Consider the following 144,179-nt stretch of genomic DNA (forward strand, 5'->3'; position numbering starts at 1 on the left):
GTGTGTTTGACTTGAAAACCTTGGTTCCTCTTCTTTCAGTTCCTGGAGGAACCAGAGCCAGGAGTGTCACTTTGGTCAAGGCATTTACAAACCCGGGACTTCTTTGGTATATCACTCTCTGAGCTGGGTTCTGGGCTTCTCAGCTGGATAAGACACCCCACCGCCCCAGACAATGGGCACAGATGCAGCGGAGGAAACACAGTGAGCTGAGTGTCACTAGAGCTGAGTGTCACTAGGGCACATTAGCACACCCAGAAGCGCCCCAACTGCTCTTCACAGTTATTAGGAACCTTATGTAAATTATCAATGCCACTTATTTTTTTCCCTTTAATTTTTATTGTTGGTTGTTCAAAACATTACATAGTTCTTGACATATCATATTTCACACTTTGATTCAAGTGGGTTATGAACTCCCACTTTTACCCCGTATACAGATTGCAGCATCACATCAGTTACACATCCACTGTTTTACATATTGCTATACTAGTGTCTGTTGTATTCTGCTGCCTTTCCTATCCTCTACTATCCCCTCCCCTCCCCTCCCATCTTCTCTCTCTACCCCATCTACTGTAATTCATTTCTCCCCCTTGTTTTTTTTCCTCTTTCCCCTCACTTCCTCTTGTATGTAATTTTGTATAACCCTGAGGGTCTCCTTCCATTTCCATGCAATTTCCCTTCTCTCTCCCTTTCCCTCCCACCTCTCATCCCTGTTTAATGTTAGTCTTCTTCTCATGCTCTTCGTCCCTACTCTGTTCTTAGGTACTCTCCTTATATCAAAGAAGACATTTGGCATTGTTTTTAAGGATTGGCTAGCTTCACTTAGCATAATCTGCTCTAATGCCATCCATTTCCCTGCAAATGCCACTTATTGAGCAGCAGAGGCTCATGTCCCTTCCGAGTCTCACTTCCTGGAGCTCTCCCTCTGGCATCCACGTTGCTCAGACGGGGCGCCTGGGCCAACAGGACTTGTACAAGCAACTGGTTTCAGAACTTGCGACACATGGGACTTTTTTTTTAACCCTCCAGGAGCCTACAGCCTGGAAAATCCCAAAGGTGACTCAGAGCTATTTTCAGGGAAAGTGACCAAAGCCGAGGCCCCGGAGGGCCCTGGATTCTACATTCTGCAGCCTCCTGGACCCCAGAGCAAGAGAGGGGACCAGGGCTGAGTCCCACAGACAGCTGCGGGGCTGCCCACCCCAGTGAGAGGAGCCCCGAGGGGTCTAGTGCCCCAGTCCCACTTGCTCTGTGGCTCTGGGTAAGTCCCTCCATGTTTCCGAGTCCTCCTCCATAAAACCCGGATAGAATTTCTACACTCTCCCTCCCGAGGCTGCTGTTGGTGGCATGGGAAAGTACAGTATTGTACAATGGAGCCCTGTACAATAGAAGCCATTCATTCTCTATTTATTAAGTACATGCTTTGTGTCAAAAACTGACAAAGTGACCATTACCATCCTGCAGGGCAGTGGGGGGTTGAGGGGGTTGATGCTTGTGATGGGAACTGTGGCCTTCGCTAGAGGGAAGCAGTCTCTCTCGGTGACCTGGCAAGAAGGCTGGGACGTGGGCTGGGACACAGGCTCCAGTCACATTCCCCGACCTTCCCCCCGTCTGGCTGGGTCTCGCTGGACCTGGGTCAGGGTCTTGGGGCGCACAGCAGGGTGAGAAGGGAAAATGGCAGACTCTTAGGGCAGTCCTGAGGGTGGTGGGGAGCCACTGGAGTGACACAGCCACCTCCCCATTTTAGAAGGACGCTTCTGACCACAAGGTGGAGGAGAATGAATGAATGGGAGACGGAGGCAGAGGCCAAGCAAGGGGCTGATGTCGGCATCTGGGTAGGAGGATGTGGTCCCAAGCCATGGTAGTGGCACTTAGGATAAAGAGACCAGGGTCACTCGCAAGGTCTTCCCAGCACTCAAGAAGTCACAGGGTCTTGGGGTGGAGCTCAGGGGGACAGCATTTCCCTAGCATGCATGAGGCCCTGAGTTCCATCATCAGCACTGGGGAAAAAGAAAAAAAAAAAACCAAGGGTTTCCTCTTCATACCATGCACCTCCACTGTAGTACAACCATAAACACATATGCACACACACACACACACACACCTTCAAAAAAGCAACATTCCCACCCTTGGGTTGGCCCTGGGGCTGTCTCAGGCCATATTCTACTTTCCTCCAATTCAGATTCAGCTCACACCTGTTGAGCATCCCCATGGTGGCTCACACTGTGTGGGTGCCCTCACTGCATTATTTCATGCAGACTATCCACAGACCTGTGGTCTGGGCACTATGTTCTCATCTTGCCCATGAGCCATGCAAAGGTCAGATGTATTCAGAGATTTATCCAGTGGTCCTACAGCAAGGAAGCCACATAGCCTTAAATTACTTCATTTTCCATTGCTATGACAAAATACCTGAGGGCTAGGTAATTTTCCAAGGAAAGAGGGTAATTTAGCTCAAAGTTTTGAAAGTTGAAATTTCAAATAGCATGGCACTGGCTTTGGCAAAGATACCCTGACCACGTTGCATCTTAGTAGATGGCTTCATAATGAGAAAATATGCAAGAGGAAGATATTGCATGAAGAAATAGGAATCCAGAAGCTGCGAAAAGGCCAGGCTTGCTCTTTTTATAGCAACCACATCTCGAGAACTAAGCAAGGTCCTACAAGAACTACCTTAATCTTTTCTGAGGGTGACGCCCCAAATGACCTAATTACCTTGCATTAGGCTCCAGTGTCACCACCCGGAAGACCTAGCTTCTAACACATGAACCCTTAGAGGCCACACACCAGCCATATTCAAACTGTAGCACCCAGGCCTTCATGTCTGCCTGGCCCTGACATGACTCTGTGTACAGATAGCTCACAGACTCTTTCCCTCCTTTTTTTTTCTTCTTTTGGTTTTTTTTGTTTGTTTGTTTTTGTTTTTGTTTTTTTTTTTTTTTTGGTACCAGGGATTGAACTCAGGGGCCCTTGACCACTGAGCCACATCCCTAGCCTTATTTTGTATTTTATTTAGAGACAGGGTTTCACTGAGTTGCTGAGCACCTCACTTTGGCTGAGGCTGGCCTTGAACTCGTGATCCTCCTGTCTCATCCTCCTGAGCCACTGGGATTACAAGTGTGCACCACCACGCCCGGATCCCTCCTTTCTTTTACACTACCCCCAGTCCCTGCTACCAGACTCTGATATCTAAAACTTTGGCCCTAAAGAGGTTCCTCTGCCAGAGGCATCTCCTGTGGGGTCCTCAGCAGAGTTGGACATGACGCCCTCTTCCTGTTACCATAGGAACTCCCAGGCACTGCTGAAGCTAGCAGGCCTAGGATCCTAAGGTCTGCCCTCCCACCCTCCAGCACAGAGAACATTGTTTGCTCTAAAGAGGCTGAGTTTCTCTCTAACTGCTGTGGAATGCTCAAGCCTTCGCAGTGTGCTGTCACAACACAACCACCATGGCGGGTGAAGCTTGTAGGGCATGTACTGCATCCAGGCACTATTGCAAGTGCATTGTTTTTTATTTGTCTCAAAACCCCATGCAGTGAGAACCACTAGCATCCCCATTTCACAGAGGAGAGAATAAAATAAATCATCAAAGGAAACAAAGACCGTGAGCAGCAGGGCTGGCTCAGAACCCAGGCAGAGTGGCTCCAGCATCTGCAGCGTTCCCCTTCCGAAGCTCTCTGTCTGTCTGAGCAGGAAAGTCCCCACGCACGACCAGTACTGCCTCATTCTGAAAATGAGGGAAAAGTGGCCCAGGAGGAGGGAGTGATTGTCCAGGTCAGTGACAGAGCCTGGGCTGGACCCCTGGACCCTCAGGCCAGGGCTGGTCCCCCATCCTGATGCCACAACTCTGCATGTTCCCCCCTCAAACTCTGCCACTGGCTGTAAAGAGGCTGAGTTGCTCTCTGACTGTGCCCTCGTGCTGGGGTGAGACTCCCCTCCAGAAAGCCAGTCTTCAGGACATTCAAGTCTCTTGCTAATGACCTGTATTCCTCACATCCCAACTGGATCTTGGCCATGGACTTCAAGCAACTCCTTGTAGGAGTCCCAAAGCTTTTGGCTGGGGAATAACCAAAGCCAACATTAATTCCAGAGGCAGGAAAGCCCCTAGGGTCCCGTTCCTCAGCTCCTGCTCAGCCCACAGAGGCTGTTCTGAAGCCAATGGAGGAAATTTTTTCTTTTCCTGAGACCCTCAGGGATGACACCTGCTTAGTGTGGGGTTACCATCACTTCCTAATTATTCTCACCTTGTATTAATTCTATAGGTAAAAAAAAAAAAAAAAAAAAAAAACAACTTCAGAGTAGGAAATGTCTCTATCCAAAATCCTCATTGAGTCAATAGAGAAACCAAGTCTGAAAGGAGGCTGAGCCATACTCCACTGGAGAAATCGAGGCCGAAGAGAAGACTGGACCTTGCTCCAAGTCATACAGTAGGTCCAGCAATGGCCAGATGCAGACTGGAAGCCAGACCTCAAATTCTAGTTCTTTCTACTACACTTTACAGGGGCCCCCACCGTGTTTTTTTATCCTGAATAAATACTTTTTCAAAGTGTTTTATATTCTTAAAATCCTGAAAATGGCCAGGTGCAGTGGCGCACACCTGTAATCCCAGCAGCTCAGGAGGCTGAGGCAGGAGGCTCACGAGCTTAAAACCAGCTCTAGCAACTTAGTAAAACCCTGTCTCAAAATAAAAAATAAAAAGGCCTGTGGATGTCATGATAAAGCACCCCTGAGTTGAATCCCAAGTATCAAAAACAACAACAACAAAAAATACTGAATAATTGTAGCTGTCTTTAAATGATGTATTTGTGTAACTTATCACTTCTTACTTAATCTGCTTGCCTCAGAATGACTGGGCCAACTACCAAGTCTGTCCTCTTCCTCTCCCCTGGGCCTTGAAGGCGGTACATTAGGACATATCAATGAGTTCCATGAACTGCTGTCTGTGAATGCTTCAGTTGACATTGTTTTTGTATCACATTGACAATAGCCCTGTGAGGTAAACACATGGGTTTTGCAAGAGAGACCCTGTGACTGGCTGTGTTGCCACTAGACTAGAAGATAGTGCTTTTTTCCTTTCCATGAGGTAAACTGGGGGCTAGATCCCTGCTGCACCCTCTCCACAGACACAAGTTGTAGAAACTCAACAGGTATTTCTCTCCTCTAAGCCTCTGTTTTCCTCATGTCTAAAATGGGTCCCATACCTACCTCGCACCCATGTTGCTAAGACTGACTGAGGTAAGGTACCTACCTGGCACCTCAGAGCACTTGGTAAATGTTAAAGGACATTATCTGTGTGCCACCTGCCCCCAGGGAAAATATTACAGAAAAGGTAGTCAACTCCTGGGGTTTGTTATCTAATCCAGGAAGAAACAAATGAGTGTCAGAAAGGTTTGATAGACTCCAGATGTCAAAACCACGGCAGAAGTTAAATGTGTTCAGGATTGTCATGACACTGTGTTTCCTCTAATCAAAGCAAATCCAGATCTTGGGTTGGAGCTACCAGAAAGATGTGCTGTTGTATTGTGCTGCCCTTTACAATACAAGACACTAGTATAGCCCTATGTATAAACGTGGCTGTATAACCAATGTGATCCTGCAATCTGTACACGTGGAAAAATAAGATTAAGATTACATACCCTATTTGAATCAAATGTATGATATGTCAAGATCATTGTAATGTTTTGAGCAACTAATAAAAAAATTTTTTAAAAAAGAAAGATGTACTGTTTTTCCTGTTTAATGTGAATTCAAGTGTTTTAGTCTGCTTTTTCACTGCTATGACTAAAAAGACACAACAAGAACAATTTTAGAGGAGGAAAAGATTATTTCAGGGGCTCACGGTTTCAGAGGTCTCAGTCCATGGACAGCTGGCTCCATTCCTTCAGGCTCAAGTGTGGGCAGAACATCATGGCGGAAGAGTATGGTCAAGGAAAGCAGCTCACATGATGATCAGCAAGCAGAGACAGACTCCACCTGCCAGATAAAAAATATATACCCCAAAGGCACACCCCCAGTGACCCACCTTCTCCAGCCACTACCTGCCCTCAGGCCCCTCTCAGTTAATCCCATCACGGGACTGATCCACTGATTGGATAAATGCTCTCTCATGACCCGACCATTTCTCCTCTAAGCTTTCCTGCATTGTCATCTCATCTCATACATGAGATTTTGGGGGATACTTCACATCTAAACCATCACACCGGGGGATACAGGCTGTTGGCCACCATCTTGCCACTCTGTAGAAACTGAGAACAAATCCAGGGTGGGGGAAAGGGACCTGAAGGAGGGAGATAGACTCCTGATGACATATTTGAGTCCTCCCATCGCCTACCAGTTTATTCCAGGACAAATGCATTCTTTAGTGAGGGAAGGTCTGGAGTTGTCGATCACTTGCCAGTGAAAGAATCTCGATTGCCATAAGGATTGTTGAAAGAGCAACAGAAACACCAGCCTGCTGGATGAGGAGGGTTGGGTGACTCAATTGGAATGAGACACACAGGGCATTTCAGTGGGATGTCCTCTCTTACACTGGATAATGACTACTAAGATATTTCTTATGTGATTCCTTCTGCCTCAAAATAACTCATAATGTATTTTTAATTCTACCTAAAGAATGCAACAGGTACTTATATGAATGAAGAACAAAATCTAGAACTATGGTACATGTAAAAAATGGTTATGTCTCAGAAATTCATATCACAGTGAATTAATAAAATCATTTTCAATTAACTTATAATTTTTGAGAATCAGAAAAAAAAAGTAGAGCTATCTTAGTTTGGAAGAAAAAAGAGAGATCAGTGTTAAAGTGTAAACTTCGGAGAGTATTATGGAATTAGCAATGATATTCTACGACAGGGCTCAAATAGACAAACAGAATCACACAGTTGTCAAACCTTCCCCCTGTCTTCAGAGTGTGATCAGCACTGATTCAGTAAAAGACCAATCGCAGGCGATAGGAGAACCTCTTTCCTGATCTGAAGACATTAGAGTGAACAGACAATATTTTCATCACAGTTCACAGAAAACTTGCTTCGTAAACAAAAGTTTTTGTAAGCATTTCATTTCCCCATGAAGTTTCACTCAACGAGCATGTCCTCGTGTCAACCTGGGCCTTTCAGTTTACTGGGTCCTTGCGATCTTTTCTCATTTAGTTCTTAATAAGAACTCTGTCAGGCAGGAATGATTGCCCCATTTTATAGAGAAGGGAATCAAGGCTCACAGTGCTGAAATAAGTCACTTGATGCGATTCCGCTCAACCCTAGATCTATCTGACTTCAAAGCTCATCCTTTCTCAGTCCTGCTGGGGATGCCTTCAAGTGCATCGGCCCCCACTTCTCCACTGGAAGCCGGTGGATGGATGCTATATAAATGACACATAATCCTCACCCAAGTTTCCATGTCTCATACCTCAGGAGCCTCGGAGTCTGAGGCTTTCTAAAATTAAGTCCATCACTTCCTTCCTTACCTTGAGCCAGTTTTAAATATAGGCTCTCCTATCCATTTTCCTTGTTCTCTGATGTTTCCTCTGCACTGCGTGGACCATCAGACCCCAGCAGTACTTTTCCTATTGCCCTCTTCACTTCCTCTGGGAGTCTGATCGGTGACTCCTTTTGGACCCAGTGTCTTTTGAACTTATTCATGGTCCTCCTTCCCTGGCAGCTCTGACGCAAATCGGTATAAGCACCCCCAGGGATTTAGTCATCCCTGTGGACAGGGCTCTGGCATGTCATGTGGCCCCTACATGGTGACATTGAGTGGGTTTCCTGGAGGCAACAGGATGATAGAGAGAGGTTAAACTTTGCACCCAACAAGCTGTGCAATATTTTTGCATCTTGATTTCCTTATTTCTGAAATGCAAATACATCTTTTCCAGGCCAAACATGAAGGTTAATTAAGTAAACTCAGTGTTTAAGCATTTTATCACATAGCACCTGGGAATTTTTTTTTTCCTACCTTTCAATTTTTTTCTTGGTTGAAAAAGCTCCCAATTTTTATTACTGTACAGCTGAAGAAAATCAATGATAATTATAATTATGCCTCCAATTACATAGTATGAATTGAAACTATAAGATTATTGCCTAAGTCTGAATCTACTACTTAGGAGGTATGTAACTTGGGCATTTGCCAAAACCTTCTAAACCTGTTTCCTCAACTGCAAAGTGAGTTTTCAGATCATACTGACTTCATGAATTAAATCACTTAAAATAATGCCTCACTAAGCACGCCACCTCTGTGAGCTGTTATTGTTATTGTTATGCTGCATTGAGCTCTCAAATGCCAGGTTCTGCATTAAACCCTCACACATTCTCTCTCAGGTTCACAAGGACGTGGGTCACATTATCCCACCATTGAACTGGGGAAACTGAGATTCACAGTGGTAGGATGACCTGCCTACCACTGCTAATCCCACAGCTAGTAAGTGACATAGGCTGGGCTCATGTCAGGCAATCAACACCAGAGCCCCTTTCACTCCACCATGAGCTTATCTTTCCTGACCTCCCGCTCATTCTCCAAGGAGCCTCTCTGGCTCCTTCACAATTTCCTAGGCTGATATCTCAAGACGTTTCCACATTAATCTTGGTTCCTTTGCTATTTATGTCCTGTTACCTTGCCCATGCTCTATCACAAGAGTTGATTAGTCAGAAATTATGTCTCAATGGTTATGTGACCCGAAAGGAAGTGTTCCAGAACATTCCGGAACCTCCACCAACCCATCCCTGATTTCAGTTATGAATGATAGACTCCTTATCAGAGGGTAGAAAGCAGCCTATTGTTGAAGTACACAGGAAAAAAAATATGACCAGGTTAGAAGGCGTCCTACAAGACGTGGGCTTCAAGGATCTGCTGAGTAAGCCAGTGGCCATGTGGCCTCGGTAAACAGGATGGTGCCTCTCCAAACTGCAGAGTGGTCAGCCCTGCTGGCTGTGAACCAAATCTACCAAGAGAAAAGGTGCATTGCCACAGAGCCAGTAATGTACGCACCTGACAACCGTAAAAACTAAAACCACAGCAGCAGACGAGGTGGCTCGGGGTGATGACTCTGTAGTGCCCAGCCTCATCCCCAGACCAGCCCCCATTTCACTTGCTGTAGGAAGGCCAGAGATGCTGCTCTGCCCAACAGCAACAGAAAACACCTACCCTTTCACACGGAATGACAAACAGAAAGAGAACCAGCACCTATACAAGCTCTAAAATCCGGTTTTCCCCTTGAATTGCACTTTCTTTTTCAAAGCTCCTTTCCCTTTAAAACCATAAGCTTTCTGGAAGGTTGAGTTGGAGGAGGACAGAGTGATGATAGATGTAACCCACTCCAGCGCCCCCTCCATCAGCCCTTTAATGAGAAGCACGTGGAGGGGGAGGGAATGAGGCAGAGGCCCTTCCAGAAGTCCCCTCCCCCTTCCTGGTGTGGATGGGGATTTGTTGAGTGTCTCAGACATCCCAGCCTTCTTCACAGGAGGTGCCAGAGAGCAGAAGTCCCGCCACCGTCAGAAGGTCAGCGAAGGTAACATAGTCCAGTGTTTGCTGTGACTCCCAGCCCACCGTCCACGTGGCTAAATAGTCCACTTTTCTGTCCTAGGACCTTGGATCCACTTCCAGGGTGTGGATTTAATCCAGATAGGTAAAGGTTGGATCCAGGAGCAACAGCCCCATCCTCTGTGAGGGAAACTAACAAACAAATAATCAAACAAAAACCCTTTTATCGTTTTAGGTTTACAAAGCATTTTGGAACAGGTTATGTCAAAACTGGTCTGAAATTGAAGGCCCGTGCTCATCCTCCTGAGCCTGCTTTGCTTTCTGTTCTCAACAAATAGCACTGCTATCCTGCTTCGCACTCAACTGGAAAACACTTGGGAGCTTCATCCATGTCTGTTATGCCCATATGCAAATGTGAGCAAAGGCAGCTGAAGACCTGAGAAATGTCTCCAGGTATCACTGTCTCTGTGTCTGGAGCACCTGGCTGGGGCAGGTCACCTCACCTTTCGGTCTTCTTACTGTAGCCACCCTCCACCTGCACACCGAGTCTGCCCATCGGCATGCCTTCCGCACTCCTAACCTGGCCTTCAGTCCACGGCTCTGCCTGCTGCACACCCTCTCCTTGGGATAAGTCCCAACTCTTCCCCCACCATCTCCTCGGCCAGACTCCTAGGCAGTGTTGTGGGTTCAGTCCTGGCAGCACCCTCCCCCCAACAAGGAAGCTTTGGATAAAACAGGGCCCTGGCTCTTGAGGAGCTCATAGGCAAATGACAGAAGGCCTCATGAACAGGTGACTGTCACTCTGGATGCCCAGTACAGGGATAGAGGGCTGTGGGAGCATCGAGAAGGCACTGGTGCCAGTGGGCTGGGCTGGGGTGGGTTGAGGGAGGGAGGAGGGAAAGAAAGAACGGAATGAACATAGAATGAATGAATGGATGGATGGATGAATAATTGTTGGACAAGATGTGACTTAGAAGGAAAAAAGTGAGGAGTCTAGGATGACTCCAGTTTTTGAGGATACAGTAAGTGGCTGGCTACGGATGTTTTTCCTGAGCATAGGAAACAGCATCAGCAAAGGCTTTGGGAGCAGATGGCTGCCTATCAGATAGTGGCATTCATGAAGCACCGGGTCCACGTGACTATCTGGTCCTAGGTCCGGTCAGAGCTCATCTGGATGAGATATCATTTGAGAAATCATCACAGTGGAAAAATTCCTCAGAGAGGGGGTCTAGCATGGGAAAAGTGGAGGGGAACTGAAGAATACTGTCATGGAAGGGTGGACAGAGGACAATCCCATGAAAAGGACACTCCACTCTTGGAGTGTCCAGAGGTGGGAGCTCTTCACAAAGTGTCACCCAGACCACAGGGAGGTACACCCTAAGGAGAGTGACTCATGCTTCCCAAGGCAGCAGGCATGGCCACCACCCTTCCTCAACGACAAGCCAGGCCCTTCCTCAGGCAGCCCCTGCCACCTGCGTGCCATAGGTATGGACCTGCCTGTCTGCATGGCTCAGAGTCCCTGAATAGGCCATGCCATGTCAGGCTCTATACCTTTACTCAGCCATTCCCTCTGCCTATAAGACCCACACTCACACACCCCCAAATCATCACCATCCCTCAAACGCCTTCTGGAACTTTCCTCCTGCAAAGCCTTCCTAGCCTGCCCTGCCCAGTTGACCGATCCCTCCTTAGGCCTCTACCCTTCAATGAACATGACTCTCACATACCACCTATAACATATTTCTGTTTCCATAACTATCTTCTCCCAAATTGGAGTTCTTGGGGACACAGGTTGCCTTATTTATCCTGGTAATATCAAGCCCAGACACAGGGTCTGACATAAAGCCAGAAGTCTAAATATTTTACCCAGTGACCAAGAATGAACATGCCCATCAACATCACTCAGAGAGCAAATGAACACAAGCGCCAAACTCAAAACGTGGTTAGTTGAAAGTCCACCTGTGTTGGGTTTTGGTTAAGTGAAGTTCCCTTGGAAATGACTGGGGTTCATATTATTTGGGACACATAGAAGGATTTTTGCCCCGGCCTAGGTGAGCTCCCAAAAGTAACTAAGAATGAATGAATAATCTCTGAGGGAGACAGTACCTTGCGGGGCGGGGGTAATGTAGAAATATCCGTTTGTGTTGAGGCTGCCAAATCGCCTTTCCCTCGCCCCCACTGCATGAAGGGTGTCTCATAAATGCTGAATGATCATAATGACCATGCTCAAGGGGGTGTCAGTGGTCATAAAAGCTAGTTTTTATGGATGCTTCCTGCGTCTCCTGGTGGGTGGTTAGAAATCGAGCAGGCCTGGTGGCCAGAGGTCTCCATACAGGCTGCATCTGAAAGACCTATAAGCTTGGGTGGCAAGAAGCAGCTCCAATCACAAGCTGGGTCGCCCAACCATTGATTGATAGAGGAAGGCCACCCACACTGTGCCTTCTGGAATCCATTGGTGAGTCATGGGCCAAAGGATTATGTCTTCAATATGGGCCATCGAGCCTGATAGTGAAGCATTTCCTTCCTGCAGCTTCGGGGAGCTGTCCTTAATGAGGGTTATGACCTATAAAGCCAAGAACAAACCAGAGGAGAGAAAAATCCTCCTCTCATTCACACCTCTTGGGATAGGGCTTTCTAGGCCTTTTCTGTTTGAATCTATATTCTCTAGGACCTGAATTTGCATCTATCCCAATACTTTCTATTGGATTCATTCATGTCCTGGCCATTAGCTAAGCACCTGTGCTAGATATTAGAAGTATTGAGACCAATAAGACATGGCTCCCACTTTTATCAAGTCGACTATGGAGAGATAAGAAACATTCCTTTGTGATGTTCTAAGTATATATAACCATGGAGGCATGAACAAAGGGAAGAACAGGCTATCAACAAAATGACATTCGTTTTGAATTTGGAAGTCAACAGAATCGCACCAGGCAGATAAAAGGGAGGAAGAAGCATGCCAGGAATGGGTGTCAGGACCAGCACCTCCACCTCCCATGAGTGTCCACAGAGTCTCAGTGCTAAACCTTGATTTGGAGTTAAAACTTGTCATATTAGGACTGAATCAGACATTGTCCTTGGAAATGAGATCTTCTCCAAATTTTTAATTTCTACACCTTTTTTATACAAGTTGATTAAATATCATTGCACAGAAAAAGACCATTTAACCCAAGTGGTATGTCTTTGAGAAATTGGGACCAAGGCCCAGAGAGAGTAAATGATTCACCCAAAGATACACAGCAAGAGTCAGCTCAGGGCCAAGACTTGGGTCAGGTCAGAAGTGCTCTTCGCTGCAAGCCAAATCAATACCAAGTTTGACCACGACTCTCTTCAACACACTTCAACCTCCCAGGCCCAAGTTTTAGGTTTACAAAAGAGTAGGAGGAGGAGGAGGAGGGAGGAGGAGGAGGGAGGAGAAGGAGGAAGAGAAGGAGGAGAAGGAAGCAACACTAGCCTCCTCCTAAGAAGCATGATGTTGCTAATGAGACCAGAGTTTAGATCTTCCCCCAGGCCTCTGTCTTCCAACAGCAGAGCACTCAATTTACTGGGACTGCAGATCTAGGGCCTTAAGATGCCTTCTTCTGATATTTCTTTGAAATATAAGAACTCCAAGTACTTTTCCTTGTGAATCTTTGACTATTTTTCCTCTTGCATTACTCCACTGGGGCTGCCTGAACAAGTTACCCTAGTCTGAGTTATTTAGAAATGTATCTTTCTCACAGTTCTGGAGACTGAAAGTCCATGATATTGGGTCAGCAGATTCGGCTTCTGGTGAGGGCTCTCTTCCAGGCCTGTAGATGGCTGCCTTCTTCCTGTGTCCTCATCTGGTCTTTCTTCTCCAGAACTGCATCTCTAGTGCCTCTTCCTTTCCTTTAAGGACACCAACCCTATTGGATTATGGCTCATCCTTAAAACCAAATTTGACTTTCATTAGTCCCCCAAAAACCTTACTTCCAAATATACACATGTTGAGAGTTAGGATTTCAGCTTGTAATTTGGGCCAAAGGTAAGAGACATAATTAAGCCATAAACCCTCCATTGTAACTCCTAAGTCTGTACGTTACTGTCTCTTCCACTGGCTTCAAAAGAAATGGAATGACTCTGAAGCTTTGGAGCCCAGTGAGAACCAATCCAGGTTTTATGAGATTCCAGGTTTACAAAAAAATACAGTGGATCTTCATTAGGAAAAGATTAAAATTTAGGCGTGAAGTGAATTTAGAAGTGAGCAGTTCATGCAAGTGAAACTCCCAGAGTTTAAGCTTCAGACCTTCACTGTTCACCTGCCCCTGGGCTTGAAGCCGATGATTGGGTTAACTAGCTCCTGGCATGAGCAAGCCTGTTTTTCACTGTTTCTGTTTTGCCTCACTCCCCAAATAATTAACCAGAAAAGTCAGCCTTGCCTGAAAAGAAGAATAAGGAAAACATCAAAGAACAGTACCAGTCACACAACCTCCTTCCTAATCAGTGATCTTTCTTCAGGTTTACAGGAACCAGAAACTCCTGAGACTCCCGGTGACCTATAGACAATACCGAAACCACGTCAAAAGACTCAATTACTGCAAGAATTGGTGCCCACCTGGCTGTGACTAAAATTAGATCTCCCAGAAACACCCGATTATACTTTTGCACCTGAAAACCCTTGGCAAGATGGAATTTGGTGACAGCCCTACATCTTCCACCTACTAACCTATTGCCAAACTCTTTCTTCTCCTGTCACCCTGCTTTGGAGTTATTGGCTTCATTGGGTGGCATCAGAACTGGACCTTTTATGACCACAGGCTCAGTAAAGATGTAATGCAAAAAAAAAAAAAAAAAAAAAAACCTGCCTCAAGGTCTGCAAGCTGAGTTGAAATCATATTTCTCATCTCACTTTGTGCAGATCACTTCATCTGTGCCTCTGTATTTCTGCATGTTTGTAAAAATGGGCTTATAATACCTCTTGGGTTAAGGTTGTTTTGAAGATGCAATAAGATCACCTGGAAATATATTAATGATTTGCTTCCTGGCTTGCTGTCTGCGCTCCACACCGGTGTTATTCCCACGAAAACAGACACTGCTATTCACTACCGAACCCCTGCAGTCCAGGGTAGTGCCTGGAAGTTCCCAGATGCTCAATAATTCGAAAGTGTCTGGTATCCACAGGTAGCTTAAGTTCTCCCAATTGTAACCTTTGCTACTACTACTGAATCTTAGTTAAATGAATAAGGACAAGAAAGAAAAGACAGACATCAGAAATGATCAAAACAACTGTTAGCTAGGCTCTGAAGAGAAAGAGGGTTAAAAATTTCAGTGTCACATGCCTGTAATCCCAGCAACTCAGAAGGCTGAAGTAGGAGGATGGCAAGTTCAAAGCCAGCCTCAGCAACTTAGTGTAGGTCTTGAGCAACTTAGTGAGATACAGTCTCAAAAATAAATAAACAAATAAATAGATAAATAAATAAAAATTTTAAAAACATAAGTAGGACTGGGAATGTGGCTCAGTGGTTCAGTACCCCTGGGTTCAATTCCTGGTACCAAAAAAAAATTTTTTTTTCTTATTGCTTACATGTTTTTAAATATGGAATAATAAAACATATTTAGAAAAAGAGAGAAAGACACACACACACACACACACACACACACACACACACACCCCACTGTGAAAACCCTCCTGGCAGTAGGCAGAGTAAAACATAGGAAAACCCCAGAAATTTGACATGGTTTCTTGGTGACCAAGACAGCATATTTACTCTTGCCCAGCAGCTCCCTCCTCCCCCAGGGAGCTGAGAGTGACTGGGCTCTGCTGCCTAAGACCTGAGCTGTCATCTCACAACCTCAAATCACGTCAGGGCTCCTGTCTCTTCCAACTTAGAGCTGAAAAGCCAATCCTCCAACTTAGCGCTGAACTTTTCACCCCCATCAATTAAGTGAAATCCCATCAAAACCCCCAAATAAGTTTTCTTGGCCTGACCTTGACGATTCTAGTTAAAGAGACATCGCTCCTCCTGGAAGCATCTATCATTTTTAAATGGCTCGCAGGACGGCCCAGGAATTCAGGGAGAGTCAGGCTGTGTCCCAGCACTGGAAAAGCTTGGAGAGACCTCAACACTCAAAGTCCATCCTTCATTACTGATGAGGAAACTGAGGCTCAGAGACATGGGGGGACTTTCTTGAGGCCATATAACTTTGTGATGACTGTGGCTAAAAAGAATCCCATAGATTGCTCTAGTTTTCTACACATTTTCACACTTGACCATTCAGTGACTGACTCATGGTTGAAAATGAAGAGCTTGGCCTTGCCTTCAGGGACCTTGCTTCAGTTTCTAGTTCCTCTTCCTATGCACTGTGTGCACCTGGACGTAATGACTTCACCTTTCTGAGCCTCGTTTTCGTCTCTCACAGGACGGGAGGATATCACGGACCTCCCTCGGGTGTTACCAAGATAAAGTGAGAGAGCAATGACTTAAAGCTGGTGCTTAATAAATATTAGTCTCTCCTTCCTTCCTCCTGGGCCCCAGTCCTTTCTTCCTGTATTCTTAGGCACTGTGACAAAGGCAAAGAAGCCCAGCAAAAGATCAGAGCTCCAAGGAAGTAGACCTCCAATTGCGCTTCAGTCTTCTCATCTATAAAGTGTCAAGGCGGGACTAGATGGTCTCTCCATTGCATCCTCCCCTGACCTGCTTCTCTGTGGTAACAGATGCTTGCCTGTATTCAGCAGAGATTACGGAGCACTTCCTCTTGGCCAGATCCTGGGCTCAGCTGCCTGCTATGCAGATGTACATGCCCTGTCTTCAAGGAACCCATAGAATCCTGTGGCAGAAGACAAGGGGAAAAACACCCATGGCAAGCATGAAATTGATATAAATATTTTAAAGAGTTCTGAGGTCATGCAGAGGAAGGGGGAATCGCCGGGTCAGGGGCCAGCAATGAGATAGTCAGAGGGGGAAACCCAGTAAGTATTGTAGTTCTTGTATGATTTAAATCAAGCAAAAATGTTAAAAGGAAGCAGAAGTTCACCAATCCGGGCATGCTATTTCTGGGCACCCAATTTTTAAAAGAGAATCTAGAGTAACCACTAAATTTATCCAGTTTTCTAGGTCCTGTGATTATTAAGCTTGGTGGGAAAATATGCAGTATCATATGAGATTGAAAAGAAAAGAAGGGAGGGGAAGGAAGAAAGAGGAAGAAGGGAGGAAACTACCTTTGGCTTATTCTTCTGTGTTCTAGGTCCCATCTCAGGTCTTTCATTGATGTCATCCCATGAATGAAAAGAGGAGAGAAGACTGGAGAGCAGGCCCGGAAATGGAAGGGGAAAGATGGAGAGGAGGGGAAAGCAGAGATGGAGGGAAAAGGAGATAGCTGTGAGGTGGAAATACGCAGGGGAAGAAAGGCCTTGTACGCGCCCATACCAAAATAAGAAGCAGAAGCAGGATTCCACAGCTCTTGCTCCTTTCAGGATACCCTGATCACCAGAGAAGAGCTGCTTTACTCTCCAAAACAACAGTGTAGGGCAAGGTACAGTCTCAAGAGCAGTAACCAGCACATCGTGGGAGTACAGAAATACGAAGCAGAGGTAAGAGCCCTTCCGGGCACCCAGTGAATCCCAACTTTCCATGACCACTGACGTAGGATTAGTTTCTCCCATTGTTAACCCTGGGAAATTCACCTAAACTCTCTGGGACCCCTTTTGCTTTAGCTGCAAAATCATGGGTCTATCATCTCTTCATCCTGTGATACAGACTGGAATAACTAAACTCCCATGCTCCCATCCAGCCTTGGATTCTACTCAGATCCCAGAATTTCATATCTGGAAAGCACTATAGGAAAAAGTGTCTCTCAAGTTTGAGAAATGAGTACACCTTTGCTCTAGAGATATCTACTGGCCTCCTGTTTCTGTTCCATTCGAATTTTTAGTAGATCACAAGATTTTCCTGCTAGAGATTTTTGACCCCCCCCCTTGAAGTCAAGTGTGGCTATATGACCAAATTATGAGATATGAAAAAAAAAATGCTGTATACAACTTCTGTCCCCAAAAGGAAATATGGGCTCTTCCATTTTTCTTTCCTGAAGGATGCTATGCAAACTGCCATCTTAGATCACAAGATCCAAGGCAAGTATTGAGGACTTCAGAGTGGACACCATGAAAGGAACCAAGGCCTTGACAACTGGGAGCCATCATTTGGCCGTGGGCCACTTACCTGGACTTCATAGTTGAGATTCCTATTTCATTTATGCTATTGTCTTCTAACAATACATCCTTTGAAGGAAAAAACACAATATCTGATTTTCTAAATTGGGAAACACACCATATGGAAATGTCAAGGGTAAAACAGTCTAGACACTCTCATGGTGCTGCCACAATCAGAAATACAGATTCAAACGGGGCCACGGAAACCTCATACCTATACATAGAAGTCTGGAGGGAGGGGTCATCTAGATAATTCAGATTGTTCACACTGAATGGAAGAAGGGATGGATGATCCCGTCAATGTAAACACAAAATGAAAAATACCACAGAACTCTTAAATCGCCCTTGCCTCTGCCCTGAGCTGGGAGCTGGAAGAGCTGGCTTATAAGAAAAAAGAAAGGAAAAAAAAAATGAACCCGATCAGTTCCAATTAAATTCCTCTGCCCCTCTAGAGCAATATACAGTAGTGTCAGAAGTTCTGAGAGGACAAGATAGAAGCAGAATAAACAGAACCCCAGGACCCCTCGGTTGCCTCAAAATAGCATCCCCTGTTTGTGGACTCGTTTCATAGAGAAGTTCAAAGGCTTCTGCTGTTCAAGGGTGAATAGGCCCAACCTCCTGGCTAACAGAGGAAGGAACTCATGGCCACAAAAGGGAAGTGGCTTGCCCGAAGTCACACAGTGACAAGGAGCAAGTTCCCCCAAGCCTAGGGCCCAGCCTCTGTCAGCTTCTAACCTAGGCACCACCTGAGATGGCCTCCCTGAGCCCAGGAGTGTTCACCCCATAGGCAGAGTTTCCTCTTTGTTCATGACTTTTAGAGTCTTTTTCTTGTATCCATTCCCGTTTCACTCAGAAAAGAAAGAGCTTTTGACTGCAGCAGGTACCCCAGCCTGAGCATGAGGTGGCGAATTCTTGATCAGGCCCCAGGAAGTCACAGGCCACCCAGCCTTCTCAGCTGACCCCAACAGTTCCTAAAGTATCATTAATAAACTCTCTTTCCCCAAAAAGATGGGTGCTTGGTTAGAGAAACAGGCCCCCAAATCATGGGCACTACTCAAAGGGCTTTTGTGCACATCTCATCTAGGAGCTCATTCAATGTTGGAAGGTGGGACAGAAATCAATGTGCCCTCTGATAGATTGACACGACACTGGAAGCCTATCAGGCTCCAGGGACATCCTCAAAGGCAAGGGATTTTGTCAGTTTCATTTGCTTCTATTTCACTCTACCTTCTAGTCACTTTAAACCAGGGGCAGGTGCCCGAGTGTGGGGAGCTCCTTCCCTTGCCTCTGGGTTTTGTCCATATTCTTTCTTCTGCCTAAAATGGATCCCTCCACCTTGTCCTTCTTTTGACCCTTTCTGTCTCAATCTTGACATTTGGGGATGTAGACTATTCATCAGGCAAGAGCAATCGGCCTCAGGGAAAAAAAATCTAGGGTGGGTGGAAATCTGTGCTCAGCTTGCCAGGCTGGGCCTTCTGTCATGAAGCTGCTGTTGTCCAGAAAAAGAGGTGCCTTTCTAAAATTTCACAAGGCTCCCTAAGTGCTAACTGTAGTCCTATTGACATAATTCCTCCAGGGTTCTTTGTTCATACCCCTGAGTAGTACTCAAAATCTCTGTGCTTGACTCTTGCCCCCTCAAAGCTGTGAGCTCTTCAACAGCAGGGGTTACCTAGTTAAAAGTGCCTCATCCATCAGTACCATGCCAGGCCCACAGAAAGAGTTCAGGAAATGTTTACTGAATAGCAGAGAGAATGAATGTCAGATAACTGAGGCCTACAGAGGTGGCAGAGCTGGTTTGAGCACCCTCCTGGAATCGAGTTTAGAGTTTCCTTCCACAGTGGAAGCCCTCCTTCCAAATGTTCCTTCTGGAAGCCACACTCTCGAAAACACCTTAGTTAGCCATGGAGACAAACCAGATGACCTTCATTAATTTTGAGCTCTCCCATGCATCTTATTCACCAGGTCAGGGTGGGTTACTGGCATATAGAAATATTTGGGGACACTTGTTTTTCCACCCCCAATTTCATAATTCTGTCTGCTTGTCACACTCTTCACCCAGATTTAAGAGGTGAGAACCAAGTGCAGGCAGGCCCCTCACCTCTAATGCTGGCTGTACTGACCTGGCTTTGCCCCTTCGATTCTTACCCTTGCAAACCTACAGTGGCTTTACCAAGTAGCTTCTCTAAAAGGCCCCAGAGCCAAAAGTAACTCATATTTTAGTCTTTTGGGATCATGTGATCCTGATCCCCTAATGACCAATGTCACACAGGAGAAAGCGAGGGGAAGGGTAGAAAGTCACCCGTGGGCAGCAGGGAGACGCAGGTTCTGATGCCTGTCCTGCGCTCACACTGCAGGGCACGTGTATAGGAAATTCTTCCTTGAGAAAGGAGCTCTGACGGAGACTAGAGCAACTCTGCCTGCAGGGGCCAACAGTCTCAAGGCAGAGCTGTCTTTGAAATATTTGAAAGACTATCAAGAAAAAAGTTGTAACCACATGTGGTGGTACATGCCTATAATCCCAGAGACTTAGTGGGTTGAATAGGAGGAACACAAGTTTGAGGACAGCCTGGACAATTTAGTGAGACCCTGTCACCAAATAAAAAGCAAAACATGCTGGAAATGTAGCTCAGTGGTAGAGCATTTGCCTACCATGTTCAAGCCACTAGGTTCAATCTCCAGTACAAAATGGGGGCTGGGGGATAGAGAGGAAAGAGTTTTGATTACTTATCCATCCAACACAAGGGCTAGACAGAATAGACAGAATGGAGAGAACCAGGCAGGGTCTCCAATGCCAGCCCCACCACTTTTGCAGTTGGTAGCCTTGGGCAAGTCACTATATATCTCTGAGCCTTGGTTTCCTCATCTTGATAATTTATAAATTTCTACATTAAATGGGTTTTTGTTTTGCTTTGCTTTTATGCCACTCCCTTGCTTTGTGACCTTAAATCCTTAACTGTCCTCTCTGGGCCTCCTGTCTCTCAGCACTATAGCCCGAGCAGGAAAGAGTCAACACAGTGTGACCTTGGAAAAGTGACTTCTCTGTGTCTCCATTTTCTCATCTGTAAATAGCATCATCACATGGGATTGTTACAAGGACTAAAAGAGGCAAAAGTATATGAGGTACTTGGCCCATGATTAAGTGCTAAACAAGTGTGAACTCTCTTAAATTTTAAAGATGACTACTAAGCTACTAAGGACAGGCCACAGATTAAAGGGCAGGGGCACTTGGGTTCCAATTCATTTTGTCACTCTCTTGTTCTGTGATCTTAAATAATTAGCTACCTTCCCTGGGTCCCCTCTTATTTCTTCAGTAAAATGAAGGGGGAGGGAACTCCCTAAGGGCCTTCTAGCACTTACATTCTGTGGGTACCAGAACCCCTGCCCTTTAGAAATTGCTGCTCCCTGTGTCAGAAATGCTGGCCTCTGTCTCATTCTGTAGACCAAGGTTCAATCTAACTTCCCTTATTTTGATCTATCATTAGTTTCCCTTCCTGTCTTCCTACCCACCATGCTATGCACCCCAGGGAGGGTATGACCTGGGTGGGTTAATATAGAGTGATGGGCTTGGGAGACTTATCTGTGTCCAAATGGAACTTGGCTACCTACTATCTGGGTGATCCTAAGTAAAGTCTCGATTGCCTCATCTAAAAATAGGGATGGTAGTTTTGATTTACATTTCTCTAATCGCTAGAGATTTTGAACATTTTGTATATCATCTTCTGAGAGGTATCTGTTCAGTTCCTTGGAAATGCCAAAGCTCCATCCACTAGGCCTATTAGAAAAAAAGTAAATCACCATCATATCAGATTAGGCTCCAACTTCCTTAAAAAGACTCGGATAGCACAAGAATTAAAATCAAGAAATCAATAAATGGGATAGATTCAAACTAAAAAGCTTCTTCTCTGCAAAGAAACAACAAGTGAGATGAATAGAGAGTCTACATCTTGGGAGCAAATTTTTACCACATACACATCAGATAAAGTACTAATCTCTAGGGAATATAAAGAACTCAAAGCTAAACACCAAAAAAAAAAAAAATAGCCCAGTCAATAAATGGGCCAAGGAATTGAACAGACACCTCTCAGAAGATGATATACAATAAACGAACAAATATATGAAAAAATGTTCAACATTTCTAGCAATTAGAGAAATGCAAATCAAAACTAAGATTTCATCTCACTCCAGTCAGAATGGCAGCTATTAAGAACACAAACAACAATAAGTGTTGGTGAGGATGTGGGGAAAAAGACACACTCATACATTACTGGTGGGACTGCAAATTGGTGCAACCAATATGGAAAGCAGTATGGAGAATCCTTGGAAAGCTGGGAATGGAACCACCATTAGACTCAGCTATCCTACTCCTCTGTCAAAACCCAAAGGACTTAGAAACAGCATACTACAGGGACACAGCCACATCAATGTTTATAGCAGCACAATTCACAATAGCTAAACTGTGGAACCAACCTAGATGCCCTTCAGTAGAAGAATGGATAAAGAAAATGTGGTATTTTTATACAATGGAATATTACTCAGCAATAAAAGAGAATAAAATCATGGCATTTGCAGGTAAATGGATGCAGTTGGAGAATATAATGCTAAGTGAAGTTACCAACCCCCAAAAACCAAGGGTCGAGTGTTTTCTCTGATATAAGAAGGTTGATTCATAGTGGGGTTGGGAGGGGGAGCATGGGAGGGTTAGATGAACTCTAGATAGGGCAAAAGAGTGGGAGGAAGAGAGAGGGGTATGAGGGTAAAAAAAAGATGGTGGAATAAGATGGACATCATCACCCTAAGTTCATGTCTGAAGACACGAATGGTGTGACTATATGAAGAGCTGTACTCTATATGTGTAATATGAATTGGAATGCATCTGCTGTCATGCATAACAAATTAGAAAAACAAATAAAATAGAGACGGTAATATTTTTATCATAAGGATGTGAAGATGACATGCCCGACCATCCAAGCACTCAGGCAGGAGACTTGGATCTGATGACAAGAAAACCCTGGAAGGTTGCCTTTCTCTCCAGAAACATCTCTGGGTTGTGGCACAAAGGAGACACGAAATAAAGTGTCGGAGGACTGCGTGCTTTGAGGTGATCGGCTGGGCCTCCCCCACGGATAAATCACGGATAAATCACGGATAAATCACGGCCACAAAGAGTTCGTGTTCCTTGCCTGTCCCGCCCTACGCTGCTGCTCCGGGTGTCTCTGGCTCTCCAAAAAGAAAGAAGGAAAACAAAAAAAAGCCAAACAAAACCCTTTTGCTGTGATCTCACCCCAAACAAACGCACCGCTGCCAGACAAATGCACTGCTACAAAAGCAAATGGCATTTGCATTCTAAAACGATCTGACTCGGAATGAAAACCCAGAAAATGATGTCAAAGCGACCGGGAACAATGAGGCCCTCTGCGCCAACGCCACCTCAGCCTCGCAGCCAGGCTGGGGCGCAGGCCGGGGACCCTGGGCGTGGGAGGAGCCCTGCGGCGGAGGCAGGCAGGCGCGGCCCGGCGAGGTCCCCTTCTCTCCAGGATCCTGGGGGACAGGCCCTGAGTGTGCGCTAGCCTCCAATCAATTTTGCGCTCCGTTTCCTCCAATGAGGACTGGCCGGAAAGCCAAGACCAAAACAAATAGGGAAAGCAGGGCGCAGGAACTGGCCCAGCCGGCAGCACCGGCCGGGGAGGTAACCCCGGGAAACCACCATCGCGGGTTTCCTTCGAAAAGAAGAGATTCCACCCACGAAAACGATGCCGGGACTATTGAAGGAAGAGTCGGGAAGAGCTCTTGGGGATAGGGCGGGGAGGGGACAGGGGATAGGCATTTACTGAAATTTACAAAAGAAAAATCACAACTGCACAGGGACTCAATCATCCATGGATCCTAACGCCTTCCCCCTGGGGCCCAGCCCCAGGCCCACCTTTCTCTGCTTCTGCCGCTTGAGGTCCTCGCTCCTCGGTTTTATTACTCTCAGCTGCCTTGACCCTCCTGCACACTTGCCAAAACCCATTCTGGATAAATCAAGTCTTCCCTCCACCCTCACCTGTGCCTTCCTTGGAAAATGTCATCAGAAAACACACAGACTTGCTAAGTGGACCCCAAAAGTTCTTGACACCAACCCCAAGTGGGTCTTTAATTCTGCCTAATGTCCAACGACACTTTGCTGGTACATTCTTTTTACAATTTTCTCTTCTCAGTCCCCATCACCTCCTTCCCCTTCTTTACTCACAGCTGCTGATTTTGCTCCTATTTTATTGAGGAAATCGTCGCCAGCAGACGGGAACTTCCTGGAGCCTTCTCCACCCATCCATTCTATATCCTTGCCCGCCCCGATGCGGGGTGGTGTCTGTCCTCCCACCCATGAATGTGCGCAGTCCGTCGCCCCTGGTCCTCCATGGGCCCAGCCTCTGCTGTCTCTGCTTGCCCACCCGGTTCTCGCCTCCAGCATCCTTCCGGTTTCCATCAGTGCCACCACATCTTCCATCTAGGGGTCATTGTCCTCAGCACATCTTTAAAAATAAAAATGAAACAAAAGGGCACCCAAACCAAACCAAAAGCAACTCTCTTTTTTCTTCGAGTCATCCTTCAGCTGCCTTGCCATTTCTCAGCTCTCGCATTCAGGACAAACTCATGGAAAGAATTGTCCATACCAGAGATGGTCACCTGCAGAGGAAGAGAATTTTGAAAAAAGTGACATACTCTAACAAACATATTTGAAAGTTGCATCTACAGCTGTTCATTATAAATTTAAATAGTTGCAAAAAATGTAATTTATGGCAGTTTTGTCCATATTGAAATCTTAAAATAAAAGTACTTTTTTAAATGTATCTAGTTGAATCTAAATCTTTCAGATACCTACTGTTCCCTTAAGAAATACATGGAGGACTCTTCTTTGGCAACTAGAAAGTTTACATAATTCTTTTTTTATTCCCTGAACTTAAATTTCCGTTCCATTCGCCCCACCTCAGAATTTTAGATCAATGTAGATTATATGATCGAAATTCTCCTATTGGTCCTCACATCATCCAGCTGTAACAGCGTCTGAAGGCAGGAGGAATTCTTTCACTGGAAATGCAGACTTTTTTGAGTGCTTTAACCTCTCAGGAGAACAAAATTAACACAGATCCAGGTGCAGCTGAATCACCAGCCACACACTTGGAATTTTATTATCATTATTGTTATCGTTATTGTTATTCATTGTGATGAAATACACACAGCATACATTTGCCATCATATCCACATTTGAGTATACAGTTGAGCAGGTATTAAATACATTCATATTGTTGTGCAACTTATCTCCAGAACTTTTTCGTCTTGCAAAACTGAAACTGTATTCCCATAAAACAACATTCTCTCCTCCCTCAGCCCTTGACAACCACCATTCTTTTTGTTTCTATGAGTTAAACTATTCTAGATTCCTCAAATAAGTGAAATCCCATAATAGTTGTCTTTTGTAGCTGACTGTATTACTTTGTATATCTTGAAGATTCATCCATGTTGTAGCATGGTCAGAATTCCTTCTTTTTAAAGATGGAATAATATTCCATTGTATACATATACCAACTTTGAACTTTATTTCACACTAAAATGGGACTGTATTTTTCTACAAATATGTACTGAGAACCTACAGTGTTTGTAAAACTGTATTTACAAACATATGAAAACATAAAGACATAACTTTCATAGCCTCTCATAGATTTAAAAGTGTCCTATTTTCCTGACCTAACTTTCATTTGTTAATCAAGTCTCTGGGTCAGAAAATAACAAATTGACATTTCAGTGTCAGGAGTGCAATCTGGAGCCTGAGACTCACTAATTGCATCCTCTGTGACTATAACGTGCTTTCACGTCCTTCCTTGAACCAACTCAAACCTCTGCTTCACCTTTATTAGCTGCAATGTCTGCATATCTCCTGAGATTGTAAGCCTCTTTCAAAAAAAGAAAAAAAAATCCAACATTTAGTTCTGTATCCCCAGCACTTTAACAAGATGCTTAGCTCATAGAAATGCTCAGTCATTTTTTTTTAAATATTTACCCCTGACGCTAGAAAATCTTTCCTTCATTTGTTCAGAATTATTTAAATAATTTAAAATAATCAGTGCTTTCCTGCTCTGTGCCTGGTTCTGTCGTGGGAGATGGGGCCATAACAAAGAACAAGACAAACTGGGTTCATATTCTGATGATACATACCTATTGGCAGGTAGGGGAAACAACAAAGAAACAAACAATACCAGACAGGTCAGACAATGATTAGCATGGGGACCTGGGTTTGTACTGTGTTGAAAAAAAAACAAACCATGCTTTCCTCTGCTCTCACACACTATCAACACACACACGACATCTGTGACCTCAAAAAGTGTGGATTCTTGCTCCTCACCAGCAAGCAAGCAAGCAATTCTTCAGTGGACACCAGATGTCTGTCCTCTAATTCAATTCTCTTGTGACCCCACAGGTTGGAGGTTCAGTTCCCACGATTGCCTCCCTTCAGAACCAGTCACAAGTCTGGGCCTCCAAACCTTCAGATGGATCAGTTATAAATTGAGGTACCTGCACCCTCTCCCCTGGTTTGATTAATTTGTTCAAGCAGCTCATAGAACCCAGGGAAATACTTCCTGTCCTCTCTGGGCATGCCACCCTTCAGGAACCTCCAGTGGCAGACTCTCTGGAAGCTCTCTGGCCTGTCCTTTTGGATTTGCATGGAGAATACATTGCATAGCATGAATGAAGCTGGGACAATCATGTCAAAATGTGATTGGACAAAAAAAAGGACATACTCTAATACTAAGAGACCTGTTGGGGAAGCCCAGCAAGGCCTGTCTGCCTCAGCATTCTTCTAGGCCTCTCTGTAGAACACTCCTTCCTCATGGGCATAAAGCAGGGCCCATCCAGGGATCATGACCTCCTATCAGATCAGGGTAGGTCATAGAATTTCTTTATGACAGCTCCAAGGCAGAGAGGTGAGGGAAGATATGAGTGTCTATCTACTCCCTTGGGTAAAAAGCAACTCAAGTTTCTGAGGCCAGCCTTGGGTAAAAGATTGTGAGTCAGGAACCATGGATGGAAACCAAAAATATACATATCCTAATATCCCAACACTACTTTATACTAGAGGACCAAAGGAAGACCTCTGCAAAAGTGCTGGTTAAAAAGAGATCTGAATGACATGAAGGAGCAAGGAGGGAAAGGTCACAGGAATAACATTCTAGGCAGAAGGTACATCGGCTCTCAAGCAGGTGAAGACCATATTATTCCTATTTTTGTGGTAACCATGTCTAGGAGATACAGTAGTTTGCCCATCTCTCACAGAAGAGGTAGTTAGGTTTGGATCTGAATACCATCAAAAAGTAACTATCACATTCAACGGGTTTGCAGACATTTATCAAAGCAATTGAATTCTCTGAACTTTAGGAAAGAAATAACCTGACTAAACCAAAATAAAGCCACTCTTCCTATCCTACACTCCCTAAGTTATCTGGCTCACCCACTGCTTGTGGTTTCTCTACCCTCCATCTCCAGGTTGTTGAGATGTGTTGTAAACACATCTCCAGCCCAGATGTCTATGCTAAGGTGGAGGTTGTAGCCCCCCACCTAGTATGCAAGCTCCTCTCTGTTTTGTACATTGCTGTGTCTGAAGTCCAGACCTTTTCTGCCACAGAGTTGATGCTAAGTATGTATTTGTTGAATGGACTTTGGGCTTATTTATCTATTCACTAGACTTGGCTACCTCCTCCACAAACACATCAAGTTCAATATACCCAAAACAGAACTCTAGCACTTTCTTCTCCAAAGTGCCCTCTCTCTGTGTTTCTGGTCTCTGAGAACAGTATACTGCTCTGGATTTTCCAGATCAGAAATGCAAGCATCATGCTTGATTTCTTCTATGTTTTAACCCACGTTAAAGGAGGTGGGGAAAAAAATCTTCTTAATTCTGGTTCTTCTGAAATCCATACTGACTTCACCCTGCCCTCTCCACCATGCCCTAGCTGAAATCGTATCACTTCTTCCTTGAATGGTTACAATCATCATTTAACTATCTCAATCTTTTCTATATAGGAACCTCTTCAATATATTCCATACAGTACCTTCCAGAGAGATCATTTAAAAATATTTTTAATTATAAAAATTATTTGTTCTCCATGCCTGTAGTCCCAGGGGCTTGGGAATCTGAGGCAAGAGGATCAAAAGTTCAAAGCTAGCCTCAGCAACTTAGTAAGGCACTAAGCAACTCAGTCTCTAACTAAACAAGCCTCTAAGTAAAATACAAAAAAGGGCTGGGGATATGGCTCAGTGGTCAAGTACTCCAGAATTCAATCCCTGGTACCAAAAAAAAAAAAAAAGCAAAAAACTTATTTACTCCTTCTGAAACTATGGGGGAAATAAACCTTAAAAAGAAAACAGAAATCACTAATAATCCCAATTATACATTTGGGTTTTTGGAGGTATAATTCTTCCCAATAGTTCAGGTATACACATACACATTTCTTTTTATTTCTCTTTTAAACCCAAATTGCATAATTGTATTTAAGCTTTTAATTTCTTAGTTGAAATTGTATTATGAATGTTTTTTTTACAACTTTAAATATTTTTTAATACTTTCACTTAAAAAAATTACATCAATTGAATATAGCTAATTTGCCTAATAATTTTTCAATTACTTAACATTAATTTGTTTCCCACTCCATTATTATAAAACAGTCTTCAAAGTACATTTTGTACATAACTTTTATCTTCATTTCTGATTATCCCCTTATAAATTGCTAGAAGTAAAATTATTAACCCAAGCTACATGAAGTTCTGGATACTTTTGCCAAGTTGCCCAAAAGTAACTTTTTAAAATTCAAATCAAATCATGTTATTTTGTTTTAAATTTCTAAAGATGGATTTCAGAAAATACTTCAGAGCTCCTAGCTAGGTATGCTGCAGGATTTGGCCTCTATTTACAGCTCTTACATCAGCTCCCACTGCCTCGGCACCTGAGCCCTTCCCTCAACCACATCAAATGATGGAAAGCTCAAGGAATGTGTCAGAGTGTAGGATGTGATTGAGTTCTTTGCCTAGACCCTCACACTTTTCTTCAGCTAGCCAATTCCTACTTATTGCTTTAAAATTTAGCATCAAGCATCAGTTGTATAAAACACATAATTAAATCTCTTCCATGTCAGTGCTTGCCATGAGTCAGACTCCACAAAAAAGTCACTTCATTTAATCAAGAATGTCTGCATGGATATGTTGTGCCCGATATCCAGCAGAAGAAACAAATGCTCCATCAGTCAGTGATTTACATAGTTCCAGTGACAGAGTAGAGACTTCAGATCCACATAAATGTCGTTATCTCATAACAGACAAAGGTGCCATAAATGTACCTTGAAAAAAAAAAAAAAGGTAGCCTCTTCAACAGATGGTGGTGGAACACTGGAAATCCATATGTAGTAGATTGAAATTGAACCCCTATATCTCACCCTGCACAAGACTCAACTCAAAGTGGATCAAGAACCTTGGCATTAGACCAGAGACCCTGAGGCTACTGAAAGAAAAAGTAGGCCCGATTCTCCAACACATCAGCTCAGGAAGACTTCTGAGGAAGATTCCTAAAGCACAACAAGTAATAACAAAAAAATCCATAAATGGGATGGTATCAAACTGAAAAGCTTCTTCCCAGCAAAGAAAATCAAGAACATGAACAGAGAGCCTACAGAATGGGAGAAAATCTTTACCACCTGCATCTCCGATAGAGCGTTAATCTCCAGGATATACAAAGAACTCAAAAAATATCCAAAAGAACAAACAAATAATCAATAAATGGAACTGGAATAGAATTTCACTCAGCCACAAAGAAGAATGAAATTATGGGATTTGCCGATAAATGGGTGGAATTGGAGAGTTTCATCTTCAGTGAAATAAGCCAGTCCCGAAAAACCAAAGGCCAAATGTGGATGCTAACCCATAACAAGGGAGTGGGGGGAGGGGAAGTATAGAAGTTCTTTGAATTCGACAAAGGGGAATGAAGGGGTGTGATGGGAATAAGAAAGAGTGGAATGAATCGGACATAACTTTCCTATGTTCATATGCAAATACACGACCAGTGTAACTCCTCATCGTGTTCAACCACAAGAATGGGATCAAAGTTGTAATGGGTGGCGGCATACCATGTATGTATAATATGTGAAAATACACCCTACTGTCAGGTATATCTAAAAAAAAAGGTCAAATTCCTCTAAATCTAAGCCCCCATTCTCTCTCAGGGCAATTCACTTCCCCACGGATCTTCCTATCATTTAGACTCCTCGTCTCTGAATTTTCTAGAACATCCTGGGCGTACCTTTGTTTTTCTGTTTGCACATGTGTTAGTTTCCCTCATTCAACCATAATTTCTGGAGGGCAGAAACCGTGTCTCACCCACACAGTTAGGCTCGGCCTATGTTCGTTGAATGAATGATGATTGAATGAATAAACATCACTTATAACTCCGATCTGAGTTTTCCTTCATTTCCTTTGCTGTCACCGATGACGACTTCATGAGCTTGTCTCCTTGGGGGATCACCGCTCATTTCCTCTGATGTCTCGATTCATGCTGGGGTCTTCCAACAGAGTACAGGTGACATCATGGCCATGGAATTCCTCTGCCAATAAAGGTGGACCCCAGACAGCATCCCATAAAACCAGCAGAAAGAGAAAGAGACTGAGTGAGTGGGCTGTAGAAAGTCTCTGATTACCCATACATGCCAGAGAGCGAGAGGAAAGGGAACACAGATACAGACAGGACGGGGCCTCTGTGTGTGGCAAGAGTTGGCCTCCCAGGGTGAAAACGGAAAAGTGAGAACTTGGCACTCAGGTTTCCGTTGAACTTGAAGTGATCAGAGCAACAAGAACCATTGTCCACCTAGGCTGTCCCATTAATGCCAAACCTCACTCCACTCTCTTTGCCCAACGATTTGAACCCCAAAGCAGTGTGGTGGTAGATACATGGATTTCTCCCTTTATAACAGGCACCTTCCATAGCAAGAGTTTCTGACTGAGTGTTGCTTGGACCACATATTCCACAGTTTGGTCACCAAAGTGGCAATTATCCTTTATTCCTCCTCTCCAATTTCACCGCAAACATTGCAGCATCTCCACAAATGCCACCTAATGGTTTGTGTCACCCACTCAGGAGAAGAGTGAAGAGCACGTGCTTGCATGTACTTGGACACACACACATGCACACAAACTTGTGTGCATATCCAATTATATATACAAGCATGTATTCAAAAATACATATACATGTTTGCACATATAATTAAACACACACACATTTTCACATATCAACTAAAGGAAGGACTCTTTGATCTTCTACTGGTGTTTATCAGGGACCCACTCTGTGCTGGCTATGATGCTCCATCCTAAGGGAAAAAATAAAGGATAAGACATTTGTCATTACCCTCAAGCAGCAGATGAGTGAGACAGACATACGCAGAGTGAGTCACAGAATAGGAAGGCCCTGGAAGGACTGCAGAGCCATTCTACCTGGTCTCAGGGTTCAGTTCTCCAGGGAAGGCGGAAGCAGATCTGATCCTTGAAGGTAACCAAGAAGAAGAAACTACAATGCAACATGAAAGCAGTATGAGTTTGGGGAAGTTGTGAATTGTTCCCCATGGCTTGATTTTATGAGACAAGGGAAAAGGATAGGTGTCTGGAAAGAAATAGAGGCAGAGAAATAGGCAAGTCCAATATCACGAAAGCAACCTACTCTGAAACCCCAAAGCTAACAACATGACAAAATTAGCTATTGCAGAACTAATCTTCTCCAGAAAAAAACAAAACACACACAGTTAGAAATACTGATAAATATAACAGCTCTCCCCACTGAATAAAATATAACTACTTTCTCCCCCATTAACATATGGACCATCAGAAATGCAAGAGGAATATAAAACCAAGGTAATAGATTCAGACTGAAGTTGAAGTTGGAGACGTGGGCAGAGGACAATCATGCAGTCTGGTATATTAACCTAAGAAATTTGAACTTTTTTCTGAAATCTTAAAAAGAGAATGCCATGATTAGATTTGCTTAGCCCAGGGGTCTAATGAAACCCTGGGGTCTTCCTCTTGTCAGGAGCAAGCATAAAACTGCTTTCTAGAGATCAGGACACATGGAATCCCCACCAAAAACACCAGCCCTGCTGTAAACAAGCTTACAGTAAAAAATTAAAACCACACAAGTTCAAACTATTCGGTATCAAAATGAAAATTAAAACCCAAAGGGATTTAACTTGTTCATACTTATCAGAGTGTGGAAAGTTAAAAGACAGACAATACCAATTGTTGAGTTTGGAAATCAATCAGCAAACTCCTATGGTATTAGTGGGAATATCAATTTGATATAGCTATTTTGACTACTTAATTCCACTAAAGTTGAGACAGATGAACTCCACTCTCCAAGGATTTCATTTCTCTGTGTAGCAACACTAATTCTTACTTACTGTTCAAGAAGGAAAAAAACACAGCAATCGTTGCATCACTGTTAATTGTAGTGAAAAACTAGAAACAATAAGCGGTCATCAATATGAAAATGTGGTTTTCCCGTATACTATGATGCCACAGAGTTAAAATAAACATTCTAGATCTGTGTACGATAAATTACAAAAGCACAGCATTTGAAGCGTAAAGATAAAAATACACATTACTTTTATAATATTTGTATAAACATATACTTAAAACTCCTCTATGTATTGCTCATGGATGCATACATAAAATGACATACGTCAAAAATCAGGGTAACTGTGACCAGGGAACAGACTGTGTAGAATGGAGTGACTAGGTTTAATTGATATCTTAGCTTATTTCTTAATGATAACCACTTTTGATCTGGAAAAAAATGAGACAAATTGCTAATCTGTTATGTCAACTATAGGTATATGGGTCTTATTCTCTAAATTATATTTTCAGAATGAATTAAAATTTAAAAATAAGAATAAATACTGTGCTAAGGACTTTATTCCATAAGCAGGGGAGTAGCACAGCTAGCTTTGTTCTTTAGGAAGATCCCTCTGGCCTCTGTGTGGAGGATGTCTTTGAAGCAACTGGATGGAGGTGAGGAGACCTGGTGAAGAGGCGATGGCAATAGACTGAGAAAGAGTTAATGAGGCTGGCGTAAGTGGGAGGCCAGGGGGAAATGGGAAAGGATGAGCTGGAAAGCTATTGGGGGAGGTAAAGTTGCCAATCGACTGTCAATCTCCTTTTTCTTGTGGTACATAAACAATTTTTTTACAAGCTTCCTTTTTTTTCCTCCTTTTCAAACGAAGTTTGACAAATAGACAAGAGCATTCATCATGAATACAGCCTAACAAATTTTGACATAATGACCACCACCTAGATCATCTTCTCCCAGTCTATCTGTACCCCCAAAGGTTATCACAAATCTGAGTTCTATCACTAGATTAATGGTTAGTTCTATCACTAGATTAGTGAATTCTATCTAGGTTAATTATGCCTGTATTGAACTTTATAAAAATGAATTTATAATATATGAATAATCTGTTTTATCTGATTTTAGCCACTCAATTTTTTTATATCATTCTTTTGTTCATTCTCATTCCTGTGTGAGTATTTAATTCTAGTATTTAATTGATGGGGATTTGAGTCATTTCCAGTTTTAGATGGAGCTACCATGAGCATTCTTATGCACATCTTCAGCTGAGCCCACATGCAGCCTTCCGTTGGGTATAAATTTTAGTGGTAGCATTACTGAACAATGGAGTATGATATTATTGCTTTAGTAGATATTGGCAAAGCTTTCCAAAGGGCTTGTACCGATTTACATGGCCAGCAGCTCTAAATGAGAGTTCCAATCGTTTCACAACTATAATCACTCTTGGTATTGTTTTGTTGTTTATACGATGATAACTCAGTATGATTTCCATTTGCAATTTTCCATGATTCAAAAGTTGACCATGCTTTTCTATGTTTACCTTTCATTTATATACCTCTGTCATAAAGTCTTAAAAATAGCTCACCGTTCCTTTTCTTGTCATTTACACCATTTTGAAATAAAAAAGAAAATGACTGAGGTGTCCCTGATTCCTGCCACTCATCTCCTATTCTGGGGTCTTTTGCTCACTGCTTTCTTTTAGAAGGAGGCCCAACAACTCACACGTGACTGCATGGATCTAAGTATTTTGAAAACTCTACATACTCATCATTAGACAGGCTTGTGTAAGGAACTAGCTTCCCCCCCCCCCCCCCCCCCGAGTTGGGTGTTCTAGAGGACAGGCTTACACGGGTTAGGAAGAAAGTCCACCATAGGGGCTGGGGATGTGGCTCAAGCGGTAGCGCGCTCACCTGGCATGCGTGCGGCCCGGGTTCGATCCCCAGCACCACATACCAACAAAGATGTTGTGTCCGCCGAGAACTAAAAAAGATAAATATTAAAAATTCTCTCTCTCTCCTCTCTCACTCACTCTCTCTTTAAAAAAAAAAAAAAAAAAAAAAAAAAAGTCCACCATAGAGAACAGTCTTTCTGACTCATTCTGTTCCTGCGGCCTCAGCATCCACCAAGGACTCCCTCCCTACCCCACTGCCCTAGTTATTTATTTACTCCTTTGTTTCTTCCCTGCACCTGCATTTCACTCATTTTGCTGGGACAGAGGAGTGAAGTAAACAGGCTTTGGCCCTGTGTGGCTTTCTGTAGGATGAGTCCTCTGTAGGATGAGTTCCTGTAGCTTCTAGCATTCTTTCTTTATAATACTTATTTGAATCCCTACATTTGTCACTCAATCTCTTGCATTCCCCTCTAGACACAGCTCCTTGAAGCTGGGATGTCACCTGTTTTATTTACTGCTCTACCTGGTGTGTTTACCAGGGCCTGGGACATAGGAAGTAATTAGAGTCAATTTTACTCAATGAATAACCGAAATTGTTTGGATCTGAATTCCAATTTCTATCCCAAATTAGATGTGTGAACTAAGATTCTTAATTGAGTCTTGGTTTCCCTTTCAGCAACAGGGAGGGAGCTAATTATATCTACTTTAATAGTTGTTTGTGGAGATTTAAATGAAACAAACCATGTAAAATAGCTGTCAGTCATTTATCCATAAATACTCCTTTGGAAATATTTTGGAATAAGCTAATGGATATGTGAATCCATTCTAAATAGGAGAAGTCACGCAGACTTGGGACTGGTGAAGCTTTTTAGCTCTATCTCAGAAAAAAATACATGTTCTTACTAACTCCTAAAGAAAGAGGAAAAGGTTTGCACTTCTCCATATCCCTGCAGTCTGTTTAATTGGTTGGTTACCAAGAGTCATGTGACTTTTGGACCTGGGGCTGGTTAATTGGCTCAATAAATACCAGGAACTATACCAAACAGGGATGCAAGACTTGGCAGAGAAGGTAAGATAAACTTTTGTCTCTGAGAACCTTATAGACCTTTGTGGGTCCCCCCCCCCCCCGCCACATTACAGGCCATTGAACCCAGTGTCACTCTTCCACTGAGCTATTCCCCTAACTCTTTTTAATTTTGAGTCAGGGTGTTTCTAGTTACTCAGGCTGACCTTTAATTTGTGATCCTCCTTACTCAACCTCCCAAGAGCTAGGATTACAGGGGTGCATCACTGTGCCAGGCTAGAATGTTATAAGCTTGATAGTCATAGGATTTGGGTCCTTAAAGCTAAGAGGTCACTGATGTTTTCCCAGCATGCACTGAGCCAAGCCTAGCAGGAATGTGGCTTGGGGCAGTGAACACCAGATCAGAGGCTGAAGGTTTATGAAGTATAGAGTGGGAGTACTTCTCAAACCTTCCTGTGCACATGAACAACCTGGGATCTTGTTCGTAGGAAGGTTCAGGTGGTATAGTTTTAGGTGGGGCAGGGGCTTCCACTTCTGTACTTGTACCACACTCTCTGGGGGTGCAGATATTGTTGGTTTGTGGACCACGTTTTGAGAATCAAGGGTCTAGACTCAGAGAATGCCATGATGACAGAGGTATAAGAACAGGTATTAGAAAACCCATCCTTATAAAGTAACAATCCAAGACTCAGGTTCAGGCACATCTCAGAGCCGGTAATGGGGAGAGCCAAGACTGTGATGTGGACCTGAGTCCTGAAATCCACATATCCTTCTGCACTGCTGGGTGGCTCATCATGGTGGCAATGGCTATTCTGAGCTGCAGTTCCATCTTTCTGTAAGTCTACATGAATTGGGGCTATGTCTCTTGTGGGTACGCTGTCAACTACTTGTAGAGAGGCACAATGGACTGACTAGGGGACTCATGTCGGGAGGATTTGGTGCTGGAATCACCCAGTTCTCCCTCTCAGTTTCTCTCCCCTCTTCTGCCCCCATCAGCAGGAGTTATTTTCTCTCACTGGATCTTTGTTCCTCAGAATTGAAGTAAAAATTTGAAGTGTGGCCTTAGGTTCTCCCTAGCTGCACCTGGGGCCCAAAGGTACATCACGACTCACAAAAAAGTTGCTGAGCTGATATCAGGGCATGAATGGGCCTACTTTGTCTAATAACCAAGAGCAAGCAGGCTGGTCTTGTTGGCAAAAAAGCAAGCCGTAAGCCACAGGAGTTCATTTCCAGGCCTTGGAACCAAATGGAGTTTGTCAGTCTGGATCTGGAAATTGCTTAGGGTTGATGGTTCCTTTTTCCTTTCCACTTCTTTCCTTTTTGAATATGAAAGACTCTGTTTTCCTATGCCTGTCCAATCACTGAATTTTAGAAGCAGCTAATTGTTTCTTTAGTTTTACAGGTTTGCAGATGGAGAACAATTAGACCTCAGGGTGGTATGAACACAGAGGCTTATCCTTACCTGATTTAGATAATGAGATCTGGGATTGTTAAGTTAGTTTTAGATGAGATTTAACAAATGTGTTTATTTATGTATTTTATTTATTTATTTTGCAGTGCTGGATTGAACCCAGGGATTTTTGCATGCTATAAAAGTGCTCTATCACCGAACTACATTTAGGAATGGGAATGTAGCTTAGTGGTAGAGCACTTCACTTACCTCACAAGAAGGAGAGAGAGAGAGAGAGAGAGAGAGAGAGAGAGAGAGAGAGAGAGAGAGAGAACTTGGAGATAAAGTAAATCTATTTTGCTTTGGGAGCCAGAGGGTGAACTGTAAAGATGTCCACGGGCAAATCTCTGGAAATTGTGACTGTTTTTACATGGCTAAGGGGAATTAAGGTTTAGCCACTGGGAATTATATGTGCCAATCATTTGAATTTAACATAGGTGCATTATCCTAAAATTTATCTGAGTGGTCCCACATAATCACTAACGTCCTCGAATGTGGAAGCTGTGGAAGAGGGGGAGAACCCAAGACAGCACAATGAGAAGGAAGAGGGCAAGGGATTGTAGATGGGGAATGAACTTCTCCCCCAGACCCTGCAAAACTGGGAAATTGAAACTGTGTTGCTTTGAGCCACTGTTTGCAGTAATTTGTTACAATGACCATAGGAAACTAATATAAGACCTGTCCTGCAATTTTTACTCTGAAGGATCTTAGACAAGTGGTTTCACCTTCGCATTCCTGGGCTTTCCTTACTTCTCAAAATAATAACTGTTCTGGGTAAAAAGGAACAAAGAGGCAGAACTACCTGGCGCATAGGCACACAGTACATGTGAATTTCAAACTTCCCCTTTTCTTCCTGGTTGGAAAGCACAAGAAGAGGGTCACAGGCAAGCAGACAAACAGCGTTTTTCAGCAGTGTGTCTTCTTCCTTTGCTGTGGACCCTGTGAAGGACTCGCCCAGTCAGCTCCCCAAGCCCACGTTATCTGAGCACTGGCTCCTTATCTGCCTTGGGGGGGGGGGGGCCTCACAGCTCCCACTTCCCTAAAACCCCTCTTAGAATACAAAAGCTCTTTAGAAGCCCCTGAGATGAGACAGAGCCAGAGCCTCACTCTGCAAACAGGCTTTCAGAGATGAAAGAGCAGCTTAGCCACTGGTATCTCTCCTCTGGTTGCCATGTTGCCCATTGACAGAATCAGAAGGCGGTGCCCTGAGGGAGGCCAATCAGAGGCTGGCCTGCCTCCCCCTCCTCCTACCCACGCACCCAACACAAACATCCCTCCAACATTCCAGCATTAGTTGTGTTATGAGCTTTTATTTAAAAAGCACATTTAATACAAGTATAGTTTCGCAGATACAAGTTTTCACTTTGTATGCTACAAAAGTCTTTGAATATTATTCTCTTTACAAAATGGAACCTTACAAAAATACTGACAATTTAATGTTTTTATACATTTTTCTCTAGTTGCAGTTATTTCTCTCATTGTAAAACAATGGCTACCACAGAACTATTGATATTTTAGTTGAGATTAAAAAAAAATTAACTCATTGCTTTTTTAAGCAGCTAAAGTAAATAACACAGGTCGAGACACAGTTTATAATCATAGTGGATATAGCTAAAATTGCTTCAGAAATAATATTTTACATAGTTAACTTTTAATGTTTTATACATTATTTATATAATATTTATATATAAAAATCATAGCTTGCTATACGTTGAAATGAAAGGACGGATTCTGTAACAAGGATGTGCATGTGGTTGATCCATATGGTTACATGTAGCCCTTTGAAAGGTTTGCATCCAAGATCAAGAAGCATTTCTTTCTTCCTCCTTTCCTCAAAGGTCCAGTAGAAGGGGTCCCCATCTACCACCCAGAGTACGACCTTGCTTGGAAGGACACTTATGGATAGAGAATGAGGAAAACTCTACGGAGATTTAACCCATGTGTTCTGCCCAGCAGAACCTACCGAGAACTGCCCTAGGGGTCAACCCCAAGACAACAGTGCTTTACACAGCTTAGCAAGAGCAACTCCCACGGAAACCCTCTCTGCTCCGTTATCTTGAAGGGTAGCCTTTCAGGCAGGAGACCGGCTGCTACTCTGGCTCCCTCCGAATTGGAGTAGCTGAAAGGTTGTTTCATCTTTCATTCTGCCCTTTTCCTCCCCTGTCTCCTGTCCAGAAGGCTGTTTTGCATCAGCCCAGAGGCCGACCATGCCCTTGCTCATCTCTGGACACTCAGGAGGAAACCCCGGATTTCAAGGGAGATGGCAGTAACCGAAGTCTAACCGTTTCTAAGAGTGTGCAAGTGCCCGGTGATTGACGTGTACAACATCAGCATCCTGTGATCGACATCACAACATCACAGGACGATGAGTCAAAAGAAGACAAATGGAGGCCTGGACCCTCCATTTCTTCTGAAATTGTGCTATTTGTGAAGTTCACTCATCCCACAAAGAGTCTTCTAATCTCTAAAGTGAGGGACCATGGTTGTGGGCCTGTGGACTGTGCAGGGGTCAGGAGCTGTGATAGAAAATCCTAAGGATTAGGGATTTGGATTTGGGATCTTGACCACTTGACTGAGCCAATATGCTCATTCCTTAGATTTAAGAAAACAAAAATTTTCTGAACCAAAGTCACAGTAGAGAATAGAGTGGATGAGAAGGGGGGAATGCAAGAGGGGAGTTCCCCAAGGCTAGGTTGTGGATTCAGTGCTAATTCTGGTGTGGTGTGCTACAACGTTGAGTTTGCACTTTTCTCACAGGCCTGGGATTCTCAGGTCACCAAAGGTGACCAGAAGACTCAAAATCATTTTAGTGTTTGTGGTGGGACAGGCCCGTGCTCACTAGAACATGAACACTTAAACCAACTGCACATCCAGGACTCCGGCACTTGGTGTTAGTTTGCTGTTGATTCCACATAGGTGAACGCTACCTATTTTGGAAGGCCACAAGGTAAGACTTTTTTTTTTTTTTTTTTCCTTTTCAAAAATCAGTTGGGCAAAAAAGTTTTTCCCTACATTCTACTGTCTGATGAGATTGGAGAGCAGCAAGAACTTGCTGTCAGCAGTCATTGTACAAAAAAAAAAAAAAAAAAAAAAAAAAAAACCAGCTCAGGAGGCGGGCAGCACCTACACCATGTTGTGGTGATTGTTCCTGTCAATAATGTCCACAGGTGAAAGTATCTCCTTCCTGATGGCAGGCGAAGGCAGGGAGAGTGTCGTCTTAGTCTTGAAGAGGTCTGACACGAAGAATACCTAGGAGCACAAATCAGAGATCCGAATTAGTAACTGCCACTTGGGATCTGGGGACAGGCAGAGGCAAATGGAAGGAAGGTGGGAGGTACACAGACTTTAGGAAAAGAGAGCCCTAAACCAGAGCTCTCTAAATCCGGAAGGACCCTAGAGATCATATAGTCCAACTCTTATTGTTTGAATGGGGAAACTAAGGTCTGGAGGACAGTGACATGGCCCAGGTTGTGCAAGAGTAGAATCCAGTTTTATGGACTCAGTCCAGTGCTCTGTACCTGCAACCCCAGACTTCCTGATTTCTCAGGGCATGTGAGCAATGAAAGAGAAGTTCTTAAGTAAGGGAAGCAAGTCATAATTAGTCAGTAATCCACGCTACTTTCCCTTTCCTTACAAAGGAATTCAGGGTGTAACCGAGTCAGATTGGCCAATATGAATTCCTGTCAACAGGAGCTGAAGTAAGGAAGCAGCAGTGACCACTTTTTCCTAAAAACCCCATGACAGCAATCATTTCATATGGGACAAGAAGCCAGGTCTTTTTGCAGAGGGAGTCAGCAACTAACTTGGAGGAAAAAGGTCAATAAAAAAAATCTCCTATCCTCATACCCAGCATTCTTCCTCCTCTGGGCATGTGACCTAGGAGTCTGTCCTAGAATCATTGAGTGCTGAAAACCCTTTGGCAAGCATATAAGGATGGCTCAGATGTAGCTGCTGTGTCAAGGAGCTATGATGCAAGAGTCAAGAACTTGATGAGCTACTGGAATAACAAAAACCTGTGCTTTGTATTAGATAAGCAAAGTAAATACACAGATTTCCACTTGAGCCATTTAGCAGCAGGGGTTTGTATTAAGTAATTATAAGTGGCAACTGTCAATTGTGTAATTTAATAGAAAATACATAGTTGAATGGAAGTGGGGAATAAAATACTTTCAAAGTTCCTGGCAAAGATGTAGTTCAATGGGACAGTGCTTACCTAGCATGCACAAGGCCCTGAGTTCAATCCTTAGCACTGCCTCCTCAAATTCTACATCCCACACTTTCAGAACTGAAATGTTTTGCAATACCTGCAGATGGTCATGTGCTAACAATTAAGGTACTGCCTTTTCATTCTGGCCACCTTACTAGCCAAAAAAAAAAAAATATGAAGACTTCACCAAAACTAAGACTCAGCCAGGGCCTGGTCACGGTAAGGCCTTGGATTATTTGTTGAACTGATTTCCAAAATGTCACTTCTCTAGTAACACAGCCATCAACAAAGTGTCATAAAGAAACTAGTAATGCTGGCTACCCCAGGAGAGGGGAATGGAGAGGCCAGAAGATAAATAAATTTGGAGACCCACAAAACTCTTTCGTATCTTCTAATTTTGAGCCTGTGACATATTATAAACATTTCATTTTGTTGGCTACTACAAGAAAAGGGGATCTTAGCCAAGAAATGTCATCCTTTAACACATTTTTAGCTTGAGAGCCACTGAGAGTACCCTTTTGCAAAGGGGAAAAAAAAAAAAATCTAAGCCTTTTCTCCCTGTCTTTTCTAAGACAATTTGAACAGAGAAAAGGTTGGGACAGAAAGGTCTGTCTCCCGGCCAAGGTCAAACTTGAGAGGAAGGAAGGAAACGCCCTGTGTGCCAGCTGCTAGGGGGCTCCGGGCTTCCCAGCAAGGGAATCCATTAGGAGCAGCTGGGGAGGTGGTCTTCAAGAGCCCCCAGTATAAGAAAAACTGAAGAGATGCGATCAAAGTTCAATGTGTTCAATGATGAAACTTTCAACTCCTCCCTATCCCAGCCCCTTCTCTCCCCCATTCCCTCCCTCCCTACTGTACTAAAATGATGCTATCATCAGACAGGTGCAGATTCTGTATCCATTTCTTTACCTGAAATCATCCTCCCTTTTTGCTTTATCCCTAAGGTAAAGGTCTCAATCCATCTCTCCATCACTGGCTCTTAGCTCCACTATCTCAGCAGGCTCTCCCAGTCCTAGTTTCTTAGAGATCTTTTTCCTAGATTCCATCTGTGAGGGCAAATCAGGCAGAGAACAACTCCCTCATCCCCAACAAACACTTGAACCACTGACCCCTTAATCTACTGATTTATCTCCCAATCTAATATTTTGGGGTTCATATCCATATTGCATGTTAGAGTTTGTGTTGCCTAACTGCAAGATGGAAATAATATGAAGGTTAAAGGTCACAGTGAACTCAAGAAGACCTAAAACTGTGCCAATAACAAGACATTTCTTTCTCTAATGCTGTGGATGCCACAGTAATTACTGAGCCTAGATAAGTGATGCTCCCTCATATCTCCAAAGCTTTGCTAGCTGGCTGTTCTTCCTGGGTGGGAGACTCTAGAGGAGACCCAATCCTTATCACCCTGGATTACCCACAGCACCTAAGCTGGGTTTTACACCTACCAGGTGGTCAATAGATGTTTGTTGTTGAATTTCTAAAGTTCCCCCTAGTTCATGAAAAGCAAGTGCTCCGGCCTTGGGTTCTACCAGTATATACAAGACCAACAGACTTTAGGGGAAGCACATTCTCGGATGCCACATGCATATGGCCAGGCAGCAAGATGAAGGGTTGAGTGAGGTCAGGCAGAATCCCACCTCCTTGCTTTCAGTATGGCTTGAGGTTACACAAACACTTTTTGAGGGGGGAATCATGAAACGTGATCCTATCAAGACTCAAACAGGGCTTCATCTTCCTAATGCTTAAACAACAGAACACAAAAAGCTCTCGTAAATGTGGTAAACTTCTTGGCTTGGAACAGTTCCACTTCCTGGGTGATCTCTACCTGGAGGCCGAGGCTGGGAAGGCTCTACACAGATGAGTGGACCTATCGTAGGTCCACAGAACAAACCCACTCCCAGTCCACAGCCCAGCTCCACAGGTCATCTCACTGTACAAAAGAATAGACCACAATGAGCACTGTCTCAATAAACAAGAAAATTGGACGCTGGATACCAAGAGGAGGTCTAAGCGACGGTGCTAGGACATTTGCTTTTAATTTCATTTTTAATTTCATTTCTCTGATTTTTTGAATTTTATAAATTACTTTTTCTGAAAAAAGAATCAGGGCAATTATTCAACATTTATTAAACCCCTGCTGTGTTTTGAGTCCCAAGAATACAAAATAGAATATTCCCAAAACACAGTTCTTGGTCCTCAAGGTAAGTCCATGCCAATGAGGGAGCGTCACGTAGGAAGATGGCCTCCACAATATTGTGTTTTGAGGACTGTGTTAGAAAGAGGCCAGAGTGGAAAAGAAGCCCAGAGAATGTGGCTTTTAACTCAGACTGAAGAGGTGGGGAGTGGCCCTTAGAAAGTTCCCCCAGGGGGCAGCTATTAGGGCTTAACTCTGGAGGATAAGGAGGGGTTCCCCAGGTAGGGAATGTCCTGGAGATTGTTACAGGCAGAGGGAGCAGCGGCGCACTGGGGTGCAGGAGGCGGGGAGAACAGAAAGTTCAGGACTTCCTGATGCTCAGTGTGGCCGGGACAGAGCCATCAGTGAAGCTGGAGAGCAGAGGGCCTGAACTTGAGAGGCCTCCTTGGACACGTCCAGCACTTCAGACCCCCTCCTTTCTAGACATCATTGTCAAGGATCAAGCACTGGAAAGTCTTGCAACAGTTTGTGCTAATAACTCAAAGGAGTCAGAGAAGGTACAGGGAGCTCCAAGATGGGGACTACAGAGTCTAGGAGAAGATAAGTCCTGGGATGGCACTATGAAGACAAAGAGGAAGAGAGTGATTTTGAAATACCGAAGATAGGCCTGTAGCTGACAGATGTGATGTGTCTGTGTAGGTGGGTGTGACTTTAGCCATGACTTTCTTGCTAGTTCTGTTTTTCTACTACTGAATTTTTTTTCCCCTGCATTGGTTCCCACTGAAAACTCTTAAAATTGGGGTAATTAGGGTGAGGGGGAAAATGATAGCTCTCTTCCGCCTTCTAATATTTTGGCTCCTTTTGATATGGTCTTGGGGAAGTGATTCTGACCTCCTGCTGAGTCAGAATGTCAAGCTATTCTGTGATCAGATCTCTGGGCGGAAGGCATTTGATTTACCCAAACACTCTGGACAATGTGGCTCTTCCTTCAAGAGCAAGACTACACACAAACAAAGCAGCTCTAGGCTGTAGGAGCCCCATCCACACCACAAGATGAGGAGATAAGAAATGTGCAGGGAGCAGCTCCTTATGAATGGCTGTTAAGGCTCTAGCACCACAGCCCTCTCCCACTCCCATCCAGCCACAGAGCGCTGGCTGCTGAGAAGCTTTGTTCTTTAAGGTGGGATGGATTTGTTTGCAAATCCAAGGTTTGCCATTTTCAGCCAAATACCCACGTGAGGGATACAATGCCTATCTCTTGGGGGTTACCATCAGGATTATGGGATGTAAATGTGGATCACAGGTATGGCATGGTGACACACAGAAGTCACTAACCCTGGCTTGTGGGTTCAGTGCCTGTCTACGCAAACTCACTTCTTTGTATCTTGCTTTTATGTGGAAAAAGCAGGAAGAAGAGAAAGAACTAGAAAAACTAGAAAGGAAAGGGGAAAAGAGGAGCCATTGAGAATGTGAATGAACTTGGGAAAGTGGATGCTGACTCAAGACAGCTACAGGGACTGTGTGCTGACTTGGAGTTTTCCACAGGGCAGATAGGATCTGCTTTTAAAGACTTACAATTTCTGGGGCTATTTTTGGAAATGAGTCACACTGGAAAAGATGCTCTGGAGTCTTCTTGCCAGCGTTCACCTGCTGCAGCGATGCCAGCCCCGGCCTGGAGCACACACGGCCTGGTCCTGCTGGGGCCCGCCTACCTGGAGCTCACCAAGAACCAAGTCCACCAGAAGCAGGAAGTCTGGGTGGTGGCCAGGTCTCCACCTCCAGGGCCATGGACGGTTGGATCAGCACATTTTGAGGGCCATTTTGTGAAGGGCAGAGTATGACAACTGAATTGTCTTTTTAAAAGTTCCTGGAGCCCAAGAGTGTTTCAACTCCTGACTGTGGGTAAGTGAACCTGAAGATAGGAATCATGCTCTTGGCCACGGAGACTCTTTATAAGCTCCCACTAGTTTAGATACCAGCACAGGGCAGATAACTATAAAAGCCAAAGGATTTTAGAATCGTAGAAGCAGAAGAAAAGACAAGAGTTGTCTATTCTGGTATTTCGGAGTTTGAGTGTACCACTCCAATTATCTGTTTCAGAATCACCTGGGTTCTTCTTGAAAAAAGCAGATTTCCAGGCACACGACAGACCAATTTGGAGAGTGGTCTGGAATCTGCATTTCAACAACACCACAGGTATTTGTTGTGCAGACCACAGACAAGAGAACTTCAGTGGGCGGTCTACGGAGATGAATGGATGGGCTCAAATGATAGATGTACCATTGCGTGGCTGTGTGTCACTGGGCTTTATTTAATATTCTGAGAGAGACTCTTTTATCTGCACCCTGGTCACCAGGATGCTTCCCTGAGATGCCTTCTCTTCCCTCTTTGGTTCCCCTACTGAACTTTTAATGACCTTCCGTTTCAGCTTTAGGCCACAGGCCGTGATGCATGATCCTTCAATGCTATGTCATGTTTCCCCTTCTAGACTGTCAGCTACTCAAGGGCATGGGTTGTGTTGAGTCATCTCTGTGCTCACAGTTCAGGAACAGCAGTCCTCAATGAAGGCTGATCCCACTGCCATGTGCAACAGAGACCCTGTTTGCTGCTGATGATTTTGCATGCACTTCAGTGTGTCTTGGCCCTGAAATTTCCTTTGGGCTTTCTGGTCCACCATACTCAACACTCTCCAGATTAAGGAAAGGAGAAATTTCTTGGGAGGAGAAAGCCTTGGGAATGAACTCACCCTCCAGCCCTACTATATAGTAAGTGCTGTCTAGACAAAAGTTATCTTTGGCAGCCTTGTCTTTTGGAGATGGCATTACTCAATTACAATCATTATTTTTTTGTCCTCAATAAAGGGGCTTTCAGCAGCTGTTGACACGATACATTTGCCAGTGTCTGTGGTGAGTGATTTCCTGATGCATCTGAGAAGAAACACGATGGGGCAGAAAGAGTGTCACCCTAAGAGCCCAGCAGCAGGATCCAGTCCCCAAACGGCTATTGTTGTGGAACTGGGACCAAGTCACACTCTCGTGTCATCTTGAACTGATACAAAATGAAAAGGTTTGATGATTTCAGGTGATCTTCCTGCCCTGGATTTGTGTGCAAATATTACTAAAAAGAAAACTAACTTCCTATATTTACTGTAAAGCTTAAATGAATAAATAATACATGTGAAAACACTTCCAATCTGTGAAGGACTATTCACATCTCATCTCAGTTATCATCATTAAGAATCATCACTGCTACCGAGGAACACAAAAGAAGTTAACCTTCTCTAAAAGAAGAAAGAGGGTTTGGAGAAGGAGAGGAGAGTGTCGCGGGCCATTCTGAAGAAGTGCCCTGTTGAGGAGCCTGCAGGAAAGTTCTCCTCGGCTAGCTCAAAGGAGGGCACCCAGTAAGGAGGACCCTGAGGGCTGGTGGCCCTGCAATGGGGTGCTAGTTTCAGCAAGAGCTGGTGCTCAGGAATGTGGCACCCAGAGATGACAGAGAATGGACAAAGACAAGGGCCACCATCCCCAGAAATCCTCCAATTTAGAAGCTAAAAGGGAGAAGGGGGCTATTATTCACTGAGCTGGCCTCTCCTTTTTATCCTGCAAGCTCCAATGGTTTGCACCTCTGAGCCGAGAAACGAGGCATTCTTTCTATCCATTCCTATGTCTTATGCTATTTCTACATACAGTTCCCTGGCTGATCTTCTGTATGTCATAATAAATGTCGACTCATCTTTCAAGAATCACCTTCCTTAGGAGTTCTAGACCTCCGAAACCCTCAAGGAGAATTGATGATCCCCACTCTTTTGTCTTCTGCTGTCCTCAGTAACGGACCCCATGCCAACAGCTGTGCCCTTCCAATGCACTTGCTTTTCCACGTGTTTGTTCCAATCAGATTGGTCTCAAGCCCTCAGTGAGTTACTGGGTGGTCACCATCTGCATTTTTAAGAGTTAAATGGAAAAAAACTAAGAAGGGATGTCTGTGTGTCTAGGAACATTAAGTGGTAAGCCTTATTTTGTGTTTGGATGCCTCTGTGGGGTTATGATGTACAATGTATTTCTTATTATGGATGAGGATCAAGTCTTGGAAACATATATTGCACTGTGAGTTCTTGAAGGACCAACTCCTTTTAGCTCTGAATGCCTAAGACAAAGCACAGCATGTACCACATAATGCCCATCCACTCAGCATGTTGTGTGTGCCCGATGTAATGCATCTCATTGGCATTGAATCCTCAATCTAAAAATCATGTAAATACAATAAACCCCCTCGTGGAGTAGGAAAAGGCAGCTGAGAAGTGAAATGACCTGGCCAAGAGGGCCAACTGGCAAGTGGCAGGAAAGCGGCTCCCCCTTCTGAGTCAGTTCAGGGTCACACACCCCACTCACCTCAGCAGGGCAAAGGGAAAGGAGACTTGAGAAGTACTTTGCAAACAGGAGGGGACTGGAACCACACTATTATCATTGCCTGGGGCCAAAGTTAATGCCTGACTTTGCTCCCTTCTCTCCACCACATCCCACATCATCCATGTTTTCACCTGCCTGACCAGGGGCTCTGTGGTGGCAAGATCAGCCTCAGGAACCACTGGCAAAGAGCTAGGCTTTGGCAAGGCCATAAGAGATTTGGGAGGCCATTTCAACCATTCCCCTGCACCCGGACATGGAATACACCCAAAGGGAGCAGATGGGAATCTCCTGAGAGAGGAGGAAGTCACCTTACAAACTCCAGCACAGACCAAGTTTGCTAGGAATGGCTGTTGTAGCTGGCTGGGATGGGCTTGAGCTACCCGAATCTGGTTCCAACCCCGCCTGTGTGCTGGGCCAGGTGTGGCCCTCTCCTCACGTGTTTCCTCTCCAAGGTCGCCATCGCTGAACTCTTCTTCCACCAGCACTCTAGCTGGTCTCTCTTCCTAAGGTCAGTGCACTAGGGCGGAGACAAAGAATGCCCTCTCCCTTCCCTACATCCTGGAGGAAGATAGCAGCACACAAAAGAGCAATTGCTGGCTGGGCCACACCCTGGGAAGAGGAAAGCCAGGAAAGGCTGCCTTGTGTTTATGAAACTCAGGAGCAGCTGCTTCCTCTGCTGAACCCACAGCAATGGCGGCCTGGCCCTCCCCTGACCCCTCCCAGGGCCCTGCATTTGCCATCTGTTAGAGGGTCAGCGAGGAGGTGAGCAGACATGCACATTATCACTGGACAGGAAATGAACTGATGTCGGTCCCTTCATCTGAGTCCCTGGGTGAGCCCAGCTGTGGAGTCTGCATCTTTGCTAGGGGTGACTTTGAGGGTGTGTAGGTGGGAGGAGGGCTGTGAGGGTCAGCATGTGCCTGTGGTTCAGAGTTCTGGCTAGAGAGAATGGATGTCTGTGTGTCTGGGAACATCTGGGTGTGTCTGGGCTGTGACCTTCTGCCCTAGTCCTGTGCACCTCTGTCCACATCTGTGGAGCTGTGCAGGCCTGCCTGGCCCTAAGGGCCTGTGCCTGGGGTTGAACCACCACACTGAAGATTTTTGATCTGTATCAAGTTCTACTGTGTTCCCTTTCTGGGAAGCATTCAACTAGTGAGCAGTTCTGTAGGGGATATCCCCATTTGGCATGTGATTTTTTTTGTCTAGACAAGTCTGCTTACTGTGACAAAACTATCCCTAACACATTGGATTAAAGTGCTTGGCTGACCCAATATTCCAGGTTAATGCACTGCATCACTGGGGCCTTAAGGGCAGGTCATAATCCCCCAGTACAGGGTTTGCAGGAAGACAATTTCACCTGAGAAACCAAGTCCAGCTCAGTTACACAAAAAGCCTCGTCATAAGACCTCAGTGCCAAAAGGTCACGGAGCAGCAGGGCTTCCAACTTCAATTCACAGATGAGGAAATCAAACTGAAGGGAAGTGTCTTGCCTGAGGCCACATGCCAATTCATCATTCACAATTTACTCAAGAACTTATTGCATGCCAGGCACCATGGTAGGCACTGAGAACCCATAACCAGGTTAAGCATAGATTCTGCTATTAAGACACCCACAGTCTTGTTGGGGGAATCAGGATATGAGCAGGAAATTGACAGAACAGGTCAAAAACCATGGTGAGAAGAAATTACTGTGGGCTGTGGGAGCAACAGAAGAAAGGTAGACAGTTCTGTCTCCAGGGACTGGGGAAGGTATGGTGAGCTGAACAAGAGCCCCTCAAAGATGTCCATATCCTGCTCTCAAGAACATGTACTGGGGGCTGGGGATGTGGCTCAAGCGGTAGCGCGCTTGCCTGGCATGCGTGCGGCCCAGGTTCGATCCTCAGCACCACATACCAACAAAGATGTTGTGTCCGCTGAAAACTATAAAATAAATATTTTAAAAAATTCTCTCTGTCTCTCTCTCTCCTCTCTCACTCTCTCTTTAAAAAAAAAAAAAAAAAGAACATGTACTGGGCTAGGGCTATAGCTCAGTTGGTAGAGTGCTTCCCTTGCATGCACAAGCCCCTCGGTTTAATCCCCAGCAGAAAGAGAGAGAGAGAGAGAGAGAGAGAGAGAGAAAGAAAGAAAGAAAGAAAGAAAGAAAGAAAGAAAGAAAGAACATGTACTGATGGCACCTTATATGACAAAACAGACTTTGCAGATGAGATTAAGTCAAGGGTATTAAAATGGTAATGATCCTGGTTATTAATGTAAATCACACAGTCTTTAGGAGAGGGGGGGCAGAAGGTTCAGAGTCACAGAAGGTACAACACTTAAGGCCAGAAAGTGTGGCTTTGGCAATGAAGAAAGGGGCCAAGAGCCAAGGAATGCAGGCAGCGCCAGAGAGCTTTGAAAGAAAGGCAGGAGGAATGGACTCTACCTGAGGGATCCAGGTGGGACGCCTCCCTCCCAACACAGCTTCAGCCCAGCACAACCCATCTCCCTCTTGACACTTCCAGAATGGTTAGAAAACAAATCTGTGTTGTTTTCAGCCACCAAATTTGTAGTGATTTGTTATAGGACAGCAGCCATAAAAAACAAAAGTAGAAGGTTTCACCAGAAATGAAGTGGAACTGGAGCTGTGCTCCATCAAAGGTAGCCAGCTCTCCGAGCTAAGAGCTCAGCGTGTTGGGAAGGGTGAAGTCTGGCCCACCTGGAGGGGCAGGTGGGGGATGTGGAGGTGAGGCCCTGGAAGCTGGGGTTGGGCAGCCCTGGCCCTGTCTCACTCTGTCGCGAGTCCACTGTGGCTTCTCTGCCTCCTCTCTGTTGGACTAATCCCTTTGGACTCCTGTGTCTCATCTCGAGTGAAGACAAGGACGATCTTCGATATAGGATTTTGGGGGACTAAAGATCCGGGTGAAGCACTTACCCTAGTGGCGGCACAAGGTAAGCTCTCAATAAATGTCAACGTATGTCACATCTCTGTTAAGGGAACCGGAGGCCCACAGAGGCCTGCCTCAGGAGGTTTATCTGGGTAGAGGGGGGAATGGATTCTGAGCGTGTCAATCCCCTGCACCACGGCATTTCTACCACTCTGTACTGCCTCTTTGTGAAACTTCCTAACCTCAGGGGTTCTTTCTGTGTTTCAAGAACTACTCAGTAGCCTGTAATCCCAGCAGCTTAGGAGGCTGAGGCAGGAGGATCATTAGTTCAAAGCCAGCCTCAGCAAAAGTGGGGTGCTAAGCAATTCAATAAAATATAAAGTAGGGCTGGGGATGTGGCTCAGTGGTTGAGTGGCCCTGAGTTCCATCCCTGGTACCCCAGCCCCCATACAAAAAAAAAAAAAAAAAGAACCACTCAACAGAGCCATGCTCACGGGTAAGAAGCATACTGGGCTTCTTGTGGAACTCACTGGAATGCCAGCTCTGGTTCTTGGGTGGAGTTCTGCTACACCGCACGAGAGCAGAGGCCAGAGACTCCTGCCGAGAATGTGAGAGCCACGTTGCACAACTAGGGAGGAGGCTGGTAAAGCAGCAACACCTGTGAGGCAGACACCTTCCTCCTCCTCCTCACTGTTCTCCCCCCAGGACGCCCGGTGTCCTCATGGTCCCCATACCTCCTCCTGGACCACCCACCATTCCTGGCTCAGTCCAGGGCCGGCCCTTGATCCTGTCTTTTTTTGTGACCACAACCAGGAAAACGGAGCCCTGGTAGCTTTCAGAGGCTAAGGACACACTGCCTCTCTCTCCCAGCAGAGCTTCCCACACTCCTATGCTCAGGAGCCACAACTGTGAGGCCCTTCCTCGCCCTGGCCTCTTGGATGACTTAAATGAAACGGACCACTCCGTGCTGTGATTCCAAGCCAACAGTAACCAAGTATCCTACTGTGCATCTGGTTGTATAAGGAATTTGGAGAAAAATAATAAGTAAGATTGAGTCCCCTGCCCTTGTGCATTCATCGCTAAATGGGCAGAAGATGGAAAAATATTTATCACCCCTTTCCAAATTATCTGTCTATGGCAAAACAGGCTCTCAAACTGAAAGTGGTGGCTGGATTAGCCCCGGGGGTGGGAAGGACCCTTTGACACACTTTAACAGCACTCTTTAAGCAGCTGTCAATGCAGCTTCTGCCTCGGGTTACCTCCGCTGGTCTCCAGCTTGGGTGGCCTGCCCTCCTTGCCAAGTGCCAAGTGCAGAAGGCCTGGCTGTGAGCCCGTTCCAATCCCGGGAGCAGCTGTCTACCAGCTCTTTGACCTTGGATGACTGAAGTCATGACTCTTGAGCTTGAGTTACCTCATCTGTGAAATGGTCCCACTTGGCTAAAAGGAGACACGATGGTAGAATGTCTACAAAGGTGCCCGCAAACAGAAGGTGCTTTCCCAATGCGGGGACCACATTCCTATGCCATCCCACAGACAGCAAGAGTCAAACAGGATGAGAGTCAGACCTTCATTTCCTTATTGAAAATAAGCCTGGGTCCTCCAAACACTGTCTAATTGCTCCCGGCCAGTGCTCTAGAGTATAAAGGACAGCGAAGGCCCCGAACAATCCCCACACCTTTTAATTTTTTTAATTGGGGGTGCAGGAGGCTCCAATTAGGGCAGTGGCGCCACCAAGAAGGAAACACAGCAGCAGGCCCCCGGGGGGGGGGGGGGAGCAAAGCTCAGAGGGCACAGGCAGCACAGGGTTACCCTCCAGTGCAAACACCCATCCCCCACTGTCATTTCACATTAAAGGGCCAGGCACCAGAGGACAAGCTGGACGGTGACAGCTTCTCTCATTAACAGTTTGTTTCCCAATCTTTCTCCCTTCTGCTCTTCACTTAAAAAAAGAGAAAAGAAAGGAAACAGAAAGCAGTGAAGACCGCCATCTTGACAGCCAGCCTCTTAGGCAGGAGGCCACATCAAGGCTGTCTAGTGGTTCCGATCCTACTTTTGTGGTGGTGTCCACTTTGAGCACCTGACCGTCCTCCCTCCTCTTGCCCACACTGCCTCAGACTGTCGCCCACCTGCCGGAGCATCCTGCCCATGTGTCCACCATAGTCCCACGTGGTACTGTAGCTCTCGTGCTTGACTTGGCTGTGCAGGTGGCCAGAATGGGATTTCGTTAAGGGCAAGGGCTCAGCCTTTATTCATCCCTCTGCCTTCAGGAGACTATTCCCTACAGTGATCTCAAGAAGGGCCAAGTCAGCTCATTGATTCGAGCTTTTTGCTTATTAAGTACTACACATTGACTTCTGGAGCTAGGAGCCCTGAGAGGCCTCGGGAAGACAGAGAGACCAACATTTATGTTACATACCGTCCCTGCCTGTCTGAAGGGAGACACATTAACATCGCAACAGAGTGACAAACGCTATTACAGAGAAGGAGAGGGTGACTGCAGAGAGGCGCAGGCCTGCAGCCAGGCTTAGAAGCCAGGAACAGGGAAAGAAGCTCTGGATCTCTCTATTGTTCATAATCCTGTCTGTGAATGAGCAAGGACAATACTAACAACAACTCAGCCTATGTCATGGGTGCTGCTTAAACATCTTTAAGCCTTTATAGTGCTCAGGGTCTCCTGCTGGACTGGGGGCAGCTCCTCTGAAGAGGACCCAGGAAATCACAATGTCAGAGCAGGTGCTCAGCCATGTTTCTTGAATAAGCCCCTTGAACCTTGCAGTGGGCAGGAAAAAAAAGAGACACCCCATGGAGCTCAGAGGGGTGGAGTGCCTTTATCCCAGCCTCTCTGCAAGTCAGGATGAAATGTATGCAAGGGGTAGCCCAACCATTTGGGGCAAATCAGCATGTGGCCCTTCCCAAGTATAGTCTCTAGGGAATGTGCAGAGCCCTTTGGCCCAGGAAGGACTTAGCTTCAGCAAACCTCCTTTGCTGCAGCCAGAGTGAGGGCCTCAAGGGTCACAGTGGAAACAGCAGGCATTTTCCAAAAAGCAGAGTTCAACTGAAGAGTAACCATCCACCAAAGCAGCACATGAGTACTCTGTGAGTCAGGAGACTTCCACTCTGTTAACTCATGTGACATGTGACCATGGCAAGTTTCTGGTCTAAAAGTCCTCATACATAAAGCGAGTAAATGGGACAATACCTAAGGTCTTTTCCAGTTGCAACATTCTATGAACTCACACCTTGTGTGTTTATGGAGAAGAGGATTTACAGATCCTGTCGGATCAAAACTCAACAGGCTGGAAGGAAGCATGAATTATTTGCCTTAGCAATGGGGTTCTGGGGAGGAGGTGGTTCTTCAGATACCAAGAGAACAGGAATAAGGGCTCTCTGGCTTTGGTCACTGAGCTGGAAACATTTAACAAGCAAAGGCCTTCGCTTGCGTGCTGAGGCCAAGAGGCTACTTACTATGCAGCAGGCCACCAGGGCTCCTTGAGCAAATCCTGCCAGGACATCAGAAGGATGGTGCTTATGGTCGGATACTCTGGACAGTCCCGTGTAGAAGGCCATCATGATCAAGGTGAACTGCAGGAGGGGTCGAAGCAGGCGGGCACCTCTCCAGGTGAAGCGAGCCTGCAAGTATAGCTGGAGAGAGGAGACAAAACGAGCAGACACTGAGTGACTCCTGTTAGCAGGCCCTGTGACACCAACTCCAATCACACTGTGTTCCTGCTAATTGGAACTCCCCAGACTTGGGGCGGTAGGTGGTGGATGGAGCATTCAATGTAGACACGACCTGGAGCCAGTTATTTAAATGCCAAGCCTTCGTTCTACAAGAACAACAAAAAAATAAAGAAAAATAGAGATAAACTAGGGAAAGCTGAGAAAGATAATACACACAAATGAATTTCACATTATGCTTGGCACGCGTGTTTGTCTGTTTCCTCTTAACGTCTTCTTGACTGAGACTAAGACAAGTAAAGGGTCAGTAAAGACTTTATTTTACAACTGATAACAACCCACTTAATCCATTTGTGCATTTCCTTGGAGATAGCGGATGGACAATCCCTACACTCCCTGCCTCTCCCCACTCCTAAGGTCGTGGAAATACAATAGTGATAGGGGAAGTGGTCATGATAGAGGGATGCTACTGCTTCAAAACAAAGCACTCCATCCAAGGACAAGTTTCTAAGTCACCACTAGGAGCTATGGATTTGGAATTAGCATAGAAGGAAACACATAAACCAGCCAGACAATGCCAGAGAACTTTCAAGAAGAGACTGAGGGACACTGGATGGGGGGTGGGGGAGAGTAGAAGAGTAACCTGAAGAAAAATGGAAAAGAAAAAAAAAAAAACTAAAAACACCTCTGGCTGAAGGAAAGAAGTTGAAATGACGTCAACTGGGTATTGTCCCCTCAGAGTTATCTGGCTGCAGTTTCCGTTCTAACCTCTGGGCACAACCTACTTCCCAGGTTCCTGTGGGAACTTGGAAAATGAGGGGGGGAAGCGGCAAAGGGACAAGGGGAACTTCCGACTACAAATCAAAGCCCTGGGAGAGGCCAGGGGAGAGGGGAAGCGCAGAGGGAGGGGCCGCTGGCCTCCAGCAGACCCGTGGCAGTGGCAAAGGGGGGCTCTGCCCTTCCTCTTGGGGTCAGGAAGAAGCAAGAAGCAGCCAGTTCTGAGGAGCCAGAAGAGTGGAAGGGCTCAGTCACTCTTGGCTGCAGGAGTAGTGTCTAGGACTCAACCCTCCAAGACTTGGAAAACTATTTCCAAAAAAGACAGGCACGGAAAACAGCAGGCAGCTTCATAACCATTTTGAAATTATGCAAGTGGAATATTGGGAAAATCTAAGAGTAATGAATGAAAAACACAAGAGACTGTACTGATGTCAGTAGTTCGTATGTAAATTCACGTAGATTCCCAGGGACATCATAGAAAAATTGAGGGGGAAAGAATAGAAAAACTTATGCTGAAAATAATCCTTAAAGACAAAACCTGGACCTACAGCCAGAAGAGATTGAGATCAAAAGTGTCAGCCAGGTTCCGTGACAAGTGAAAAAAATGTACAGAAACAAGAAGTTAAAATTCCTGCCTGGCCAGGCCTAGTTAGGGGATGCAAAAAAGCGTACTAATGTGTTTTGTAGGACCCATGAAGGAAGCTGGGGGAACAGGGTCCATGACTTAAGGAGAAGGAACAACTTGAACCTTAAAGATGAACGGGCGCGTTTGCTGGGGGTTAAGGGAGCAGTGGTGAGGGATGGCTGAGCTCTGCCATCCATGTCCCCAGGAACCTCAAGTCATTCAGCACCTCAGAAAAGAGGATGAGGAATTCCTCCATGAAAAGGAATAAGGCCACAGAGACAAGAAAGGGTCAGTTCTCAAAGGACCTTGGATAGTCAAATTAAAGAACCTGGTCTTTATTCAGAAGACCCATATTCCCCACTTTGTATGGAATACAAAAGGACTATTTAAAAAAAATAAAATAAAAAAGAAACTGGCAAATGTTCTTTATACTACATCCTCATTTTCTGTCACTGATAATGCTTATGAGATTTCTAAAGGCTCTGGGAAGCCCTACAGGGGAAAAAAAAAAAAGAAGACTTATATGACTTTAAGTCACTATTTTTACAGAACACCTACCTACTGGATCACAGAAAATATTACCGTAGGCAATGGTGAAAAACATATGGTTTTCAGCAAGGCATCCAATACCATGAAAAAAAATAATAATAATTTGAATGCTTTTAAGGGCCCTAGGCAGGGCTGGCTCAATATAGGCAATGCCAAAATCACAGTGAATCTAAAGCTACAGTCCACAGGGCCACTCCCTCCTTTCTGCTGAAAGCACCTCCAGCAGACTGTGCCATCATGGACCAAACGAGCCTTTGCTTCTGGGAGTAGGGATGGAATGATGTTGGTCCAGCTCCTGCTTAGCAAAAAAGTCTTCAGAATAACAGCAAGTTCAGGGAAGAAGGAAAAGCCCACTGTGGTCTGGTCCTGGTCCAGCTGTCCTGGGCAGTGGGTCTTAATCAGAAGACCCTCAGTGAGCCTTAGCTTCCCCCCACCCACCCCCGTAAAAGTGTCATAGCTGCTATCAAAAAGGCTGTGGATGGATTGACTGCTAAGGCAGACAGAGGACAGCACAACATGCCACTCAATGCATAGGACAACTCTGTCCTTCAAACACTTTTCTTAAAGTAGCCCCAAGATATTTCTATTTCCCACACTGAACAAAGCTGCAGGTCTTCCGAAAAGACTCATTGGAAATTCTCCACCCTTCCCCTCGCTAGCTGCACGGACTTCAGGTCTCAGGCCTTGGAATCCAGGGTGGGGCAGAGGAAGGGTGGGTTTCCCAACCGGACAAGGCCCACATCTCCCCTGCCACTGACTCAGAGACTTCAGGCTGGAGGGCATTAAAAGAAAATTCATGCACGAGAGGAACTTGAGGATGGAGGAGAGGGCAGGCCTCAGAATAGCTCCCAGAAGAGAGGAAAAGTGCTTATGAATGAGCCAGAGGAGGCGCCAGGAGGAGAAAATTCCTGAAGGAAGCCGTCATTCTAGTGACAGAGATGCAGCTGCTCCCCGAGATCCATCAGTGATTACTACACTGGGAGCAGGACTGGTCTTGGGGTCCACAGCTGGGGCTTTCGGGGAGATAGTGCAACTGTCAAGTGCATCTTGGGGGGGGGGGATACAGCTCTGAGTCCATGCCACTCTGCACATTTCAAGTGCATGGTCATTGACCTCTGTGCACCTCAGTCTCATCTATAAAGCAGGATGGACCACATTTCCCTCTCAGGATCAAAGGATATAACACAGAAAGGAGCCTGGTGGGCAGAGGACAGGCACACAAGACATTCTTGAGAAATCTAGTTGCCTATGCCTTGATAAATGAGATGTACTCAATGACTGTGGCGATTTCATCAAAGCAAGTAAACCACTGAGGGAGATTGCGCAAAAGCCCTCCACCCCGTGGAGTCATCTGATTTGAGATCTAAGCTAGGGGCAGCAGGCTTTGAGGTTGATCACGCTTTGAGTTGTATTCAGCAATTCCCTGTATCTCTCAGTAATCTCAGAGCTGACTGGATGGAATTTTGCAGGTTCATGCACAAGTCACTCCAGGCCAGAAATTTGGGCCTCATGAGGATGGCTGAATATATTCTGGACCTGGAACAACAACAAAAAATAACTGGAGGTTCCATCCATTTCCAGTGCAAAGGGGCAGGTACATTTTATTCAAGAGAGGAAGTCAACCCTGCTGACCATAGGATGCCAGGAGACAGCAAGATTTTGATTCCCAGAATCAGAATCAGAATGCCTGCAGGGGTTTCAGCAGAGTCATGCAGCCCACAAGGATGGTTAGGAAAAGGATGAGCAGAGCTGGATTAAACCAGAAAGCCTAAATCATCGGAGGACCTCCCACAGTCCCACAGTCCGCAGCCTACGGATTGTCCTGTGTTCTCATCCCCATCTCTGAGGAGAAAGACCCCAGGGCCATGCTGCAGCATCAGCAGGCAGAATCGTTTCCTGGACATTGCTGGGAGCCAGGGTTAGACTTGCAATCAGAACAACGAGGGTGGAACCTCTACTCTACTACATAGCAGCTGAATGTCCCTGACTGGTCATCTATTTTCTCACATATCACATAAGATTTTTTTTTTATGGTGTTGATCATTGAACCCAGGTTCTTGTGCATGCAAGGCAAGCACCCTATCAACTGAGCTATATCTCCAGCTCGTAAGATTTTTTTTTAATTTTTTTAATGCTGCAAGCATCTGTTATATTCAAAACTCTGAAAGACACAGATTGAATGAAATAAGTTCTCACAAAAATGCACGTATGGGGGGCGGGGTTGTGACTCAGTGGTAATGCTCTTGCCTAGCATGTGTGTGGCACTGGGTTTGATCCCTGGCACCACATAATAAACCCATAAAATAAAGGTATTGTATCCATCTACAACTAAAAAAAAAAAATTTAAAGTGCAAGTATGTGTATGTATGTAAACGTATACACACATGTGTGTATAAGTCTATATACAATCTTAAAGTCCTTTTCGTGTACCAAGATTCTGTTTCCATTTGCTAAAGAACTGTGGATGTGATGAGAACCACAGGTGAAAAGTCCTTGCAATACAGAGATCACCCCATAAAATGGAGCTCTCCCTTCTCTTTCCTGGTCCCAGCTTCAAAACTGGAGTCCTGCAGAATTCCAACAAAACCTCCTTACACTGAATTCCTGCCCACCAGCCGGGTCAGATGTGTGTGTGTGTGTGTGTGTGTGTGTGTGTGTGTGTGTGTGTGTGTGTGTGTGAGTCACACTCTCATTCTTGCTAAGTCATTTGTGTTTCATGACATGATTTGCATACTGGTGAAACAGGTCTCTACTGTCCTCTCACTTCATTTCCATTGCTCTAGGGACAGTTGGGCTAAGAGTGAAAAGGAGGCTTTTGTCCTTCCTATGTCCCTGCCTCTCCTCTTCCTGGAAGCCTATCCAGATCTCCAACTCCCATAGTAAGATACTTTCTCCTTTCTTCAGTCTCCTTGATGGTTCCCATTTGGCTGTGATTCATGAGCTTAGTGACTCACTCACATGATGGAGAACTAGCATTTCTCTCTGTAAAGAGAGAAATTTATATTTATATCTGCATTGAGGACCAAAGAATAATTTTTAGGTGACTTTTCTCCTCCTTTTAAAGCTAATCAAATCTTGTCTTCAGCCATTGTCAGGAGAAGGAAAGAAAATGACCAGTTTGCTGAGCAGTGCTCTAGATGTTTCAAAGTACAATTCCTACAATTGTCACAACAATCTCTCTTTTTTTTAATATTAATTTTTTAGTTTTAGGTGGACATAATATCTTTATTTTATTTTTCAAAGTACAATTCCTGCAACTGTCACAACAATCTCTCTCTTTTTTTTTAATATTAATTTTTTAGTTTTAGGTGGACATAATATCTTTATTTTATTTTTATGTGGTGTTGAGGATGGAACCCAGTGCCTCACACATGCCAGGTAAGCACTCTACCACTTCTGCCACATCCCCAGCCCACAACAATCTCTTTTTAAGTGGACATCAATGTGCCCATTTCACAAATGAAGAAATCAAAGCTAAAGAGAACCATGATTTACTTGGAAAGTAAATGAGTCCATGATCTAAGTACAGAACTACCTGGTCTCCTTAAGGAAATTACTGCTTACACTCAAAGTCTTGATCTTTTGTACTAGTCTCTTCGATCTTTGGAGAAAAGAAGCCATTTGAGGGGACGATGCAGCTGTCCTAGCCTAAAGGACAACCTTCAGGGACATTTAGAACTCAGGTTCCTCTAATTCACATGTCACACACTTTATGAACTTCCATGGCTGAAACATAAGCATAGAACTTCTCTGAGAGTAGAAGACCCTGCTCTGGTCTTAATCAAAGGTGGGGTCTGTGAACTGATGCAGACCAGCTCCCAGCAGAGGTGACAGCATCACCTCATGCTCCATCCCCTCCCATCCAAAATCAGAAAAGTTCTCCAACTATTCTGCAACTATTTACTTTTATGACTTTGCACCAAATTATGAACATTTTCTGTGTTCCCAGGTACTCACACAGGGTCTGACATAGAATAAATGCTCAGAAACAGATGGATGGATGGATGGATGGGTGAATAGATGGATGAATAGATGGATGAAGGGGTAAAGGAGTGGAGGGGTGGAGGGATGGATGAGTTAGGGAGGAAAAACGTCTGATACAGTGGTTTATTTCCCTTGGAAACAGCAATCTTGTTCCTGCAAAGGATTTCAACAGACACGCCTAGTATGTGTGGGTACATCTCATGGGCACACCAGATCCCATGCTCTGGGATTCCAAACATATTGAACAAAACCTCAATGACTAACAACCACAGGCTAGAGAACATGCCTGGCAGAGGACAGCCCCTTCCCTGTCTCCTTGGTACCCAACAAACCCTCTGACACATCAATAGTTCTCATGGGGTAGCACAGAAAATCCAATGGGTCAAGTGTTCTGTAGTGGCAAAGAAAAGGTCTTCCCCACACCACATCGGCCCTTTGTGGTCTCTCGGTCAGTGATGAGGGGGCAAAAGAAAATTCTGATTGGAAGGAAAGGAGCACAGCCTCTGAGCATCAGACGGCCTGGGATTCACTCATTCCTTCATGTAATGTTCACTGCGTACTTAACTGCTTTGGGGAGTGGGATGCAATAGTGACTCAAAAGACAAAAAATGGGGCTGGGGGGCCTGGGGATGTGGCTCAAGCGGTAGCGCGCTCGCCTAGCATGCGTGCGGCCCGGGTTCGATCCTCAGCAGCACCACATACCAACAAAGATGTTGTGTCTGCCGAGAACTAAGAAAAAATAAATAAATGTTAAAATTCTAAAAAAAAAAAAAAAAAAAAAAAAATGGGGCTGGGGTGGTGGCTCAGTGGTAGAGCACTCGCCTAGCATGCACGAGGCACTGGGTTCAATCCTCAGCACCACATAAATGTAAAATAAAAGATATTGTGTCCAACTAAAAAATAAATATTTTTTTTAAAAAAAGACAAAGAATGTTCTCCCTAGTAGAACTTACAATTTAGTTGAGACAAACAAGCAAATGAATATATAATAGGTAGCTGGTTAGACACTAAGAGGTAAAAAATAAGGCTACAAAGGAGGATGGGGCTGTCACTTTAAACAGTGTGATCGGGTAAAGTTCTCTGAAAAAGTGACCTAAGAAAGGCAAGGGGTAAGGGACAGACCTAGAGGGAGAAACATAGCAGCTGGGGAAAGGCCTCGACACAAATTTGCTACAAAAGAAGGAGCTGGGACAGAAGATCCCAAAGGCTGGTGATCAACTCTCAAGTGTGCCTTCCACTCCCTGTGTCCTTCCAGCCATCAAAGCCAATCCCCCAAATCACTATCCTCCTTTCACCTGCACACAGGAAGTTCTTCTAATGTCTCCTGTCTTCATGGGGCCAACCCTACCAGAAGCTCTCCTTGGCTTGTGCCACCTGCTGTTCCAGGTTAGCATGGATGCCACAATTCCCATGATAAAGTACACATCCCCTTGCCCCTTCTGCACAATGCATCAGACTGCTATTGTCTACCTACGCCTCCAGTCTGAACTCTCCAAGGGCTGACTGCTCCTTACTAATCTCCATCTCCCCACTCTTATCATGGTGCTTGGTGCATAATAGTCACTCACTAAACACTTGACAAATCATGAATGTTCAATGAATAGGTGAGTTCCTTGAGGGCAGGGCCCGGGTCTGATTCATCTCAGTAACCCCAGAAGATAGCAGAACACCTGGCACAAGAGGAGACACCAGGTGTGCTACACGATTTGGGATTTGCCCTGTAGTTTATCCAGACAGCCAAGTCATCCTCAACCCCTAAACATAGAGGTGCAGAACCCATCCAGATGTGGTCCCCTGGTGTGCAGGCCAAGGCTCAGAGGTAGGAAGCAAAGTTTTATGCTTATAGATGCTGTGGGATTTTTCATATTCGAATTCGCATTAATATCTAACAAACCTTAACCTCATCCTTAAGCTTCCCAGATATAATTTGGTGTTTGGGGCATGGTTTTTCCAAGCTACCCATTTTGCAAATCAAAACCTAATATGGAGTGCCCTTCAAAGCCAGGGAGGCCATAGATGGCAGCTGCAGGAGTGGGGCCGGCTAGTGTTTCTCATCTTCTGCTGTCTTCAAACTGTATGCAGTGTAGGTGTTTGTCCCTGAGAGCTTCCCATCTTCTTTTTAACACAGAGAGCATTTCAAACCTCTTGCAAGTGGACGCAGTTGATAGAGTGCTTGCCTTACATGCACAAGGCCCTGGGTTCAAGCCCTAGCACTACACACAGACAAAAAAAAAAAAAACTCTTTCTAGTAGAACCACAGAGATGCTGAGATGAGATGTGTAGACAACATCTAATCCCGCTCTTTCATTTGACAGATGAGGAAAGTGAAAGTCCAGGTAGGAAAAGTGGCAAGAACGCTGTGGAACAGACAGGACAATCTCCACTTGATAGATGAGTACACCGAGTCTCTAAGCTAATCCCCCACTTCTGGTTCCTGGTTCTATAGTAATGCCTGTTGGATTCTCCCTGTATGTTCAGAAGTGGTCTCCCAACCCTTCAAGGTCACATTAGCAAAAGCAAAGGGCTTACTGGAGGAGGCCAGGGTCCATTGGCCCAACTCCTGCACTTCCTGAAACACAAAAGCATCAGGGAGGGTGGAAGGGCTTCTCTAACTGACTGCAGGATCTCCTGCCTCCTCTGACAGGCAGCTACAGTGCCTTGGAACTTTCTTTACAAAACTTTGCAAATTGTTTATTATAAGGGATGAGGTTTCTGTGTCAAATCACCCTGGCAAACAGCACCACTCTCATCTTTAGCCTTTTGCTTCAGAGGTTGTTTCAGGCCAAGGTGACTTTACAGGTAAAAATGAGTTGTGTGTAGGGACATGTACATGTGGGTGTCTGAGTGCTAAGAGCCATAGGAATGACGCATGGCATTTTTGGTTGAAAGGTGACTCCAGCAAGCCATGGAGATGATAATGATTATGTTAAGATGTGCATTCAATGGGAGATTAGACCCCTGCTGTTCCCTCGGCCTGCTACTTTGGAGCTCTCATTGGTTGGGGAAGTGCGGTAGGAGGGATTTCTGGAGGAGGGATGGCCGGTTGGGGTTGGGGTGGTGTGTCCTGGGAGAAGGCCACGTATGTGTGATTCGCGGGAGTTTTGGAAATAAAGTTTATTCCTGCTTGAGTGGCTCGTAATTTGTGCCCAGCCAGACTGCAGCATCTGAGGGTTGTAAATGTTGAATGGGTACATGTTCCCAAGAGTGTGCACTGTGGCCTGACGATGTGGGAGGAGTGATAAAAGGCTTAGAAGATGAGGGATCAGGGTCTCATCTCATTTTCCCTCTCTTCCCTCTCTTCCCTCCCTCCCTCCCTCCCTTCCTTCCTTCCTTCCTTCCTTCCTTCCTTCCTTCCTTGTTACCTTCAAACAATAGGAAGGTGTCAGAATTTTTTCCTCCCTCAGAGAGACACAAATAAATCTTCAAATCACTCCTTATAGCTGGGCACGGTGGCATATGCATGTAATCCCAGCAATTCTGGAGGCTGAGGCATAAGGATCACAGGTTAGAGAGACCAGCCTCAGCAACTTAGGGAGACCCTTTCTCAACATAAAAAATAAAATGGGCTGGGGATGGAGCTCAGTGATAGAGTGCCTCTGAGTTCAATCCCCAATACAGAAAAGAAAAGAATAAAAAAGGAGAAGAAAGAAAAGTAGAAGGGGAAGGGGAAGGGGAAGAAAAGAAAGAGGAAGAGGTGAAAGAAGAAGACAGAAAATCACTCCTCGCTCATGATTTATACAGAGTCTCTTTGCCATAACCTCAGCTAGTAATGATGGAGTGGGGTACATGGGCCTGGTGGAGAGGGTAGGGACGTCTCAACCATTAAAGCAGTTGTGTAGAAAGGCAAGTCTCCTTCAGTGGAAACTGGAGTTAGGATCAAGAGGTTATCTTCCCCAAGCTTATCCTGATGAGATTTGTCTGTGTTTGGTTTGGGTTTTTGTAGCACAACATAATGGAAAGAATAGACCACAATGTGGAGTCATTTCAAGACTAAACTTCAGGTAGCTTTTCTGTCTCTTACTGGCTGCAGAATTTTGTTACTTCTTAGATTTGGGTTTCTTTGTTTCCAGAAAAAGGAAAATCAAAACACATCTCATCATACTCCTGACAGCATGTTACCATATAAGCTAGATACAGTCCCGGGTGATGGGAGCCCCCAAAATAGGCTCCCCCAAAACATCATCTTCACCTTTGGGGCAGCTGTAAAGGACATCCTGCCCCGTGTTGGCTTCAAAATGATCCAATGTTTTTCTCTTGGAATAAAATGAAGGAACATTAAAAAAAAAAAAAAAAAAAAGAAAATGAACCCATACCCAACTCTTCTAAGCACTTTTACAAAACACTGAAATTACATTTGTAAAATTGCTTCCAGCTCTGGGTAAAATATACACATGGAGCAGGAACATAAATATCTTTGCTAAATTATCCTTTCTAAAGGCAAAACAAAAACAAACCAACAAACAAAAAGAATGGAAGGAAGTGCTATTCATGAATAAAAGATCCAAGGGTAATGTTTTCACAGGTTGGGGCCACCTTTAAGCTCTGTATCCTAGGTACCTGAAATCCAGGGCTTCCAGGCTTGGAAAGGAGTGGGGATCACAGGGGGAAGCAAAAGAGAACGAGACAATCTCTCTGTGGTGTTTTTCCAATTCCTAATTATGCTTTTTAAATAAGTTGAAATTAAAACGATCTTTTTCCAAACAGCTAATGCTCTTCCGAGCGCTCTGACTTCTCAACACCTTCTCGCTCTGAACTCCACCAAGGCAGCTGGAAGCAGGAAGTGCCCTGGCACACAGACCTCATTGAGGGGAGAGGAAAGGCAGAGAAAACCAAACTCAACTGACAAAGAAAAACAAACAGCCTGCTGTCAGGCAGCTGGGGGAGAGGAGGGTGCTCCTCCTGTACCGCCCAGGCATCCCAGGAAATCAGGGCAGACGTAGCCAGGGCAAGGACAGCTTGTGAATTCAAACCATGGCTCCACCCCTGGCTGAAGAATCTCAAATGTGCTCCTTGGTCTCTCTGGACCTTCATCTCTGGATTCAAGAAATAGGGATAAGGATTCTGTACTTGACAGTGTTGTGAGGAGGCCAGGTGTCCTCAACGATGCTTGTAAACCTCAAAACCACTCTCTGTGGTCAGATGATGATGATGATCTTTAAGGAGGATGGAGAACTGATATAGGGAATATGGGGAGGAGCTGGATCACCAGGCTTGGATTTGAGCAGCTGTTCTGGTGTTTATGCAAATTTTGGTGGATTCTCTGAGCCTGACTTAGTCATCTTTTCCCACAACAGAGAGAATATTATTTATAACATAAGGTTATTTTCTAAGGATCAAATGAGTTAATGGATTTCCAGAAAGCAGGGCTTGTACCATGAAAGCATATGAGTGTCTTCATCCCTTTATAATTTCAAAATGGATCCACAATCCTTACCAAGAAAGATGGCAGATGCTATTTTTGTGTGAAAAGTGGAAGAAGCCTGGAAATTAAATAACTTCTGCTCAGGCAGTGGCCAAGCCCAGAATAAAACCTAACTTTCCTAGCAAACCTCTCTTTCCAGGACTTCACAGTGAAGTCTGTCCCTAATGATTCTGAGGGATTCAAGCCAGGACTGGACTCGGTGCTAATCAGAGGGTAGGTACTTACCACCAGATACAGCATAGTGTACATGGAGAAGGAGGCGTGGCCAGAGAAGAAGGACTTCCTGCAAGAGCAAGAAAGGGCCATGAAAGGGCATATTCACATCCCTGATACTCGCTTGTCTGTCTTCCCTCCCTAGACTGTGACCTTGAGAGCAGGCACTGTGTCTTGTTCATTCTTGCATCTGTGGTGGTGCTTTGGACACATGCCTGGAACATAGCAGGCACGCATGAATAAATAAAAGAAAGAATAAATGAATGGACTTAGCAAATGCTGTATCATAATGGTTTCTTTACATATCTGTCTCAATCATGTGACTCAATCTTGAATCCTGCAAGAATAGGGTCTGGGCCCTTATTCACCCATCGAAACCAGAGCCCAGCATTACAGGTACTCAGTGGGTGCTCCGTGAACTGCTCTGCATGGAAGGGGTGCACGCTGTGGCCACTGGGAATGCTGATGTGGCACCTCACCTGGCTTCCTGCACCTTGCTGTCATCGCCTCTGCATCTGTAGTTCTGAATGTAGCCCTCGGAGCAGTTGATCTGGCTGAAGTCGGGATTGCAGACACTCAAGAAGTGAGGGCGCAGACGTCCTATGGACACTTTGGCAATGTCTGTGAAGGACTGGCTGATGGCACAGCCAAAGAGGAAGCAGCCCACTTGCTTATAGAGGGCTGCCACGTAGGGATTCTGAACTGCTGACCGAGACTTCTCCTTCAGGTAGTAGATCCGGTAGAATTCTCCTGTGATGATCTAAAGGGAAACAAGAAGCAGATTAGGCACTGTGAAGACCCATCTCCAAAACGGATGGTGTAAAGAGTATTGAATGTCATGGTAGAATATTCAGTATTTACATACCCGTTATCATCTATAAAAGCCCAATTTTCTATGTAGGAAGTATGTAAACACAAATATGCACCAGAGGAATAATCACACTGATAATCATTATTTCCTTTTTTTTTTTTTTTTTAAAGTCCTACATGGGGCTGGGGCTGGGGCTGGGGCTCAGTGGTAGAGCACTTGCCTAGCATATGTGAGGCACTGGGTTCAATTCTTAGCACCACATATAAACAAATAAATAAATGAAGATCCATCAATAACTAATAAAAATATCTAAAAAAATAAAGTCCAACATGGTCACATAATACTTTGTAACAAGAAAACATTTATAATCAATTATGTATTTGAGAAAATCTCAATGATTCGAGAGGTTAAGGCAGGAAAATTGTGTGTGTGAGTGAGAGTGAGAGAGAGAGACAGACAGACAGACACAAGGGCTCTGCTACAGAAAAAAAGAAGTAAATGAAGAATCAAGGACATGGTTCAGGGTGGCCAGAATGTCAGGGGACCTGAAGATTCAGAAGTCTCTGGGATTTGGAGTGAAGTGTCACCAATAGCACTGACTCTGCTCAGGGCCTGAGCCCCAGTGCCAACATCATACTGTGGTGGGGGTTTCTGCACACAGCAGTGAGTACCCCCACAGGCAGGTCCTGAGGCTAAATCTAGGCTCTACCACCTGCCTGGTGTCCTTAGCACTAACTTAACATCCCTGAATCTCAGCCCTTCTCCATGAAAGAATGCTCTCACCTTTGCAGAGCAGTGGGTTCACAATAACAATGGGTTAATAATAATATGGATGGGAAATGCACCAAGTTATAGAAAGGGATGCTTTTATTTTACTTTTCAGAAGTATGGTATGGCAAAAGGAACACCAGTCTAAAAAATCAAGAGACTTTCAGTATAATGCCTTTGATGCTCATGAATGTCTCTGAGTCAGCCTGTGTTGTCTCCTCAGGTCGCAAAGGTCAGCAAGTGTGTCTAAATTTGCACACCTTCCTCTGTCCCACGGTGTCTGCTACTTGCCTGAAACCGCCTGTTTGTTTTCCCAGGTCACGTTGAGTGGTCTTCCGTGCAACACTGGGGCAGCTCTGCTCAGTAAGGTGAATGTGCATAGGTCTGTCTATCGAGGACCTATTTGACATGGGTGATGCACACCACACAGCCTGCTCCCCTTAACTCCACAGCACAGCTGTGGCCACTTCCTGGTTGCAACCACAGCCTGAGGACAGCACTGGTCAACTCATCGCTCACCACAAGAGATCCTTTCCCACTTCCTCCCAGGGCCACATTTGCCCTTTCAGCCAGTAGAGAGCCGTTCATGACCACAAGGGAAGCAATAGACTGGCATATCCGGGCACTCCTTTGCAAAGGCTCCCGTTAGGTTTTTACACTGGGGGGGAAGGTGTCATGAGGTCTGATCAAGGTCTTCAAGGGTCCCAAAGTCTGTGGAAAGAAAGCAGCATGTAGGTCGGAAACACCAGCTGGTCCCAGGGACCGGCAGGTGCAGAAGTGAGATCAGTAACTGTCACTGCAAATGCTGGCACAGAGAGGCTGTGTCGATACATGGGTGGGATCTGTAAGCGCGACTTTGTTTTCCCAGGTCACGTTGAGTGTGATTCTCTATGACGGGGACATGGGCAGAGGCCAATCCAACCAGCATCCTGGCCTAGCCTACATCCCCTGAGACAGGACAACTCATATCTAACCCTGCAAAGTGCTCACAGGCTGAAGGAGTGAATGAAAGGGAGGAGAGGAGAGTCCTAGAGCTCCTCTCTGAGAAACTGGAAATATCCCCTGAACATTACCAAGGGCCCTTTGATAACACGTTGCAAAGATTAAAACCCGAGAAGCATGGCAAGTCAGAAATGAAAGGGACCATTATGTTCAGAAGAAACTGAGGTCCAAATTAACTCACATCTAAAGATTAGACCCAGGTGCACTGACTCCCTGTCCAGCATTCTTTCCTACCGTTCATGATCTAACCCCCTTTTGAACCTGTTTACACTTTTACCCTATGTAACCTTACAGGCTAACGAGTTCCAGATGTTGATTTCCACAATCATGTTCCCCTACCTTCTCATTCTTCTTTATTTATAAATCATCCTCACGTGTCTTATATGCACGCAAGAACCCTGAAGGAGTCCAGTGGCCAGGGGTGGTGTCCCCACTTGAGTGAATTCAGGGTATCAGGTTCTTCATTTGCAGAATCATGGCACTGGATTCCATGACTGGATTCCCCTCATCACCGCAGTGACATTTATTCTCAACTCTCCGGGCCTCCCTCCACCACAAGCTTCCCAAACCAGGCAAAGGTAATACCACAGCAGAGGAAGGTTGCTTATGAATAACAGCACAGGCAGGAAAACAGAACCACAGCCCGGACACCACCCCTGCCCCAGGATTGCTCCCGAGTTCCCAGAACCAAGCTGCTGGCTCAGATGAGGAAACTGTTTCTAAGCGGCTTGCTTGAGCAGCCACCAGGATGATTTCCAGCTTGAGGCTGAGAGAGGACACGTGGGTTTAGACGGCACCTTGACATCTCACATGCACTCATGATTAATCTCAGGCGAGTCACTTTTCGGCTTCAGTCACCTCAGGGAGAAGGGATCAATGACAATTCAAGGGCTGTCCCCAGCTCTAAACTCCCATCATTCTACAACTTCCCTCGTCACACACAGCCTCAGTCTTCAAATAGTAAACTGTGAATTAAAACCCTTTCTCCTCTCCTGGGGGAGATAAAGAGGTAAAAAGGAGCGCATTTCCTGGCACCTTGGGTTCCTAAGGACATTGATGGCCGTTTCTTATTACTCGAGTTCTTCTGCACTTGAGTTTCTTTGGTCTGCAACTCTTCGAAGAAGATAAATCTCGTCTAAGCACTGGGTAGATCTGAAGGATGTGAGGCTTGTCAATGGAGGAGTTAAGAGGAAAAGTCCAGGTATTCTCTGTTTCTCAGATGCAAAGACCCCCAGCAGTCTCCATCAAGACAAGTTTATTATTTCTAATGTTAATGAAAACCATTTTCCACGGGAAGAACAGCAATGGCGTTGGAGGACAGGGCTAGGCTGAAGCCATTTAGCAGACACATGACTCCAGGACCACATGGCTTCTGGGGCAGCCCTGACAGATTTTGGAGTTAATGAGCAACAAATTATGTATTTTCTCTATCCCCTTGTACAGAAGGGTCGGGGAGTCGGCAACACAGCCATAAATCATCATTATGAACCAGCCGGACTTGGCTTCTTGTAATCCTAACCTTTAAAAGCCCATTTAATGAAATTCGGGCTGTGAAAGGCAACCCAAACACCGCACCTAGCCTACAGGAGAGGCGAGGGCTTAAATTGTTCTCCGACACGTTACACACTGAACGCGCGCGGGAGTCCCAGATTTATAGCTTTCGGACTTTATTCATTACTCACAATGTTTTTATTCCTGGGTCATAAAATGAACTCTTCCCTCCTCTGCCCCCTCCAAAGGCTCTGTCCCCACCCCCCCAGGGCCCTCATTTCTGCCTCAGTCAGCAAGGCTCTGATATGTAAATTTCACTGCAGAGAAAAATGTGGAGGCCTTTCAGGAACAGCCAGCCACAGATCTGGGGGTGGTGGCAGGCTGCCAGGCGAGCGGGGCTTCTCCCTACCTGCCTGTTAAAGCCCTTGGCACAGAGGCTGGAAACTCATAAAGTGGGGAAGCACAGCAGTGCAGCTAGGAGGGGACAGAACGGGGACCCGTCCTTGCCTGCCAGCGGCTGCCGTTGGTGGGGACCCTGTCTCCTGGAGTGAGGAGCTGCTCTTCCTGTCTCTTCTGGTGAAAGAGAGTTCAGCTGCCCACATATTTACAAATACTCAACTGTTCTGGAAAGGAAATTTGAAGAAACTTAGGAGCGATTTTTTTTTTTTTTTTTTTTTTTTTGGAAAGGACAGAACATGGGATGGTGAGAGAAGCAACGATTTGGGAAAGAAAAATCTGTCTGAATCCCATCCCTTACTTTAGGCCAAGTGACTTTTCACCTCTCTGGGTTTAGGGGACCCTATCTATAAAATAAGATTAACAATATCTGCCTAGCAGGACTGCATCTTCAATAAGGTGATATGCCAACTGCCTGGCACCTAACACCTCCCAAAATTTTGCTTGTGTTTTTTCCCTCCTTCCACTGGAGACAAGAAAAACAAAACAACCAAAAAACCTAACGCGTACTTCCCAGGGAATATCTCTTCCAAGATACTTCCAAGAGTTCCTTGAAAGACAGCATTCCAACCTGAAGAGTTTGGAAGTGTTGCCCCTCCAGGGTAGAAGCACAAAGTGTGAGTGGATGATATAATACTGTTTGGGTTTTTTTCTTTGTTTGTTTTTGTTTTTTGGTAGTGAGGATTGAACCTAGGGGCACTTCATCACTGAGCCGCAGGCCTCACTACTGAGGCTGGCTTTGAACTCACAATCCTCATGCCTCAGCCTCCCAAGCCACTGGTATCACAGGTATGCGCCACCACATCCGGCAGATGATGCGGGATTTTGACCATTTCATCTAGGATGTCTATTTCAGGGGAACTAAACAGATGGAAAGAAAGCCAAAGCAGAAAGGATAACCCACTCTACCATCTTGTTTTATTTTTGACTTTCTACTCTATTTAGAAATTACCCCAAGAAAGGTAACGTTTTTGCAGTGTCCCAACAATTTCTCTTTTAAAAGACTGAGAACTCATCTTCTTCCCTTGCTGAGTTTGAGGGACAAGCTTCCATATATTCTAATCTGCTTTAATACAAAAACACTTTTATATCTACTGTGTTTGCTTCTCACAAAACCCTATGAACTACTAAATTATTACTGACACTTTATAAGTGAGAACAGAGAGGCCAGTGAGTCACCCCCAATCAAAAACAAGGCATGGCAGGGCATGGTGGCCCAGACCTGTAATCCCAATGACTCTGGAGGCTGAGGCAGGAAGATCACAGGAGGCCCTAAGCAACTCGACAAGACTCTGCCTCAAAATAAAAGATAAAAAGGGTCAGGGATGCAGCTCAGGGGGAGAGCCCCCCTGGGTTAAATCCCCCCTGGGTTAAATCCTCAGTACTGAAAAAAATAAAAAAAGAAAGAAAAGAAAAGGTTCTAACTACTTGTGCCAAGCTGGCTGTCTCCTAGATGCCCTGGCAGGCAGCAGAGTCTCCAGAGACAGACAGACATAGATGACCTTGCACACCTAAGGCCTTGCTGACCACAGAGAGCCGAGCTATTTTTCACATCTCAGTTACGTAGGCGGATGAAGTTCTTTCCACCCATAAGAGAGTCGTTCGACAAACCTTTGATGATGAAGAATCATCTCAGTTTCTTCCTCAGTCTCAAGGTTCTGCTCCTAAGCCTGGAGACAGAAGCATAGCTACATTTTCTCTGAAGCTGACTGCTCTACTGAGGGCAATGCAGTACGGTCTCATCCGTCACTGGAAATCGATTAGAAATTTAATCTTTGACTCCTCTCTCAGTTGGTCATCTTCCGCCTCTTGGCAGGAGATCCGTGCCCCACGGTACGGGAAAGGTAACGAGGACATAGATTTGTCCAAGGCCATCGGAGGAGTTTCTGGGCTCTGTAGATAATGACAAGACTCCACCATCTAGAACATGGGCAGCAAAGAGGCCAGACAGAATCTTCAGAAAATATTTATGTCTGGAATTAGCAACGGCTGACTTGATCACACAAGTCTTATGAAGAAAACAGTTTGAAGCATGGAGCATTGTTATTTTCCAAAAAGTCAGGGACTCATAGCCATAGGCTCCTGGGTGACCAGCTCTGCAGTCCGTGCGAGAGTCTCTTGGCTGTTCTTTCTGTGACATTGCCTGCTCACAACCCTGTACTCCTTTTTTTTTTAACATTGAATTTGCTCAGCTTCCTTGATATTGCTCTTTTTGCTGTTGTTATTGTTATTTCTAAACTAATTTCTCTTTCTTCTTGAGTTTCCACATCTGGCTTCCACCCCATAAATGTGGCTCTTCCCTGAAGTTGTACCCCTGGCTTTCTGCTTCGATCTCAGCTTCTTTAAATACCTTCAATTATTCCTTCTGTGAAGATGACCTCCAAAAGATGCCTCCTTCTCCCTCTCTGTCTCTCTAGCTCCAGCCTACCCCACATCCCTACCTTCGTGGCTCTGGTCTCATTCTTACAATCATGAGAAAACCGAGCACAATAGCTTGAAATAATACTCTAATCATTATCTAGCAATTAAGTGGAGTAAAAAAATCCTCAGTAGGGCTGGGGATGTGGCTCAAGCGGTAGCGCGCTCGCCTGGCATGCGTGCGGCCCGGGTTCGATCCTCAGCACCACATACCAACAAAGATGTTGTGTCTGCCGAGAGCTAAAAAATAAATATTAAAAATTCTCTCTCCCTCTCTCTCTCTCCTCTCTCACTCTCTCTTTTTAAAAAAAAAAAAAATCCTCAGTATTCAAAGACTTCCACAATCTTACTTCCATCTTTTTTTCCTTGCCTGGACTTTGTCAGTTCCCTTATACTGTGCACTTCCAGGTCTGCTCGACAGTTTTCCTGCAAGCACTATTGCTGCCAAGTCTCTGGCAATCCCTTCTGGAGCAATTCCATCTGCCTGGAATATCAGGATCTCTAGAGCAAATGCCTCCCCTTCTTCAAAGCAGAGTTCAAGTCCAACCAGGGTACTGGAGTCCTCTGCTGGGGTAGGGTTCTGGTTTTTCCAGTTATGACTCTTGGACTATTGAGCTCTCAAGCCTCCAGTTGTTTATCCATAAGATGGGGTTGATACCAGTATCAAGAGCATAAGGGTTGCTGTGATAACTGAATGAGGCAAGTTCTCACTAAACAATGACCGATGCGGGCCTTTGCAGATGAAAACAGCCTTAAGCATTCTTCCTCCATACTCCCAACAGCACTGTATTCTCACGTGACACCATGTGGGGATGAAGGATCTTGCAAGGAGAATCATTTTTTTTCAGCTTGTTTCTCAAGCCAAAAGGAAGAAGTTCCGATGGTCTGAAACTCTCCCTCCCTGTGACCCCTTGCTGTGCATTTCCTCCTCCTGTCTTTATTTGCTGACCAATTCTTTCCTCTCCTTGAAGGTCTAATAGTGCAGCTTGTCTTGTTGAGTCTTGCCTTGCATCTCCTTTGGACCCTAAGCTCCAAGGACAATATCTGTATATTTTATATCCTCTTGTTAGGAGGGAACTGTTCACCACAGGTTCACCTTCTGTACAAATCACAGATCGCACCACACTGTCCATCTCTGGTGGTCGTCTGCCAGTATTGTGTATGATTTGTCTTCCTCCATACATTGAACCCTCCCCACCTAGGAACAAAAAGCTTTACAGCTAACTAAATAATGAGCACTCTGCACAGCATGGGTCTTCAATAACTGTCCATCAAAACACATGGACTTCAAAGCAGGACAGACCTGAGTTTTGATTCCTGGTCCCTCTTTCTCTAAGCAGAGTAATCCTGGACTAATCTCTTTGCTTTTTCAAGCTCCAGTGTCCTCTCTCATTTATAAAATGAAATAAATATAATACCTACCTTGCATAGCTGTTGAGAGGATTTATGATAAGGTAAACTAGTTTTTGCTCCATCAATCTGATGGTCTACCCCTTTCCCCAACACATACTGACTCACACAACATATTTTCCAGCCTCATGAGCATTATCAATTGAAATAGAGACTATTGTCATCTTGGTATCAGGCACATTTTCCCAAAAGTCATGAACCCCTAAAAGCTGTACATAACTAAGAATCACTGCCAGTGTCACCTCTTCCCAGGGATGGGAGTGAGTGCGGGTGGCAGGAAAGGGAACACACGAGATCCCAGATTTAACAACCTCAATGACTGTGTTTGTTAAATCCCAAATAGATGTCCCTCCCAGCATCCCCCAGGGAGAAGGTCTCAGAAAAACTCATAGCCATCTGATCAGGGGACAACACAGTTGAAGGATTCATGTGGCCTCTCTCTGTTGGTGGTCTTGGTAATTGCACAGATGTAGTGGATTGTAAACCAGGGGACTGGGTCTCCCACTAACACACTGCTGGGCCAGCACAACTTCACTTTTTGCAGAGTTGAAAATCGACCAGCCTTTAATGAGGAGGCAATGTTGGGGAGCCTTGTTTTCTTGGCAGAGTTGTTGCAGATAAAGGGAGATGGGGGTGGGGGACTAATGAAGTCCAGATGTGGGCAAACCGAAGCCTGATCCTGAATAAACAAGTCCTGGAGGTATTAAGCTCTTCTTCTTGTCTCTCCAGCAACAAATTTGCATGTGGCACAGAGTGTATTCCCATGCACCTCATGGAACCTATTTAAGATTTTTCAGGAAGCAAACAGGATACCTGCCCCTGCTCCACAGAGCCTCCGACATCCATGTGGCCAAATGCTTTTGTTTTTCTGCCCATAATTTTAGGCCTCTTTGGCGATTTTCACAAACATGATATTGAGTACCATGGCCTTTGCCTTGCACTAGCAATAAAAATCAAATCAGATCAATCCCTACCCTGTGCAGCTAACAGGATGGGCAGGAAATAGACCAGTAAACAGATAAGACAATTCAGCACAGACATTGCAAGAATAGAGGTGGGCCCAGGGTTCTCCACAATCTTCAGAAGCCTGGGAGGAGGCAGCAGAATGCTTCCTCAAGATGTCTACTTGGTTTTTATTTAGCTCCTACCGTGTGCCAGAGGAAAAGACTGGCCTCTGTCTCCTAGGAACTGTGATCTAGCTGGGGAGACAAGACCTGGGCAGGAATGCATCACAAGACACCCTATTACAGGTGGTACTTGCCAGCTGAGATGGGGTTTAGGGCCACAAGACAACATGCAGTTATACTAGACTAAGCCTCACCACTGTGTTCCCAGTATCTAGCATGCCAGAGATGCCTAGTCAAGAGCTGGCTTAGAGGGCAGCAGTGGCACCATTATTTAAAAAGCATTGGTTTATGAATCAGAGGATTCCTGGTCTGGCCTTGCCAGTTATGGGAGAGTCACTGAATACCCTAGAGCCCCACATGTCTCAGCTCTAACAATCCACCTCTCAGAATGACTTCCAGGTGCAAATAAGAGAGTGTGCACTTTGCAAACGGCTATATTCCAAAAAGAAAGGATGGGTCTCACCGATCTCACATATATAATATCATCCATTTGATGGACCAAAATGAACTCTGCCACGAATTTAGAGAAAAGGAAAAAAAAATGTAGCTCCAAGGTGGGGAGTGGTGGTGGTGGGTCAATGGTTGCCCTGGGGCTGCAAGATAAGTAAAAGAATTAGTAAGCACAGAAGTTGGGACTTGAGCCTCAGTCAGATGATGCCAAAGCCTGAGATTTTTTCTTTAGTTAGGAAAATAATTACAGAAGTCAGTTTCAAGGGGCTGAGGGGTCCTGGAGGGAAAGTAGCATTTTTATGGCGAGAAGGAGAAGGGGATTCATCCATGACTCACCCATGCATCAATTCCTAGGTATTAAGAATCTATATAAATCCTTTCTGGGGTCTGACTAAAGCAAGTACTGAGCCCATGTTTATTTAAAAAGAATACTGAGCATTTTTGCCATATTAAAAACTTTGCTTAGAATAATCTTCATAACACAGTGCAAGGCACAACTGAAGGGAGGCTAGCTAGGAGGTGGGATTTTACTGCTTGCTTCTAATCTCGCTGCTGCTAGAGTCATTAAGCTTTTGCAAAGCAGGGATAGGAACCACTGCTTTGTGGATTTGGAAGGAATTCCTATTATGCTATAATTCCAGAATCTGAGATACATCTGAAAAAGAGGTCAAAATGACCAAGTTTTTCCATAAGTCCTGCCACAGAAAGGTGTCTGCTTTCCCTATAACTTCTGATGATTTGCATCTTTGCACCACCCTGGTCTCCGCTGCCATTCCGTTCCTTTGTTGTGGGGGCTGTCCATCCTGGATCCATGACCTCCAAATCAGGCAAGTCTTCTCCTGCTGCTTCAAACAGACCTAACATTCGGCAGCAGAAGGCCCAGGACAGCGGGTAGCAAGATGATGAGATTCCCAGCCCCGCAACCTGCCCCCCTCCATGAGGGTCACTCATGTCCTCTGATCAGAAGCCGGTTCTGGATGAAGCCAGCCAGGCTCTTATGGCCAGGATGGAAAAGTGGGAAATATGGTGTCGCTGTTGTTAAGTTGTATAGCTTTTCCAGAGTTGAGCAAACCAAAGCAAATTCTGCACTTGGCCTCTGAGGCCTCTGCATGCATTTTTCTCCTGGAGTACCCCTGGTAGGTAGGGCAGGAAAGCAGGCTAGTTGACATCATCAGGGGCCACATTTCACCCACGCCTCCAGCTGACATGCAACAGCAGCCAGATCAGGAGGCAAAAGTCCTACTGCAAAGGAGGGAGACTCAAATGACCTGGGTTCTAGTTCAGTAACTCCAAGGAAAGATTGGGACCTTTTTTATCTCTTCTTATCAGATATATTGCTGTGGCTAAGTCGCTTCACTTTTTGACTCTGTTCACTCATTTATGATAAAGATAGTTAATATTTACTGAGCAGACTGTATATGCCAGGCACTGAGTCACTTTATTGACAGGAGCTCATTTTATTTTCAAAACCTTAGTCCATAGACATACTCTCTCCATTTAACAGATAATTCCACGGAGGCTCGATGAGATTCATGAACTTGACACATGTCCCACAGGACAAGAGCTCAGATCAGACCTGGATTGTATGTCCTTTGCCCCACGCTAAACATAACAATACCTGGCTTTCGGGGTCTCTTCCAGGGTGAAATGCATGGACACAGTCCAGGGCACACAGCAGAACTCAACAAAGGAAAGCAATGAGTATGGCATTGTCTTGCCTGGTGTCTCTCCAAGGTGTAGAAAAATCATCGTGCTGACCTCACATAGAATAAGGAAGCAACGCCTCTGCTTGCCCTATAACCAAGGCCTAGAGCACAGGTCTGCTTCAAGGAAACCCGAGAATTCAGACAGCATTTTAATTAAAACATCAACATGACATGAGGGAAGAGGACAGGCACAACTGAGCTCTGAAAAGCAGATTTTTTTTTTTTTTCTTAGACCTACTGGCATCGCTGGAGGAGGTGGAGACTGGCCTTGGCAAGCCGCAGGCGAGGAGCTGCTGACCAGGACAGCTGAGAACCCAGAACCATCCTCCCCACACACATTTCAGGTAGCACGTGGCTACCTGTGTGTCTCCAGACATTATTGCATTAATTCTTTCAGCAACCCAGTTCCCCCCCCCCCCGGGACTACCAACACCACTCCCACTTCACAGATGAGAAAACTGAGGGTCAGGGGCACCAATGAGTCACCTAATTCGGATTAGGAAAGCCTCCTAATTTACCTCTCCACTGTGCTGTGCCTGGAAGCAGACCACTAGGCAAGATGGGAACACGACCAGGTAGAGATAGGAAGACATGTGACCGAGCCATCCTGTGCTGCTCTTACCTCAGGACACTCCTGGAGTCTAACGTGCTCCTTTGAAGCATTCAATTAACTGATCCTCCAGCTGTCAAAAGCACCTGTTCAAACTGATCCCAAGATACTGTGCAATTATTTGCCTTCCACCACAAACACCTTTTTCCGGGAACAGTCATTCTTCCTAAAGAGCCCAACTCCATAGCCACCAATTTGGAACAAATGGTAAAATTAAACCTTTCGTTTTTCAGCTTTTGAACACAACAAAGATCCTTAGTCCACCTCTGAGAAACTACTACAGTTGCCAAATGGACTGTTTTTCTTTTTAAAGGTTGGAAAGAATTCTACTAGGCCCCTTCCCCCTCCCCAAATTCAAACTGTTGGTTGTGCGCCTGGTTTACGATGTTATTAAAAAACAAAGAGGGGTCTCAAAAGCTAACAACCCACCCCCAGAGTGGGCAAGTCCGAAGAAAAACTTCATGCAATGTGGTTCCTGTAATATCAGCAGCGTAGATCTGATCTAGAGTAGGCAAGATAAGCCAACCGCCTATCCCCTGGAGCAGCTCATTAGGGCTGGGCAGCCATCTTGAAGGTAAGTCTTCATGATGGAAAGAGGCTTTGAAATAAGCCAAGCGTAGGCTTGAACCAGATTGTTTTCTGACTACAGACTTTAAGCCATAGAATCCCTCTAAGCTTTGGATTTTCCATCTCCATAATGAGGACAAGAACCTTTATTTCACATTTAGTGTTCTAAATATTATCTCTCTTCATGCTTAGCTTTCTAATACAGGCCAAAGTTGAGTTACCACACTGTGCTCAACAGTAACGTGATTCGAAAGATCTGCGAAAGGGATTTATAAACCTGATGGATGTGTCACTTATCCCTTTCACCCACATGGCCGGGGCTCAAGGGCAGAAAACAGGCTTAGGAAATTCTGGAAGCTGTGACAATGTAGGACTTGCAAATCACAAGACTGGATTTCAATTATCCTCCTCCTTTTCTGCCTTAAATGGACACACTAAAATAGGGTGGTGACCTTCCAAATAGGGCCCGTGTGGGCCATACCCCTATTCTCGTGAGGTCACCATGGCTCAAAATAACTCTGCATCTTGTCAAAGTCCACGGCTCATTTCTGTAACATCCTCAATGAGGACTGCACCCTTTATTGGAGGCCCTGGACCTGTAAGTCTGGACTTTACACCTGCACACGAGTAACCTGCTCAGCAATTAAGAGTTTGTAAAGTGTTTCAATTTTCATAATCCCTTTTATACCTTATTGCAGCACCATGATGCAAGATGGTCATTGCTGGTTTTAGAGGTCTGTGACTTGTTATCGGGGGACCAGGTTTAGAATCTTTTTGCTGGGCTCCAAATCCTATTACATTGGTGCCACAGCCATTGGCAGGAAAACTAAACACTATGCCAGAGCACACCAGTGGCATAGTCACTGAAGCTGAAGTGCAGAAAAAGCATGGAAAGAACACAGAAAACATCTGAGAGAGCTGGCAAGGTACTTCCCGCACAGTGGCCCAGAGCTCAGATCTGTGTAAGAGATAACTAGGTTCAAATCTCAACTCTACAACTTATTAACCAAGTGATCTTGAGCAAATTAGTCTTACTCAGTGAAACCTTCGTTTCTTAATTTGCAGAAAAAAAATAAGAATAATATTTAGACTCCACTGGATTGTTGAGGATAATGTGTGAAAAATATTTTAAAAGGGTGCGTAGTGTATATTGCACAGTAAATGTGGGCTTTTAGTAATAATATCAATGGCAGACAATAAATAGCATTCAGTAAAATTCTACTTGGGAGAATTCTCCATTGGTTTTGTTTGGCTTGTACTTGGAGGAAGTCTCCCTTGGCTTGGTGTACACATCTCTGTTGGCACAGACGTCCTATAAGACCATAACACAGGAAAAGTGTCAAGACAAGGTGGACATGGTGGAGACCCGACACTTACCGCAAGAATGGCAATGACAATCCCCACCGCACAGAGCACGGCGTCATTTATCGTCTCTCCGGTTTTCAGTGGGTACTTGATGCTCTCATCACTGCAATAAAACCCTCGATGGTAAGGCTGGATGGTGCTTGTCTCGATGATGATGAAGGGCAGGCCCGCTGCAACCACGCACATACAGGGAAAAACAAGAACAGGAAAGGGGGGAAAAAAAGAATCAGTGCAAGGTAGCAAAGAGGAACAAGGACAGGAGAAACCTCTCTAAATGACACTGATAGCAATGTTAATTCCTTTCATTTGTAGCAATCCACGGGCTATAAGAAGATTCCATGATAGGGATCATCCTCTTTTCTTACCCCCCAAAATCAGAGGAGGGTATTGGAAGAACCAGGGTAGGTTCTTCCACAACCCTGCTCCACAATACCCTGCTAACAGTTAAAGGTCAATTAATCATTAAGGATTAATTAATGGTCCTCATAAAGAGGACTAGGAGTTTTACTGAACCTCTAGACTAAAAAGTCCACAAAATTGTCTTGTTGATAATGACTAGCATTAATTATTAATGATCAATGATTACTTTTGTGTGTGTGTGTGTAATGCTGGGGATCGAACCCAGGGCCTTGTGTATGCGAGGCAAGCACTCTACCAACTGAACTATATTCCCAGCCTAAGGATCAATAATTACTAATACAGTCAAACCTTGTGATACCCACTGTGCCTCCAAAGACATCATTTCTTTGCTCTTACCCGCTTCCCCTTGGGCAGCTCACTCTAAGGCTAATTGCCTTGCAATCAGATAACCTAGATGTGAATCTCAAATCCACCACTTCCTTGTGGTGGGTGCAACCTCCAGCCCTCACTCCATCTCCATGAGCCTCAGTTTCATCACAGTTATTAAATGAGTTGTGGCAATGATTAAATGAGATCACACACATAAAGGCTCTAGCACAGTGTCGGGTACAGGGTAGCTGCTGAATGAATGCTATTTTCAAGTCTTTTCTTTCAATGCTCAGAGTCATTGACAAGACAGCAGAGTCTAGCTCAGCCTCATCGTCTGCAGTCCTGGAGAGGAGCCCAAGGGCACTGGAAAATCAGGTGGCTCTTGCAGCTGCTGCTGGTAATCAGTGGCCAGCTCAGATGCCATTCTCTCCAAGGTCATGGCCAATGGATTCTAATATTGGCCCAGAAAAGTCCCTCAAAACCCTGAAGCAAAAGGTACATGCCCATAATAACTCTGAGGTCACTACTGCAGTCTCCAAATTGGTTTCCTGGCTCCTAATGTCTCCTACATATCCACTAGTTTACTTCCTGAAGGGCTCTGACCATGAGTATCTTCAAGGGCTCCTCATTGCCCAGGGTGAGATAAATTCCCTAAGCCTGACCTCAGGAGTTGCCCATGACCTGAACCTCCTCCCCAGCTTTGTAGTTTCCTCTCCCCTCCTTTCCTCTCCTCCTCCACCCACTACACACACACACACACACACACACACACACACACACACACACACCCACCCCTCAGAGAAGAACACCCAGTGACCATCTTGGTTCTTGCTGTTCTCTACACTGAAATATTTCTTGCTCTCCTACTGCCCAAGTTCAATACCAGGTTCCAACGCCACCTCACAGAGTAAGAGGACTAGAGGTTTTACTGAACCTCAGGACTAAAAAGACCACAAAAACTATCTTGGTGATAACAACCATCATTGGCTGATCACCAATAGTGTGTTAGACACTATAAATGTTTTCCCATTGACTCTTTCAATAACCCTGAAAGGTCATTTTAAAGCACCATTGAAGCACTAGTCTCTCCCAACTCCAGGTGAAAAGAACAGAGACTCAGAATGGTTAGCTCATTTAGGGTTCCTCAGTCCACCTTACTAAATGCCTAAATCCCTAATTTAACTTTGCAAATTGGTTTCATCCAAATGTGAAATTCATTAGCTGAAAAAAAAAAATCTCGAGATAAGCAGTTACTTAAAAGAACTAAATTCATGTCACGTTGCTAAAGCCCCAGACCGCCTCCAAAAAAAAAAAAAAAAAATGTACCATGAACTCCACAATTTTTCAATTACTTTGGTCCAGACCGGCAGTGATAAAAATGCTCACTTTCTTAAAAGTGTATTTATGTATCACCATGCATACGCACATGGATTTATTTGGTTTTATTCTTTGGATTTATTTGAATTCTACGGCTATTTATTTTGTGACCCCTAACTGCTTCCTGCTAGAACAACAATTTACTTTATCAAATTCATACTGGTGCTTTGAAAAGAAAGAATAGCGACACACCACAGTATTGTGCCTGACCTTCTCAAAGTAAACACAGAGGGGCCCTGGAAGGCAATAACCATTAGCTCTTGGAACTCTGTGCCGCAGAGCAGAGGAGGGGGGCGGCAAAGGAGGAATGCTCTGGCTCAGAAGTGACAGGAGTCAGCCGACCATTTCGGGTGTGGGGGGACACGCCTGGGGAGAGATAACATATGGGCTCAAACCCCATCTTCAATCCACAGCCCAAACATTTTGAAATGTGACCCAACTGGCGATGAAAAGTAGCTGAGAAGCCAGCCGTATGATATTAATAGTCCACTTTTAAAGTTCCACACATCATGATAAAAAAAAAAGTTTAGCTTCGAGTCCGAGCCGGCTGCAGCCTCCATGGTGCCTGGGAGCCAAAGCGTTGCTAATAAACTCAGGGAGGGAATAGACTCTGAGTTTCTTACCCTTGTGTTATGCTCTAGGCCTCCAGCTTCTATTTTTAATAGTGTTCACATGATAGGCCTGTAAAACATATGTTTCTAAGGACAATAAAACACGTGTAAGGAGCTTTGGAGTTGACAGAACTCAGTTAATGGTCTCAGTTCTGTTCCCTATTACTTGAGCAAGTGATTTCCCACCTCCAAGTCTCCCCTTCCCACGTGCTCCATGGGAAGAATGAAATCCAACTTTAGGACTATTGAGATGATAAGCTGATGTGTTCATTTATTCATGGATTTACTTACTCAACACATATTCATTGACCCTTAACTGTGTATATTAAGTTGTGGAATACAAACATGACCCAGACCCTGGCCTCAGGGAGCTTACAGTCCAGGCTGGAAGACATCATCAAAACCAGTCAAGAATTTTTAGGTGGAAGAAATTCAAGGCAATGATACTGGGTCATGTCAATTCAGAGTCTGAAACCTAACAAGGACAGTGAATTAATGTTAAAAAGGAGAAGGGAAAAAAGTCCTGCAGAGATGGCTAGAAAAAAAAAAAAATCTGTCCTCTCAGTTCCTTTGCCTTCTCTTTGGAACAATCCAAATCCTTTTCTTTCTTTGCCTATGGCTGGGGAGGGGTTCCGGTTCTGATTATGTGGATGATGACCACAAACGGAGAAGAAGCTGGATCTGAACATATTCTGCTTATTTGCTTGAAAGGCATGGAGATAGCATTTAGAAAACCCAAAGGCTTTTGCTGCCTCCCCTCCAAACTTGCAGTATTACGGGGGGTGGGGGGAGTGATGCCAGTCAAATCTTGACTTCCCTCCAGAAAGCGGGTAACCTCAGATTGCCTTCAGTTGACAGGCCATGCATAAACAGTCCCCAACTGGGAAGTCCTCAAGAGACACAAGCCCATGCTTTGCTTTGAGGACACAGAAAAACAAGTTGTCCTTTTCCAAAGCAGAGTCTCCATTTCCTACACGAGTACCATCTTTATTATCCATCACTACAGTCGTTTGCCATTTTGCCTAAAGAAAATCTCCAGTGCTGGACTGAGAGATGCTGAAGGTGACTTGTCACAGCAGCTACTCTGGAGAAGTGGTGGTGGTGTGACAAAGTCACAGAATAAGTGCACTCAAATCTCTCCAGTATGAGGAAAGACCTCTGTGTAGACTGCAGCAAGGGCACTAAGTCCAGTCTACCAGGATCAGCAAAGGTATCCCACAAGGGATGAGAGGCTTGAGTTGACCCTGACGCCAATCAGAGAGGTTTCTGGGAGCTATGGACTAAGAATGCTCAAAAAAATCCATGCAGTTTAAGGATTCCAATGCAGGCAACCACAAAACGGATGGTTTTTATAAGAATACAAGTTTAGACTCTGCTCCAGGGGTGGAGGAGAAATACAAGTAGAAAACGAAGGAAAGACGGGGAAGAAGAGCACCAAGACTCCCAACGGCCAGCACTTACTTGACAACTATTCTCTGCCTACACAGTGTTGAGGGTCCCCACATAAACCACTGCAGTCGGACAAACCTGGCTATGCCTATATCCTAGGCACTGGCTGAGCTACCAAGATGAAAAGAGGCCAAGTCCCAACCTTCCAGTGGCCCAAAGGATAATAGGAGAAACTGTCATAAAAACTAATACATTAAGCTACCCTAAGGTTCAAAAAGAGATTAAAGTGACTTTCCAGAGTAAGCGATGGAGCTGGATGAGGTTCAAATGATCCGACTCTAAATGTCGAATACTTTCTAAAGTGAGTCACTTAAACCAGAGAGCAGGAGGCACCTGAGTGTTCATAAATTAACTGAAGCTCCGTTAACTCTCATGGCCCGGGAAGGAAAAAAAAGAAAAAGAAAACGTTTTGGAACCATCAAGGCAACAGCACGTGCTGACGTTCACGGGCCGTGCACCACACACATGCTGATTAGACACACACACCTCTAATCCAATCAAAACTCTGAAGCCAATATCCTGGACTTTAGATTTATTGATAATAAACTGTGCATTACCAGCTTTTTGCAAAGCAGCGCCAGAGAAAGACAGAGAGGAGAGAGATAATAATAATATGGTGATCCTAAAACCAGATTCAAGCATTTTCTTCTTCTTTTAATCAAGATCCATTAACTTCCTATACCTCCAGGGACTTCTTGGGATGTGTAGGCTGCAGAGGAGGCGAAATACGAACTCACTGACAAACACTTAATGGGCAGAAAATCAAAGCAGGAAGAAAGGCCCCTGTGTTGGGTTCAGGCCTTTGAAACTTCTCTGGCTTTGAAAAACCAACACTTGGGCAGGTTGGGTGGTTTGGGGGGTGGGGTGTAAGAAAACACAGGCTAAGTTTTCGTGGCCCACCCATTGATAAAGTCATGTGGGAAGTGTTACCAGAGTGACCCAGCCCCGAGCCCTACTCCCTGCAGCCACAGCTTCACATTTGCACAAAATTAAACACAGCCTCCTTCTCTCGAGGTGCTGTTTAGAAAGTCCCTGGGTGAGGTCGAAAAGAGAGGGGAGAATGGGAGAGAATGAAGAGAAACCATTCCAGTCTTTGCACGACCAAAGTCAGAGAGCGACAGAGAGGGGGCTTCCCATCTTTCCTGTGGACCCAGTCTTTCAAGTGCCTTTTCTGAGAGTTCTCCAATTTTCCACTTAAACCAATCTGTAGGTACCTTAAGATGAGCAAAGTCTAGGATCTGCAAGAGTAATAATTAAACTAACATCTGCAGAAAGCCTACGTACCTACCCACAAAATAATACAGGATACAGAGTACATGTGCAGGCATCTGGTACAGCATAATTGCTCAAATTAGGCAGCTAGTCGGACTCTGTGACTGGAACTTTACATGTTTTACCTACAGCGCAGAGTAATGAGAAGGTGCGGTTCCACCCATTTAACAAATGAAAAAACCGAGGATCAGAAAGATCAAGCAGGTCAACTAAAATGCAGAGCAAATAGCACCAATTTAGGTTAGAAATCAGAAATACAGACAGAAGACACTGGAGTTCTACTTTCAAGGGGTTCAGAGTCTAGTTGGAATTCATTTATTTCATGTCTATAGAAATGGTAGACTGTTGTTTTCCTTTGTACCCAACAGAATACTGAAGGCAGCAACTTTATAAATTTCTCTAAAGTCCCCAAATGAGTAAATGGGTCACTGGGATTTGAACCCAGGTCTGCCTCCTCTCTTTTGGTGCATGTTTTCTTCCTCCCTGACCTGACCTTCCCCTTTCTTTATAAATGTATTCCTTGTTCAAATATGACCAATTGCCTTTTTTTTTTTTTAATCACTTAAGGTCAGAATGGTCAACTCAGCTACTACTTAGAGGTTCAAAATACAAATATTTACGTTGCTTGTAAGTGACAGCGCTTCTATTTAAAGTAATTAATTGCTACTGGTCTTAGAAGAGTGCACACTTTCTTTGGTTTACAATATTTGTCCAGATTTTTAGACTGGACACAATCCAGAGCAGCCAAGATGAAGTTTCCTATGAAGGCATTTCTTCACCTTTGAAACAGGCTGCCATGAAAAACACTTGCCGCTGGCTGGTGTGAACAGGAATATTCTGGGGCTAGAGATTTTCCTTGACAAATGCTCATTCTTCAATGCTAGAAAGTCCAGGCCCTTTCTCACAAAAAGAAGACTGTTGAAACCAACGGCAGTGACATGGTACAATGGAAGGAACCGCCAGCAGATCCAGGCTAACCTGGTGCTTAGGTTTCCTGACCCCTTTAGTTTAATTCGGTGAGCAAGCGTGGACAATCTACAAAAGGTGGGTGCTGCATTAGGTGCTGGGGACAAAGAGGACCAAGACCCCACACTGCTTTTGCGTCTCCCACCTTCAGGAAGCCTCAGGTTCCCTGACAAAGAGAAACTTGCCTTTAGTCTTCTCATGGTTGTGAAAAACTCTTTTTTTTTAAAAAAGTGATTACAATGAAAACGTTTTATGCTTTAAAATAATATCAGTTTTCTTGAAATCTCTAGCTTTGGCTGTTTGGACCTTTTCAGTTAAGATTTTTAAAAGGATCATCACATATACCTGGAAATAGAATGAACCGGTCAGCAACTGACCTAGTCCATGCCTCTCACTGAGAGAGCCCCAGACCTCTTTGTCTCCATTAAAGATGTCACAAATACAATATTTTATTTCTAGTAAGATGCAACTACCAGGGCAACAGGATTGGTAACACCTCCACTCTAGTAAAGCTGAGTCTCTTCCCGAGATTTCCTTCTGCTTTTTCAAGGCTGGGCATGCATTTGCATTCATTGAGCACCTACTATGTGCTAGGACCTTTGGCTATGTTAGCTGATTTAACTCTCAATACAATACAATCTTCTAACTTAATTGCTAGAACACATCTGAGAACAAAGAGTCAGAGAAGTTGCAATTTCTGTGTTCACTCTCCCGAAAAGAGGAACAGGTAGGATATGTAATAGAACCATCTGACTCTAAAGTTCATTCAGAGATGGGGACAAACAGTTAGCCTTTCTTGCTGAGTACACACGAGCAATGCCTGTGCAGGCTTTACCAACCTAAAAAGTCAACTACAGAGCTCTTCCAAGTGCATTTAACCTTGAACAAATAATATACTTCCTCCTCGGATGTTGAGATGGAGTTCTACAGACCCACTTGCTCTCACTGCCTTGGCTTCCCTTAGAAACCAAGGGTATTTGTTCATAGCATGGCTACCCAGAGCCAGGACACTGCAAGAATCACATGTGTGCCCAGCATGTCCTAGCTCCCACACAAACAATCACATTCAGTCTTCCTAACAACTCTGCAGTGTTCCCAACATTTGTATTAAAGTACCACTGGTGAACTCCTACTTATCTTTTAAGACCTTAAGTATCTCTTTGATAGAGGATTCACTTAGCCACATGACCCACTCTGGCAGAGTTAGTTGCTCATTTTTTTCCTGGTTTAACCATGAACTTTGGAATCAGGCAAATGGGATTTCATACCCCATTTCTCTCCCCTGTCATGTTTGCTGTATGACTTTGGGCAGGTTGCTTTACCGCTCTGAACTTCATTTTTATTATCACCCAACAGGACTTTCTATAATAGTTCTCAGGGTACACAGCTAATCATGAAGACTGAGATAGTTTATAAAATATCCAGTAAATGTTGGTAAATGTGTTAATTTTTGCTCCTAGACATGACAAAACCACTGAGAGGTTTAAGCTGGGGCAGAAGGTGAGCAGAGTTTTGTCCAAAGTTCATTCAAGTAGCCATAGAGCCACTGGCTACTTCCCAAGTACAATCGATCCCAAGGGGAAAACAGGATCATAAAATCCTGTAATTCTGGGGACTTCTTAGGATTGGGTAAACAGATGGGCCTTTGATAGTGGTTAGCAGGATCCGCCCTCTGATGCAGGGAAGCAGCATCCTAACGGGAATCAGGCCACGTATTATTAAAAAATGATGAGGCTTTAAGAGAGGTCATAATAAAAGTGAAGAAACAACATTTTTTTTTTTAAATTTCTCCAACAAGTAAATATGCATCCGTCAGCACCTCCCACCCAAGCCATGCCACCCAGGTGTACACAAAGCCACCCGGTCACATGACAGGAGAACAAACAGCCCATGGACTGGCAGGACATCAGACACCTGCAAAGGCCAGAGCTCAAGACAGTCCAAAGGCCAGATTGGAGCCAGATGTGGTGCCAAAAATGAAGCGCTGATGTCTTATTGGAAGAAACAAAACCATGCGAGTAGGCAGCCCAGGTGTCAGGGCTCTCCAAGGTACCTATCAACTACCTGCTCAAGCTTGGGGTCAAGGTCACAAACAGGCAGCCCACAGCCAAATCTGGCCTACAGAGATATTCTGCTTGGCTCACCCAAGGGCCAAGATGTCTAAATGTCTAAACATTTTTAATTAGTAGTTAACACTTAATAGCAGCAGCCTCACAGACTATCCAGCTTCTTCTTTTTTTTTTTTAATATTTTTCAGTTGTTGATGGACCTTTATTTTATTTATATGTGGTGCTGAGGATCGAACCCAGTGCCTCACATATGCTAGGCAAGCGGCTACCACTGAGCCACAACCCCAGCCCCTATATCCAGGCTTCTTAACCAGCTCTAGTGACTGTAGTGATGTGGGCAGTGGTAACCAGGGCCACCTTCCTTCAAATGAAGCACATGCCCCCAAAAGGCCACCAGTCCCCAGAGTCTCCCTGGCACTAAGACTGTGTTTTGCTGGCCTTTCACATGGAGCCTAAACTGTCAATTTTCTCCCACCCTGTCACTTTGGTCATTTAAGGGCCTGGCTCTATAGACACTTGACTTTTTGATCCCTGAACTAGAAAATACAGGAGTGTTTTGATGAACTATACAAATAATTATCTTTTTTTTGGTGGGGGTGGGTCCTGGGGATTGAACTTAGGGACACTCAACCACTGAGCCACATCCCCAGCCCTATTTTGTATTTTATTTAAAGACACAGTCTTGCTGAGTTGCTTAGTGTCTCACTTTTGCTGAGGCCGGCTTTGAACTCATGATCCTCCTGCCTTAGCCTCCGGAGCCACAGGGATTACAGGCTTGCGGCACCACGCCCGGCACAAATAACTGTAACTCTTGATGCAACAACATCTTCCATACTTAGTAATGGTCACATTAGACGTGTGAGTGTGTGCACAGGCATGTGTGTGCAATGTGTTTATGTCTTGATGGCAACTCAAGACTGAGCCCCTTAACTATGTTTTCAACTCTAAATCCAAGGATTATGCCTCGTCACCAGTGGGAGGCAGTTAAATTTTTACATTTTGGATATGGGGAAACTGAGGCCAAATGAATTGCCAAGGGTCCTACAGTTAGTAAAATGAACAAGGATCTAAAGTTAAGTCTCATAGGACTATAAAACCCTTAGAACGTGCACTCCATGCGCCTGGTGATGGGGCCAGCAGGAACACCTGCTTTACTGGCCAGGAAAGCACTGTGCATCTTCATACATTGCATGGCTCTGCCTCAGAAAACAGGAGCAGACCCAACTTATAGCTCTCTATGTAACACTAAGTGGTGTTAGCACAGAGCTCCATTTTTAAAGGCACTAGTTATCTAAAATAATAAAAAAACAGCCTCCAGAGAGAAGATCATTAATCCTAGAGAATAAAAGCCAGGTGAGAAGGGATGAAAGCCCATCAGATGTCTGTTGGCATTACCAATCTTACTCCAAATACTTAGGCATATATATAACAGGAAAATGATGATAAAATTTTGGAAGCACAAGAGATCTTAGAGGTCATTACTCCATTTACTAGATGGGAAGACTGAGACCCACCACCCAAGCACTGTAAGCGTTCCTTTTCTTTAAATCTCTGAAAGTTCTCTTCAGAAAAGAACTCCTGTTATTCACATCTGGATCCTCAGCACAGAGAATAATTTCTAGCACTTAGTAGGTGCTCAACCAACGTGTTGAATAAATGTTTAGGAAACAATTCAAAATTCAGAAAATGTGGCTCCCCGTAAAATACATTCTGTGATCTGTGGATCCTTTCTTTCCTGTTGTGAGTTTTAATCTGATATCACTCACATCTCAAATGTTCAATCCCTGCAAACAACACACTACACGCTAATCGGGGATTAGTGGTGAGGAACCTAACCAGGTTCAGGTTTCAGATTGGATGATCTTTGAAACTCTTCTTTGTCTTCAGCTTCCAAGTCCCTTTCACACCATAAAAAAAGCTTGGTAACCTCTAAGAGGCAAACTGAAGAGTCTGACTCAGCTGCCCCGAGGGCTGAGGGATCCATTCCTACACACCCCAAACCCATTTGCTAAGATTCTCTTAGGACTCACCACCCTGGAAGAAAGCTCCAAGTAAGAGGAAGATCACAGATGTTGAGAAAGTAATTTAGACCTGCTTCTGCAAACCAGTTTTGCCGCTTGTAATCTCTGTGATCTTCCAGCAAGTTGCTTAACCTCTCTGAGCCTCAACTGTAAAAAGAATGCCAATACCCACTCTGCAGAACCATGAGGTGAAATACCTTATGGTAGGTATTTAACAAAGGTTAGTTCTCTTCCCTCCCAGTCCTGAAAATCCCTCTGTTTACGAGATGTCAATCAACTGGCTTAACTGGTTTCCTCAGTAAGATGGCTGGACTAACCTGGACAGGGACTGTCACTTGCATTGAGCAAGACTGGAGCCATTCCAGGGTGCTGCGGAGAAGACAACCCTCACCCGGGAGCACACTCCCATTCCCAGCCCTGTCAATGTTCCTTTTGTGAAATACAGTAAACCTTCTTCAAATCTGACAGCAGCCACCTGCACAAATAATTCGGGGATGTAATTTTGTAACTGAATACAGCCTGAAAGCTGAAAAGTTTGAAGTCCAAAATAATCCCTTTGACCTTCTGCCTAAATGCTCACTAATTACTTTTTAATTTGCAGTTGATTTCCTCTCTATGTGCTGTCCTGAAAGGTTAGATTTTCATTTTAGAAGTATCCAGGGAGTGCATGGCATTACAAGACACCTGATTAAAGTACAACTCAAACTTCTTTCCCAGACAGCTAAGGCTTGATCCGTGCCTCACTGAGTTTTCCAAATGGCACCGGGTGAGCAAGAAAGTAGGGGAGAGCAAAAGAGTTGCTTTGAAGGAAAAAAACTCCTCACTGAGAAAATTATGGGTACAGACATTAATAAGATGCAGCCCTACCCTCTAAAAATGCATACTCTGGGGATGGAGACCCATAAGCAAGGAGAGAGGAAATTCTATAGTGGCATTACTCAAATGGCAGCAGGAGGACACCCATCAGAAAATGACCAGCAGCCCAATAAGTACATTTTAAAAATCTCTTGCTGTCCTTAGATATACCAACGATGTACTCAGGGTGCACCCACACATCCTTTTTTTTTTTTTTTTTTTTGAGATACTGGGAATTGAACCCAGGGCCTTGTACACGCTAGGCAAGTGAGTTATACCCCAGTCTTTTTTATTTTATTTTGAGACAGAGTCTTCCTAAATCACCCAGACTGGCCTTGAACTTGGGATCCTCCCCGTTCAGCCTCCAGAGTAGCTGGAAGCATAAAAAAATGCTACCACACTCAGCTTCAAAGCTATGTAAAGTGAAGAAAGAAAAAATTCAGAATCAGAAAGGTGTTATTCACAAGAAGTTAACAAACTGCTATTCCATTCTAATCGCCCCCACCCAACTTTGCTCCCTGAAGCGGGGAGTGGGGGGGAGTAATTTGAGGGAGCTCATCTAGTTCCTAAAACATAAACATCTGAAACATCTAAAAAAATGCTCAGTAATTTTTTTTTAAAAAAGCAGTTTAAAATGTTCTTAAATCCAGAAGAATTTTCTTACTTAAGTTTCTATTTTAATCACCACCAAAATTACAGTAAAATGAAATAAGTTGAAGCCAAGTAGATGTGCTGCAGTCATTCTAAGTTGTATCTATCTAGTCTAGAAAATTAGTCAGCCTTTCAACCTCTGAGTATAGGGGGTCTTTCAGGGTCTGAGCAAGGAGTCAGCTCAATCGATATTCTAGAGGGTAAAAAAATCTCCCAGCACCAGTTTTTGGTTCAGTAGAAGAAATATCTTGACATCCATAAGATTACACAAGTAAGTCTAAAAATAGGAGTGAAGTTTTTGTTGCCAATGTGATCTTAAGAAGTAGGCACCAGGCACCCTGGTCCACGCCTGTTATCTTATCTATTCAGGAGGCTGAGGCAGGAGGATTCCAAGTTTAAGGCCAGCCTGAGCATTTTAGCGAGACACTCTCTCAAAAGAAAATAGGGCTAGGGATGTAGCTAAATGGTAGGGCATCCTTGGGTTCAGTCCCCAGGACTGAAAAATAAATAGTCATCAACAATAATTGATTAAAAAAAAAAATTACTGCGTCTCTTAGTCTTCATTCTCCTGAGAACCAATCGTGGGATTACAGGACTGTGTTTTCACTTCTGCTCTCTCAGGTTCCTTTTCTTCATGTGTAAAATGAAAGGGGTACCCGGTTTCACCAGGTGTCTCATGGGCTTTTCTATTTTAGGGGTTTTTCATCTTAACACAAGGTGTGGAGTTCCCAGGGCACTTCTATGAAGCAGGAGGACGTCACCACCCACTCTGATCCCAGCTGAGGTAACAGAACACACAGTTTTCTTTTCCATTTGCGAACACAGATGCCAAGCAGAGACCTCCAGAGTTCAAAGATGTTCATTCCTAAAGAACAGCTCCAGAAAACACCCAAAGTCTTCAGACTTCCAGATAAAATTTAAATAAATCTGCAGCACTGAGCTCTGTCAAAGTAGGACGCATCAGAAAAAAAAAAAAAATGGGAAGGGGGATCAGAGGGAGCCCCTGCTACAACTGTGACACGGTTCCAGGTGCTTGGTAGTGGTTGGTGTCCCTTTATCTCTCCCAGTAATCCTTCTCAGGTGAGCAGGAGGAGCTTGATTTCACAAGAGCCCAAACAGGATCAGAGGCAAAGGTCCCAGAGCAGCAATGCAGGCGGCAGGGTGCAGCTGATCTTCCACAGAAGTGGGCACCTCCACATTTTCTACCATTAAGAGGCTCTGACTGGAACTGGGAGGGGTGCTTCTCAGCAACGGGCAGCCCTCTTCCTGCAGATAGAAATCCAGATGCTCTGGGGCTACTCTTAGCTGCTCTGACATGTGGCCCCTCCCCCACCACGATGGGGACAACAAAATGTAGGCATTAGGATGCACCAGGGAGAGCTGGTGCAGTCCATAACTTCTAGGTGGCTTGCTATAGGAACCCCATTGTTCCAAAGCTAGGTTCTCTTGCCAGAGCTCCCCAGGAAGCCACTGTACTGTGAGCATTTTTCAGCTGTTGAGAGAAAAGGTAGTTCCTAGGACATTCTTCAATGGTTCTGGAAGCCAGGCCCTTAATCCTGGCAAAGCAGCAAGAGACCATCTTCCCCCAGAGGGACAGAATATCTAGAGACCTTCTTCCAAATCAAAAACATAAAATTTCCCTAACTCCCCTTTACCACCTCCCAAACTTTGTGAATCAGGCAGAGTGGTGGGAAGAGGATAGCGAGGCCCTGGGTCGGGGGGGGGACGTTGAAGCCTTCACTATCCCTCCTTCCCCTGGTGACCCTGCCCACCTGACCCCTCTATTGCAGCCAATTACAAAGCTCCCACTGTTCCCTCTTCCCATCCTCCTCCTCCCACCCCACCCCCATACATACACTTTTTTAAAAGGCAAAATGCCAAATAACATTATTCCCCTTCACCATGGCATTGCCATGAGAGCTGCCTGGTATGTTTGCCTGAGAAATGCAAGGTCTTCATGGAAATCTCTGCCTCCACTACAGCTCCCCTTTTGTTGGAGATGGACTTGAAACGAAATGGAAAGATTTCCAAGCGGAATCTAACTGGAAAGACAACAGGGAAGAGACCGCTCGAAGGCCGAGTTGATGAGCCTTTGGGAACCAAAAGGCCTTGCGATCACTTGCAAATCCACATCCCCCAACTCCTCTCTGTCCCTCTGCGTGATATTCTACTCAGTCCTGGACAGCCCCACCTTGGAAATAGGGGCTCTGCTAGCTAACAAGGTGAGGAAACGGGAACGCATCGCACACAGCTTATCCCAGATGCAAACAGTGCGAGATGGGAATCACACAAAGTGGTGTCACAGCCTGTATTCCTCCACTGAGCACCAAGAAAAAAAAAATCAAGGATGGTTTCCTGGGTTTGACTTGGTTTTGTGGCAGTGTGGAATTAGCAGACATGTCCCTCCCACCTCTGCCCAAGCCATGGCAGTGCGACTGTCGACTAATGAATTCTCTGGACCTCAGTTTCCTTGTCCGCAAAACAGATCCTGCAGTCTTTTAGGCTGCCCTGAAGATTCCCTGAGGCAGTGTGTCCAACAGCCTGCCACACACACAGCAGGTACGTGCTACTATTGCTTCCTTCTCTCCGCGAAAGCACAAAGGGGAAGGGGGTGAATCCTAGGAATAGGACAATATCCGTGAGAAATAATCTCTCTGTCATACTCCAGGGACTGCTGAGAGTGAGGCTGCATATGTGGGCTGCAGCTTGTCCATCAAGATGACAGAATGGGTCTGGGGGAATTAATTATTCAACAAACTTGCCCTTCACAAATCCCATCCAAAGGAATGGTTTGATGCCTTTCAGTACACTGGCTATACAAAACACTGAAAGACCAGTGCACTTCAAAAGCTTCACAAAAACCCAGGCCTGGGTTTGGCAGGAGTTCCTCAGCCACTGGGTTTTTCTGTGTGTGGTTTATAATAACATGCAAACCTGATGCCAAGTCCTAATCTATTAAGGGACTGCCAATTAGCAGGAGGCTTAGAGCTGCAGGTTTGAGAACTGGGGAGCAGGTCTAATTAGGCTTTCGAATCATTTCTCTCCATCACCCTTTGCAATCTGACACAAGGTATACTGGCCAATTGTTCTGGATAGACCTTTGCTATATTTCTATATAGACTGTATTTTGTTTGTTTGTGTTAAGATTCCAGATCTGAAGGCTAGTGCTTATTTTCATGTCAGCCTTAAAGGATAAAATTGGGAATTGAACGAGTTTCTCCTCTGGGCCTTGATTTTCAGGTTCCCTCCATTAGAATTTCCAGGGAGGGTCCAGAAATTATTTTTCTTCTTCTTTTGCAGTGCTGGAGATCAAACCCTTGACTTTGAGCATGCTGGGCAAGAAGAGGTACATCCCCAACCCAAGAATTCTCATTTTTTAGTAAAATCTTCAGTGATTCTATCTCAAGGTGATTTGGGAATTCCCTACTCTAAAACGTAAAAACTTCACTTCTGAATGAAAAGGCTATTTAGAACACGGATAATTCATAATGCACATCATGAAATTACGTAGGTATACAACAAAATCAACAAAGTTTTAAGCCACAATGAATATCAAATGTTGACTGAGCACCTGATGTGTGCTGGGGAGGAGAAATACGAAGATGAGCAAAGCAGGGTGTTCCCGCCCTCAAAGAGTTCCCCATCCAAAGAAAAGCCCACAAGAAACAGGAGGTCTTGAGCCTGCGATTCCCCTCACTCTTTCTCTTCTCCCTCATCATGAGCATAGTTTTCCAATATCTCGGTCAGAGCAACTTGAAGAAAGAAAATGGGGTGACTTCGGATGCCAGACACCAGAGACCTGTCTCAGGAGGGAAAGTCTGGGAATCACATGAACTCAAGATGTAAGAGCAAATACGTGCCTTAGGACTATCAGCTCTTCAGACAAATCGAGGGTGGGGAGAAACACTGGAAAGCCCTCTGCACAGCAGGAAAAGCCCTGGCTGGGGCTTCAGAGCCCAACACTGGACCCTTTGGTGATTTAAGAAAGTCCCTTTTTTCCACTGAGGCTCCTTGTCCAGTAAGGAGAGGAAGCTGGACTAGTTGGCTACACACCAGAGCAAGTTCAGCACAAACATCTCCGGCCAGTTTCACCAGGGAGATGACCCACCCAGAAGAACTTAAGATTATCCAGAATATTCTGTAAGAAAAGCCAGGCTCAGCAATCTCTAATCAGTTCTAAAATTCTGTTTTGTGTGTGCGGCTTTCAAACATGACCGTTTCCCTAGCCGGAAGGGCCAATGTTTGATATTTATCCTCTCAACAGGGCTAGGTACACAGAAGACACTCAAAATGTGGATCTGCCTGGGGAAGGGAGTGGCCTAGCCAGGTCATGTTGAGCAAGGTCACTCTGGTGGTCCTGTGAGAGATGGGCTGCAGCACGAGAGCTGTAGTCAACTGGTTCCTGCTAACTGAGGAGCAAGCAGCCTTCTGCATTCCCAGACACATCCCCATCCACCCTGAATGAGATGTGTTCGGGCCTCTCCCAGCCATGACGCCACACTAGGTCCTGAATAGCACAACTCAAATAATGCCTGCTCTCCAGGAGCATCTGGGGCTGACTCCTTCAGGGTTTCAAACACCCGTCTAAACTGACTGTGCAATCTCCCTAGGCACACTCCCCAGGTGACCCTAACATCACAATGCCAGAGTGTACCTAGGTCTAGAGTAGAACTGAGGGGCTAACGGGGCAGAAAGGGAAACCGTGGCATGATGTACCTGCAAGTGTATGGATTCTGCAGACACACCTAGGTCCTACTATGTGCCTTGAACAAGTCACCTAGCCTCTCACCCCCACATGGGAGGAATAAGAAAGAGTATGTGGAGAGGCTGTGAACCATCCCTGGCCCACAGAAAACACTTGGTTACTGTTGCTTTTATGAATCTGGGATGGCATGAGAAGATAAGGAGACACAAGTGTTATCTTGCCCCATAAAGAGATCCATTATTTTATTTCACAGATAGTTACTGAATATGTTTTATGAAACAGCTTTGACTATTTTGTGGGTCTTGAGGGCGTGACTGAACAGAGAGAGATCAGAACTAGCACAGGCTTTGGGGTGAAGGAGATTCACGCTTGAATCCTGGATCTGCCTCTCTTTAATCCTATGTCATTGAGCAAGTTTCTTATGTCTCCAGGCTGCAGGGAAAACAAAGCTCATACAACTAATGTTGAAGGGTAATTGGGAAGCTTAACGTTGCAATGTCATATGTAGAGTGCTCTCAGTTCATGGACACTACTGTTATTGCTCATGGTCTTCCATACAAAATACACTAGAAGGAACAAAGATGTCTCCCAGGGAGAGCAACACAGAACCTTTAAAGCAGACAAAAGCAATAGTATACATAGAACTTAAAAAGAAAAAGCCTCTTTAATGTTGGATTATTTCCAGCCAAAGGGAAATAACTGGGGCTTTTCTTAGCACTTCATGCTGGTTTGAATGGAATGTCCTCTGGAACTTCCCTGGTCCACTTCATATCATCAGTTTCCATCTCTGTCCCATAGCATTGGTTCACTCTCTCTTCATTCATTTTTTCCCCAATAAGATCTATTAAGCAATTACAATGAATGGAGCATAGATTCAATGAGGGACATGGAGCAATCATAGTTCGAACCCTTCATTTTTTATTCATGTAAGGAAAGAGGAGTGGTGATTCGCCTGAGAGTATTCAGTGGGAAGGGGACACCAGTGATCTCGCATGGCACAGCCTGGAAGGTGTTACTCCCAGGCTTCAATTCTGGCTAGAGCTAAAATGAAGAATAACACCACTCCCACTCCCCCATAATGGAGAAGGCTAATTAGCTATTGTCACTTAGCAGGAGAAGGAAACTCAAAGCTACAATAAGCAATTTGCCAGAGAGAGAGAGAGAGAGAGAGAGAGAAGAAGAAGAAGGAGGAGGAGGAGGAGGAGGAGGAGGAGGAGGAGGAGGAGGAGGAGGAGGAGGAGGAAGAGATCAATGCTCAATATTTAACACTGACTACCTATGGAATATGGCTGTATATCCAGAGAGTTACTGGGATGCCAATTAGCCTATAGGTCACTGTGTGCCCTGGAACTTCCAAATACAAATGGAACAATTGGTCCAACTGGCTTAAAAGAAGCTTTATGGCAATGAAGTTTAGTTAGGTAAGATGTGGTTTTTAAATAACATCAAAATGTAAGTCTCAACTGGTCAAACTCAATTAAATTTAGCATCACCAAACATTGTTTCACACTAAGCAAACTCAGGTCAAGGGAGACCTCTCTCTCCCCTGCTCATAGAGTTTTCAATGATGAGCAGGAAACAGGATGAGATGAAAATGTAGCATTTCATCATCGGCCTAAATTCCAGTCTCAAGCAACTTAGCCTCTCATATAAATGGCAAGGGGTGTGGGTTAATGGGTTGAATTGTGTTGTCCCCTCACCAGATTCATTTGCCCAAGTCCTAACTCTCAGTACCTCAGAGTATGAACTTGTTTTGAGATACAGTCTTTACAGAGTTAAAATGATGTCATTAGGGTAGACCCTAACCCAAAGTGATTGGCGTCCTCATGAACGGGTATGATGTCATCAGGAACTGAACACAGGGCATATATAAAGGGCAACAGGGAGAACACCATGTAGGCATGAAGGCAGCCATCCACAAGAAGCCTGGAACACAGGTTTCCCTCACAGGCCCCACAAGGAATCTCCTTTGCATCCCCTTGATTTAGAACTTCTAATCTTCTAGAAATGGGAGATACAGATTTCTGTTAAGCCATGCTGTTTCATTGTAGCCGCTCTAGCAAACTAATATAAGAAGCAAGAGTATACACTTAAAGACTTGATTTGGGAGAATACAGCGAGGGAAGTAAAATAAAATGGGGGGGGGGTCTTATGTGTCACTAAGGGTGATGCTTAATTCTAAATGATGTTAAAGAGTTGTTTAGATACCAGGTGTGGAGGCACACGCCAGTAATCCCAGCAACTCAGGAGGCTGAGGCAGGAGGATCACAAGTTCAAAGCCAGCCTCAGCAATTTAGCAAGGCCTTAAGCAACTTAGCATGACCTTCTGTCAAAATGAAAAGGGCTGAGGATGTGGCTCAGTGGTTAAGTGCCCCTAAGTTCAATCCCTGGTCCCAAAGAAAGGGAAAAAAAGAGTTATTTAATCAAGTAAATATAATTTTAATTATGAAGACTACTAGCAACTAGAAAATCATATATACCTAATTAATTGAAAGGAAATAAAATAAAAATAATAAAAAGGAATACAATAAAATAGCAATAGTGTTTTCAGTAAGCAGTAGATCAAGTGTGATCTATGTGATTTTTCTCCATCTTTTCCAGATCTTGGGTAATATAAGTTTAAAGCACCAATTAACAGAAAATGAATTTACCTTTTAGGAAAAAAAGGCATATATATAAATACACACATATATATGTGTATATACACATATATATATGTGTATATACACATATATATGTATATATATACACACACACATATATACATACACATACATGTATGTACACATAAACATACGTACACATATGTACACATACACACTATGTATATATACTAGCATCAAAATGACTTGAATTTCTAAATTTGGTTCAGTTTTCATTGAAAAATTTATATGTGCTAGGCCTCATTTTAGGCACTACAAATATAGTAAAAAAATTAGTTCCCTGCTTCAGATTACACTGTTCTACATAGACCCATACTTATTATCTATGTCTCTTCAAATATCCAAACATAACATTTTCTCCAAATTTTAATCATACAAATATTCTAATTCAACTGTGTGGGGTCTGGGGATGTAGCTCAGTGGTACAGAAGATGCCTAGGATGGATGAAGCCCTTAGCACCACAAAAAAATTATGTTAAATCTATATAAACACATTATAAACTTTTCTTCCAAATATTATTCAATAAACCAATCAACATTGTCTTCTCTGATTAGATACAGTCATTAAAAATGCTATCTGCATTTTATGAGTCCTAGCTAAGAGAAAAGCCATCCCTACATCTCATGACAACATTAAACTTGTTAAGCCATCTGTTTGCAGATTCAAGAAGGCCCAGGAACCTCGGAATGCAGGTGCATTCATTGGAGGAAATATTCTTGAAGCACAGAGCAAACGTGTAACATCTAATTTATGATAAGATGTCCCTCCCTGCCTCATATCTCCTGAGCCCCATCTGTTCAGAGGGATCAATTTTCAAATATGTGACCCGCCATCACTGCTCTTCTTTAGAGACAATGCTGAGTTGACCTATGCCCTCTCACACTGTTAATGGTTCTGCCAAAGTCACTCTTCCCCTTGCCATCCCTATTAACCCCCCATCCCCATCTTACCAAGCAGTTGGCAGGAAGTCTTTTGCTTGATAAGTGAAATTTAGATGTATAAAAATATAGAATTTTTTATATTAAAATATATTTTAAAAATGAAAAGTAGAATCCACCAGGATTTATTTTCTCCCCCTTGAGTTGTGTAATGGAGGGCTGGGGATATAGCTCAGTTGGTAGAGTGCTTGCCTCGCATGCACCAAGCCCTGGGTTTGATCCCCAGCAGTGCCAAAAAAAAAAAAAAAAAGTTGTGCAATGGAGTCTTCTCCCCTGTAGCTAGCCCTTGTCTCCCTGCTGGCCTCCTCTAGATGGTCAATTTGCTGCTGTTTAGAATATGAGGTTTAGAAGTTTGACTTCCAATAACCAGTTAGGGAGGTGGAGGGAATTGGGTCGTGTGTTTGTGACTGCAGAGTGAAGAGCTCATCCTACAGGGCCATCTCTTGCAATTCCAGTCCCCACCTTCTGGTCACCTAGATTTTGAGCTCCTTGAGTAGGAACTGTATCTTTTTAATCCCACAGCAGCGTCAAACTAGCAGAGAGCACGCAATCAATACACGTTGCAGCTAAAGTGGGCGGATGAATGCAGGGATTACGGGAGCTGCTTTGGGCTTTGTATCAAAACCACTGCTCTTCAGGTCAGACGTCCTTATTAGAAAGGTCATGTCTCTGTGTCTTCATGGATCAGTCCCCTTTTCTGCTGGAAGACCTCCATTGTCATATCCACGTTTTACAGGCATGCTGATTAGGCTGACAGGCGAGAGACAGCTCCTTCTGAAATCAACTTTCGAAGGTTTTGAAATATCACCCTTCACTCTATGGGGAAACTTTATACTTCCTCCATCGATCTCGTAGTCCCTCTTCTCCTCAGCAAGTCCCAGGGCACTTTTCCAATCCCACATTGCTCTGTGTTGAAGCCAAAGCCCAGTTTCCTGCCTCAAAAGGCCCTTTGTTTGAGCTCTCTTTCCCAACCAGCGTATCCTGAGCTTGAACCCCTAGCTTTTGAGCATTCAGATGCCTTGGCAGCAAGGTCTTTGCCAGCAGGTCTGTGGTCCTTAACAGCTTTCACAAGCCTCAATGCGAGGGCATGTCTATGGCTAAGAAACTCTTTTCATGGGAGGGAGAGGAGGGAGTATTATTTTAAGAATTGCAAAAACAACTTCGAATTGACTCTTTAGTCTTTAATTGCTACCAGAAGACTGAGAACTTCTTGTTCTCTTGTATTTAATTAAGATGATAGTTTTAATCAACTTTAAATGATATTGGTTAATACGCTCTGCTCAATCTCTCAGGCAGGTTCCGCCTCAGAATGCTGGAATGCATTAAAAACAAATTTCCAACATGTTCCCCTCCCAATTGGAAAACACCTTCAGCAAATGCAGCTGGAAAGGTAGCGACATCTGGGCAGCCACTGCATGATTCTCTGGAAGGACTCTAGAGTCACTTTTCAAAGATCAGATAAACCGTGTCTAATCCAAACTTTGTATACCACACACACGCTGTAAATCCAGGTAGCAGCTCTCTTAGGCACTCATTTGTCCCAAAGCTTGCCAATTATCTATGACAGATAACAGTTTCCAAACACTTAGGGGCCAGGGTGTAATAATGTCAAAGAGCCTGCTGTCTGCCAGGCACCCCCCCCCCCGATCTCCAGACAACCCGTAAAATAGGAATTGCTGCCCCCACTTTACAGATGAGGAAACTCAAGTTGAGAAGGTCACAGCATTTGCCTCAAGTGATAAGCTATCAGAGGAACCCAGAACTGAACTGACTTTCTAAGAACCATTTTTCCATTGGGGCACATGGTTTAGAACTCCGTGAGTGTGGTTAACATGGTGTGAGCGGACTATGGTCAACCTTGTCCTCTGTTCTGGGCAGTGCCCAGTGACAGCATTCGGCAATTCAACACATCAAGACCTCCAAGAAACAGGCAGTGCCCCCCAAGTATGCTGCTGTGACTCCCTAACAACCTCTGCAGATATCAAAGACCTCATTACTCAACTTCTCCTTATTTAGGAAAGGAAATTTAGGTCAACAGAGTGCAAGTGACTTGTTTAGGGTCACTAACTAGCACTAGAGTTGTAATGGCTTGAGATCAGTAGGTGAAACGACGCTGCATTGAAATAGAGGCAGGGTGAACAGAAACAAACTTTAAGAACAGGTTGTCTTCCCACGGAGAAGAAGGGGAGAGAACGTGAACAAAAGCCAGATGTGCTATCTCCAGGAAGTAATGAGCCCAGTGTGGACGAAGGTGGATGTCAAGGAGAATGCCCGTTACTCCAAATGAGCCCACTCAGAACCACAAAACTCTTTTTTTTTTTTTTTAAAGATAGAGACAGAAAGAGAGAGACAGAGAGAGAATTTCAACATTTACTTTTTAGTTTTCGTTGGACTCAACATCCTTGTTCGTATGTGGTGCTGAGGACCGAACCCTGGGCCGCACGCATGCCAGGCGAGCGCCCTACCGCTTGAGCCACATCCCCAGCTCCACAAAACTCTTAAAATAGATGTGCCTGGGGTTGTGGGATGTGAAAGGATGGTGCACGAGGGTGATTCCCTTCTAAAATATTTTTGGAATATTTTTGACAATAATGTACTACTGTGCTTTATGATGTTTAATTAGGGTTTAAAAGGTTTTGTGGACTACATCTGATTTACAGAATGACCATCTCCATAGTGTAAAGGGAAGCTATGTTTTTCTTGAATTGAAATCGAACCTGTACCAGGTAAGAGTGTATTTCCTCTGGATTCTCCCCAGTTGCTAAGACAATTCGTATCTCTGAGCCTAGTTTTCTTGTCTGTTAAATAAGGTGGAGAGGGGAGGATTCTGGACGGTTGGGCCCTCCACCTCTTGCATTCTAAGATTGTTCTAAAGACTGGTCACTGGTATGGGGCAGGTCAAAGGCAGGAAGATCACTCTGCTGAAACGGATCCCTCACTACAGCCCTTTCCTTGACGGCGGTGCCTATCTACCACTGCTGCCTTCAGAAGCCTTTCTCCGACAGCCACCCCCGACACGCTGCTTCTACACAGAGTGCTCATTGTCTTTCTACACCTGCAGTGGTCCAGCATCTGCTCCGGAAGACTCAGTGCATGTTTATTGAAGTGGCTCATCACCGCCACTAATTCAGGCCCTTTTAATGATAAATGGACTGATAATATTCTTGAGGCTAATAGTTACTTTACCAATTGATACCCTACCAAACCACAGAGGCTGGGTTAAAATTATAGAAGGCTGATTTTCGGTCACCATAACCTTTTTTTAAAACAATTAGAACTGCCTGCAAGGAATAAACATGACCTCTCAGAAGTATGAAGTAGGGGTTTGATATTAACGAAGAAAAGATGGTTTCGTGGAGCTGTGCCCTGCATGGGGGGGGGGTGTGTATTGATTAAGTAATAATGAAACCTAAGCTTTGAAATAAATACAGCCCCAAGGTCATTCCTAATAATCTGCTATGTCTCCGGTTTTGTCATCTGTAGAAGAATATGCCCATTCCACCAGGGTACGGCAGGGATTGGATAAAACTCATGAACACAGGAGATGCTCTGTGGTCTGAGTTCTTTTCTGAGTCAGATACTCGAGTATTTTAGTCTCAGTCCTCTCAAGAAGCAAGGCTGACCCAAATAAGTAAAAAAGGCAAATATAACAAAGGTTTATACTACAGGATCATTTTTAAAGGGCTTTCTAATGGCCGAAAAGCAATAAACCCTTTAAAGTGTCAGAAGTAAGGACAAGCATGACAATAAAGTCCAACAGAGGAAAATTAAGGAGAAAATTATCCCCCTTCCTCCTCCCTCCTAGTGTGACTCTCACATTATTTTAAGGAACAGGATTGTGGAGGAAGCACACACACACCGCCCCCCTATTTGGGGAAGAGAACTAGAGAATTCTTCATGCTGGAAGATTTAACTGTCACATTTCACAGCTGATTCAACAGTCACAGAGAGAGAATGTTACTTGGCCAGGGTGGCCCAGCAATTAGCAACAGTTAGGACATAAAACAAGATTTCTTGTCTCCCAGCTTGGATATCTACCCTCTACTGGAGGTTTTCCTGCACAGTGCTCTCTCTCTCTCTCTCTCTCTCTCTCTCTCTCTCTCTCTCTCTCTCTCTCTCTCTCTCCCTCTCCCTCCATTCGGAATCCTCTATGAGGTAAGACTCAGATGAGAACTATCACTCCTAAATACTGCCCTAACCTGAGAGGTAGTTAAAAAAAATTTAATGGAAGCCATCATGGTTGGCATGGATTCAATTTGTTGACCAAGTTCAAAACACCATATGAATGCAAAATTGAATTTAAAATAATTAGCTGCCCTAAGTTAGTTGCATATTCCCAATTCTTTCAAGTTTATTAATACTTTATTAGGGGCTATCTCAAACTCTAGCAAGTAAAGATTTTTTTCCCATTTTCATCACACTGACTTAATGATATACCTAGTTTTTAGCTCCATAACTATGCCTAGTTATTACTACTAAGCTATGGATAGAAAGAAGAGATATTCTACCAGTGGCTACCTCAAGATTATGGGATTATAGGCAACAAAAAATTATTATTAATATTATTTTTGCTTTTCGTCTGTACTTCTAAAAGACTTTTTACTAAATTTTTTCAACAAAATTTTTTTTGAACACCTATAATATACTAGGAACACAAAATCAAGCAAAATAACCATAAAACACGTCGAAAATTTTGACATTAGAAAGGTCAACACAAAATGGTGTGGAACCCAAAGAAGATCTGAATCCTCACAGAGGAAACCAGGAAAGGCTTCAGAGAGGTTCCGGTAGCACCCGGAGTAGTCAACAAGAATTGAGCAGCACAGCACGGACCAAGCAAAGGTAAAGAACATGGCAGGGAACCACCTAGAAGAGCTGCAGTGGAGATGTCTGGGGCAAAGGTGTGGCTTGAGGGAGGACAGATGGGAAGGAAGGGGATAGGATAAAAAGAGACGGAAAACAGAGTGCTGATTGAAGCCCTATTCTGAAGGTTCTCGAATATACTGACAACGTGTTGCATAGTCAACCAGGGCTCATAAAAGACCTATTCTGAAGAAGTGCCTATGTGCTCAAAGTTGCAGTTTTGAGAAGTGACTCCTGTATACTAATTACACAAAAGATATATGGGAGAGGCAGAGATTATCACCCTAGAAAAAGAATCTGCAAAGAAAATTCTCAGATCTGCGTGAGTGACAGCAAGCTTCTGGGGAGAATGAAGAGAGCATACTGCTATTGAATTATGCAAATAAAAGTTTACAAAGTATTTTTCTCTGCATATGGGATACCACACCACTGGGTCTCAACAGCTCTGTGAGGTAGGCAGGGAACTAATTATTCTGATTTTATAATGCGTGAAGTGGCAGCCTTGCTCAAGGTCACCCAGCTTACACAGGAAAAACTGGGACCAGAGCCCAGATCAGCAATGAGCTACCTCTTAGACTCTATGTTTTCATAATCTCATTTAATTATCAGCTCAAGACATCTGACTTTGTTTTTTTCCAACAAATGTTCAAGTGCCCATCATCTCACTTGCTCCTTGAGGGCAGGATCCACCTATTGAATATTTCTTTATATCTTCCTCAGCACTTTGTATTTAGCTCAATAAAATACTGAGAGAGAGAGAGAGAGAGAGAAGATAGACAGCCAACTCTCAGGAATGTTCTCTGTGGCTGTCTGACAACAGGAACGGTCAACAGCCTGGAATCCACTTTTCTGGTGGCCTTGTGGGTATTTTCTATTCATCCAGGGGCCAGGGTGCAGGAACAGCCTTGCTACAATTCCTATGGCCCAAGACACCTCCTGCTAGTGGCTTCGCTGCTCTGCATTCTAAGCATGAAGGGTCTGTACAAAATGGGCCTGCTCTAAGTCCTATTTAACTTTTCCATGAGTCTGTGTTTGTCAAAGCTTCATGCCAACTCTGTCAGAAAAAGAAATGCCACAAAACTTCTTTTAGGAAAAGGGAAAAAGACCTACTTTATAACACATGGTCTCATGCTAATCACACCACCATTGAAATCTCAGTTGAATAGGAGCCCTACAATAGCCTGGGAAATGCATGGAGCCTTTTCCAAAGTTCAGGGTCCTTGCTCAGGCCATTTCATTCCCCCTGGCTTTTTAACTCCTTTGGAGAAGACTGATAAAAATCAACAATACAATCTGAAATTGCTATCCCTCTGCAGGAAAGCCATTCCATTCCTGAAAGACACTGGCAAAGTTTTCTCCTATCATGGCTTCTGTACTTTTCCTCCAAGGCTCTACAAAATTGAAGCCGAGATACTTGCAATAAAAGAAGATGTAGAATCCAATGACCTGCTCACGGCAGATTCTAGAGAAGCACTTTCCCTGGAAGCGTAGTAAATGATCTCTGCTGGAGATTAACTAGTTGAATTATTAATGCAATGGGTCACCACCCACCTGTAAGAACTGAGACAGGCATTGCTGACCAGCTTCTGAGAAAACTGAAATGAACTCCAACCTCCTCTTTCATAGGGTTGTTGTGAAATTCAAGTAAGTTAATAATGCTTGAAATGCTTAGCTCACTCACTGCCTGCCACGTAGGAAGTATCCTGCAAAGTTCACGCCCTTCCCTTCCAGCCTAAATATCTTGAGTCTAACCTCTGTCCCCTAAGAATTTACAGAAAAACAGGAAATACTGATACAGTCAAAAGGCTTTAAACCCCAAATCAAACTTAAATACTCTACAATACTTGATCATTTATTTTTAAAACATTCTAGTTCACTTGCTTGCTTTATATGCTCATTATTAAAAATGGTTATCCGCTGGGTACACAGGCGCATACCTGTAATCCCAGCAGCTCAGGAGGCTGAGGCAGGAGGATCATGAGTTCAAAGCCAGCCTCAGCAAAAGCAAGATGCTAAGCAACTCAGTGAGATCCTATCAAAATACAAAAAAAAGAGCTGGGGATTCGGCTCAGTGATTAAGTGCCCCTGAGATTAATCCTTGGTTAAAAAAAAAAATTGGTAATCAGTGAAAATTCAAATGGTAATCTTCATTTTGGAGGAAAGAGCACCAGTGTTGGCTGGTTCATATCCAGAAGCTCCTCAGTTTCATATCCTGGAGCTCCTCAGTTTCTGCCAGTCACCCAAATTCTCTGAAAGGTGATGGCCTCATCTGTGACATCAGTTAGGGGGGTACCACCCCTTCAGGGTTGTAAGATGCAATGAGATTTGTGAATGTGCCTGACAATAGTGTAAGTGTTCAAAAATGTTCATTTCCCAGCCTTTTCTCAGTTTTCCCAGTTGCCTGCAGAGTGCTAATTCTGGGTGTGGTGGGTTTGCAGCTTTGTTTGCTTTTTAGGGTTAGGAAGATCTACAATGAGAAAAATTATTTGAGACAAGAAAGAAATTTGAAATTCAAACTCTCAAATGCACACATTACCATTTGTTACAATTGTTCAATGGAAGGGATAATTAATAATAAATTCTTGGATTTCACAGCTGGGACAAGCACAGTTATAAACAAGTTAAGGCAAAAATCATAATTAAAGGTTTCTCATGGTCTTGGAAAAATTAAAACTAAAACCAAGACAATTTATTTTCCCTTAGGATTGAAAGCCCTCTATTTTTTTTGTTTTCTTGTTTTGAGGTTTGTTTCTGATTTTGTTTTTGGTACCAGGGATTGAACCCAGGGACGCTTAGCCACTGAGCCACATCCCCAGCACACCCTTCCCCACCCTTTTTTAATATTTTATTTAGAGATGGGGTCTCACTGAGTTGCTTAGCATCTCACTTCTGCTGAAGCTGGCTTTGAACTTGTGATCCTCCTGCCACAGCCTCCCCCGCCACTGAGATTACAGACTAGCGTCACTGCACCCAGTATTACTTCTCCACTTTTAGTAATCAAAGCATAGAAAGTGGCAAGTGCGTGGGCTCAGTTGGTTGAGTGCTTGCCTTGCATGCACAAGGCCCTGGGTTCAATCCCCAGCACCACACACACACACACACACACACACACAGACACACACACCAAAAAAAAAAAAAAAGACAGAAAGTGCCAAGCGCATCTCTGATTAGCAAAAATAGTGAGCAAGATCAATAGAGTCTGATGATGACTAATGTCATGCAGTCACAAATGCAGAATACCCATGCTTTGGCAGATGGTGATGCTCTGAGTTAATCTTTGCAAGATAACCACTAGTAAAAGTAAACATTAGATGTTTTTTTAAAAAAAGTTTTAGTTGTAGATGGACATAATAGCTTTATTTATTTATTTTTATGTGATGCTGAGGATCAAACCCAGTGTCTCACACATGCTAGGCAAGCCTCTACCACTGAGCTACAGCCCAGCCCATTAGATATTTTTGAAGTACTAAAATAGCATAGGATGCTCCAGGATTACTCTAATAGACCTATTTAGGTCCAGAGATCCCAGGTGGGAATGACAAGTCTAACTCAATTGGGACAACTCTTCACTTGCTGTCCTTGTGAAAACCAGCATGGAGAAGTAGGGAAATGTCTAGGCCTCAGAAACACTCTGATAACACAAGCAGGAGCCTAGTGGTTAAGAATGGCCTCACAAGACAGACTGGGGATCCCAGCTCTCAGTCACTTGCTGCACAACCTTTGTTATTTTTAACCTCTCTGAACCTTAACTCTGTAAAGTGGAGATAACAGTGATCAGCACTTCATTGGCTTCTTAAAGGATTAAATAAGAGATGTATGCACAGTGCTTAACCTGATGAGAGGTAGCATTCAATAAACATAAGCAATAGTCATTACATGAGCAGGCTTCAACCCAAATCCCTGCCCCAAACATATAAGCTATGTGAACTTGGCCAGATCATTCACCCTCTCTGAGCCGCAAAATCATTATTAGCATTTGGCTTATTCTGCTATTGGAAAAATTAAGCGTGATATTATGTAAAGCATCTAATAATAAAAGTAAGTGCTCTTTCTTCACTCTCTCTTAGTGCTTGTCATTTAATTTGGTACACACTTAGGCTTGATTTTTAGTGCAATTTAGCTTGGTGATCAAACTAATTTCTAAATATGTGTGCTTGTCTTACACCCTTTAATATGTCCTGACATTCAGCACAGAAATCTAAAAGATACATAATAATTTTAACTCCTGAGATGATAATTATACATACAGCCATGCATCCTGGGAGAGAGAAAAGGATGAATCATCAATCTTAGCAGGAACTAAATAGAAAGATTTCTATTGCATGAACTTAAAAATTATTTTAAAGTATATCCTAGGAATAAGTAACACAGGTTTTGTATATATATATATATGGAGAGAGAGAGAAGGAGGGAGAGGAGGGAGAGGTATATGTATTAACATTTACATTTTTATATAATATATACGTATTAATATTTGCAGTTTTTAAGTTACAGTGAAGATCCTTTTTCATTTCTGTGTCACGCCTCCTCGCTCTGTGCCAGTGTGACTCCGCGGGTCTAGCTACCACCCAGCATGTGTTTCTTAGTTATTCTCTGTGCACTCCTTTTAAAAGCAGTGACACTACCAAACTGATTAAAAACTTTGTTTCTTTGTGCAAAATGCCTCTAAGAACAAAGTAACACCATAGTGGTTTCATGAATATGTTAATTCCAAAGATCATCAGTAAAACTTCTGTATTTTTTCTTACATACTTTAATCTTAAGATATTTCTAAAATGGTGCAGCCACCATAGAGAACAGTTTACAGGCTCCTCAAACAGTTCAACACAGTTATCATATGATCCAGCCATTCCAATCTGAAATATACAGACCTAAGAGAATTGAAAACATGTGTATCTGGATGTATACAGCAACACTCTTTATAATAGCCCCCAAATAACCCAAAGACCCATTGAGTATTAAATGTATAAACTAAATGTGGTATATCCATACAGTGAAATATTATTTGGCAATAAAAAGAAATGAAGTACTGATACATCCGACAATATGAATGAACCTTGAAAATATTATACTAAGTGAAAGAAACTAGTCACAGAAGACACATTATGTAATGATTCCATTTATATGAAATGTCCAGCAGAGGCAAATCTGTAGAGAATGAAGGTCAATTAGTGGCTTGTCATGGGATGGGGGAGGTGGATGGGAATGGAGAGTAAGTACTAAAGGGCATAGTTTCTTTTTGAAGTAATAAAAACATTCTAAAAAATTGGTTGTGGTGATACTTTTCCAATCTTGTGAATATACCCAAAATCAGTGAATCGCACAATTTAAAGGGATGTATTGTATGGTAGGTGAATTACATCTCAATAAAGCTGTTGAAAAAAAAATAAAGTTACGACCCAAGAACAACCCTTTCTCTAAACCAAGGTTTCCAGTCCACTTATTTTAGGGGGCATTTGAGAAATTTAAAAATTTAAATTTAAACAGTTTTTTAAAAGAGATAACTTAAACTTCATCTTTGTAATCAGGCTATGCACCTAAAGAAGCATCTATTAATCTTATCACATGAGTTTCCTAAGTCTTCCATAAATACCACATTTTAAGTGTTTGGGAAAGAATGGCGTCATCACAGACCCTGGGCTTCCAACCAGGAGATCAGGAATGATCTATGACGTCTTTCCCACCCTCCTTCTCCTCTCCATCCCCAGGACCCAGGTTCAGCTCTAGCCTCCAACACTCTCTCCTTTCCTGGGTCTGGAGCTGTTATTTATCTTGCAAGATCCAGCTCCATGCCTGTCCCTCCATCACTCTTCCCAGTGTTGCTATCCACGCCCTGCAGGCTCCCCAGTCATCCCTTAGAGCACAGATCACCAGCAAAAGTCTCTTCCATCCACCAGCCTAGAAATTCCTCCAGAGCAAACCTGGGGCTGCAGCACACAGTAGGTAGTCCAGAAACATCTGAGGAAGACAAGACTCACACTTGAAAGACAGATACAAACATAGACTTAATTAACTATACTCTCTAGAAATTATACTGATGCCACAAACTAATTTGGGGGCCAGATACAAAGAAAACGTCAAGGAGGATAGCTTCCTTCGTGTCAATGTAATCATGTGCTTTAAGGATACATAAACAGGAACCAAAGCCTGCTGTTTATTATGACAAGGCGCTTACATTGATTTGCATTTCTCTGCAAAACTCTCTAGGCATATAATTTTGTTAATTTGTGACAAACCTCAAAAACACACGTAACCACCACCGATACCCTGATTGCAATGTATACTTCTAAAGCACAGAGGAATCAGCAAGTTCCTTTCAAAGGTTTCCAACTGCATCCTACATGTGTTGTTCCGTTGGGTTTGGGTTTAAATTTGGAGATTTTAGAGCGGAACATAATTTGTAGTTTAACCAGGACCTACGGGAAGAAATAATTTCACAAGGATGTTCAAGAACCTAGCTAGCCTTCTTTGGAGTGTAAGAACCACCAAGTAATGCATGACCTTAAGAAATTATTTAAAGTGGGATTCAGTTTTGTTCTCAGCAGACCAGAATAATTTCTACCTCAAGAGTTGTTGAGAGGCTTTAAAAAAGCAAAACCTTTGAAAACAAAGGTTTTCTTTCTTCTCTCCTAGGATAGATATATTTAAAAAAGGTGGCGCCTATTCAAACTGAAATCAGTTTGCAGTGACCTTAGGTCATAAGCACTTTCTAGAACAAGAACCCATTTGAAGGAACGGATCAAAGACTGCCTAGTCCTTCCTATTTCCCCATGCATCCCTGGTCTCACAGCTAAAATCCACTGATTTGGATTAAAAGTGAAACCTGTTCGTCTTGTTCCTCTGCTCATTGACACCGCCAAAGGAAAGAAAAGAGGACGCTCTCTGAAGAGCTGTACCATGTGAGTGATATTTGATTCCAAACTGCCAAGTAAACACCAGAAAAGCCAAATGGCAAGGGAAGACCCTGGTTCTAGGTCTGCTCTCTCTAGGCCTCAGGTCCCCCCAATCTGGGCACCAAGGGCCTTGGCCAGGATCCAATCAATGATGGCAACAGCCACCATCTGCTGGGTATGTATGTCTGCACCATACCAGGGAAGTCCTCAAAACTGCACACGCATGTGCGTATGATCCCATTTTACAAATGAGAAAACTGCGCCCTCAGTGGGATTAGGTAGCATGAGTAAGTGCTTATGTCTCCAAAGCCTGTGCCTTTCCTCTCATACCTCCCAGCCTCCTCCACTCACTCAAAAAGGTCTGTTTATTGTTTGTTTGTTTTTCTTTTTTCTTTCTTTTGCCAGGCTTGATGTTGCATGCCAGCAGCTCCGGAGGCTGAGACAGGAGGATCATGAGTTCAAAGACAGCCTCAGCAAAAGTGAGGTGCTATGCAGCTCACTGAGACCCTGTCTCTAAAATTCAAAATAGGGCTGGGGATGTGGCTCAGAGGTCAAGTGCCCCAGTACCACTACCCCCAAAGTGGTCTGTTTTTTGACTTCGATTGTTAAAAAAAGAAAAGAAAAAAATCCTTCGAATTGTTGATACTGAAATTCTAAAGATTCCATGAATCTAGGCAATAAAGAACTGCTCTAATGGTATTTTCTTTCTTATGTCTATAAAAAGGTTTATTCGTCACATTTTAAACCATTTCACAAGTATTTGTGTTAAATCTATGTCCTCATTGGACCCTGTAGACCACAGTGTATATACATGGACTCAATAAAATTGAAATATGTGAAAAGGAATGGAATAAAAAAGAGTAAGTTTTCATTGCATTATCTGCACTGAAGAGTGGACAACGCGGTAAACAAGAGCTGTGGAAAACTCAGTGACTATTTACAAGCTGAGTACACTTGCATAAGTTATTTTAACTTCTCTGAGCTGCAGTTTCCTCATCTGGCCAGACACAGTGGTGAACATCTGTAATCCCACCTACTTGGAAGGCTGAGGCAGGAAGCTTCCAAGTTTGAGGCCAACCTGGGCAATTTAGTGAGACCCTATCTCAAAACAAAATATTCAAAGGGCTGAGGGTGTAGCTCAGTGTGCCTGAGACCCTCAGTGGAATCCCTCGGACCACACACAAAAACAAATAAGCCACATGATTGGCTTGAATAATAAATACATGGAGCAGAGCAGTACCCTTCCTTAATGAGTAAGAATGTCCTGGATAAGGAGCATTTGGGTCATTTCCAATTACTACCATTCTTTTTAGTTTAGGTCTTCCACCTGGGCAGTCACATGACAGACGAGAGATGGCCCAAATTCTCCCCACCCTTGCCTAAGGTGTTGTTTGCCTCAGTCTGTGCCTTCCCACAGGATGACCTGGTCTGGCCGTCCCCTTTCAAAGAGGAAGAAGGAGCCACGGAAGATGACTGGGTTCCTGCACTCCGACCTTCCCAGACAAGGTCAGGAACCTGCTGCTGCGTTTCTCCAGTTAATGGAAAACACTTGTGTCCACTCTGCCTGGTTTTCTTAGGATTCTCCTCTGATGTTTTTTTTCCCCCTTGATATATTTCAGGAAACTTTGCTGCCAAAAAAATGAAAGAGGATTTCATATAATCGTGGAGCAGCAAGGAAACTGGGAAGGAACTGAAAATACTATGACTGTGAATTACGACCAAGTGCCCTCCACTTTTCAGGGTGCTTTCAGACTCATCGCCTGGCCTTCCCTGGCTACACAACACAAGGGTGTTTCCAGGTTTGCTAGTTTATAAACGGGGAGAGAAGCCTGAGAGGCTCAACAATTTTTGCCCAAGTCACACCTTTCTTAGGTCCACAGAGAGGCTTATCCATCACATTTTAAACTATTTCCTGATTATCCATGATAAGTCTGTCTTCTTCACTGCCCAGTTCGATCCTTGATTGATCTCTAGGTGTCCTAACATAGCTTCACTTCAGGATTTGAACCCAGAACTGGGTTAAGTCCGAAGCCTGTGTCATTCCTACAACACCGTGCCAAACTAACTTTGATGTATTGAAGACTCTGTTTATTCCCACTTCACTCTTTGCTCAGGCACAAACTTCAGTATCTATTTATATCTATCTATCTACCCATCCATCCATACGTACATACATGCATATAAAATCAGAGTTAACATCTCATTTTCCCAAAGTAGTCACTTGGCTGGCAACTTTGACTACACAGAACTCAGTTTAGAACCAGAAAATAAGGAATCTAGCCTGTCAGACTTCAGAGACATCACCAAGTCCTCACACTGAAAATCAAAGGAAACTTCCAGCACTGCAGCAGAGGTATTATTTCCTTTGGAAATAATTCTAGCAAGTTTGATTTTTTCCTTACTGAAAAAGACAGTTGCATTGGCCAAAAAAAAAAAAAAAAAAAAAAGTACAGACAACCTAACAATGCAAAAAGTGCTAGAACATTCAGTGCAGGGACAAAAAAAATAAAAATAAAAATAAAAAACCCACTACATAATTCAGTCGCCCTTAAGACATCAGCTATTACACAATGTAGTGATTCCAAAATTGGACTGATAAGAATCAGCCAAAGATTTTATAAAATACAGAATAGAATCCTCAGCCCTGGCTCAAAACTTACTTAATTGGGATTTCCTGAGAAGGAGTCTAAGAATCTGTATTTCATACCATATGGTTCTATTATCAGGTAAGTTTATGAAATCTTGACATAATAGGTAGCACCTCCCCCCCCCAAAAAAAAATTAACGATTACTCCTCAAATAATGTGTATTCAGTTGAGCTGTCACACACAAGGTCTGTCTCTCCATAAATATAACTGCCTGCACAGGGAAGAAGCCTTTGACTACAGTCTCATTAGCATCATGCTGTGACCAACTGGGCCTGCCAGCCCAAACAACCTCACAGGAAGGGGTCAAGAAAGAATCCAAAATTGACACTCAAAAGGGCTAAAAGTGGAAAAAGGCCACCAACTCTGGATCTAGCAGAGTTGTTGCAGTCTCCCACAGAAGGTGGATGGTGTATCTCCAAAGATAAGAAAATGTAAAGAAAGAAAAAGGAAACAGATAAGAGGAAGGGTGGGGGGAGACTAGCAATTTTTGGACAATAAGAAAATGGAGGTTTTTCCCACCATCCTTAGGAAATCCAGCAGAACTTACAAACTAAGTGCAAGTTCCCTTCATATTTACTGCACTCCCTGCAAGGTATTTGGGTAGGCAGCTCAACAGTTGATTAATGAAAATCTGTTTCTATGTTCTGTGATTCAATGGTAGATTAAGTTATCAAAACCTACTGTGTTATTAGAAATACATACTGAGTAAATGTGATAACTGAGCAAAGAAAAGGGGAAAGGCCTCTTGTGCTTGCTTACTTGCTTGCTTGTGATTATTATAAATTTCAGGGGGCAGGTGAAAGAACTCATTGGACCAAAGAAAAATCTAGCCAGTTGCTCAGCAGACTGGATTAACTCATAAAAGCAATACTTAACCTTCCCTCTGGAATTAACACCAATCTAGGGTAATTTCCAACATTAATTCTTTGGGCAAACACATAACAGTTTGATTAATGATAAATGATCCCTAAGAAACAATGACTGAGTTCCTACACATCTATTAACATAGATTGGTGAAGTTGTTAAAGGGTTGGAACACTGACAGATGATCCAGGCTCCACCCTTCATTACAATAATCAGGAAATCAAAGCCCAGAAAGTTCAAATGAATTTTCCCAAAATCGCATAGCAATGTAATGTCAGGACAAGACTGAAACCCAGGTCCCTGGGCGCCTCATTGTTGTGATGGTTCCCAGAGCTAATGTCCATGAAGAGCATGCATATATAAGGTAGACTTCAGATGCTGCATCCTTCCTTTCTATTAGCATGCTTCATGGGGGCCTGGGACATTACACATAATTCCACTCAACTAGCCATTTAGCTGATAGAAAAAATTGAAACCCACAGAAAATCAACTTGTCCATAATCACACAACTAGCTCCTGGCTGCTGACCAGCCTGGAACCTAACTCCTGATTCCAAGTCACCTGTTCACTCCTCTATACACTGCCCCTCTCTCGTTATTAAGTAATCTAATATTATTCATGATGACTCTATATATCCCACATATGGAACCAGCTCTGAAAGTTTATCTCAACCATTTCATTGCAAATTTAAAAAGTATCCAAAAAACATTCCAACCAAATTAAATATCATGGTTGCTGTCCACCTAAATTCTGTATCCAGTGTTCAGGAGAATCAATCTCTTTTATCCATCTGTTTTGGTGCAAATAGGAAACCAAGAAATGTGGACAAACAGACAGGACTTCCTGCAATCTGAGCTTCGGGATTGTCCAGATGAGGAAAAGACTCCACTTGTGCTAAACTGAGAATTAGGAATGAACCTCAGTGTGAATCTGTCTTCCCCATCCTTGAGACTTGGTTTTCTGGTCTATAAAATGAAGATAATATTGTCATAGGAGTCACATTTAAGAATATATAAATTAATCTATATTTTGAAAAGAGACTAATAACAGAGCCCAGAAAAACAGTAGGTGGTCGTAGGTGGTCCTCCATTTTTTTGCCTGAGAATCTTCTTTGCCACTCTCATGGAACCAACACACAAAAAAACAGGAGGGAATACATGTTACCTAACTAAAACAAAAACAAAATGAATTTCAGAAAAGCCACCATGCAAAGATTCATAATTATATTTAAAAGTACTCAGTTGGCAAAGATAGCTGTTAAATAGCAAGTAAACTCCCATTGGGCTTTTCTAACACCAAATTCTTTCTTTCAGCCTTCAAATAAGAGGGCGATTTTTGTTTTATCACCCAGAATTTAATATTCCAAAAGGTATGTGAAACAAGTTAAACTACTTGCATATTTTCACTTACATAACATTTACATAGCACATCAGCTTTTATTTTTTCCAGATACTAGGAGATGAAGCTTGGTATATAATCCTATGGGAGAATAAACAGAAAACTGTCTCTCTTCTTAATATATTAGTGCCCTGTAATCCAGACCATATGATCAGTAAACTATATAAAAATTAAATCATATTGACAGTCTTAGGCAGAAAGGCAACTAAGTAGAAACAATTTTTTTTTTTAGGACTGTAGTATGTGGAATATTAAAATCACATGTTGTGTTATTCATTTTTCTTTGGAAACCAAATAGATTTCTCTTGCATAAGTATCTCAAGATATTTGTTTATCTTACAGTTTTTCTATTAAAGGTATTACGAAGACATTGAATTAGTGAAAAATGTAATTTGGTTTCTACTTAGGTGGAAAAACAATAATGACTTTATTGCCATGAAAAGGTAGATATGTGTCTTTTATAATAAAACCCATGGTCCTGACATCTGGCTGCATTTTTTAAGTAAACAAAATCATCTATTCAAACTTAAGGCCAACTGTGAATAAACACAATAAACAGGTCTACAATATTAGCTTGGGCACACGGGTGGGGAGCTTGTAGCCAATGAAGAAACTAAAACACCTACACACCCTTTACCTGCACCTTGAATGCTTAACAGAATACCTCTATGTTCTTGGCTAAACTATAGCTGGAGGGTATGTCTTTCCCCAAATTCCTTTATACTTTTTTCTTTTTCATTTAACAAGAATATGCCATGTCTTGGGATAGCCTTCTGAAATTGGAAGAGCGGAAGGGAGGAGAACAATGAAATTGTAGGAAGGCTGTCAGGCATGTTCTAGCTGGGCTTTCCTTATCACCAAGTGGGAGGCAGGAGAGGGACCCTGCACCAGCAGCCTAGATTTTACCCTACCACCAGCGAGAGCCACACTGAACACTGGGAAGCCCCAGGCAAGTTTACAGGGAACAGCTTCAACTTGTTTAGGGCCAGTGTACTCCCCCAGGACCTGGGAAGGTCTTTTAAAAATTCAATAGCTTGGTTACAAGATGGTAAGTACTAATCTGTCCCACTCTGCATGATAATAAGACAACCGCCACCAGGAAGGTTAGGCCCCCCAGTGACAATTCCTTTACATAGCATTCTAATGTTGCATTGATACTAAGAGAGCTGGAAATGAGATATGCCACCTGAACTGTGATGACCTTTCTCCCTGCCTGCAGAGCACAGTTTTACTTTCTAAGGTCTCTCCCTATCTTAAGAGGGCTATTCTTATTTTTAAACTTTAAAAATGCCATCTTTCTTTGGTTCTCAGATTTGACACAGGCAGCCAAGCCAAGGATTAGAGGACACTGTATACTCCCTACACTGCTCCCAGAAGAGTCCTGAACACAAGGGAGCAGAACTCCTGCCTAAGAAGTCTCTGGTCTGCACAATCTGCATGGACAAATCCATTTCAAAGGGGACTTAAGTCTCCATGCAGGAGTTCTATTTTAAGGGGACTGAACTGGGAACACAGATGTTTCTTCAGTTAGCAGAGCTGGCAGAACAGCTCCTGGACCAAATCCGAGTTCTTAATGCAAGAAGGGGCCTCGGAGAACATCCACTTCAACTCACTCATTCAACTGAGGAGGAAACTGAGGCCAAAGAGGCAGTTAGGTGGCACACCCAGCAAGTGGCAGAGTGGCAGTGTTCTGATGACAAGTTCCTATGCACTTTCCATTACACTATAATTCGCTTAAAAAAAATAAATAAAAATCCTACGCTGACTTCAACCTTGGAACTCCTATAGATTCGCGTCAAGAGCTTTTCCCTCCCCCAACAGAGTCCATAAATCCTCCACCCGCTCCCACTCCCAATTCCTTTAACTCCCACCGCCCTTTAAGCGGTAGCTTCCAACGACTCCCAACAAAAATGGAGCATCTCTTCTACTTTCCGGGAGTGCGATTAAACTATGGTCCCAAATGGGGTTCCTGGCCCCTACTGCACCAAGTCAGGGAAAGGGTTAGTTAAAACGGATGCCAGCGAAACCGCCTACCACCTGGCACACAGTAGGCACACAAGAGGTGGTTACTGAATGGAACCCAGCTACAAGCCTCGGAGAGAGCACTGTCCCAACCCTGGGGCATTCAAGAGAACAGCAAGTGAAAAGTTGAGCTTGCAAATCTGGCCTGGCAAGGCAGCGGCGGCGGAAGGGCTGGATGTTTACATACAGCCGGGGCCAGGCAGCGAGGCTCCAGGCAGGAGCCCGGCTCGCCCAGAGATCCATTTGACTTGGATGAAGGGCGACAAGTCTATGCTGGCTCTGGATCGTGGTTCAACCACCTTCCCCTCTGCTAGAGATGGAGCCCACCCCTCCGGTGGGGTTGTGCCCGGGCTCCAGAAGGAGACTTGCTCCTAAGGGGCCGGTTTACCGTGGCCCGCGAGCGCACAGCATGCCCAAATACACTAATCCACAGGCCGGGAGGTTGGTGGGATCGCGGAGGGCGGGACCGTGGGCCAGAGCTGCCCGGGCGCCTAGGAGGGCTGCGGGGGCCCCACTGCTGACAGCGCGGCGCGGCCCTGGGACGCGGCCGCGGGCGGGACTAGGACGCGCGCCGAGGGCCGAGGGGCAGCGGGGCTGAGCTCACCCATGAAGAGGCAGAAGAGGTCGAGGCAGATGAGCAGCACCCGCTTGCTGCCGCTCTTCCTCGGGCTGTTGTTGAGCGCCGGGCTGCCGCCGTTCTTGCTCTCCGGGACGATCGCCTTGTCGTACTTGTAGTTTTGCATGGCGCTGGCTGCGGCGCGAGCCTCCAGCCCCGTGAAGACACCCCACGACTTCAGCCACACACTCAGACGCCCGGGTCGCCTTTCTGGCCGGGCTGCTCCGGAGAGTGGCGGATCGGCCGGGTTCGGGGAGCGGCGGCCAAGAGTGCAGCCCGGCTGCCTGTTTCCAGCTGCACACGGTGCAGTTTTCTGCTCCCCCTGGGCGCCTCTGCTTTCCTCTCTCAACTCCCAAGTCGTTCGAAAGTCCAAGGGGAAGAGAGCCAAAACCCGAGCAGGAACTTTTGCAGAGCGGCGCTGCTTGGAGAGCGCGGGTCTGGCGTTTAAGTGTGTGTGTGTGTGCGCGCGAGGTAGCGAGTGGGCAGCGCGGGCGCACGGCCACCTTCCTCCGCAGCTGGCTACTTAATGAATGGGAGCTGCGCGGAGCCCGGCAACTCCGTAGCGCCTGCCCCACTCCAACTTTGCCTCCTCCTCCTCCTCCTCCTCCTCTTTCTCCTCCTCCTCCTCCTCCTGCTGCTGCTGCTGTCGCTGCGGCTGCTGCTATGATCGTTCGGTTTGTTTTCTGCACTTTTATTTCACGAGCTCCTTTAAAAAGAGGGAGAGAGAGAGAGAGGGCCCTCCTTACTTGGCTCTGATGGGACTCCGAAAGCACAGCCCCTTCCTAAGCTGCCTAAAACGTAGGATAATTAAGGCCACATTTCCCCCCACCCCCTTCCAAAAAAAAAAAAAAAAAGTCCTAAAAGGAAAAGTTACTCTCAAACCAGAGAATCCGGGAGCCCCTAGCGTTCAGAAACACCAAATTGTCACAAAAGGAGAAAAATATATAAATAAAAAAAGAAACATTTTCTTGCTGGCCTTGGGTCATACAAAAGTTAGGATTGTACTACCAAAATGCACTGCTCCTTATTTATGAATTTGGGATTTCCAAGTCTTTATTTTGACTTGAATTAGATTATTTCAGTTTTAAAAGAAACTGGTTGGGTTTGTTTATGTCTCTGTTTGTTTGTTTTCAAGATCTTCTCATTCGGTGCCAGGTCCTGAGTGACTTGATTAGGAGGAAACTATGGTGAAAAAGACTTCCAGACCCCGGAGCCACATACCTGGACTCGAAAGCTGGCTGGGTCTCTGTGCCTGTTTCCCCCCATGTAAACTACAGATGATAACTGTTTCTCTCAAACACAACAACATTAAAAATGTAATTAGCATATGCATAAATTTAACCCATACATGCTCCTGGGATAGGGCCTCTTACACAGGAAGTACTCTGTGAGGGTTAGTCATTACTTTTATTCCTGATTCTAGGGCAGAGGATTCCCAAGCTTTTCCAGTAGCTGCCAGCTGCGCTGGTTTCCAGCTCTCTGTGCCACCATGGGGAATTCCAGGACAACAGGAATGCTGTGGGGCTCCAGTTTCAAGCAATCTAATGAGTCTCTCTGGAGACTGCCATATTGTTTTTACTTATTTTGTATGAGTCCTTCTTCTTCTCCTTCTCCTTCTAGATAATGAACACTTCTAGGGAAAAGGCCTTCTTTTTGTAGTGCCTAGAAGAACCAAATTGAAAACATGGAAGGCAATAACTAGACATTTCTTCCAAGAGTCTCTTTTTTTGATCCAGAAATAGAAATAAGTGTGCCTTTTTAATACATTATAAGGACCACCTTCTTCCTTACATTGACTTGTTAGGGGGTTCATTAACCTACATCCAACCATCAAGCAACTACTTCCATTTCTTGAAAACAGTCCTTTCACACTCCACATGCCTGCTTTCCTACATCTTTGCTCATGTACAACCCTTCCCTTCCCAGACTGCCAAATGCTCCTCCTTAGTGTTCTCTGAAACGTCACCTCATCCCTGTACCCTTTCCTGACCCCTCCACAGAATTAATCTCACCCTCAACACTTTGTTTATAACACTCTTGTAACACTTATCTCAATCTGATTTGTTGTTATCATTAGCAAAACTAGTCAGTGGTAAATCACCAGCCCCATGGTATCTCCCTAGTGCTCAAGCCTTGATGTCTGCTGAAATGAGATCAATTTGGATTGGATAACAACAAGAAAAGCCAGGCATGGTGGTGCACGCCAGCAGCTTGGGAGGCTGAAGCAGGTGGATCTTGAGTTCAAATCCAGTCTCAGCAAAAGTGAGGCACTAAGCAACTCAGTGAGACCCTGTCTCTAAATAAAATTCAAAATAGGCTGGGGATGTTGCTTAGTGGTCAAGTGCCCCTGAGTTCAATCCCTGGTACGGAAGGAAGGAAGGAAGGAAGGAAGAAAGGAAGGAAGGAAGGAAGGAAGGAAGGAAGGAAGGAAGGAAGGAAGGAGGGAAGGAAGGAAAGAAAGGAGGGAGGGAGGGAGGGAAGGAAGGAAAGAAGGAAGGAAGGGAAAGAAAGAACAAAATTGCTATCTTATGGAAGCAAGAATGACTGAATCTCCAAGGCAGTTTTGGAACTAAAGAATCTATCTGCTATCAAACAGTTTTCAGGGATAAATGCAGTCTCCTGACATGTTTAGCAGAAACAATACAACGCCAAGCTCATAATTAATGAAATTCTAAAAGGAATTCAGGGTTCCAGTGTATTTTCCTTACCCACCCAACCCACTTGGTAAATTATGATCATCCTAGAAATTCTAGGTCATCAAACCACACCTTCTGAATTCCAATATAAAAGTACCTGAAAGCTTTCCCCAAACCACAGCCCCCTCTCATCTTTTCTCTCCTTGGGTTTCAAACACCCCTGAGCATCTGTGCCCCTCAGAGGGCTACCTATATTCATACCTCTGTATCCCACTCTGTCTTAATACACTTGACACAGGTGGCCCATAATTTGCCTCTCAAAGATTGCCAGCTCTGGGGTTGGGGCTGTAGCTCAGTGGTAGAGAACTTGCCTAGTAGGTTTGAGGCCCTGGGTTTGATCCTCAGCACCACATAAAAATAAACAAACCAATAAATAAAGATATTGTGTTCATCTACAACTGAAATATATATATATATATATACATATACATATACATATATATATACATATACATATACATACATATATATATATATATATATATATATATATAAACACAAATTGAAAAAAGAGAGATTGCTAGCTCTGTGCACGTAGTGAAGTCCAGAGCCCAAGAAAAAAACTGTAGCAAGTAAATTTCAGCTATCTGCCTTTGAGCTTTCTATCTGCTTTTCATTATCTGTGAGATGACTTTTATTTATTAATTTAAGAATAAAAATATTTTTAAATCAAATTTTTACCATTATTGAACAGTTTCACCATTGTTGGTCTCTTTAAACATTACTAGGTAAGTGTTAACTCTAGTCTGTGCTAGATAAGTTACTAAGAACCTATTTGCCTTTAGGTTCTCTGGATTAAACTCCAACTACTTATTAATGAAGATAATAATCTGATATTTCAACAGTATATAAAAGGGAAAATAAATAGAAGTTGAAATAAGAGTTTTACATTTCATTTATGAGGCTCTGTGAGGTATTTTTTTCATAACTAACAGATCATAGTGTTAATTGATGCATGTAGTTCTATGCAAACAAAAATTTATTTGAATATCCCTTCAATGGAACAGAATACTACAAATCCTCATTAAAATTGACTTGAACAAGTTATAAAATATAGTGTCAGTATGATTCTTTAAAGAATCAGATATAAAACAGCCAGCCGGATACACAAGTTTGAAGGCCTCTTGGCTTTACATTTTTTCTTTTTCTCTCTTTTTGTTATAATTTTTCTTCTTTTAAACATTAAAGCTGAACAATCTTACCAATAAATAAAATGCAGTGAAACAGACTCGGTAGTTTAGAATAGTGTCATTTCAAAGTAATTAGGTAATTAAAATTCCTGGTAAACACAGCTTACCCAAATTCACACATTAAAATGACATCCAGGTCACTAAACGGGTCTGTATAAAAACTATCCCATCAGCAGGGATAAATGCCTCTTTAAGATTAACTTATTATGTGTGGGCAACCACAGCACATCATTCTTAAATAACTGATCCCTCCCAAGAGATTGAAATAGGCTTCGTTTCTAAGATCTCCTGTTACCTCATAATTTTCTCTCTCTTTTTAACCCTTAACAACTAATAATTAATCATTTTTAGTTTTTGAGAAGGTATAAATTGTCTCTGGGAATATTTAAGGGAAAGTAGCTGAGTCCCTTTACATAAAATTGTGTACTCGAAGTCAGAACTCAAATGTCTTAAGCCATAGAAATTAACTTCAGAAGGGCCCATTTATTTGGTTCTTTTTAAAACGGTTACAGTCCACCTCTGGTATTCACTATACAAAGTTTGTTGGCTTGCTGGATTTGATATCATGAGTTATTCCACAGGACTGCATGGAGGAGCCCCAAAACACTCTTGAGTAAGGGCAGGAAGGACATAGGATATGAGGTCAAAGAGTCTTGGATCTGCTGTTTGACCCAAGACAAGCTCAGTAACCTCTCTGATCCTCAGTTTCCTCAACTTTAAAATGGGGCTCATATTTTTCTTTCATGTGGAGAAGACTTTAAAAAATCATAAAATGAACTAATATATTTTGAACATACTTGGTATTCAGAGTCATTCAATAAATGTTGGTTGAATGTTAATATTTTAAATAAACAATATAGAGCTTGGGATATAGCTCAACTGTAGAACACTTGACTAACATGCATGATTCAATACCTAGCACATGTGCGCGCACACATGTGCATTACGTGAAAACTATTTCTATAGTACACCTAATAAAATACAGATATTCAAAAAGGGTTTATCAAGTAACAGCTCTGAATATGCCATTTGATTTCATTTATCCTGCCTTAACTACATTAGTATCTTCGTCATCTTTATTCCTCATTTTCAAACACTCAATTGTTAGAGGTTTTTGTAGGTACTAAATCAAAGATGATGATTTTTTAAAAACCATCTAATTACACATTGTTTTCTTTAATATTGCTTGTGAAATTCAAGAAACACATTTGCTTAAACATCTTCTTCTGCTTTCATTTTCTAAGTACTTTCACTACTATTTTTTTTCCCTTACAGCTCACTGAAGTAGGTGGAGTTGCTATCATTAGTCCCACTTAACAGATGAGAAAAGCTGAGGCAAGCCCATTTAAATGAATGGAGCTGGTTTTCCCCCATGGATAAAGTGGAAGTGATTCTAACATTAGCTCAAGGCATTTGCTTGGGTTGAAAGTAAGGAAAGTTCTGAAGCACCACAATCCAAGTCTCTTCATATCTATCTATCTATCTATCTATCTATCTATCTATCTATCTATCTATCTCATAAGGTCTTGCCCACAAAGCTGCTGAGGAATTTCTGTTTCACAGGGTAACTTAGAGGGGCTGCAGACTTAGCCTTATGTTTGTATTGGACAGGGGAAAAGTTTTATTTTGTTTTGTTAACAACATTGTTGCACCTTTTGTCTCTGAAACAAGAGGTTCTGGTTCATAATTTGTCAAGCGCTTGTGTTGTTACAAAAAGAGAGTTTAAGAACACAAAGCAGTAGTGTTACTGTAGCTCAACCTTGAAATCATGTCAAGTTTTTTTTTTTTTTTTTTTTTACCTTTCTTCAATCAGTAATCTTTTCCTTAGCGAGAAATTAGGACAGTTAAAAGCTAAGCATGTGATAATTCAAAAGTTAATTTGTTAATTAAAAAAACAAAAAAACAAAAACAACAACAACAAAAAAAAAACCAGCGTCATCAACAAACCAGAATCTAGAATGGCTGGAGAAACTTAAAAGATGCTGGAGATAATTTGTCTCTAGAACTGCTGAAACTAGAACCAGGCTAATCCAAAAGGAAGCCGATGCTGCCACCTTGTGTCACTATGGAAAAATGCTACCGCTTCCAGAGCGAAGTTTGTCAGTGGAGGGACCGGGAATGGTTGAGATGGGCAGAATTTTTCTATCCTGCAAAACATAACAGCTAACAATTTCTAGATTTTGATGACCCAGATATTGGCGATTCACACAGTATGTATTTACTAAGTATCTACTATGTGCCAAACACTCTCTAGCAGCTATGGAAAAAGATTTTAAAAACTCCTGTCTTCTGGAACCTTTAGGCTTCTGATTATTTTTTATATATATTAACTCACTTAATATTCTAGAGAATTCTATGAAGAAGATTTCCCCATTTTAGCATTGAAGTTTCTGGAGCACAGGGAGGTTAAGTCACTGGTTGAAGATCACCCCGCAGGGCTGGGATTGTAGCTCAGCAGTTGAGCGCTCGCCTCACACATTCAAGACACTTTGATCCTCAGCACCATATAAAAATAAATAAATAAAGGTATTGTGTCCAACTACAATGAAAAAATATATTTTTTAAAAGTAAAAAAAAAAAAAGATCACCCAGCAGCTGCGTGATAGGGCTGGATTTGAATCCAGGCAATCTGATTCAGAAACCTTCAAGACTTTCATCATTGATCTATACTGAATAAACTTTGTTCTCTAAGGTACACAGGAGAATGATTGGTGGTTTCTAAAGTGGTTCTCTAGCTACGTGTGTCTGGGAAGTGTTGAGGGCCACAGCCGAGTTGGGATGACGCATGGCATTTTTGCTAGAAGTAGTGGTTGAGAGGTGACGTGAGGGAGCCATTAAGATGATGACTTTTGAGTTCTAGCTGAGTTCCCAGAGTTCCCGTTGAGTTCCCGTTGAGTTCCACTTGAGCTCTTTCGGGGATTCCCGGAGAGTTCCCATTGGTTGGGGAAGTGCCGGAGGAGGGATATTTCCAGTTGCTGGTTCCTGGAGGAGCCGTGTGGCGTTCAGGGGAGTTCCCAGGAGCGTGTGTGGAGTGTGCTGGTGGAGTTCAGAAATAAAGTTTGTTCCTGCTTCAGTGGCCCGTGATTTGTGCCCAGCCAGACTGCAGCAGGGAAGAAAGGAAGATTTTGCATATGTGTGCAAATATGTTTGTATATGTATATACACATGTATGTGTATTTATTCAGTGAATTCATGTGTACCATTATTCTATATAACATTTACTGCATTCGTGTATATGTTTATTCATCGAATACATATGTGTACTTATTCATTTATCAAATTTTCATGAGTATCTTTTTATGCTAGGATTCATATAAAGCTCTAGAGAAAATTAAATTAAAGTTTATGGTCTCTTTGTACACATAACTCATTTTTTTCTTTTTTTGGGGGGCGGTACTAGGGATTGAACTCAGGGACACTCAACCACTGAGCCACATCCCCAGCCCTATTTTGTATTTTATTTAGAGACAGGGTCTCACTGAGTTGCTTAGCGCCTCGCTTGTGCTGAGGCTGGCTTTGAACTAGAGATCTTGCTTCAGCCTCCAGAGCCACTGGGAACATAGGCCAAGCCACCTCGCCAGGCCACATAACTCATTTTTAAAAGGAGAAAAACATATCAACAAATACTAGTCATGTTGCCATGGTACTTATTACAACAGTTTAATTCTTCTCTTCAAAAGACTATCATCTCCTTCAGACAAACCACCTAGCATAGTACATCATAATGCTCCAAAAAGTAAATAAATGACTAGAAAAGATGTATGAGTTTAACTGACAAAGCATCAGGAAGAACTTCACAGAGAATATACACTATAGTTACAAAATTAAGTTGAAAACAGGCGTGTGACGACTTGAGGAGAAAAGTATAAAACCCCCTCCTACACACCACACACAAAACTCCAGCCCATGTGAATCCTTAGACATAAATGTGAATGATAAAACGAGTGGAATAAAACTGAAAGGGAAAAAATATTCACAACTTTGAAATAGGCCAAGATTTCTTATATAGGAACCAAAAGCATTAATGACAAAAGAAAAGATTGATAAATTGTTAGGTCTTTAAAATTAGGAACTTGTTTTCTGTAAAATAAACCAGAACTTGCTACATTACGGGCTGTGAGCCAAATCCAGCCTGCCATGTGTCTTTACACAGCTTGTGAACTAAGAATAGTTTTTATATTTTTACATGGTTGAAGAAAATCAAGACTATTTCGTGATGTATATAAAGCATATGAAATTCAAATTTCACTGTCTGTAAATAAATTTTATTGGAACATAGCCAAGCGTACTCACTTAACGTATTTTCTCTAAGTGCCTTTGTGCTATAATGGCAGGATTGAGTAGTTGCCACAGAGACCACATGGCCTGTGAAGCCTAAAATATTTACTATTTGGCCCTTTACAGAAAAATTTTCCAACCCCTAAAATATATAATTAAGAAAGTAAAAAGATAAACTATGGATTGCAACAATATATAATCCAGAGGAAATTTATTTCTAGAGTATATTTTTAAAACTCATACAAATTGATAAGAAAAGACGAACTTATTATTTTTTTTAAGGGAATGGGGACAAGCTTGAATAGGCATTTCACCAAAGAGGGTGCACAGTGGCCACCACGCATATGACATGCTCACTATGAGTCACTAAAGGGATGATGCTATTAGAATCATAGCGAAACACCTGTGTGTGTACATCAGAATGGCTAACACTCAAAATCCTCATGAGATGGGGTGGTAAGGATATGAACCAACTGCAGTGAAAACTGGTGAAGTTACTTCGGAAAAGTCCTGGGCTTTGCACCACTGAGACACACCTACCCTGTGGCCCAACAATCCTACCCCAGGGATATGCCCAATGAAAACAAAGGCGTATGTCCACTGAAAGTCTAGTACAAGAAGGTTCATAGCAGCTTTATTCATGATAGCTTGCAAATGGAAACAACATGGATTAGCATGACTCGGTGGATATTGTTAAGTATCCTACAATAGGACAATATATGTGGTGGTCAAGATGACAGCTACCCAGAAAAGTTTGGATGAATCTTTCAGACATAGATTAAAAATAAATAAATAAATAAAAGACTAGTGAGATTTGGATCTGAAATATCCACCAAAAACCCATACGTTGAAGGTGTGGTCCCCAGTGTGGCAGTGTTGAAATGGTGGGGACTTCGTGGGGGAGGAGGTGCTCTGACCTCCTAAATGAGTTAATTCACCTAGGAATTCATAATGTAACAGACTATTGGGAGGCGGCAGAATTGTCAGAAGGTGGGCCCACTTGGAGGAAGCAGATCACTTGGGGACTTTGAAGGACACGTATATCTTTTCCCCAGCCTCCCATTCACCCCTACCCCTGCAACTTCAGTTTCCGTGAGAACAGCAGCTTTATTTCACCATGCCCTTCTGCCATGAGGGACTGCCTCACCACAGCCCCAGGAACGACAGAAGCAAATGACTGAAACCAGCAGCTAAAATCAATGGTTCCTCTTCTGAAGTAGATTTTCTCGGGTATTTTGTTTCAGCAATGGAAAGCTTACACACACATTCACACACACACACACACACACACACACACACACACACTCACACACTCTCACACACACGCGCGCAATTTAAAAATTTTAAAAAAGAGTAACTGTGATATTCAGCTTTCCATCTTCCAGAAAAAAAATACCAGAAATAAACAACCTAAAAAGAAAAAAAGGTTCATTTAGGCTCATAGTGTCAGAGTTTGGGGGCTGTGGTTGCTTGGCTCTGTTGCCTTTGGGCCTGTGCTGAGCTAGAACCTCACGACCAGGAGTACGTAGCAGAAGAGGTCATGTTCACCTCATGGTAGCTGGGAAGCAAAAGGGGGTGGGGCGGCGTCCCATAATTATCTTCAAGGGTATTTCCCAGTGACCTACCTCTCTTCCATTAGGCTTCACCTTGCAAACATCCCACCGTCTCCCAGTAGCACTGCAGGCTGATGATCAAGCCTTCAGCGCATGGCCTGTCGGGAACATTCTAGATCCAAACCAGCCAGGCATATAAAAGGCCCTCTTCCCTAGCACCACAAGAGCAAACAAAGAGGATCCAAACGGTCACAGCATACTATCTTGCTTTACAAGAAGTTTGAAAATAAGTCATTATTCCACAGGGAGATCACAGAATAGTGGCTGCCTTTGGGGAAGGGCTATTCACTGTGAAGACGCATGAGGAAGGCTCCTGGGGGCTTGATGTAGATGATGGTTACATGGGTGTACACAAGTAAAGAACAGGAGTGTAAGATTAATTTAAAGGTTTTGAATCTATATATTGTATGCATATTATACTGCAAGGCAGACTTAAACTATAAAAATGTTTTAAAAGTATGAATGAAAATCTGAGTAAGAGTACGTAGCTCAGCTAAGAATGGTGTGGATGGGAGAAGGGATGAGTGAAAGAATGTCTTCAATTTTCCAGAGTATGAACATTTGATCACATTTGTCTATCGGAAGTTAGACCAGTTAATCTGGAAATCTAACTTAATTAGTCCTTGCAACTCCAAAACAGATGTCAGGCTCACCTTGCCCTAGGACCACGTGAATGGTTATGGCCATGTGGACATCTGTACCTAGGGCGACTCTCAGTTATCAGCCTCAATTCTGAATCGACAGTGCCTCCAGAACAACAAAAACAAAACAGCAACACACACACCTTTTAATAAACAACTTTTCTACTTGGAAAAAAAAATGAGGGATGTCAGAAAGTTCACAATGAAAGCAAAGGAGAACTAAAAAGACTTTTTATTGGGTACGATGGATTAAACAGTTGCCCAGAAAAAAAATATGTTCCTATCCTAATAGATAGAATCTGTGAATGTGATCTTACTTGGAAAAAGGGTCTTTGCAGATGTAATTCACTTAACAATCTTTAGGTGAGATCTTCCTGAGCTCTCGATCCAATGACAAGTGTCTTTATGGGACACAGGAGATATGGCCATGCAGAGACAGTCATGTGATAACAGGGGCAGAGGCTGGGGTGATGTGGCCAGAAATGCAGAAGAAGCCACCAGAAGCTGGGAGAGGCAAGGAATGGGGGTCTCCTCAAAGGGTCCCCGACAGAATGTGGCCCTGCTGGATATTGGACTTTTTACCTCCAGAACTGTGAGAGAATACATTGCTGTTGCTCTAAGACACCCACTTTGTGACAACCCTAGAAAGGAACACATTTAATAACTCAATGCATTATCTTCCTCCATCCAGTAGACATTTTTCTCTTCGTATCCTTGAATTTTAGAGGAAGGAAAAGCAGGATACAGAATGATAGGGAGGGGCCTCTGGGGACACTTCCCTCTTCCTCATCCCCTGTTCATTGTCACAGATTGTCACGACTCCGCCTCTCTGAGGTCCTGGCTTTATTTGACTCTATAGAATTTATCAGGCTGTACTTGTTTCTTTGCTGCCTTCCCCCATGACACATTAAACTCTACTAGGATCAGAACTTTGTCTTTTCCCCTTCTGTTTCTGAGTTCCTGGCACTCAGTAGGTATTTGTTGAATGGATTAGAAATAAATTAATGAGTGATCACGTGAATGAAGGGCCAGCAGCAACTACAGAGGCCTCGGGGGGATATTTCACAGAAAATTTCTATATTGTCAAATGAATGTCCTCTCTTGAGGAGGTCTGCTTCTAGTGTTCTACCACTTGGTAAAATTCACAGCTGTGGGATTTGATCTCATGGAATCCAGTGTCCCGAACCAATCCCACTTCTCCCAGGAGTTACGCCATCTGCTCCGCGGTGTACTCCACATTCACATTTGCTTACTGCATTCTGTCTCCCCAGCCTGGATTGTCCTCCCTGCTAGACATTCCCTCCTCCATCCTCCCCTCCTCAGGCAATGGTCCCTGACTTTAGTCTCTTAACAGTTGGGCAATTTAGTGGGTTTTCTCATCCTTGGAGAGTGTCCAGGTAACCTGATGTACATAAAAACAAAAAAAGTCCAATTAAGAAAAAATTCAGGTGGAACAACAAGGGAGGAACCTTCAGTAACATTCTTTAAACATGTAATACATGCTGATTGCTTGCAAATGTATTATCTCATCTCTTCTTGTCAACCTTGTGAACTAAGAGTATTAGCTACCACTAGGCATCTGCTTACTCTATGCCAGCCCTAAGCATTTTGCATACGTTACTAACAGCTCTATGAGATAGCTGCTATTATTATGCCCATTTGGAGATTAAGAAAATGAGACTCAAAAGGGTCAGTAACTTTCTCAAGTTACTTACAACAACTACAGCCAGCATCCAAATGCTGACAACTGAGGTCCAAAGTGTGTGATTTCATCCAACAGGCTACAAGAACCTAATAGATTATGTATTTATTTTAGGTTACTTCATCTCCTTTTATAGTTGAAGGAGTCACAAAAAAAAAAAAAAACTTTTTCAGAAGTCACATACCTAGAATCTAGTAGAGCCAGGATTTGAACCCAATCAAGTATCAAACTGTCTACATGTCTACTTGGTTGTTTTCAAATACATCCAGAACCACACCACGAAAATCCATTGCATCCCTTCGGTCTCCATCCGAGTTCATGGAATCTGTAACTACCCACCCATATCCTTGACGTCCTACATCCAGCAGTCTCCAACTCTCATGGACTGCCTCTCCAATAGCCCATTTCCATCTCTGTGCTAATTTCAATTATCCAGTCATCAGCAATAACTTTTTAAAAATATTTGTTTTAGTATTAGGGTTGGGACCCGGGGGGGCTTTACCGCACAGGGACATCCCCAGTCCTTTTTGGTTTTATATTTTGAGACTGAGCTTCACTAAATTGCTGAGGCTGGCTTCAAACTTGAAATCCTCCTGCCTCAGTTTCTCAAATTGCTGGGATTACAGGTGTGCATCGCAGCAGCTGGATTGCAGTAACCTTTAAATTGTTCTTCCCATCTCTATAGTTGCCCAGGACTAATTCTCCACACAGTAGCCAGCCAGAACAGTATTTTAAATAGAAATTTGATTAAATCTCTTTACTTGCTTTAATTCCTTCAAATCTTCCTTTAGGGCATCTGATAAAATTGTAAACCCTTCATACCAGGGTCTTTAACTCTTCAGCTGTTTTTCACCTTACTCATATACTCTAGGATATTGGCCTTCTTTTTGTTCCTAATAAGTATAAAGTTCCTTCCCAATTTGAGGCCTTTATATACACTCTTTTGATATGTTCCTTCTCTCTCTCTCTCTCTCTCTCTCTCTCTCTCTCTCTCTCTCTCTCTCTCTCCCTCCCTCCCTCCCTCCCTCCCTCCCCCCTCTCCTATTTCCCAACTCTCTTTTTTTAAAACCAGATTTATATAAACATAATTCACATACCATAAAATACACCCATTTACAATGTACCATTCAAAGGTTTTAGTATATTCACAGAGATGTGTATCATCACTACAATCAGTTTTAGAACATTTTTATCATTTCTACCTAGACACCTATGCCCATGAACAGTCACTCCCATTTCCTAGTTCCTCCAGCCACGTCAGCCTTAGGGAGTTGCTAATATCTTTCTGTTCCTATGGATTCGCCAATTCTGGCATTTCATATAAATGGAGTAGTAGTTGGCCTTTTGTAATTGTCTTCTTTCAATTAGGACGATGTTTTCAAGGTTCTTCCAAGTTGGAGCACGCATGAGCACTTCACTCTTTTTTTATGGCTTCCACTGAATGGAGGTAACATCTATTTGTTTATGCATTCATGCAATGACATTTAGGTCGTTTCCATTTCTTGGCTATCATGAATGACGATGCTATAAACATCTCTGCCAATGAAAGGACTTTAACCCTTACTCTAAGTGAAACAAGAGTCTATTTTAGACCAGGGATCAGAGGCGTGTTGATCTGCTTATGTTGTAAAAGACTCTTTCTGGTTGTTTTGAAAATAGACAGGGTTCAGACAAATGCTGGAGCCAGGAGTCTAGTAGAGAGAGTGCTGCAGTAACAGCAGAAAGGTGCCTGGGGATTGAATGAAGACAGTGGTGGTAGATGGTAGAAAAGGAGAGGATAGTGGTCAGTTTCTGGCTATATTTTAAAAGTAGACCCAACAGGTTGACAAGATTTGTTGTCAAGATTTGCTGACAAGATTGCTTTGTGGTAGGCGAAGAAGAGAGACAGCAAATGTGACTCCAGGCATTTCAGCCTAAGTAATTAGAAAGATGGGAGAAATCTCATCAACAGAGAGGAGAAAGACTGAGAGTGAAGCAGCTCTGGGGGAGGGAACATCAGGAGTTCATTTGGGAATATGTTAAATTTGAAATATCTAGCAGACTGCCAAGTGACCAGATGTCAAATATATGTGTATAATGTGTGTATGTGTATATATATATATATATATATAATTCTAATTCATATATATAATTCTAATTCTTATATATATATAATTCTAATTTGTTCTGAGAATATCAAAAAACCAACATTACTTAGATTTTTGTTAATGTTATTGTTGTTGTTATTGTTTCAGTAAGTGGCAAGTGCCTGGCATGTCTAAGGCTCCACTGTATATATCCCAGAAGGGTAATCCAACTGTTTTTGCTTCAGACCATATTATACATGTTACCAGTCATCAGTGAAAGCAGCTTGCAGTCTGCAGACCAGAATATTAATTCTATTTCTACTCCAACTGATTATATAATCTTGGGCAAGTATCTTCACTCATCTATGCCTTGGGTTACTTCATCTTTAAGGTGGGAGTTGTGCAAGATGGTAGCCAAAATCTCCCCACCGCCCTAACAATCATTTGATTTGAATTATCTTAATTGAAAACTGGTTTTCCCAGATGACATCATTTCTTTGGAACTTTGCTGAGTTTAGGGAGTTCCCTTTCCTTCTCCTGTGATTTCACAGGGCAAGGAAGAAATAATTTGGTCCATATATTCCTGAATCTCCATGACCACTTCCATCCCATTGTTTATCTACCATGAATTTAACAATCTGACATCCGCAAGCAACAAAACTTATTATTATCACGTAAGTTATATTTAATGAAGATGAAATTTCAAATTGCATTATTTCTTCTTTCCTCTGCTAATTTCTCATAACACTGCCCATATTTCTGGCATGACATTTGCAACATTCTGTCTGCTATCAACTTCATCTGTGTGCTCTAAGATTTGTATTTCACAAGGACAGTGACTATGACATGCTCATTTTTGCAGTTCTGTAAATGTTCCATTTGGTATCATGTCAATAATAGACCTAAAAATGTATGCTGAATTCCCTCAGCAGGCCAGTAAACCATCTATAATAAAATGTACATCTATAATAAAATGTACATCCTAAGATCTAAAACACAGTAAAATAAAAATTTCCGAAAGGACTCTTCTGATATCTATGGATAGTTGTTCTACTCTTTTGAGCTTTTAAGTCAATATTCATTAAGCTTTCTTTGATTTTATACACACTGTGAAGTCATTGGAATTCTCTCTGGCACATACAAAGTAATTCTATTTTTTTTTTTAAAGTAGCCTAGTGTTAAGGTTGTTGCCATTAGTGCCAGCAATTTGAACCTCAGGTCTGTCACTCACTGAGAGTAGCTGGGGGACTTTGAATAAGTTGTGAACTTTCAGTAAACCTCAGCTCCTGAATTGCTAAAATGAAAATTATAAATTTTATACACTGGGTTGATGTGGGAATTTAAGATAATGAATATGGAAATTTAGACTGAAATGATTCTACTAAGAAAAACTTTTAAAAGTAATTTCTGAGAAGATATACTATTGTTACATTATTTTTGCTGTTATAATGATCAAAATTATATGATGGAATAATTTGGCAGACTCCTACTTTAATACTAAGATTTGATAAGGTTTCGACCTAAGAGTTATGCTCTGTGATTTTTAAATGAGGGGGCAGAAAAATATGCTCATAAAATTGTGGCGATTTATGTGACCTTAGGGCTGCTCCATATACAATTCTTAGATCTGAATTCTTACTTTTTAAAAGACTTTTTATTTTGAGACAGGGTCTCCTTAAGCTGTTTAGGACCTTGTTAATTTGCTGAGGCTCGCCGCCTTGAATTTGCAATTCACCAGTCTCAGCCTCCTGAGTCACTAAGATTATATAAGTCTGGGCCACCACAGGTGAGATTTGTAATCTTCTACTGCAGTGGAGCTTCCTGGTGCCCTGCTGCATCCATGGAGTTAGTTACAAGAACTGAGAGACAAAATATAGAATACCTAATAACCTGTGTTTGGGGATTTATATTTATAATGAATCATTAAGCTTTATGTATCTTTCTTTATCATTTTATTTTCAAAATAAAAATATTGAAATATTTATTGCTGAGTAATATTCTATTCTGTATATTTGCCACATTTTTTTTATCCATTCATCTATTGAAGGGCATCTAGGTTGTTTCCACAGATTAGCTATTGTTAACTATGCTGATATAAACATTGATCTCTAATGAACATAGATGCAAAAATTCTCAATAAAATCCTGGCAAATTGAATACAAAAACATATCAAAAAGAGTGTGCACCATAATCAAAGGGATTCATCCCAGGGATGCAAAGGTTCGTTCAACATAAGGAAATCAATAATGTAATTCATCACATCAATAGACTTAAAGATAAGAATCATATAATCAGATGTAGAAAAAGCATTTACAAAATACAGCGCCCCTTCATTTTCAAAACACTAGAAAAACTAGAGATAACAGGAACATATCTCAACATCATGAAGGTAATCTATGCTAAGCAGCAGGCCAACATCATTCTAAATGGAGAAAAATTGAAGGCATTCCCTCTAAAAACTGGAACAAGACAAGGATGCCTTCTTTCACCACTTCTATTTAGCATAGTTCTTGAAACACTAGCCAGAGTGTTAAAGGGATACACAAAGGAAAAGAATAACTCAAATTGGCACGATTATCTGATGATATGATTCTATTCCTAGAAGACCCTAAAAGTTCCACCAGAAAACTTCTAGAACTAGTAAATGAACTCAGCACAGTAGCAGGATATAAAATCAACACCCATAAATCAAAGGCATTTCTGTATATCAGTGACAAATCCTCAGAAATAGAAAGTAGGAAAACTATCCCATTTACAATAACCTCGAAAAAAAATAAAATATATGAGTTTATTTCTGTCCTTAAGCATTCTTTCAAGGTTGTTCTCCTAGGGTAATCAGTAGTTACTCAAGTTCTAGGATTTGGTACACACTCTCACTTAGAACAGGAAACACAGGGAAAAAAATATTAGGGTTACTGTCTGAGTAGATTTCTTAACTAATTAATTAATTATCAGTCATTTTTGCAGTGCTGGAGGGTTGAACCCAGGGCCTTACACATTGCTAGACAAGTGCTCTACCACTGAGTGACATCCCCTGTCTCATTTCTTAACTCTTAATAAACATATGTCTGGATTCTCTCTTGGAAGAGAGTGGTTGTCCTTCTTGAGTTGTCTAAATGATTCATTTGATTAATTTCAATACTGTTACCATCAAGAGTTGGAGTCAGACTCTACTGCTTAGGAGCAGGTGTGACCTCTGGCCAGCTGCTGAGTTTCCCCGATCATTTAAAGGAGAGCCGTGGTAGCTTTTCAGTGTTACTATAAATAAAGAAGGTACATAATGTGTTAATTAAAATGCCTAATTCAGGATATACATTTTACATTTCACCCAACAGGATGGGACTGCTTCTTAAGAAATGACATTCCCTAATGGAGGATTAACTCTTTGAAATGCTAAATTTTCCAAAATATAGACAAACGAGGGAAGAAATGCAGCAGTATTCTGGATCAGGTAGACCATTTAAACAGAAAAGGCTGAAGGAGAAAACAACACTGAGAGCTCTTGTAGGCCAGTAAAATCTCCATTTGAAAAAGCTCAGGGGGCTGTTTAAATTCCTGCTAGGCTTTATCATTCTGACCTCTGGATCACTTGATTGCATCTACAGGGAGGAGAGTGATAGAATCAGAACTCCTCCCCTCCCTAACTCACAAGTCTGGAGTGTCCACCTTTGCCATAGAAAGAATTTACCTCAGCACAAGTATTTCTTTAATGAATAAAAATCATTCACTCTTAGAGCTGGAAAGACTCTTGATGGACTACTGCCTCATTTTATATGCAGGAAATTAATCTACAGAGTGAGTCCAAGAGATTAGTTTCAAATAGAGAAAACCAAGATCCTGGATTTCATTCCCAGTCCTGACCACACTCCATTGTTTCTGTTTTGGTTTTGTTTTGCATGTGAGAGATTCTGTTAAGAGCCAGAAAAAAACTTTTGCCTTCATAGATCTATTTCTATACTTTGTAATCTATAATTTTTTTCTCATGTGGTTTTTCAACCAAAAATATTTGGAAATGTGTAATATTATTTTTTCAGAGTCACTATGACTGGCATTTGCTACAGGCACAGAATAATGATTAGGACCCAGGAATGTTGCATAATGCAGCATGATAAATTATCCTGAACAAATGCAGTGACTGTCTTTCCTGTTGGAAAGGAATGATGTGCTGACCATGACCATGGTCTAGGCATTGCATTGCTAAGGGCTTAACACATTAAATTCTATTACAGACAGGAAACCAAGGCACTGAGGGAAAGACCTGTGTGTATGTAAGATATATATGTATGGCATTTTAAAAAAAATTTTTACTTGTTCTCATTATTTATATATGACAGTAGAATGCATTTTGACACATTCTACACAAATGGAGCACAACTTCTCATTCCTCTGGCTGAACATGGTGCACAGTCTCACCTGTAATGTATTGGCATTTTTCTTAAAAGTTTTTTTTTAATTGTCAACCTAAAAAATATCTGAAAAATAAAAGAGAAGGTGGGACTAGGGGTATAACCTAATAGCAGAGCATATGCTTATAGCATGCTTGAGGTTCTGGGTTCAATCCCAGGGAACCCTCCAAATAAAAGTTTGAAAAAGTTGCAAGAGACATTGTCCATTTCCTGTAACATTAGTACCTTTCATGTTTTAGTATATTTCTTTCAGATACTATTTCCTGTCTATCTGATTTTTTTAAAAAACATGATAATAATTGTCAGGTCGATGGAGGTGACTTAGGAGCAAAGCACCAAGCAGCCTGCTCCACACATGAAAGAAACACCAATCAGGCACTGATGGAATCGCCTGTCAATCAGCAGGGTCTCCTGGCCAATCCTGGATCTTAGCCAGCTACCTCCAACCAACCCCAGTAGGACAAGGACCTCTAAAAATCCCTTTTCCTGTCCCAAGCCCTCCCTTCCTGCCCTAAGTCCAATAAAAATTCCAGTCTGGTCAAGCCCCTGCACGCTTCTTCTCTTACCTTCTTCTTACTCTCCTGGTCTGAGAGTTCCACTCGGAAGCAAAATCTCAACAAAGCTTCCTTCAGCAGCCTTTTTAAAGCTGCCTCCTTTAGGTTGCTGCTGTCTGACCTTACATCTGGTGCCAAAACCCAGGAGGGATTACCCCATACCTTACATCTAGGATAGAGGTCTACTTTCCTCTTCAAACATACTAGGAAACTCCTAAGCTGCTTCTTCCTTTCCTCTCCTTCCATCCGGGCCACAGGAGTGGGGTAAGTTCCCTTGTTCCTTTCACCTTCCAGACCCTCTCCGTCCACAGGGGTCTATCATACGCGTGCCATAGACCTCCACTGGTCCCACTCAAGGCCCTGGGAACTGTGGAGATGTCCAGTTCTTGTGTGAGCCATTCCATTCCGATTCATTTGGGCCCCCCGGCGGGTTTCAGGGATTCCTCAACCCCTGCCCGGCCCTTATTCATTCCTTGGCTGAGTGCGAACAGAATTTGGGATGCTTTTTTCTGCTCCCACCCACCCCCAAGGGTGCCAGAAGGTCATGGGAAACACCGAGTCCTCCTTAGACCCCAAAACTCCTTTGGATGTCTATATTCAAATTTTGCCAGATGAAGACTTATTCAAGACTAATGCGGTAACCACCTAGTCTTTTACTCCACTGTGGCCTGGCCCCAGTGTGACTTGGACAATGAGTCACAATGGCCCCCAGAAGGAACTTCTGACTTTAAACCCTCACTGAATTGAACAAGTTCGATCGCCAGACAGGGAAGGGGGCAGAAACGTTCAGTCTTTTTGAGATATTCTCCTGTCCTCTCCTCTGTTCTATCTGTTCCACTGCTAAAGTTTTCCTTGGTAGGGAACCACTTTCCCACTGTTCTTTTTCTTCCTCATTCTCAGATCCACCCAAGCTTCTCTCAGCCCCACCTTCCTGTCTTCCCCCTCCCTACTCAAGCCAAAACCCACACAGAGGGATTTAAACCCGTCATCGACTTGCCCAGGGACTCTTCATCCCTGAGAGGTCTATGGGAGTGTTGCCCTGGGAGTCAGTAGGGATGAAGAGGAAGAAAAAGAACAAACGCTCAAGTGCCTATTGCTTAGTCCAAGATCTCCTCCTAATTAATGAAGCGGTTATTCCCATCCACCCAGTGGTTCCCAACCCTTACACTCTTCTTCTTCATATCCCCCCTTTGACCACTCACTTTACTGTCCTGAATCTTAAATATGCCTTCTTTATAGTGCCTCTCCATCCTGACTCTTATTACCTCTTTGCCTTCACATGGGAAGGATCCTTTAGGTCTCAACAGTTGACATGGACAGTCCTACCCCAAGGCTTTCAGGGAGGGCCAGTCCCCACCTCTTGGCACAGGATCTAACTGCTTGTGACTTGGGGGATAGCACTCTCTTACAGTTGGACAGAAGTCTTCCCTACCTCCAGGGAAGCTGCTGACAATGTCACCTCCATCCTCATTGAGCAAATTTCCAGGTTTGTCTTCACTTCTCAGGTGGTTCAACTAGTCTCCAAAGGTCTCAACATCACTTGGAGGCTCCGTATCCCCTACCGACCCCAATCCTCAGGTAAGATTGACAGGGCTAATGGCATTCTCAAGGATCATCTCCCTAAACTTGCTATTGAATTCAGCTGTCTTGGCCCAATCTCCTGCCATTGGCCCTCACCCAAATTTGGGCATCTCTAGAGACCTCTCAGGCCTTAGCCCCTTTGAGCTACTCTATGGGCACCCTTTCTTAATTAACTCAAGCTTTCTGGTCACTCCACCTCTCCTTGTGTCCTACCTGCTCAATCTCACATTTCTATATCCAAGCAACAAGGCAGCAGGATGGCACCACCTGCTCTCAGTTTATGGGTCAAGGTGATTGCCCTTCCACTGGCTGCAATGGATTGAATCCAACATCACTGGATTCAATCGGGCGACCTCATCCCACCTATGTTCAGCAATGCTACTATGCTTCATATCAGACCAAACTGAGGAATCTTGTAGGTGCTGGCCTAATACCTATGGCGGGTGCCCTTATAATTCATGCAAGAAATGCTTCCTAGATAAGCCTTGCTATGAGCATCGAGCCTACACCAAATTAACTATTTGGGACCCATGGGACCTGAAATGAGCTTCTGGTGTTGATAGTAAATTTATTCTTGGGGTTCTGCCAAGCACTCCTCAGCCTCTATCAGAATATAGAGAACTTACATACAAGTGTTCCCTCAAATTCACATAACCATCCAGGAGCAAGAGAAGGAACTCCAACACCAGCCAGATGTAGTTGCCCATCCTAAAGCTGACCATTTCTCATGGATGGCCCTGATACGTCAGGGCCTCCAGCTTCTCAATTTATCCGAAGTTAATAACATTTCAGAATGTTTCCTCTGCGCAGGTTTGGATCATACTCTGTTAACTGTGATACCCATTGATCTTCCTCTCAATACCTCAACTAGACCCCAAGGACCTCCCTCTCCAGCCTTGGAGGAAGTATCTCTTTTTCCTAACTCATCAGGGAATTTCCCCTGCTGCTACACTTCCTCTGGTTCAGCACCCTGTGACCAGGTCATTCGAATTTCTTCTCCAACCTTTGCTCTACCAGAGTTCTTTTTCTGGTGCAATGGTATCCTAACAAAAAATCTAAGCCTCAACATGCCCTTTGCTTTTTGTGTCCCTCAATTAACTCTGTACAGTGAGGCTGAATCAACATGGCTTGTTACTACCTCCCTTTCCAGGACAAGACGGGCCACCTTACAATAAAACTATATACAAATATCAGCTTATATCCTGATTTTTCATTTAATATAAGCACCCCCTTGGTGTAATACAGGCTTTATTTTACCATCAAATTGGCTATACCCCAATTTCAATAAGCATCCATTCCTCAGTCCTTTTTGCTACATTCAATGTGTGAGGAGAATATTTGTGATCTATTCTCGCCTAAATACTCTCAGCCATTCCTCTTTCCCATTCCTGTAGGCCTCACTCTGGGCTTCTGTCATACTTTGGATCGATGTAAGATGCCTCTCCTCCTCTGTACATGCTATCCCCTTACCCAAAATCTGAAGTATCCTGTGCCCCTTCTTCCTTTGGCTGCACTCTACCTAGGGTTAAAGAGAAGCTGAGACAGTTAATACAGAATTCGTTGTGTAGGCCTGAGAGCCTCTTCAGCATCTTAGAAAGAAGACCATATCTCCTATAGTGAGAGCAGAAAAAGCTAAAAAAGAAACTCAGAATTGAGGAACATCCTGCAGCACAGAGACAAGGGAACACTTAAAACCACCACCACCACCACACACACACACACACACACACACACACACACACACACACACACACAATTTATTAAGCCAATGTCAGGGCATTGGTTGGGAAACACCTGGGATAAGGATGTATGAGTGGATGCCCCCAAGCTTCTGTGACCCCTTGGAGCCTGCAGAACTGGCCTATCCCACCTCACCCTGGCATTCACTTTATAGAGGAAGGCACTCTAGAAACTTCACAGTGCAACTGGCCTGAGCTGCCAGATCAGTAGCCATATAGAATAACAAAATGCTACAGAATGGGTTTTAAAAGCCACTCCACACGGCCCCCGCAACAAGGCCCATGTGTTAAAGGCTTGGTCCCCAACCCATGGCTGGAGTGGGAGTAGTTAGAAGCTTTTAAAAGAAGGACCCATGGGAGGTTTTAGGTCATTGTGCATGCCCTTGAAGGGGATTGTGGGCCCTTTCTTCTCTTTTGCCTTCCAATCATGAGGTCAATGGCTTTGCTCCTCCAAGATCTCCTTCCATTATGTGCTTGCCTCTCAGCAGGCCCAAAAGCAATGGGCCTGCTACAATTACAGTCTCCAACTACAGGCTGTAACCTCCAAAATTGTGAACCAAAATAAACCTTTTCTCTTTATAAGTTGATTGTCAGTTATTTGTTACTGAAACAGAATGCTGACTAACACACAGGAAAAAAAAAAGATAGGGTCTATACTCCACATGAGCTTCAAAAATTAGCATGTTCTAGATGGAGCCAGGGGTGTGCTTGTGGGACTGGATTTTGAGAACATATTATCAAAAGGGACTAGAATATAAGACTAAGTATTGACTTGGGCAGGGGCAGGCAGAACTCTCATGAAATAGTAGATTCAGTGCACTTCCAAAAATCTGCACAGGGACAGGTGCAATGCACTGGTAGCGAATTTGAGGAAAGTAACAGCTTCTGCTGAGTTAAACTGAAATGCTTGAATATTTGTGAAGTGAGAAAACAAAAGAGTAGACATATTATGTGAGGTTAAAAGACCCAACAGAGGATTTTGTTCCATGGAAGTTTCAAAGATTACACAATTTACCAGTTATCTATCAGGAATATGCCAGGGAGGGAGCCAGCAGCATCACTAAGAACTCGAGCTGTGGCTGTCCTCCAAAGGCTAGAGCTGGGAGTAGGAGAACAATGGGGCTCATTGGTAGGAAGAGGGATGGGACCAAAATGTAGTGCTTAAGCATCAGAAGCTGGGGGTCCACAGTTACCATAATGATGGGCAAGAGGGTGTGTCATCCAAGAGGGCTTGACCCACAGAGTTTGCATGTGGTCAACAGAACACAGCATCCCTAGGAACAAAAGAGATAGGCCAAGGAAGTATTGCTTCATATCTGGAATCAAAAGAAGGCAGGGCAGGCTGGGGATATAGCTCAGTAGGTAGAGTGCTTGCCTTACAGGCACAAGGCCTGGGTTCAATCCCCAGCACCACCAAAAAAAAAAAAAAAAAAAAGGCAGGGTGGATAAATAGGGGGCAAGAACAGTTTTCTCAATACAAATTTGTGATTCCTTGACCAGTTTCTGGCCCTGTGCCTTACACCAGGCCTGGGCTTTGTTTGTTTCAGTGTATATACAATTAGAACTCACAAATCACACAGTGATTTAAACAGAGGAATTCAATATGAAGAAATTAACAAGCTATGATAAGAGAGTGGTATAAGATATAAATATTCTTAGGGCTAAGGGAGAGTACTCAAGAAAGGACAAGTAGAGGGCTTTACAACTCATCTGAAAGGTATAGTGAAAGATAATGAAGGTGAAGGGTGAGGGAATGTTCTCTGATTTCACAGGCCAGAGCTGGTCCACAGCCACCAGCCCAGCAGGAAGCAGGCCTCAGGGCCCAGGCCAGCCACGACCAGGGGCTTCTTAGCGCAGTATGGGATGTAGGAGAAAGCTGCTTTCACAGACAAGAGAGCTGGAAGCCAGTGGAGCCAAGTTGTCATCTTCTCTCTGTTTTTTTTTTTTTTTTTTTTGTAGATTTGTTTGTTTTTGTTTTGTTGTCATTTTCTCTCTAAAAGTGGCAAAATACTCCCCAAAGAAGCCAACCTGCCGAGTGCAGTGAAACATGTCTCTAATCTCAGCAGTTTGGGAGGCTGAGGCAGGAGGATCCCAAGTTCAAAGCCAGCCTCAGCAAATTAGCAAGGTAATAAGCAACTCAGTGAGATCCTGTCTCTAAATAATAAAAAAGGGTGAGGATATGGCTCAGTGGTTAAGCACCCCTGGGTTCAATCCCTGGTACAAAAAGGAAAAAAAAAAAAAGGAAAAAAGGAAAGAAGTCAACCCACATCACAGTCCTTATAGCTATCATTCTGCTATGCTGGTCAAGCCCAGAAGACACTTGAGTTTCTAAAGTATGTCCTTCATCTGGCACCCCATCCCAACCAACCACAATTTGATTCATGGTGATGCCGTTGCACACCACAGTTTAACTAGCACCCCATTTCCTACTAGCAATGTCCTTAGCACCACACACAAGTGCATGGCCAAACCAACCCCCATGTGCCTGGGCCTGGGTCCTGGGACCATTCTCAATCTCAATCAGTTGGGATCTAATCAGGGAACAGAAACCACACAGTGATTTTAAAAGAAGTTCAATAAGAATAATTAAGCTATCACAAAATAATATGTATGAGATAGGAGGGTGCCCTAGAGATGAGGGAAAGTAACTAAGTAAAGATAGACTTA

At 43.6% G+C, this 144,179-nt stretch overlaps 1 protein-coding gene and 1 long non-coding RNA gene across 2 annotated transcripts; one reads left to right on the forward strand and one right to left on the reverse strand.

The window, feature by feature from the left end:
• Positions 1-37,694: 37,694 nt before the first annotated feature.
• Positions 37,695-119,806, reverse strand: Plpp3 (phospholipid phosphatase 3). Its single transcript, XM_005326024.5, has 6 exons — positions 119,035-119,806; positions 79,448-79,605; positions 65,734-66,014; positions 65,267-65,324; positions 53,472-53,648; positions 37,695-39,653 (listed from the first exon to the last, which is right to left on the reverse strand). The coding sequence occupies exons 1-6, from the start codon at positions 119,171-119,173 to the stop codon at positions 39,528-39,530; spliced, it is 939 nt and encodes a 312-aa protein (XP_005326081.1). The 5' UTR covers positions 119,174-119,806; the 3' UTR covers positions 37,695-39,527.
• On the forward strand, positions 44,047-46,833 carry LOC144368066 (uncharacterized). Its single transcript, XR_013427806.1, has 2 exons — positions 44,047-45,507; positions 45,604-46,833. It is a non-coding gene; the product is annotated as an uncharacterized LOC144368066 (long non-coding RNA).
• Positions 119,807-144,179: the final 24,373 nt, after the last annotated feature.

Source organism: Ictidomys tridecemlineatus, chromosome 11, assembly GCF_052094955.1.
Source record: "Ictidomys tridecemlineatus isolate mIctTri1 chromosome 11, mIctTri1.hap1, whole genome shotgun sequence".
NCBI classification, from domain to species: Eukaryota; Metazoa; Chordata; class Mammalia; order Rodentia; family Sciuridae; genus Ictidomys; species Ictidomys tridecemlineatus.

What these genes read in the sequence shown, in the direction of transcription:
- Plpp3 (XM_005326024.5), bottom strand. Translation starts at nt 119,173, where the DNA reads ATGCAAAACTACAAGTACGACAAGGCGATCGTCCCGGAGAGCAAGAAC. An exon ending in TTGTCATTGCCATTCTTGCG is followed by an intron (nt 66,015 to 79,447) that starts GTAAGTGTCGGG and finishes GTTTCCCTTTAG; the next exon opens with ATCATCACAGGAGAATTCTA. An exon ending in AGCAAGGTGCAGGAAGCCAG is followed by an intron (nt 65,325 to 65,733) that starts GTGAGGTGCCAC and finishes TTGCTCTTGCAG; the next exon opens with GAAGTCCTTCTTCTCTGGCC.